Consider the following 127,231-nt stretch of genomic DNA (forward strand, 5'->3'; position numbering starts at 1 on the left):
CCAACCTTACCTATCCCAACCGAGTCAAGAAGGTAGGCTTTACATCACAAGAGGTGATGAACAACATACATGGGAAGGAAAGGACGGGTCCCCATTTGAATGAACTGGGTCTGGAGGCTAGGAGGCTGCACTTCGGCTTGTGGGAGCATCGTGTGCAGCCAGATTTGAGCAGCCAAGAGGGCAGTCCTTCCAGGTGGAGCCATGGCCAGTCTCCAGCACCAGGCCTGAGACATAGGGCGTCTGTCAGGGACCACTACACAGAACGCTCCTTTGTTGGGAACGCCCGCCAGACTTTACTACACCCTTCAGTCAGGAAGTACGTGAAGGCCCCCGTCCTCGCTCAGCCAACACAGTTCAAAGGTCAAGACGGCTGTAAAGTGCCTGTTTGTTTGGAGGACCAGCTTTGGGGCTATTCCAGACAGACTTGTCAGAGAGACTTTCATACATCCAGCTGGGTGGATTCAGCTACAGCCACACAGGGCTTACCAAGACACCAGAGTTTCAGTTCCACCTTGAGATCCAACAAAAAGAATGTCCGAAACAGTCAGAGAGACTTGACTAGACCAGTAAGCGGACCAGAGACCAAACTACACCAGCAAGACTTGACTAGACCTGTGGAGGGTTACAATGGACCCAGCTCTCTGCATGTCATCTTCTCCACAGAGGTTCCTCAGAGAGATATGGGAGGTCCCACTCTCAGACCCCAGCAGAGTCCCAGTAAGCCATGTCCCGTCCCAGAGGACATCCAAACCAGGCCCCCCAGAGGTGACCAGGGCTCCAGGAGTGGGTCAGGCCTGACTGGGTCAAAGAAGCACCAGAAGGTTGTCCGGGATCAGATCCGGAGAGTGGTGGAGAACTTGGAGGAGGTTCTAGGAGGCCTGAAGGACATCCATCAGGAGATGAAGGAGGTAAAGACATTTCTGTTTGCTATGGTCTGTCTTTGATGGAAGGATTTAAATTGTTTCTGAGGGAGAGCGAGATCCTGGTATTGTCATATAGCCTACAAATATTACAGCTAGGATCTTTTGATGTTCCTTTGATATTCGTATAAACAGATTATCACGCTATTTTAGGTCCTGAAGGGACTGCGAAGAGCAGTTGTACCGTGGGCTATTTTTGCACGTCCCAGAAAGAGCATAATCCCAGTCCCTACTTTGTTACTTTTACAGTCATTAAAAAGAGGTGTCTACATTGATATACACTGTAATACTGGCACTCAGAACCACTGCTTGCAAAGTGTCTATCCACCCCAGTGGGACAGTCTTTCTATGAAAGCACAGAAGTTAAGATTTCACTGAATTTTTAAAGGTAGGAAGTGGCGTTCGCTATGCTCCATTTACCTAATGGTTGAAAGTGATGCTCAGCAGCGGTACCGTCTCCTCTCCAGTCCTTCCACCAACAGATGTTGACAGGGGAGCAGCTGGAACCATGCTTTTAATCCACTTATTCAAACGCCTGAACCTTGACCCTCATCCTGTAAAAGTGACACGTAAATCGGCCCCTCACAGTATCTGGCTGCATCTGAAAGCTCAGCATCAGCGCAGCCCGAGAGCGAGGGTATTGCAAACGTTAGAAAGTTGAATAAATGTGTAGAGAAACATCCAGCGATGCTGTTGTAGTGTGGCCAGGGAAAATCTCTTCTCAGACCAGGTCAGGGACCTGAAGGAAGATGCCAGAGAACTTGAATAGTTAAGTGAGGAAAAAACAATTAGTCTAGCAACAACACGAGCACACAGATCAAACGTTTTCTCCAGTCTCATTTTCTCCCCGTCTCTCCAGCCTCATCTTTGACCATGTAGCCTAATCCCTCTCACAGGTGGTGCAGCAGATTGAGCTGCTGACCTCGTCCATTGACCTGAATGAAGAGGAGGCCAGCCCCAGCCTGCCCAGCGACAGTAGCTCCAGTGGAGTGGCGAAGGGCAGCAGCCACCAGAGGCTCAGGGGTGAGGAGGCCAGGCAGGGGGAGGCACCTCTGTCTTCCCCCATCAGGACTAACTCACTCCAGCCTCACAACCCTGCCTCCAGCCTGGTCTGCCTCCCCCACCAACCTGCTCCCAGCCCTCATAGGAGTAGCCCTGTTCGCCCTCCCACCCCTGCTCTTTCCCCCCTCAGTACCAACCCACCTCACCCCAACACCCCTGCTCCATCAGTCAAGAGTCAGCATTACCCACACAACCCTGCTTCTTCCTCCAAAAAGAGCAGTCTACATTACCCCCTCAACCCTACTCTCTTTCACAACCTTGGGCTTTCCTCCAAAAAAAGTAATCCCCCTCCTCACCCATCTGCCCTTGGTCTTTCTGTCACCATAGCGAACCAAGCGGGGCCACCCATTGTGGAGCCTCTCCCTGTCAGACCACCCAGAGACCCTGAGACCCAGACCAGGGTGGAGGGGCTGAGGCCAACATCTGCTAAATCACTGGGGCTAACCCAGGGCCAGATGGCCCCTCACGGCCCAGGGAGAGTTCCAGGGACCAGGGGCCGCAAGCCTCCTCCTTACCCGCACAATGGACACTTTGCTCGGGCGAGTAAAGGAAAGGATCCCAGGAAGGCTCCCCCATACACTGTGAAAAGAAGACTGCTCTCGACCACGGTGTGAGGGAGGCCGTCGGATGGATAGAGCCACAGCCAGAGTTGCAGGAGTAGAGGGTGATTTAAGGCTCGCCATATTGAGCAGAGACCAAATTTCCAAGGCGACGGGAGGCGTCTCGGGGTGAGTATATGTCAGCAAAGCCATGCTGCGTTTGTGCTGACACCGTGTCCCCCTTTCTGCCTTGGCTCTGACCTCATCTTAATAGGAGGACAAGAGACAGAAACAGCTGGCTCCACTGCACTTGTAACGACTAGGGCCCGATGCAGATGCTCACATTGCAGGATATTGACAGGGCCAAATAGGAAGTGAGAACGTCTCTTTGGCGTCACGTCTCTTGGCTGACTTGGTTACCCTGTGCTTGGATGTATGTCAGGGGGGAGACGGGGACAGAGACATGGGGGCAGCTGATCATTAGTCCTACCCTTCAAAGGGCACGTGGTGGTGACGCAATTGCATTTCCACTGCCTCTAGCCTGACCGCCATCTGTTCCCTGTAAATGTCAGTCAGGAGATACAGAGGAAGAAAGAGAGACAGGGAAATGCAGGCCAAACTGTCTGAGATCATTTACACGAGAGACGTCATGACTCACTCATTGGGTCGTATCATCGTGTCTGTAGTTCAGAAGCAATCTAAATGTATCCCAGTTGTAACGTCGTTGTAGATCATGTTTAATTTGATGCCCTCTTGTGGACTTGACATGTACTTCAGCAGATGCTTTTGGACTGGAAACATGGTTCTAATCAGGGATCTTAGGAATACATGCCAATGCAATTTTAAACAATGTTGGCTCTGGCTATGTTTTTTGATACTTAAATAGACACGGGAAAGTTCAACGTAAACAGTTTGAGTAGTAACAGATGGACAATAGTAATGACGTGTTTATAGTTTGGTTTGAGATGGAATGCAACTCAACCAACAGAAAAAGTAAACCATTGGCAAATAAAGGAGCCATTGTAGTAGAGGGAAAACAATGTATTGTCAAGACTGATGTCCACACACATTTGTAATGTCCAAAAACGTTAAGCATTTTGAATTACTTAGCGTAATAGCTCCATTCTTATGTGGAACATTCTAGTTGCACTGGATATAATGCTATGGAACCTGCTGAACTGAAAATGTGTGCACTGGAAAACAAGAGCATGAGATCAGCACACAACTTTTCTGAAAGTAATCCAAGCTGACAACCATCACGCAGCAGGGACTTTCTGATCAAGCACAGCTCTGTCAAAACAAAACAGGAGGACAAACATTTCACATTCCCAGACATGACTTTTATTGGAGCATACGTTGCACATTGTGAATCAGAACACAGAGTAGAAAAGATTATTTAAAAAAATTTAACTTTCTGTTTGTCTCTCGATGCCTGTCAGCGCCTTGTGGCATTTCCTGTTGGGACTCCAGGGACTCTCGCTGGCGAGGAGGGGGACTCCACTATCAACACAAAGGTCCTCCTCTGGACAGAGGGATAAACCTGGATAGATATGGTACGTGCTGCTAGCTAACTGTCTCATAAATCAAGGCAAGACAGTACATCTCCAATCCTGGTGGACCAAATTAGTGTCTGTTCTAAAGCTCAACCTAGCTTCATTAAGACTGTTGGTAGGAGTAAAACGTCATCAACCGCATTGAATGACGATTGGTTGGTTGAATCAGGTGCTCTATGCAGATCAAAAACACAGAAACTGGGCTCCCTGCTCTACTCTGTCTGGGTTAACCATTTACTTCCAGAGAGAAGCAACTGATTGGAAAAAACATAATTGTGTTTACGTGTGCACGATGAAGACAATAGACTACTCACATTTCCCTGGCTTAGCATAAGACTTAGAAATCCTCAGACTACATCTTTCTAAACCCGCCAAATCAGACATCCCCATATACATTCTCATACAGTAAAGCCATATTCCTAAAAAAAAAATCCCCCAAAATATATAGATTTATTGAACAGTAAAGTTGTAGACCACCAAGCTGATAGGCTGTCCTTTGTTTAAACGCCATCCATTTGCCATTGTCGTGGACAGTAGAGCACATTGCCTGCCTTGAGAGCTCGCCTGGATCTCACGATAGGGCGATATGACAATAGTCATTCAGATTTCCAGCCAATTAGAGCTCATCGTGTCGTGTCCGGCCAATAATGGTCAGTTTGGAGAGCTCAGCGCGGAACTTCCCGTCTTTGTGGGTCACTGAAAGGGCGACAGGAGAGGAAATGAGTTACCGCATCATCATAACACAAGTACAACGTTCAATCAAAAACAACATTCAGTAGATTGTTGTAATAAATTGTAGATTAAATCTTCAGTTTGAAAAATCATAGCTATGATGGCAGAATTATAGATCCATCATCAATTCCATCCAGTTTTGTGCTGCTGTGACAGACAGGTGGAGTGTAGTAGATCAGCAGTAAGACTAGTCATCTCACCTGTAGAATCTCCCACAGTGAATTCATCTTCGCTCAAAGTCACATCCCTCTGTCCTCCCGCTGCAGTCTGGGACTGTGGAGAGGATGACGGGGAGAGATGAGAGCAGGGGATTGACGAGAAAATAAATAAACGAGGGAATGGGAGGGTGAATGGGAAAAAGAGTCATCACGGCAGAGGCAAGGAGAGTTAGTGGAGAGACAAGGTTGAGGAGTTAATCTGCTTCTCAGGGGCGCTGGTTATTTTCATCACAACGCTTAGTGAGTCATTTTTTTTCTGTCTCTTCCCAGGGGACAGTGACGGCAGGAGGAGAGGTTGAACAGTGCTGTTCTGATGACAGCGTCTGTCTGGGGCTTTGTCCTTGCAAGGGCAGCTGTTCAACGAGAGCCCTGTGGTAGAGCGGTGTGTGTGTGCTGCGATGTACAAAGCCTCCTCCCCCTGTCAGATTCCTCAGAACAGTGGTTTCAGAACAGTGTTTCCCTGAATGGAGTTTTGGAAACCACTGGTGGGTTGCCATTGATTCGTGTGGAGTTGTGACGAGAAACTGGGTCGTGACTTCATTGGTCTAGTTTACTTAGTAAATCAGAGGGAGATATCAAAAGCTTACGGTGGGTGGGTCGCAGCACAAACAGGTTTGGGAATCACTGCCTTAGAACTCTGTGTGCAACATACATGTGATGCGACTAATCTGAGACCGTTGCCTGTACTCTGAACACTGCATCATTCACTTTGGAGAAGAATACATTGTTAGATCTGAATGCAACATGCTAACAATGTATTCTCTGACTGCAATATATACAGTTCTCTCAAATTCACCCCCATACAGAGCCCTTAACGGGGGACAGCGGCACGTTCCCCCTCAGATTTGTCCTGTTTAAAACCAATAAACTATTTTGTTACATTTGTTGTTTCTCTGTAATACTACTAGCCACCTAGGAATTTTATAAAGTAGGCTTTGCCTAGCCCAGATATTCCCAATCTCCCAACCTCATAACTAGCTACCAAGAAGCCATTTCAGGCAATCAATCAAGTTAAGAGTAGCTAGCTTGTCTATTTGAGCTGGGATGCCTGCTGGCAATATTAGTAGACTTTAGAAAAGCAAGCAATTACTAAACATACTGAATACGACTCACATTTCTTTCAATCTTTTAATTTGACTCTATACTCCAGCACTTTGGATTTGAGAAAATGTTTTTTTTAATGAGGCGACAATACATAATGTCACCTTTCATTTGAAGGTATTTTCAACAAAAAAAATCCATTTAGAAATGAAAGCACTTTATGTAGGCAATCTAGTGTCTAGGTGTCAATTATTTGGACTAATTCACATAGTGTATTACATTTAGTCAAATGTAATACTTTGTCCCATATTCCTAGCACGCAATGACTACATCAGGCTTGTGACTCTACAAACTTGTTGGATGCATTTGCAGTTTGTTTTGGTCGTGTTTCAGATTTTGTTGTGCCCAATAGAAATGAATGGTAAATAATACACTGCTCCAAAAAATAAAGGGAACACAAACAACACAATGTAACTCCAAGTCAATCACACTTCTGTGAAATCAAACTGTCCACTTAGGAAGCAACACTGATTGACAATAGATTTCACATGCTGTTGTGCAAATGGAATAGACAAAAGGTGGAAATTATAGGCAATTAGCAAGACACCCCCAAAAAAAGGAGTGATTCTGCAGGTGGTGACCACAGACCACTTCTCAGTTCCTATGCTTCCTGGCTGATGTTTTGGTCACTTTTGAATGCTGGCGGTGCTTTCACTCTAGTGGTAGCATGAGACGGAGTCTACAACCCACACAAGTGGCTCAGGTAGTGCAGCTCATCCAGGATGGCACATCAATGCGAGCTGTGGCAAAAAGGTTTGCTGTGTCTGTCAGCGTAGTGTCCAGAGCATGGAGGCGCTACCAGGAGACAGGCCAGTACATCAGGAGACGTGGAGGAGGCCGTAGGAGGGCAACAACCTAGCAGCAGGACCGCTACCTCCTCCTTTGTGCAAGGAGGAGCAGGTGGAGCACTGCCAGAGCCCTGCAAAATGACCTCCAGCAGGCCACAAATGTGCATGTGTCTGCTCAAACGGTCAGAAACAGACTCCTTGAGGGTGGTATGAGGGCCCGACGTCCACAGGTGGGGGTTGTGCTTACAGCCCAAGACCGTGCAGGACGTTTGGCATTTGCCAGAGAACACCAAGATTGGCAAATTCGCCACTGGCGCCCTTCACAGATGAAAGCAGGTTCACACTGAGCACATGAGCACTTGTGACAGACGTGACAGAGTCTGGAGACGCCGTGGAGAACGTTCTGCTGCCTGCAACATCCTCCAGCATGACCGGTTTGGCGGTGGGTCAGTCATGGTGTGGGGTGGCATTTCTTTGGGGGGGGCCGCACAGCCCTCCATGTGCTCGCCAGAGGTAGCCTGACTGCCATTAGGTACCGAGATGAGATCCTCAGACCCCTTGTGAGACCATATGCTGGTGCGGTTGGCCCTGGGTTCCTCCTAATGCAAGACAATGCTAGACCTCATGTGGCTGGAGTGTGTCAGCAGTTCCTGCAAGAGGAAGGCATTGATGCTATGGACTGGCCCGCCCGTTCCCCAGACCTGAATCCAATTGAGCACATCTGGGACATCATGTCTCGCTCCATCCACCAACGCCACGTTGCACCACAGACTGTCCAGGAGTTGGCGGATGCTTTAGTCCAGGTCTGGGAGGAGATCCCTCAGGAGACCATCCGCCACCTCATCAGGAGCATGCCCAGGCGTTGTAGGGAGGTCATACAGGCACGTGGAGGCCACACACACTACTGAGCCTCATTTTGACTTGTTTTAAGGACATTACATCAAAGTTGGATCAGCCTGTAGTGTGGTTTTCCACTTTAATTTTGAGTGTGACTCCAAATCCAGACCTCCATGGGTTGATAAATTTGATTTACATTGATCATTTTTGTGTGATTTTGTTGTCAGCACATTCAACTATGTAAAGAAAAAAATAATTAATAAGAATATTTCCTTCATTCAGATCTAGGATGTGTTATTTTAGTGTTCCCTTTATTTTTTTGAGCAGTGTATATCGTGTCATTTGAGATCACTTTTATTGTAAATAAGAATAGAATATGTTTCTGAACACTTCTACATTAATGTGGATGCTACCATGATTAGGGATAACTATGACTGATTTAACAGGCCTACACTAAGGGCTCTTTTTTTAACAAACCTAATGCAATGTAAACCTTAACGATAGGGCTATAAAATGTAGCTATTTTCCCTGGAGGAATTATGAGTTCAATGAAAGGGCTGGGTTTTGATGGCGTAAAGGAATACTTCGGGATTTTGGCAATGAGGCCCTGTAAATACAGTACTTCCCGAGAGTCAGATGAAGTTGTGGATACCAATTTTATGTCACTGTGTCCAGTATGAAGGAAGTTAGTGGTGTTGTGAGCCAATGCCAAATAGCATTAGCGCAATGACTTGAAGGAAGTTTATGGGCATCTGTTATTGAGGTCTTCGTGTTGTCAACCAACTCCAAATCGGCTGGGGGCACGGAAAATTCTCTTTCTAGTCCGTTGTGGATTGATACAGTTTATTAAAGTACTACTTAAGTAGTTTTTCGGGGTATCTGTACTTTACTATTTATATGTTTTACAACTTTTACTTCTACCTTCCTAAAGAAAATGTATGTACTTTTTACTCCATACATTTTCCCTGACACCCAAAAGTACTTATTACCGTTTTTTATGCTTAACAGGACAGGAAAATGGTCCAATTCGCACACTGGTCATCCCTCCTGCCTCTGATCTGGCGGACTGACTAAACTAACATGCTTCGTTTGTAATTAAATATGTCTGTGTGTTGGAGTGTGCCCCTGGCTGTCCATAAATTAAAATAACATGGTGCCATCTGGTTTGCTTAATAAAAGGAATTTTAAATGATTTCTACTTTTACATTTTCATAAAGTATATTTTAGTAATTACATTTACTTTTGATACTTAAGTATATTTAAAACCAAATACTTCTAGACTTTTACTCTAGTATTTTACTGGGTGACTTCCACTTTAGTCTTTTTTTATTAAGGTATTCTTACTTTCAGTCAAGTATGACAATTGGATACTTGTTCCACCACTGCATTATGGGAATATAGCCTACATGGAGGGGGTTTTATGCACATCCAAAATAATAATAAGCTGGCTAAAATAATGTACAATTACCTACATAGCTACAGTAAAAAGGATAAACTCCCAAACTTGATATTTGAATTAAGCTTCGGTGATTTAAGATATATTTCAAAGCGGTCTCATGAGTCAAACCCTTTATGATAGTGTTGTCTACTTGGCGAACGCATTGGGCACAACCCCCCCACCCCCAAAAAAAACAACCTTTGAGAGAAGGGGAGGCTATGGTTTTTAATCAAATTAAAATGGGGGGAAAAACATGAGTTTATTATGTTTCTAAATATGAGGTTAATGTGCACTAAAATCTATCTTGTTCGATGTGCATGTGGGGAATGTGCGTCACGGCTGGATAGGCTGCGCTTCCGCTATCAAAATCCATGCGAAAAATCCATAACCATGCGTGTTACCAGTTTAGGGTTGGTCTTAAAATATCCCCACCAGCGCTGCCTGAAATTGGCATGTTAAGGACACACCTCAGATATTGCCACCCCTCCCATCTCCGTGCAAGCGAGCTCAGGTAAATTACCAATCCTGGCGATAGTGTTTGAAAACAGAAGAGCGCCAACAGGTCGGAATTGCAAACAAGTGTGCGTTTGAAAATTGGGCTGGCAGCCGAAAATAGTTCTAAATTAACGACACCTTTTAAAATGGGGGGAATAGATACATAAAGTGCTTTCATCTCTAAACGGTAAAACATATGTAGGAAAATACCCTCAAATAAAAGGTGATTCTGTACTGTCGCCTCATAAAATATTTGATCTCAAATCCAAAATGCTGGAATGTAGAGCCAAATTAAAAGTTTTAGCCTCACTGTCCAAATAAACACATACAGTGGGGAGAACAAGTATTTGATACACTGCCGATTTTGCAGGTTTTCCTACTTACAAAGCATGTAAAGGTCTGTAATTTTTATCATAGGTACACTTCAACTGTGAGAGACGGAATCTAAAACAAAAAATACAGAAAATCACATTGTATGATTTTTAAGTAATTTGCATTTTATTGCATGACAAGTATTTGATCACCTACCAACCAGTAAGAATTCCGGCTCTCACAGACCTGCTAGTTTTTCTTTAAGAAGCCCTCCTGTTCTCCACTCATTACCTGTTAACTGCACCTGTTTGAACTCGTTACCTGTATAAAAGACACCTGTCCACACACTCAATCAAACAGACTCCAACCTCTCCACAATGGGCAAGACCAGAGAGCTGTGTAAGGACATCAGGGATAAAATTGTAGACCTGCACAAGGCTGGGATGGGCTACAGGACAATAGGCAAGCAGCTTGGTGAGAAGGCAACAACTGTTGGCGCAATTATTAGAAAATGGAAGAAGTTCAAGATGACGGTCAATCACCCTCGGTCTGGGGCTCCATGCAAGATCTCACCTCGTGGGGCATCAATGATCATGAGGAAGGTGAGGGATCAGCCCAGAACTACACGGCAGGACCTGGTCAATGACCTGAAGAGAGCTGGGACCACAGTCTCAAAGAAAACCATTAGTAAAACACTACGCTATCATGGATTAAAATCCTGCAGTGCACGCAAGGTCCCCCTGCTCAAGCCAGCGCATGTCCAGGCCCGTCTGAAGTTTGCCAATGACCATCTGGATGATCCAGAGGAGGAATGGGAGAAGGTCATGTGGTCTGATGAGACAAAAATAGAGCTTTTTGGTCTAAACTCCACTCGCCGTGTTTGGAGGAAGAAGAAGGATGAGTACAACCCCAAGAACACCATCCCAACCGTGAAGCATGGAGGTGGAAACATTCTTTGGGGTTGCTTTTCTGCAAAGGGGACAGGACGACTGCACCGTATTGAGGAGAGGATGGATGGGGCCATGTATCGCGAGATCTTGGCCAACAACCTCCTTCCCTCAGTAAGAGCATTGAAGATGGGTCGTGGCTGGGTCTTCCAGCATGACAACGACCCGAAACACACAGCCAGGGCAACTAAGGAGTGGCTCCGTAAGAAGCATCTCAAGGTCCTGGAGTGGCCTAGCCAGTCTCCAGACCTGAACCCAATAGATCATCTTTGGAGGGAGCTGAAAGTCCGTATTGCCCAGCGACAGCCCCGAAACCTGAAGGATCTGGAGAAGGTCTGTATGGAGGAGTGGGCCAAAATCCCTGCTGCAGTGTGTGCAAACCTGGTCAAGAACTACAGGAAACGTATGATCTCTGTAATTGCAAACAAAGGTTTCTGTACCAAATATTAAGTTCTGCTTTTCTGATGTATCAAATACTTATGTCATGCAATAAAATGCAAATTAATTACTTAAAAATCATACAATGTGATTTTCTGGATTTTTGTTTTAGATTCCGTCTCTCACAGTTGAAGTGTACCTATGATAAAAATTACAGACCTCTACATGCTTTGTAAGTAGGAAAACCTGCAAAAATCGGCAGTGTATCAAATACTTGTTCTCCCCACTGTACCTACAGTATGTGACTTGGCATAAATCTCTCTGATAATCTCTACCCATATAAAACCCTATACTAGCTTTGATTTAGCTTGCCAGTAAATCAGGATAAAAACAGACAGAAGTCAGACAATGTGTAGGTACACACTGGAAACTCAGAAGAAATGTTTCCATGGGGATGTGCAGTTTTACCTCATTATCACAGACAGTAAATGGTGCACTTGAACCAGGAGACCAGAGGGGAAGACAAGTCAATGCTACAGCAACGATATGCTGATATTGGACATATGTTAATCTTCTTTATACAACAAAACATGTTCACAATGTTTCTGCTCCAATGCATTATTATGTAGAGATGCAGATATGATAGCAAATTAGATTACCCATCTGTATGTTGGATACTTACATATGCGCTGGCATATTCAATCTTGGCTCCTTTCAGCTCTGCCTTGAACTGAGTGAAAAACAAGTAGGACTTCCCCTGGGGTCTGTCAACAAAAAGGAAGAAATAAAAATGAAGACTGATTAAATCACTACAGAAGTCTGATTCCGCTATTAGTTATTTATTAGGCAAAGCCAAGATGACAAACTGGAACTGATTGACCTGGGACATCTCGGGTGAATAACCACCATGCGGCACTTGAATGAGTAAGTAATTCAGTGTACATGGATCTCTGCATCCTAACGTCCGTTGTTCAGAGTGTAACCTCTGACTGATTTACAGCTTACCTCCACACTGAGCAGGAGAACAGGCCGTCATCATCGCTTAGGCCCACACTCATCAACCATTGCTGTTAAAACAACAACATGAATACCTGTTATTAGAATATCAAGATTTTGATAATTCTTTAGATATCCGAGTAGTATGACAAAGGTTGAAATGTACTCTCTGTTGATCTACTTTAGAATTGAGTTTTACACTAGAAAGCTATTCATCCGTTTACAGCAGGTAGCCTATGTTTCAACGCTAGACTAGAATGAAATGTCCTATTTATTAGGTTGAAATAACCTCGACTTTGATTAGGATACAACTTACCTCATTGGTTCCCCCTTGTGATGCATAAGTAAATGAACATTCATATTCTCTCTGTGAAAGAAGTAGGAATTGTAGAAATTAATTACATTTTCTTGGTGATTAAATAGAGATAGGAATGAACATAATTAATAGACAAGACAAATGTGTGTTCATTGTTTGGGAGTCAAGTTACAGCTACCGTAGCTGATTAGCTCATTATTATTTCAAAGATCTGCAATTTGTAATGAATAGTGGCACTTGATTTTCAAATGCATAGGCTACTATTGTATATTTAAGCAATAAGGAATGAGGGGTGTGGTATATGGCCAATACACCACGGCTAAGGGCTGTTCTTAGCACAACGCAACACGGGGTGCCTGGATACAGCCCTTAGCCGTGATATATTGGCCATATACCACAAACCCCTGAGGTGCGCTATTGCTATTATAAAGAGGTTACCAGTGTAATTAGAACAATAAACAAGTTGTTTTGCATCATACTCGTGGTATATTGTCTCATGGTGCTTTTAAGACAACTGGGAACTTGAGAAAAAAACTAGGTCATATCATGATGTCAGTCGTCAGAAAGTCGGAGCTCTAGAAAGATGCCAGTTTCCGACTTGGATGACGGTTCAAAACTTTTTCCCAAGTTCCCAGTTGTCTAACGCACTGAAGTCAGAAGTTGGAGATTTCCTAGTTCCCAGTTGTTTTGAACATGGCATCATTTACCACGGCTTTCAACCAATCGGGGTCGACGCTGGGCACAATTGGCCCAGCGTCGTCCGAGTTAGGGGAGGGTTTGGCCGGCAGGGATGTCTTTGTCCCATCACGCACAAGCGACTCCTGTGGCGGGCCGGGCTCAGTGCACACTGACAGTGGCCAGGTGTACGGTGTTTCCTCCGACACATTGGTGAGGCTGGCTTCCGGGTTAAGTGGGCATTGTGTCAAGAAGCAGTGTGGCTTGGTTGGTTGTGTTTCGCAGGACGCACGGCTCTCGACCTTCGCCTCTCCCGAGTCCGTACGGGAGTTGCAGTGATGAGATAAGACTAACTACCAATTGGATACCACGAAATTGGTCAGAAAAAGGTGTAAAAAAAAAAGATATATGTATATAAAAAGATTTAATCTGCTAGTCATCTTGCTAAGACCAGAAGAGCTGAGGAGGAAAAGGTGATCATCTCAGAGGTCCCCAGCCAGCCTCTTGGGGAGGAGAAGATGGAACTGATTGAGTTACAAAATAAACTGGATAATATATATATTATCCAGTTTATTTAATCTATATCTATGAGAGAGAGATTAAATAAACTGACTTGCCTAGTTAAATAAATCTATTTTAAAAAACGTACCTTTTGTACTGATTTGTTGTAAATAAAAAAATATCCATACTATGACCAATAAGCAATTTACGTCACAAATAGTAGGTTAGTATGAGTATTCGAACACAGCTATTGACTCTGGAAAATTAGCATGGGGGAAATATAGCTAAATTCTAGACCAATGAATGGCCTCCTTGTGGCACTCTAGTAGAGACGTGTCAGCATATCAGAGGTCGTTTCCTCATCATCATGCGACGACCAAAGCCTTTTCAAAATCTTGGTTGTTTTTAGATATGAATTCTAATTGAAAACTGTGTGGTGTCATCATATGCCTGGTTGTTATTTTAATTAGCAAGCATAGCTATGTGAATATTCAACAACAAGATAGCTTGCAGGGAATTAACCAGCAAGTTAGCATGCTGGCTAACCCTCTTTGGCTAAGCAGTCAATTCGTATGCATATGTGCCACACACATTATCTAATAAATAGTAAGATAAACAGCTCCTTAACGACAAAATTGTGCTGAGCACACAATGCAGCATACACGACTTCACTAGCTGAATGTTGTGAGCTTTCATGCATCACAGCTCTCTACCAAGCTAGCATAACTAACGTTAATTAGCTAATATCGTTTACCATTTTCTCGGAGAACGTGTGCACCTCTCCGCCGGGTTTTACGTTGAATTCCACCGTTTTCGTTCGGTCATCGGCACTAGCCAATGCAACTGTTAATGTTACAAACAATAATGCAAAAAAAGACAAGTTATTGATGATGGCCATTTTGGTCTACTGATATTGAATGGTTTGCAGGAAGTGATGTATATAAACTCTGGATTACAGAGGCTATGTATTGGCCCTTGAGAGGATTTGAAGACACCGGTCGGCCATATTGGCACTCCCCGGTATTACATTTTTTATTTAACCTTTATTTAACTAGGCAAGTCAGTTAAGAACAAGTTCTTATTTACAATGACGACCTACCCATGACGACGCTGGGCCAATCATGGCCAGTTGTGATACAGCCTGGAATCAAACCAGGGTCTGTAGTGACGCCTCTAGCATTGATATGCAGTGCCTTAGACCACTGCACCACTCGATCCTCCATAGGAATGAATGGAATTGTACAGTATTTCAACTACAAGTATTTAAGTATTTTTTTTTTTACTGGGGATAGTAACATTAGTAATCTCTAAAAATGATGCTTTAAGGAATATGTTTATATCAATTTTTAAATGTTTTATGTTTAGCTCACACAATACAATGTAAAAGTATGCATTAAGGTGTCTGTAATATAATACATGTGGTAAAAAATAATGTAGACATTAATAAATGCATTTCTATCGCTTCTAAAAAAAGATTACAGCGGGGGGGAGTGCTAAGATGGAGGCATGGTGGCTTCAACACAGCGCCCCCTAAGAGTTGTCTAGTGTATAGTGTATATATAAATGGATGGTTGCCAGATAAACTGCGCACAAATAACTGTGAACTCAGATATCTCCGACTTCAGTGCGTTAATGGCATCTGGGTTGGAAAGTCGGAGCTCTAGAATAACAAATTCCTATTTGGATGACCGGTCAAAACGATATTTTCCAGTCTGAGCTAGTTTTTTCCCTAAGTTCCCAAATGTCATTAACGCACTGAAGTCAGAGATCTCCAAGTTCCCAGTTGGAAAGTCGGACCTCGAGTTCCCAGTTGTCTTGAAAGCACCAAGATTTTTTGTGTGAGTGTCATCACATGGAAATAAAATAAAATGTTATTCGTCACATGCTTGGTAAACGAAAGGTGTAGATTAACAGTGAAATGCTTACTTACGGGCCCTTCCCAACAATCCAGAGAGGGAGAAAATTGAGAAATAATAGAAAAGTAATAACATGTAATAATAAATACACAACGAGTGATGACAACTTGGCTATATACACGGGGTACCAGTACCGAGTCGATCTACTCATTCCAGGGTTTTTCTTTATTTTTTACTATTTTCTACATTGTAGAATAATAGTGAAGATTTCAAAACTATGAAATAACAGATATGGAATCATGTCATAACCAAAAAAGTGTTAAACAAATCAAAATATATTTTATAATTGAGATTCTTCAAAATAGCCACCCTTTGCCTTCATGACAACTTTCATGACACTCTTGGCATTCTCTCAACCAGCATCATGAGGTAGTCACGTGGAATGCATTTCAATTCACAGGTGTGCTTTGTTAAAAGTTAATTTGTGAAATTTCTTTCCTTCTCAATGTGTTTGAGCCAAACAGTGGTGTTGTGACAAGGGAGGGGTGGTATACAGAAGATAGCCCTATTTGGTAAAAGACCAAGTCCATATTATGGCAAGAACAGTGTACAGTTAGTTTCCTTGTTTTCCCATCCAGAATGGTTCTTCTTCACACTTCTACCTATTTGTGTCTGTCTTGCTGCTACATCAAACTAAATATGGTGTCTAACAAAATAAAGTTAATGATGAAAATAACAAGCTTTTCAATGTTTGACTGATGATTTGGGGAGATGGTTGTACTCCCTGACCTCCTCACCAGTCGGCAGAAGGTTATCATAAATACTCCAGAGGTATTTCCTCTTGTCAAGGGATGTGTTGAGGGTTTTTCATGTAGTAGGTATTTTCATGGAGCAATTAAAGCAGTAGCATCAGAGTCATTCCATAGACCAATTTGACATTTGCCTTTAATTAATTACCTCTATCCAGCTGATCAAACAGGAGCCTCTTATACCTCCATGGCATGTTTAAGATTACAAGGAAATCAGGCAATGTACTTAACTTGGAGTCATTTCAACTTAACTCCTGATCAGCATTTCCCTGTTATAAAATCAAGAACAGGCACCACCATGTTACAGTACTTCACCCAAATTTCCGTCATTAATATTTCAAGGGTATTCTGGACTAGTTAACGTTTTCCATTTTGGAATGGGAACCATGAGATAGATAGACCATGGAAAGTATCCAATTGTCATACTTGAGTAAAAGTAAAGATACCTTAATCTTACTCAAGTAAAAGTGAAAGTAACCCAATAAAATACTACTTGAATAAAAGTCTAAAAGTATATGGTTTTAAATATACTTATATATCAAAAGTGTAATTGCAAAAATATACTTAAGTATCATAAGTAAAACTACAAGTATAAATAATTAAAAATTCTTTATATTAAGCAAACCAGACGGTACAATTTTCTTGTTTTATTTATTTACGGATAGCTAGGGGCACACTCCAACTCTCAGACATCATTTACAAATGAACCATTTGTGTTTAGTGAGTCTGCCAGATAAGAGACGGTAGGGATGACCAGGGATGTTCTCTTGATAAGTGAGTGAATTGGACCATTTTCCTGTCCTGCTAAGCATTGAAAATGTAACAAGAACTTGTGGGTGTTAGGGAAAATGTATGGAGCAAAAAGCACATTATTTTATTTAGGAATGTAGTGAAGTAAAAGTTGTCAAATATAAATAGTAATGTAAAGTACAAATACTCCCAGTAGTACTTTCAAGTATTTTTACTTAAGTACTTTCCACCACTGAGGCTCTGGTTAACACTTTGGCTGAATGTAAACACAGTTCAAGAATTCCTAGACATCCAACATGGAGTTGACACCAGGGGAGACCGTTTTAATGACATACTGGGAGAGAAACTAGCAAAACACAAGAAACAGCAGCTTCCATGCTCAATCCTTAAATTTCTCTTTCAAAAGAAACACAATGTGCTAAGTTAGATAATTTTATACATTTCTCTGAGGCATGCTGTGTTTTCTTAAATAATTTAAGAAATTAACCAAATGGTTTTGAGCTTAGCTTGAGTTAAACCTGACAAGGTAAAAATCTGTTGTTCTGCCCCTGAACAAGGCAGTTAACCCACTGTTCCCTGGTAGGCCGTCATTGTAAATAAGAATTAGTTCTTAACTGATTTGCCTAGTTAAATAAAGGTTACATTTAAATTTAAAAAATTAAAAAATATATTTAAACATAAAAATTAATAAAATTAACCAGGGTTTGCCAAACTTGGTCCTTGGGACCCCAAGGGGTGCACGTTTTGGTTTTTGCCCTAGCACTACAAAGCTGATTCAAATAATCAACTAATCATCAAGCTTTGATCATTTGAATCAGCTGTGTCTTAGGGCAAAAAACAAAACATGCACCCCTTGGAGTCCCGAGGACCGAATTTGGGAAACGCTGAGTTAAACAGACGGACTGTAAAGTAGAACTGAAAGAGTTAGTGCAAATCATTCTACACAAAATACCCCATTATGACAAAGCAAAAACAGCTTTTTAGAAACTTTTGCAAATCTATTAAAAATAAAAAATAAACAGAAATATCACATTTACTTAAGTATTCAGACCCTTTACTCAGTACTTTGTTGAAGCACCTTTGGCAGCGATTACAGTCTCGGGTCTTATTGGGTATGACGCTACAAGCTTGGCACACCTGTATTTGGGGAGTTTCTCCCATTTTTCTCTGCAGATTCTCTCAAGCTCAGTCAGGTTGTCTGGGGAGCTTCGCTGCACAGCTAATTTCAGGACTCTCCAGAGATGTTTTTTTATTTTTTTATTTAAAAAAAAAAAATGTATCCCCTTTTCTCCCCAATTTTCATGGTATCCAATCGCTAGTAATTACTATCTTGTCTCATCGCTACAACTCCCGTACGGGCTCGGGAGAGACGAAGGTCGAAAGCCATGCGTCCTCCGAAGCACAACCCAACCAAGCCGCACTGCTTCTTAACACAGCGCGCCTCCAACCCGGAAGCCAGCCGCACCAATGTGTCGGAGGAAACACCGTGCACCTGGCCCCCTCGGTTAGCGCGCACTGCGCCCGGCCCGCCACAGGAGTCGCTGGAGCGCGATGAGACAAGGATATCCCTACCGGCCAAACCCTCCCTAACCCGGACGACGCTAAGCCAATTGTGCGTCGCCCCACGGACCTCCCGGTCGCGGCCGGCTGCGACAGAGCCTGGGCGCGAACCCAGAGACTCTGGTGGCGCAGCTAGCGCTGCGATGCAGTGCTCTAGACCACTGCGCCACCCGGGAGGCCCCACTCCAGAGATGTTTGATCGGGTTCAAGTCCGGGCTCTGGCTGGGCCACTCTAGGACATTCAGAGACTTTTCCTGAAGCCACTCCTGCGTTGTCTTGACTGTGTGCTGAGGGTTGTGTTGGAAGGTCAACCTTCGCTCCAGTCGGAGGTCCTGAGCAGGTTTTCATCAAGGATCTCGCTGTACTTTGTTCCGTTCATCTTTCCCTCGAATCTGACTAGTCCCCCTGTCCCTGCCGGAGAAAAACATCCCCACAGCATGATGCTGCCACCACCATGCTTCACCATGGGGATGGTGTCAGGTTTCCTCCAGATGTGACGCTAAGCATTCAGGCCAAAGATTTTAATCTTGGTTTCATCAGACCAGAGAATCGTGTTTCTCATGGTCTGAGAGTCTTGAGTGCCTGTTGGTAAACTCCAAGTGGGATGTCATGTGCCTTTAACTGAAGAGTTTCTTCTGTCTGGCCACTCTACCATAAAGGCCTGATTGGTGGAGTGCTGCAGAGATGGTTCTTTCTGGAAGGTTCTCCCATCTCCACAGAGGAACTCTGGAGCTCTGTCAGAGTGACCATCGGGTTCTTGGTCACGTCTCTGACCCAAGGCCCTTCTCCCCCGATTGCTCAGTTTGGCCCGGCGGCTAACTCTAGGAAGAGTCTTGGTGGTTCCAAACTTCTTCCATTTAAGAATGATGAAGACCAATGTGTTCTTGGGGACCTACAATGTTGCAGACATTTTTTGGTACCCTCCCCCAGTTCTGTGTCTCGACACAATCCTGTCTTGGAGCTCTACGGACAATTCCTTCGACTTCATGACTTGGTTTTTGCTCTGACATGCACTGTCAACTGTGGGACCTTATGTAGACAGGTGTGTGCCTTTCCAAATCATGTTCAATCAATTGAATTTACCACAGGTGGACTCTAATCAAGTTGTAGTAACATCTCAAGGATGATCAATGGAAACAGCATGCAACTGAGCTCCTGAGTGGCGCAGCAGTCTAAGGCACTGCATCTCAGTGCTTGAGGCATTACTACAGACACCCTGGTTCGAATCCAGGCTGTATCACAACTGTTCTTGATTGGGACTCCCTTAGGGCAGCACACATTTGGCCCAGCGTCGTCCGCGTTTGGCCGGTGTAGGCCGTCATTGTAAATAAGAATTTGTTCTTAACTGACTTGCCTATTTAAATAAAGGTTAAATAAAATACAAATAAATTGAGTCTCATAGTAAACGGTCTGTATACTTGTAAGGTTCTGTATTTATTTTCTTAGTAGTCCTTGTGTTCTGTTTCTTTGTGTTCTTGAACGTAGCCCTGTCTTTCATTTTTGATCATTGATTTCACCTGTGTTAGTTACTCACCTGGTCTCATCAGCTCCTTATTTAGTTCAGTTCATTCTGTTTGTGCCTTTGTGAGGTGTTGTTCGTTTTGACTCTACTAAGCCTTTTCCTAGCTCGTTTGTGAGAAGCAGTTATAGCTTTCAGTCCTAGTTTTGATTCACCTGCCTGTTTGCCTACCTGTGTATGACCATTGCCTGCCTGTGATCACGATTCCTGCCATCTGCGACTGCAAAATAAACACCTGCCGCACTCTGCGCGTGAACCTACACCTTTTTCTCCCTGAGTATTCATTACAATACTTATGTAAATAAGGTATTTCTGTTTTATTTTTTATAAATTTGCACACACAAACTTTGCTTTGTCATTATGGGGTATTGTGTGTGTGTGGACTGATAGGAAAAAAATATTTCATCCATTTTAGAATAAGGCTGTAACAAAAAGGGGAAGGGGTCTGAATACTTTCCGAATGCACTGTTAGTCTCAATGGATAAGAGCGTCTGATAAATGACAAATGTAAATACATAAGGATATATGGTACATATAATCTCATAAATACAGTTCAATTGAGTACAGGCTAACTGAATGAACAACAAAGACAGAATGCAATATGACTTTATTGTGTGCTGCTAATAGGCTTCAAGGTAAAAAGGTGAATGACATTCCGCGCATGGCTAACAGGAAAGAGAAGAAACAAGACGCTATGCTGCTGATACTGTAATGACCTGGCTTGATCATAAAGGAACAATTGTCCAGACAGAGGGTTGAGTTTACGAATTTACAGTTTATTAACCCAACTTGACACAGGCTACTGTTTGGCCGTAGCCCACGCCAAATAAATGAAAGATACCCAATAAAACAAGTGACCTTCTCTTGTAAAGGCCAGACATAAGAGAGAGAACAATGGCTAAACCTGGTCTTCACTTCCAATGCTCCATCCCCCTGCCTACATCCCCCTCAGAAAAAATATTGAAGACCTCCACAAGTCTGGTTCATCCTTGGGAACTATTTCCAAACGCCTGAAGGTACCATGTTCATCTGTACAAACAATAGTATGCAAGTATAAACACCATGGGACCACGCAGCTGTCATACCGCTCAGGAAGGAACTGTTTGCCCATAATGACCATTGTTATGTTTGGAGGAAAAAGGGGGATGCTTGCAAGCTAACTGTGAAGCACGGGGGTGGCAGCATCATGTTGTGGGGGTGCTTTGCTGCAGGAGAGACTGGTGCACTTCACAAAATAGATGGCGTCACGGGGAAGGAAATGATGTGGATATATTGAAGCAACATCTCAAGACATCAGTCAGGAAGTTAAAGCTTGGTCGCAAATGGGTCTTCCAAATGTACAAGGACCCCAAGCATACTTCCACAGTTGTGGCAAAATGGCTTAAGGACAACAAAGTCAAGGTATTGGAGTGGCCATCACAAAGCCCTGACCTGAATCCTATAGAAAATTTGTGGGCAGAACTGAAAAAGCGTGTGCGAGCAAGGAGGCCTACAAACCTGACTCAGTTACACCAACTCTGTCAGGAGGAATGGGCCAAAATTCACCCAACTTATTGTGGGAAGCTTGCGGAAGGCTACCCAAAACGTTTGACCCAAGTTAACAATTTAAAGGAAATGCTACCAAATACTAATTGAGTGTATGTAATATTCTGACCCACTGGGAATGTGATGAAAGAAATAAAAGCTGAAATAAATCATTCTCTCTACTGTAATTCTGACATTTCACATTCTTTCAAATAAAGTGGTGATCCTAACTGACCTAAGACAGGGGATTGTTACTAGGATTAAATGTCAGGAATTGTGATAAACTGAGTTTAAACGTATTTTGCTAAGGTGTATGTAAACTTCCGACTTCAACTGTATGTATGGCTCATTTAAATGGTAAACAAGACTCGTCTGTCTTGGTTATCATTTGCAAGTTCATAGTAGCAGAAAATGGCCCCCTCCATCAAAGCAATTTAGGATCAACTCCTGTGGAATCAATGACACAAACACATATTTCACAGTACCAGAAATAAAATGTGTACATAAATGATATACGGAAAGTCTCTATGACTTACAGTTCCTGGCGTGGACATAGGTTCCTTTGATCCTGATGTCACACCTCACTATCAAATCAAATTTCAAATCAAATTTATTTATACAGCCCTTCTTACGTCAGCTGATGTCACAAAGTGCTGTACAGAAAACCAGCCTAAAACCCCAAACAGCAAGCAATGCAGCTGTAGAAGCATGGTGGCTAGGAAAAACTCTCTAGACAGACCAGAACCTAGGAAGAAACCTAGAGAGGAACCAGGCTATGAGGGGTTGCCAGTCCTCTTCTGGCTGTGCCGGGTGGAGATTATAACAGAACATGGCCAAGATGTTCAAATGTTCATAGACTATGTTGTTTGAGAAATCCGACTCCTGCACTTGCATAGTTGGGTTCACCATCACCAGGTATGACATCATGAGGCAAGATAGGACAATGACATGTTGCTAGTTAGGCAATAGATTTTGGAAAAATGAAAAAAATAATATTGTTTCCAGGTGGCACATCTGTGATGTCAATCCACTGGCAGTCAATGTTGTCATTGTAGGTGTCATAGCAACCAGGACCCAATCCATGCACCAAACACATGTAAAAGCTGATGTGATTAAAAACACAAACTGATTGACTGGTTGATTGATTGATCGATTAAACTATCAGAGCTTGTGTGTGTGCAGTGCAAGCCAAGCGTCTGCGGACTCTTGGGTCACAGCTGGTGTCCTCCTGACAGAAGCTGGCCTTGTGTCCCTCTGCCACCTTCCTGCCTGTGATGACATCCAGCAGATCATAGTTACTGAAGGCCTTCATGCTGTGGTAGTACTGGTGGCAGCTGTTCCATTAACACTGGTGTCTGGGTTTGACTGGAAGGAAGTCAGCTGTCCCCTGGTTCTTCACCCTTTGGGGAAACCTCAGTCCTGTAGTCTCTGACACCTGGTCGATATGTTGACCTCAAAATAATGTACTTTACATAATGACTAAGACCAGGAGTTTCTCCTGACAGTGTGACCTGACCGTAACTTTCTTGGTCAGAAAAAAATCCTGGCCCCAATTATGACTGATAAGTGCATGGAAAGTCATTTGAATTATCATTAATGACAACTTAATAACAACGTCATAACAAGTTAGTATTAGTTCACCTATTATGCTTTAGAATACACTGAGAATGAGTGTACTTTTGACTTTCATTTGGAGTTTATTTTACTTGGTAGAGCAGAGAGAGAAAATCTAGGTCGGATGCCAGGTTGTATGGCGCTCTATTATTATACTATTACTCCCGAGCCGGCCAACGCCAAACAAGTCTGGTCCATACAACCAGTCTGATTTCTACCTAATCAATCAAATAACTGTAGATGTCATTTGTGACATAATACATAGATGATGTCAAGGTAAATGTTTTAGCGCAATTGATCTTACACGGATATGCATAATCAACCATAAAACATGAACTCCTACCATGACAGACCGTTTTCCTCTGCAGCACATCTCAGGGCATACATCTGTACAAGTTGGATATAATAAGCAGCTTGGATATAGTAGGGGCCAGGAACATGGTCTGGGAGACCAGAGAAGAGAAATCACAAGCCATCCATGTTAGTTGTATGATTTCCAAGGAAGTGTGAGTGTTTTATAAATTGTTTGTAATATGCTGTACTTTTATCTGGATGTAAAAAAATAATGCAAAACAAATACTCTATAAGGTATATTGTCACATCACCATCTACTTTACCGTTATGAAATAATCTGGTGCCAGAGCCTGTTCTCGGTGGATGACGCACAGGTGCTGTGCTTCTCCCGACTAACGGGTACATGTTATAGAAAACTGCATTTTGGTGTTTTTTTGTTTGGATTGGTGGGATCATCAGCTATCATATTATTACTTTAAATCTTTCTTGGTTGCTGGGGCTGCGAGCGAGTCATTGTTGGGGCCGCGAGCGAGTCCACGCCATTGTCAGAAAGCGCAGTTGGAGATGCATTTGATTCTGGAGCTGGAATGCGTCTGGATGAGGAAATGGAATCGGAAGCTTGGGCAGTGCGCTGGGCGTGTTGTCTAGTGTTTGCATCATCGGCGTTATTCATGTACCCAGATGTGGGTGCCTGGGTTAATGCTTATTGCTTCTGGTCTCTCGTGTCGCGCCTGGTTTGTGCCGCGACCATGCGTAATGTCCTCGCTCTTAACTGGTGACGCAAAGACTTGTCGTCGAACCGGCAGGCTGACATCATCCCGAGCAGGGTTTCGTCCTCCCCTCGGGATCCCACTGCCTGAGAACTCCCGGAGAGCACCGAGACCGGTACCGTTTGAAGTGGATCCGGTGCCTCCTTGGGGAGGCAGACGCGCTCCTGGGTATCCCGCCACCGGCTCCGTGTCCCTCGGGGATGTTTCTGGCTGCGCTCGTGCATTGGCGGCCAATGGCGAAGATGTAGTGACCAACATCGGAGCCCAGAACCAAGACGTCTGACTCACTGTTCAGCATATGTTGGGTTTCGATCGAATGCTCTCCTCCAGATTCAATGTTCTAGTTCTAGAGCAGGGTTCTCCAACCCTGTTCCTGGAGAGATACCCTCCTGTAGGTTTTCTTTTCAACCCCAGTTGTAACTAACCTGATTCAGTTTATCAACCAGCTAATTATTAGAATCAAGTGCGCTAGATTAGGGTTGGAGCGAAAACGTACAGGAAGGTAGCTCTCCAGGAACAGGGTTGGAGAGCCTTGTTCTAGAGGATCTATTTGGTGCAGAAGTTGGGTGATGACTGTTAAAATTCCTCTCGGTGGTCAGGTAGAGCTCAGCAGGTAGTCTTCTCGCCTGGGCCGGTGCGTGACGTTCAGACCCGGTGCTGTGTAATCTATACATCCGACCGTTGTTCTCCCATTGGATTATGTGTCTCGCGTGCGTAAATGGAGCTGTCCCTCCATGGTTAAAATTATCCGAACTATACCAAACTCTGAGACTACATTTTTACAGAAGTTATTAATGTCAAAGTGATGCTGGGATACGGGTGATGTTTTGTACACACTTGATTCCGTCATGCAGTTGCGCACCACATCTCCACAGTGAATGTCAGGTATAACTACTTGGAAGGTGGAAATGTAGGCACTCACTTTCATATAATTAGTTTGTCTACGCATGCACAGACAGGACCAATGGCTTATTTTACAAATACCATGTTTAACTTAACCGTCAGTCTATATAACTATTTACACTTTGGGCATAGGTGGTAGGTAGCCCTTTCTCAGTGCACGTTGAGATTTTGTACTGAAAGGGCAAGATATCTAAAAGTAAAAAAAGTGATTTTAGTTTTTTAAAATTGTGTCCCTGATTGGTCATCCAAATTTGATACATTTTTTGTCAAATATCATGACACACCTTTCGGTATTAATTGGGAACTTCTGTCACAAGTGACTAATCGTCATCATAAGCAATACGTTTTATACGTGGATTAAATTGAAAGCATTCATAATACTTGAGTAGAAAATGAGTCATAGTAGGAGCTATTTGCATCATGAAAATAAGCACACAGGCAGGTATGCGCGCGCTGCGGCTGCATGGCTCTGTGAGTTCCATTCACACGGTTTATTTTAACGGTAAATGCCACACGGTAAAATCACACAGTGGGCTTTGTGTTACCTCACACTACTTCTCTGAAATACTGTAGTGCAGTACCATACAGTTGAGGGATAACAATAGGGGTTATCCAGTTCTGTTTCTCCATGATTCTCTTTAATTTAGGAACTCGATTACCACCACAAAAACTTTGCCACATGATGGCAGTGGAACTCTAGGGAAGGTAGTCTGTTAATTTACTGAGTGGAAAAATCGTAGTGCACTTACCTGTAGTCAAGTTTACCCCTGTGCTGTTCTGTACAAGGTAGCAGTCATAGAGTTAGACAGAGGACTCTAGATGGATAAAACCTGTTTGGGCATGGACATTGATTGTCACCGAAGGCTTCAACTGGGTGGGACTTCCTAATGGTTGAGGAAGAATCACATGATTCCATCCAGTCATCAGGAGGGATCTGCCAATGAATTATATTCATGAGCAAACACTAGGTGGCAGTATGCATCCTTTCAGTTTGTTTGCCAACTCGTACATGTAGTAGAAAAAAATGTACTACTTCAAAATGGAAATTGCCTCAATGGCACCATCCATGTGATCACAGAGCCATAATGGGACACATAAATATGATATCTGTATACACTTAATTTACTTCAAGAGCACCATGATAGATGACAAGGTTGACATCTAAATGAGGGTTTATTTTATAACCATAACATCTGCAGTGAAGAACAAACATGCAATACTTTTTGCCAGTATTACCCAGACATTAATTATATAGACCGTGAAACTGATCTGCATCTCACTTAATGGTTTATGATGATTGGACATAATCATTATGGAAGTCTTGGCTGCTGTCAAACAGCGTGAACTTTTCCTTCCTCAGAGATGTGATACCTAACAGGTCAGATTTGTTACGGTCCTGGTCAGATATGTTACATGAAGCCTTCACGTCAGATCTGTTACAGTGCAGGGGTCTTAGAATAGTCTGTAACTGAAGAGATCTAATTATCCCTGTCCAATGGCAGTATACAGTAGAGTACAAATGCCTGTATGTTATGAATAGTATGATCAAAAGAGTATGTAAGCTATTGCATATACTGTGCATAAAATGTCTCCATGACCACTTCTGTGGTATACCATTATAACATATACATTGGATTTAATAGAGTAAATATACAGCTCAGTTCTGTGCCAATGCAACTTGGATGCAACAGTTGTCCAGCCATTATATGTTGCAAGGTGACAGAGGATAGGGACAGTAGGTTTCTGTGGGAAGGCACGAGGTTTATTGTGCGTCATTCTGTTTCCACTCATTATATACGTGATTGAGAGGGTGTAGAGTGGCTTCATAAGAGCCCATGATTGAGAGAGCAGGTCTCACCGTTCCCCTAGTTTGTCCCCCTCTGATGCATTGTGTACTTCCGCTGGAAGAGAAGCAAGGTTGGCTGCAACCTGGTCTCAGAGCATTTCATATATTTCTGTACGTAAATCTGGGACACTCCATTTAGTACGATATGTTACGTTTCGCATGGTATGTACTGTAATAATTTGTGATTGTCCAACACCCTTTTCGTATATGTTAAATATTACAATTTGTATTATTTGCAAAACATTTATGAATTCTGGCTAGGTGGCTAACGTTAGCTAGGCTCAGGGTTAAATTTAGGATTTAGGTTAAAGGGTTAAGGTTAGCTAAAAGGGCTAGCTAACATGCTCAGTAGTTGCAAAGTAGCTATAAAGTAGTAAGTAGTTAAAAAGTTGCCCGTGATGAGATTTGGACTCGCAACCTTTGGGTTGCTAGACATTCGTGTTACACACCCACCTATCCACCCTGACCATTTAATTTTTGCCATAAGTAACCATTTGTCTTATGTAACTATACCAAACGTAACATATCATACCAATTTGAGTTTCCCGGATTTACGTTTGCTATGTTATGTTTAGTCTATGAAACAAGGCTGAGGGTAGGGAGCTGCCTGTCAGTCAGAAGGTTAGCTATGGGCAACAGGCCAGTCATGCTGTGGATTAGAGGGTGGGGGTGTCCATCTTTATACAAGTACAATATGTCCTCCCCTTACAATGCAGGAATCCCAGCTAAATATAAACACTCCGCCTGTCTATGTCCACAAGCACTCAAAGCCTTGTAGCAATGTGTATTTGAGGGCCTGTCTTCCAGAGGGCAACCATTACAAGGTTAGCTGGCTGCGTTAACTGGATGTATGTCAACGGCTGGTTACTATATCAGTCTCCTACAGGCTCCTCACAGCCCTTCCCCCCTGTCACCAGGTTTTGTTTATTTAAAGTCAATGGGGCACAGGTCACAGCTAGCATTGCAGGTAGAACTCTGGAAAGTCACTATGTTAGCTGCCAGTAGTTGCTATGAGAAACCATACTATTGCCATGTTATTACCACTGTGTTGTAAAGTGTTAAGCTACCATAAATTATTGTATATTTCAAACAATTTCTTCACATTTTTGATTAGTTTAATTATTTCCATGTTTTATGTTCATTGCACCAGCTAATATTCTGTGTAAACAACCCCCCTCATCATCTGTAAACCAGATTTGTAAATTTATTTCAAACAAGGTGGAGTTGTAGCATTTTGTTCAGAAACATTTTGGTACTTCACTGTGGTATAGCAATGACTGTTATAATCGTTAACAAGTTCAGTAGCTATAAATTAGGATCAGTCCTTAAACAAATACAATTCTTTGTTCCAAAAGGGCCTCAACAGATACGAGAAAGACTGTAGACGAAAGGCACAACACTCAGAGAGAAGCACCATCGGTCAGGCAGTGACATAATTATTAAAATCAAACAACAATGTCTGTGTTGTTGCTTCAATAGCCTAACCATGCCAAACATTACACAACTAGTATATTACCAAAAGAAAACAGATTAACACTCCTTTGTTTCAACCCTAGGACAGCGAGGGGATCCTTGTGAGTGTACAGACTAGTTTTGGCAAGTCGGTTAGGACATCTACTTTGTGCATGACACAAGTAATTTTTTGAACAATTGTTAACAGAGATGAATTTCATTGTATCACAATTACAGTGGGTCAGAAGTTTACATACACTAAGTTGACTGTGCCTTTAAACAGCTTGGAAAATTCCAGAAAATGTCATGACTTTAGAAGCGTCTGATAGGCTAACTGACATAATTTGAGTAAATTGGAGGTGTACTTGTGGATGTATTTCAAGGCCTACCATCAAACTGTGCCTCTTTGCTTGACAAGCACTGGGAAAATCAGAAGAAATCAGCCAAATCCTCAGAAAAAAAATTGTAGACCTCCACAAGTCTGGTTCATCCCTGGGAGCATTTTCCAAACACCTGAAGGTACCACGGTCATCTATTCAAACAATAGGACGCAAGTATAAACACCATGGGACCACGCAGCCATCATACTGCTCAGGAAGGAGACGCGTTCTTTCTCCTAGAGATAAACGTACTTCTGTGCGAAAGGTGCAAAATCCCAGAACAGCAAAGGACCTTTTGAAGATGCTGGAGGAAACAGGTACAAAAGTATCTATATCCACAGTAAAACCAGACATAACCCGAAATGGAGGGAAATTATGTGGATATATTGAAGCAACATCAGTCAGGAAGGTAAAGCTTGATCACAAATTGGTCTTCCAAATGGACAATGACCCCAAGCATACTTCCAAAGGTGTGGCAAAATGGCTTAAGGACAACAAAGTCAAGGTATTGGAGTGCCCATCACAAAGCCCTGACCTCAATCCTATAGATAATTTGTGGGCAGAACTGAAAAAGCGTGTGCGAGCAAGGAGGCCTACAAACCTTACTCAGTTACACCAGCTGTCAGGAGGAATGGACCAACATTTACACAACTTAGTGGGAAGCTTGAAATATTTGACCCAAGTTGAAAAATTTAAAGGCAATGCTACCAAATACTAATTGAGTGCATGTAAACTTCTGACCCACTGGGAATGTGATGAAAGAAATAAAAGCTAAAATATATATAATTCTCTACTATCATCCTGACATTTCACATTCTTAAAATAAAGTGGTGATCCTGACATAAGACAGGGAACTCCTACTTGGATTAACTGTCAGGAATTGTGACAAACTGAGTTTAAATGTATTTGGCTAAGGTGTACGTAAACTTTAACTGTATTTACTCATACCCCATGTACCACAATTAAGTTGAGAATTGTAAATAAAGACAGGACACAGGAGTAACATTGAAAAATCTGAACCCATTTTAAAATTGGAGACGGACAATTTACTTGCCAAAACAAAGCCAAGTACATACTAACAAAGATGACTATATTATGAATATAATACAAGTGACCGCTCTATTCTAACAAAGGAAATACATGTCCTCAAAGATGGAAGGCAAGCGGCCAGTTCAGGTGGGACCCTTCTAGACCATGAGAGGGCAGAGGCACAACTCCAATAAAGAATATTTTTTATAAAATCTCAAAGTTATCAAAATGCCATGTGCATCCACTTATATCAGTGCCTTTGTAACAATGTAAACATCTATGATCAAATAAGCCTCATGTAGAAATTTGGCAATTCACATTGATCTCCATACAAAAATATTTTAATTGACAGATGGTCAGAGTTTGTCCCTCTCCCTCAGATACTAGGCAGTGGTTTGGTTAACACAAGTAAATGACTAACAGATTGGATAAGAAAACAAACAGAAATGATTATTCTGTAAAACATAAGTTAACATTCCTTCAATATAATTTACACAAGAAAAAAATGCGCTAATTAAAAAAAAAATCTCTTCAGTCTTGATGCTATTTACAGGTCTATACATGTTTGGAGATGGAGTTCCTGCTGTACAAACAGAAAGGTAAAGTTCACTCAATTTAGCGTCAACACTTAAAAGACAGAAGTCAGACACACCAGTGTCACCTCTTACCTATAAACGATTCAACAGTGTATTCTGGATGTCCTCATACACCTGGCTGTAGATCCCTTCTTCTGATTTCAAGCCATCCAGATACGCTATAGCAAAGTGTAAACCTTGATCAGGACATTTGTCAAAGGGAAGTCATAGCTACTAGCACCAAAATGCCTACAAAAACCAATAACGTTCACCGACAAATGGAAAAGGAGACAAAAATGTGTAATATACCAATGTCTAAACAGCTCTCGACCATCTCATTCCTGTGCTTCAAGTACATGGGCCACACATGGCCTTCAAACAGGCCAGGGGGGTCAGGGACGGTGTATTGTCTTGTACTTAAAAAAAAGGAAACAAACTTATGAATTTAGCACAACTTTCAATTAAATAAATATTTGTGATTTATTAATCTGGCCAGAACGACAACCATACTATAGCTACATATGAATATTAGTGATCTGAAATCACCCCATTCCCACCTTCTCCTCCGTTTGCACTCTTCGTATGGAATGGAGATGTAGTAGCACTTGTTGTACACGTCCATCAGGGGTCTGGGAAGGAACATGACAGAACTTTTAGTTCTACTCAACTCCACCAATGTACAATTGAGGCTCAATTGAGGCACCATAATACAGATATAGCACACTCCTGGAGACCACATCCATTCAGTTGACATCCTCTTAATCTAGCTAGCTGACAACACAGCCCACACGTGTCACTTGGACACCGGTCCAAATATTTGTCGTCATAACTCTAAAAATCCAGTTTTGAGCGAGCTTGCAAGCATTAGATGTCATAGTAATAGGGGACAAGCTATTTGAATACATGTCGCACAAACCAGCTGATTACACTCCTTCCCCATTAGCTAGTACATTTCCAGTAAGCAGTGGTGCAGATGAACTCACCTGTAGTTGTACAGAAGGAAGCCCTCTACGATCAGAATGTGGATCTGCTGCTCTGGGTCGGCAACCTCTGTGGAAGGGGACACGTTGACACCGTGGGAGTGTGCAAACTTCACTGGGTTCTCACTCCAGCCTCGAATCGTGTTCACCATGGCATCCATGTCCAATGCTGTGATCACTGCATAGAACAGAGAACGGCAGAGGGGAAAGAAGTTTAGCAAAAAGGGACACACCTGGATGAAGTGTATTCAGTCTTGTTTAATGGGAATTGTGCTCTAGGGTAGTATTAATATTCATGCATGTACTATCAAATGACATTTATGGGGATGCTGTGTTACACTAAGGGGCAAGTAAAACGATCAGTTATGAGTCTCCTACAGTGAATTCCAGGCTTACCATCCCACTGTCTAAAGCCGTCCTCCCCGACTTCTATCTGGTCAGGTTTCTGAAATAATACCAATAAAACATTGCTGCAAGCGCAGGCTGATCTGAATACGGGCAGATCCCATACATGCTGAACACTGCAAGACATGCACACCTAGCTGGAGCATGCAGGTATAACATGCACAAGAGCATTGAGAATCCATATATAACCAGAGACCAATAAAACAGGAAACAAAGCACAAGAGCAGTGAGCTACTCAGCACAAGTTCTGATTCTGTACAGGTTAATGCAGTTAAATTTTTTAAACGCGGCAATAAGCAAGGCGTGTGTGTGAAAAGACAACTGGCGGAGTCTTAGGCATGTCAGTCCTAGGTTAATTTACAGCATACTACGCAGATCTAATAAAAGGGAAGGACAGGTGACCGTAGATGGCATGCATCATGGCTATTGGTTAGTGTGTGAGGGATATTTTCCCTTAACAAGGTCATGCAAATACAACACTGTAGAGACGTTTTAGGAGACCAAGTTTACCTTGAAAAAGTCATCTTGATGCACCACACAACAGTTAGGTAGTGACTTGATCAGCCTATTCGTCAAAGTGGTTTTCCCACCATTAGTCACACTGAAAATAGATAAACATGACATGCGATTTAGCAAGGCGTCCGTGTATTCAAAGTCTGAGCGGTCTATACATCACTCATCCGCATACCTTGCAGGTATTATTGCAGTAAGTTACTTAGATATCAGTCAACATTGTATGCAGTAGCTAGCTAGTAACCTAACCATTGTGGCGGGACAGAGCACATAGCTGGCTACCTAAAATAGCAAGGTCATCAAATGTCAACTACTCTAAATAAGTTTGCAATCAAACGTTTTATAACTAGCTAGGTAAGTTCGCTAAGTGGATCTCTGAATTTAGTCAGAAGCTTTGAAAACAACTTGGAACGTTGCCAGTCCTACATTTAGCGTTAGCTAGCCTGATATTCAGCCAAGTCAAATTTTTACATTATAGTAAAACATAGCTGGCAAAAAGCATTATTCATGCTTAATAAACATGTATAATACAAGTTGCCAGCAAGGAGTATGACGCTCACGTTTGCAAATTTCGAAACTGAGACTCCCTCCAATGTGTTCAACGTGAAAGTCCGCGCTGGAATTTTAAATCTCCCGCCCGACTACGACAACATACAAACGTGCAGGCGATTTGCTAAGACCAAGTCCCCAGTTAACTACCTACAGTACATGGCGTTAATAAATTGCCCTGGTAAAAGATAAAACTCCCTGAATCCTTAACGTTTCTTATTTTTTATAATTAACTTAATGTTAGACGAAAAATTCAACAATGAAAGGTAACTAACGTAACGCGTTAGCTACCTAAGTAAGATGGCATGTGTTGTTTAGATTTGATACCTGTGTTACGTTTAATAAACTAATGAATTTATAAAATGTTCTACTCAAAATATACATGTGTATTATATAATAAAACAGATTTTCGAACGACAGATAAAAACTTAACTTACCCGCCAATTCCTATAACGTATTTCATTTTGAGTAGGTTTTTGAAACTTCTGCTCCTAGTCCCAGCTAAAGTTACACTCACAATGAATAACAAAAACAATCCAAATAATACGAGGAAGGGAGTAGCTCAAGTTTCGGTGTTTTTTCTCCAGTGTTGTGGCAGAGCCCAGCTGTCTTTACTATTTCATTGATAAAGAGGCGCGAGCCCTCAATTTGTAGACAACTGTGACTTGCGTCAAACAGACGTACACCCGCGTGAGCTCAGATTTGTGTCGTTTTTACAGTGACCAATCACTGTCCAAGAACACCCAACGACTCCAATCAACCTCCGCGTTCCGCAAAGATTTGCATATTCATTTTTATTTAATCTTTATCTAAACAGGGAGTCACATTGAGATAAGAAATCTATTTTACAAGAGAGCTCTGTATACATTACAATAAAAACAGAATAATGAAACATACACATATATGTGTATAAAACAATATAATTCAGCACACAATACAAAATAAACATACTTTAAAAAAGCAATCACATTCAACTACATAGAGGTCCTCAGTCAATAATTTAAACTGCCTGAGAGGCACCAGCACATGTAACTGCAGTGAAATTATACTGTCTTTGTATACAGTGAGGGGAAAAAGTATTTGATCCCCTGCTGATTTTGTACGTTTACCCACTGACAAAGAAATGATCAGTCTATAATTTTAATGGTAGGTTTATTTGAACAGTGAGAGACAGAATAACGACAAAGAAATCCAGAAAAACGCATGTCAAAAATGTTATAAATTGATTTGCATTTTAATGAGTGAAATAAGTATTTGACCCCCTCTCAATCAGAAAGATTTCTGGCTCCCAGGTGTCTTTTATACAGGTAACGAGCTGAGATTAGGAGCACACTCTTAAAGGGAGTGCTCCTAATGTCAGTTTGTTACCTGTATAAAAGACACCTGTCCACAGAAGCAATCAATCAATCAGATTCCAAACTCTCCACCATGGCCAAGACCAAAGAGCGCTCCAAGGATGTCAGGGACAAGATTGTAGACCTACACAAGGCTGGAATGGGCTACAAGACCATCGCCAAGCAGCTTGATGAGAAGGTGACAACAGTTGGTGTGGTTATGGAAGAATGGAAGAAACACAAAAGAACTGTCAATCTCCCTTGACCTGGGGCTCCATGCAAGATCTCACTTCGTGGAGTTGCAATGATCATGAGAACAGTGAGGAATCAGCCCAGAACTACACGGGAGGATTTTGTCAATGATCTCAAGGCAGCTGGGACCATAGTCACCAAGAAAACAATTGGTAACACACTACGCCGTGAAGGACTGAAATCCTGCAGCGCCCGCAAGGTCCCCCTGCTCAAGAAAGCACATATACATACCCGTCTGAAGTTTGCCAATGAACAACTGAATGATTCAGAGGACAACTGGGTGAGAGTGTTGTGGTCAGATGAGACCAAAATGGAGCTCTTTGGCATCAACTCAACTCGCCGTGTTTGGAGGAGGAGGAATGCTGCCTATGACGCCAAGAACATCATCCCCACCGTCAAACATGGAGGTGGAAACATTATGCTTTGGGGGTGTTTTTCTGTTAAGGGGACAGGACAACTTCACTGCATCAAAGGGACGATGGACGGGGCCATGTACCGTCAAATCTTGGGTGAGAACCTCCTTCCCTCAGCCAGGGCATTGAAAATGGGTCGTGGATGGGTATTCCAGCATGACAATGACCCAAAACACACGGCCAAGGCAACAAAGGAGTGGCTCAAGAAGAAGCACATTAAGGTCCTGGAGTGGCCTAGCCAGTCTCCAGACATTAATCCCATAGAAAGTCTTTGGAGGGAGCTGAAGGTTCGAGTTGCCAAACGTCAGCCTCAACCTTAATGACTTGGAGAAAATCTGCAAAGAGGAGTGGGACAAAATCCCTCCTGAGATGTGTGCAAACCTGGTGGCCAACTACAAGAAACGTCTGACCTCTGTGATTGCCAACAAGGGTTTTGCCACCAAGTACTAAGTCATGTTTTGCAGAAGGGTCAAATACTTATTTCCCTCATTAAAATGCAAATCAATTTATAACATTTTTGACGTGTTTTTCTGGATTATTTTGTTGTTATTCTGTCTCTCACTGTTCAAATAAACCTACCATTAAAATTATAGACTGATCATTTCTTTATCAGTGGGAAAATGTACAAAATCAGCAGGGGATCGACTACTTTTTTCCCTCACTGTACATGGGGACACATGGTGAATGATGTGTAATGTTATGACATGGTTCACCTACCTTCTTCGCCTGCTTTGAGGAAAGCACAGTTCCACTGACGAGGCCTGCTACCAAGAACTGTGGGCTCTTCTTCTCCGTGGCCGACGCGAAAAATACATTTAATCGTGTTAACCCACGCAAGGCTGCAGGCCCAGACGGCATCCCTAGCCGCGTCCTCAGAGCATGCGCAGACCAGCTGGCTGGTGTGTTTACAGACATATTCAATCTGTCCCTATCCCAGTCTGCTGTCCCCACATGCTTCAAGATGGGCACCATTGTTCCTGTACCCAAGAAACTAAAGATAACTGAACTAACTTGAGAGACTAGTCAAGGATCATATCACCCCTATCTTACCTGTTACCCTAGATCCACAGACGATGCAATCGCCATCACACTGCATACTGCCCTATCCAATCTGGACAAGAGGAATACCTACGTAAGAATGCTGTTCATTGACTATAGCTCAGCATTCAACACCATAGTACCATAGTAAGCTCGAGGCCCTGGGTCTGAACCCCGCCCTGTGCAACTGGGTCCTGGACTTCCTGACACCTCCACTTCGCTGATCCTCAACACTGGGGCCCCACAAGGGTGCGTGCTCAGCCCTCTCCTGTACTCCCTGTTCACCCATGACTGCATAGCCAAGCATGCCTCCAACTCAATCATCAAGTTTGCAGACGTCACAACAGTAGTAGTGCCAAGAAAATAACCTCTCACTCAACGTCAACAAAACAAAGGAGATGATCGTGGACTTCAGGAAACAGGAAAATTCCAGAAAATGATGTCATGGCTTTAGAAGCTTCTGACAGACTAATTGACATAATTTGAGTCAATTGGAGGTGTACCTGTGGATGTATTTCAAGGCCTACCTTCAAACTCAGTGCCTCTTTGCTTGACATCATGGGAAAATCAAAAGAAATCAGCCAAGACCTCAGAAAAAATTGTAGACCTCCAGGTCTGGTTCATCCTTGCTGAGCAAACGCCTGAAGGTACCACGTTCATCTGTACAAACAATAGTAGGCAAGTATAAACACCACTGGACCACGCAGCCGTCATACCGCTCAGGAAGGAGACGCGTTCTGTCTCTTAGAGATGAACGCACTTCGGTGCGAAAAGTGCAAATCAATCCCAGAACAACAGCAAAAGACCTTGTAAATAATGCTGGAGGAAACAGGTACAAAAGTATCTATATCCACAGTAAAACGAGTGCTATATCGATATAACCCGAAAGGCCGCTCAGCAAGGAAGAACCCACTGCTCCAAAACCGCCATAAAAAAGCCAGACTACGATTTGGAACTGCACATGGGGACAAAGATCGTACTTTTTTGAGAAATGTCCACTAGTCTGATGAAACAAATATAGAACTGTTTGGCCACAATGACCATCGTTATGTTTGGAGGAAAAAAGGGGCGGCTTGCAAGTCGAAGAACACCATCCCAACTGTGGGGGTGCTTTGCTGCAGGAGGGACAGGTGCACTTCACAAAATAGATGACATCATGAGAGAGGAAAATTATGTAGATATATTGAAGCAACATCTCAAGACATCAGTCAGAAAGTTAAAGCTTGGTCACAAATGGGTCTTCCAAATGGACAATGACCCCAAACATACTTCCAAAGTTGTGGCAAAATGGCTTAAGGACAACAAAGTCAAGGTATTGGAGTGGCCATCACAACGTCTTGACCTCAATCCTATAGAAAATTTGTGGGCAGAACTGAAAAAGCGTGTGCGAGTAAGGAGGCCCACAAACCTGACTCAGTTACACCAGCTCTGTCAGGAGGAATGGGCCAAAATTCACCCAACTTATTGTGGGAATCTTGTGGAAGTCTACCTGAAATGTTTGACCCAAGTTAAACAATTTAAAGGCAATGCTACTAAATACTAATTGAGCGTATGTAAACTTCTGACCCACTGGGAATGTGATGAAAGAAATAAAAGCTGAAATATATCATTCTCTCTGCTATTATTCTGACATTTCACATTCTTTAAAATAAAGTGGTGATCCTAACTGACCTAAAACAGGACATTTTTACTAGGATTAAATGTCAGGAATTGTCCAAAACTGAGTTTAAATGTATTTGGCTAATGTGTATGTAAACTTCTGACTTCAACTGTATATCCTTGAACAGATTATTTTAATTGCTTTAATTGATAATTTAGTTGCTATTGGTTGCCTGCAGTACCCCGGCCAGCTTTCAACCTGAGTTACTCAATGAGAATTAGCAGCACCGAGCTAGCCTGCAACATCACTTCCTGGAGTAGCTCAAACTGCGCATGTTATGTCTCCATGAGACGCCAACTTAACCGACTTCATTTGGCTTCAATGTGCTATTGAGTCTTCACATAGGAATGAATGGTGTCACGTGATTGATGACTTTGTCCATTTTAATATACAGTCATTGGGTTGTGGTCAATAGTTGTGGGGTTGTGGTCAGTAGTCTAGCTCCACCCTCAATTTACAGACTTGTCTCTGTGCTTAAAAAAAAATATATTTAACCTTTATTTAACTAGGAAAGTCAGTTAAGAATAAATTCTTATTTACAATGACGGCCTACCAAAAGGCCTCCTGCGGGGACAAAAAAAAAATATAGGACAAATCACACATCACAACAAGTTCTGCTGTGCTGTTTGTTGCTACATGGCTATCTGCCAAACTTTTAGCTTTTTACTTTTAATACATTTACCAAAGTCTTAGTTTTTTCCTCGCTCAACTTTTTTTATTCAACTTTTTCACCAGGACGCTTTATCTGGACATGGTTCTACAGGATCTCCATCAGCCGAAAAAGCTAAGTAGTAACAGTAACACTATGCCATCCCTTTGCAGTCGCTGTACTCATAATATACAGGAGAATCGCCTTATAGTGAGGATAGCCGTGTTGCAGCACAGCTTCAGATGCAATCGTTAGGCACGGGTAAATTAAGTCTAGGAAAGGATGAAACAGCGTCTCTGCCACCAGTAAGTACAGATAGCAGTCTAAATCCCCTCCACACAGTCCCCGCAGCCAGAGACTTTTCTCAAGGCTTCTGGAAAAAAATGCTGTCGCTCATTCAGTCGACAGAATCGTTCAACCGGTTCTCCCCACTAAGCAACGAGTCAGTCAGAGGCCAAGCCTTCTCAGATCTCTCCCCCACCCGTTACGGGGTCTGAGCCGCTGAAGCCTCCCACCATTAGCTCTGACAAATTGAAAACCATAGTCATTGGCGACTCCATTACCCGCAATATTAGACTTAAAAAGAATCACCCCGCGATCATACACTGTTTACCAGGGGGCAGGGCTACCGAAGTAAAGGCTAATCTGAAGATGGTACTGGCTAGGCTAAAATTGGCGAGTATAGGGAGATTGTTATCCACTCGGCACCAACGATGTTAGGGTGCAACAGTCAGAGGTTACCAAGCGTGTTAATCAGCTAGAATGATGTGTCAGCATCGAGTAACTGTCTCTGGGCCCTCCCAGTTAGGGGGAGTGATGAGCTCTACAGCAGAGTCTCACAACTCAATCGCTGGTTGAAAACTGTTTTCTCCCCCTTCCAAAATATAGAATTTGTAGATAATTGACCCTCTTTCTGGGACTCACCCACAAACAGGATCAAGCCTGGCCTCCTGAGGAGTGACGGACTCCATCCTAGCTGGAGGGGTGCTCTCATCTTATCTATCAACATAGACCAGGCTCTAACTCCTCTAGCTCCAAAATGAGATAGGGTGCAGGCCAGGCAGCAGGATGTTTGCCAGCCTGGCAGTTAGTGGAAACTGCCACTAGCACACTCAGTGTACTGTAGTCACCTCAGCTATCCCCATTGAGACCGTGTCTATACCTCGAACTAGGTTGAGCAAAGCTAAACATGGTGGTGTTCGCCTTAGCAATCTCACTGGAATAAAGACCTCCTCCATTCCAGTCATTATTGAAAGAGATTGTGATACCTCACATCTCAACATAGGGCTACTTAATGTTAGATCCCTCACTTTCAAGGCAGTCATAGTCAATGAACTAATCACTGATCATAATCTTGATGTGATTGACCTGACTGAAACATTATCTATTTCCCATTTAGGTCTATGGAGCATTCAAACCCATGTTAATCTATGCAGATTTTAAATCGTTATAGTTGAAAAACTATTCATATGATAAGAAATATGAATACAAGCAATCTAAGTTGGGTCAGTCTGAACCTCTCAAAGTTGGTTAGGTTTTGAAAGCTTAAACCAGGGGTAGGCAACTAGATTCAACTGCAGGATGATTTTAGGAATGGTTTTCCGGGGGGCTGAAACAGAATTATAATAATTTATACACTGCAAATTGACCACAACTAAGCCCAAAAAGAGATTGTATTTGTCAGATGGCTTTTCATAGCCGAGCAAGACAGCAGGTGTGGTAGAGAGAGAGAGAGGGTCGAAAACAGAAGGTTCGGTGACAAGGTAGCACAACTTGTGAAAAGGTCAGGGTTCCATACCCATAGGCATAACAGCAGAAACTGGATCAGCAACACGACCAGGTAGACTGGGGACAGGGACAGCCAGGAGTCATCAGGCCAGGTAGTTCTGAGGCATGGTCCTAGAGCTCAGGTCCTCCAGGAGGAGAGATAGAGAGAGAGATGGGAGAATTAGAGGGAGTATACTTAAGTTCACACAGGACACCAGATAAGACAGGAAAATTACACCAGATAGGACAGACTGACCATAGCCCCCCGGCACAAAGACTATTGCAGCATAGATACTGGGGGCTGAGACGGGGGGTCGGGGGACACTGTGGCCCGATACCCCCGGACAGGGCCAACCAGGCAGGATATAACGCCATTGCACGAGCCCAAGGGGGCGCAAAACCAGGCAGGCAGATCACGTCAGTGACTCAACCCACTCAAGTCTGGTAAAGCAAAAAAAGCCTTGCACGACGTGACGCAGCTCTCCTTGGGATGACATGGAGAGCGACGTGGATAACAATCTCCCTATACTCTCTACACTCGACAGATTTAGCCTAGCCAGTACCATCTTCAGATTAGCCTTTACGTCGGTAGCCCTACCCCCTGGTAAACAGTGTATGATCGCTGGATGATTATTTTTATGTCTAATATTGTGGGTAATGAGTTGCCAATGCCTGGCCGTGCAGCCATGAGTGAACAGGAGTACAGGAGGGGACTGAGCACGCACCCCTGAGGGCCCCCTGTGTTGAGGATCAGTGTGGCGGATGTGTTGTTATCTACCCTTACCACCTGGGGGGCGGCCCGCCAGGAGTCCAGGATTCAGTTGCAGAGGGAGGTGTTTAGTCCCAGGGTCCTTAGCGTAGTGATGAGCTTTGAGGGCACTATGGTGTTGAACGCTGAGCTGTAGTCAATGAACAACATTCTCACATAGGTGTTCCTTTTGTCCAGGTGGGAAAGGACAGTGGAGTGCAATATAGATTGTGTCATCTGTGGATCTGTTGGGGTGGTACGCGAATTGGAGTGGGTCTAGTGTTTCTAATGGTGTTGATGTGAGCCATGACCAGCCTTTCAAAGCACTTAATGGCTACAGATGTGAGCACTACGGCTTGGTTGTCATTTAGGAAGGTTACCTTAGTGTTCTTGGGCACAGGGTCTATGGTGGTCTGCTTGAAACATGTTGGTATTACAGACTCAGTCAGGGTTGAAAATGTCAGTGAAGACACTTACCAGTTGGTCAGCGCATGCTCGGAGTACACGTCCTGGTAATCCGTCTGGCCCTGCAGCCTTGTGAATGTTGACCTGTTTAAAGGTCTTACTCACATCGGCTACAGAGAGCGTGATCACACAGTTGTCCGGAACAGCTGATGCTCTCATGCATGTCTCAGTGTTGCTTGCCTCAAAGCGAGCATAGAGCATAATTAGTTTGTCTGGTAGGCTCATGTCACTGGGCAGCTCGCGTCTGTGCTTCCCTTTGTAGTCTGTAATAGTTTGCAAGCCCTGCCACATCCGACGAGCGTCGGAGCCAGTGTAGTACGATTCAATCTTAGTCCTGTATTGACGCTTTGATGGTTCGTCTGAGGTTAGAGTCCCGCTCCTTGAAAGCGGCAGCTCTACCCTTTAGCTCAGTGAGGATGTTTCCTGTAATCCATGGCTTCTGTTTGGGGTATGTACGTAATTGCTCCTGTAAGACACTCTGGATAAGAGCGTCTGCTAAATAACTAATTTAAATGTAAAATAGGCTTGGGCCGTATACAGGAGTATTTGAAAATAGCCACGGGATGGTTTTTCAGTACCATTGAAACTTTTGAAGTTTTTTTTATACATTTTAATATTAGTAGCTACTTTTTACGTAAATATCTGCCGTCAACTTGTACAATACATTAGGAGATAAAGTAGATCCCCATTCTTAATTTCACATGTCACATTATTTTACATTATTAAGCTTACCGGTAGTCCCCAGTCACATGCTGTTTGTTTACAAGCATACAACAATGAAAGACAGGAGAGATTGCTATCCCTTCCTGTAGAGAAAACAAAGAACAACCTGGGATGGAAATCCAGGGGCTTTCTGAGGGCATCCAGGGGCATTCACTATCAACATGGTGCCCGGGAGATGCCGGAAAAGGAATAAAGGAAGTAAGTGGAACATATTATGAATAAATATAGAGTGGGGGATTGTAGAAGCCTTCTGGAAGATCTGGTGAAGGAGAATATGGCGGATAAGGAAAAAAGCAGAAAAGTGTTTTGATGGAATATGGAATGGAGGATTGCACAGAACTTTTGCAAGAGCTAGAGAAGGAAAGGGAATGTGACGAGAGTGAGTGTAAATACATTGAGGTGGCAGGTGCAGTGATGACCGCCGAGAAAGAGTGTCGAGGGAAGCAGTGTGGTGAGGAGGGTTGGCGTCCAGTGCAAAAAGAGTAATACGTGCTCTAGTAGCTCAGAGATGGAACCTGACTAGAGTATGGATGTAGTACCTGCGTGAGGACCGCTGAGTTCGGGCCTCGTCCCGAGGATGAAAAGGATGATTCTAGCCCAGTGAGAGTGAGGTTTGTGGAGAGAATGAATCCTTGCATTTTGGCTGATCCATATGTGGTGTCGGGTTGGGTGGAGAAGGGGTTGGGGAATGTTGAGTTGGTGAGAGTAATTCAGAGTGCATTAGTGATGATTTATTGTGTTTCTTCAGTCCAAAGGCAGTGGGTGCTCAGGCTCACGCTATTAGGGACAAGAAATGTGACGTGCTTTTCTCTCCTGAGCAGGGCGCCGTTGAAAGGAGTGATAACGGGGGTGGCATTAAGTGCCCAACAAGGTCAAGTTAGGAAGTGTAAGTTATCCCGTGAGAGCTTTTGTTTTCCGAAAAGAAGAAGAGAAAGTTGTGTGTGTTAGCTATGGGGGTGATCACAGGGTGGGAGATCGGAGGTGTGCGGTGAGAGAAAGGCATGTAGAGTTAGAGTAGTACACAGAGTGTTGTATGCCTAAGCGTGACGAGAGTGGTTGAGGAAGATGGGTACAGGGTGAGGGATACTGAGAGGATTCCTGTGGATAGGCAGAGACCAAGAGAGAGTGATGGAAAGAATATCTGCTTCAGTAAGGTGGGATTTTTAGCATTTGTAGCCATGGTCGTCACAGAAAATAGAGGTTGTGGTGGCAGCGGCAGAGAATACTTGGGATTGCAAGGATGTACTGCAGAACAGTTTGGTCGTTGTTCTGGAGTAGGATTACATAGGGTTAAATAGTGGAAAGGGGTGGTGTTTTTTAGAGAGGGTTAATAGTTGGCAGGGTAATTTTCCTTTTTCCCAGTTTTGTATTACCGTATCAATAATTTAATGTAGGTAGGCAGTGAATGGCCTCACACACCAGTACAGTAGGCGGCGGTGTGTGCCCCTAAAAATTGGATGCAATCCGCCAAACCAAATCCTAAAGAAGAAGAAGAGGAAGAGAGACTGGAGCCTTGTGAGTCGTTCTGTTGTGATCAGGTGATACCAGGTGATCTAATTACAGCATGGGATTCCAACTAAATGTTTGCCAGCTAGATATCTTATAACTATGAACTGTTTAAAATATGCTATATGCTCTGCAGTTTTGCATTTGCTTTGCTAAATTAGTAGCTAGTTATCTAGATAAGTGGTTAGTTTCTTGCAGTCAAGCTCCTATTGGTAACATAATCCCCTGCTGGATCTAGTATGGTTTTGTTTTGTGCGTGCAGAAAACTGTGAGTAGCATTATTTTTGTTACTTCTATAACTTTATGAGCTGGGATGTCTGTCCTGCAAATAGTTTATCTCAAAGACTGTATAACATGTTAGCGTGCGTTCATTATCATTTAGGTAGCATTCACTATGGGATTTGACATGTACTTGTTAGCATTGCTAACCTTCGGATTGAAAACATCGCCTCTTGTGTTCAGTGCCGGTATTACTGAATATCCCAGAATGGCACAAGTTTATTGTCACGTGCACAAGACAGTGAAATGCCTTTCTTGCTCTTTCCCAAGAATGCAGTAATCTGTATGAACAAGGTCGGTATGAAGGTATGACAATCTGGATACCGCCCAAGCCTACTTCAAAATGTCTTTGAAAGTAATTGAAAAACCCTCAATAGTATTTGAAACCAGGTCTGTTGTCTTGTCTCATTTCCTGAAGGCCATTCTCAATTTAGATCCTATGTGTGACTGACCAGTGACCAGAGCTGCCTATGTCACTAATACAGCTGAGCTGATGTAACTGTCAGAGTTGTTCTAACAGAGCCGGGGGGCTCGTGATACGCGTCAGAGTGTTCATGGACGTGTGTATCATGACTGTGTATTAATAGCTTCCTTTGAACCACAACAAGCACCTTTTAGGGACGTCCGGCATTGCTTTAAGTCAACTCACTGAACACCTGGACACCCTTACTTCTATGGTAAGGCAAATGTAACTGTTCCTTTTCTCAACAAATCAGGTTTGATTCAAGTGAAAGCATGAATCTATCCGTACATTCTGAATGACTGAATGATATATCTTGGATTAATTTACAGCAATGGGTAAATTTAGAAATGGAAGAATACAGGCCGCAGAGAGAGATTGTTGGGTGGAACAGTTTATTTCTTTGTATTTACATGGAAGAATGTACATCACAATCTAAAGAACATCCAAACTACATAGCTACATATCCCAACCCCATTTTAAGCTTGGCAGTTTTGAAAAATAAGCTACATAAAGTATTCCAGCCGACAAATTGCCCACTGATCTCTTCCAAATCTTCCAGTGTAATAACATATTGTGCTTTTAAAGACTGAAAATATGATTGAAAGACATTTTTGGACGCTCAGTGGTTGCTTTCCATGTTGCTTTTACCAAAACAAAATACACTAGTGTCAACAAAATCAGTTTACTAGCAATTTGGGAAGAAATCCCAATAGTCAATTTAGAATTGTACATTCCATATCATAGTTTTCTGTGTAGAATTTGGTGAAAAGAAGGAGAGGCACTCAGAAGAGCTGACATCCTTTAGAAAACGGCACTCTCTCTCCAGCAGCTTTGGGAGACTGCAGAAGAACTCCTGCAATTCTGTGCCACGTTTAAGCCTACCTTTTGACGGGATAGGTATTTCTCTACCAGAAATCAAAGGCAAATTAATCTGTCCAATGTTCTAACGTAACACTACAATTATGTGTATACAAATGTTTGGAAGCCATTTTCTTACTTTGTCCATTGAATATCAATCACCTCTAGTCTAGCCCATCGCCATCCACAAACCTGTCCACAGAAAATTACTTCTGTTATGTTTTATATTTATCAAGGTATCATTTGAAGTTGGATGGCACTTCAGAAAGAGACATTTTTGATTATCATACTTGTCTAGACGGGTTGACAGGTTACCAACAAATACAATGCATGATATTGATTGATTGTATACTTGTACAAAAATTAGAAGAGCACACAAAAATCCATCTTGAGTTACATATTAGGAAGGCAACCTGTCCCCAAATATACACATATAGATGTTATGCTCACAATTTAATGGAAATCAAATTCTATAGTGCAAAACAACACTTACAATACATGTATGTATGTAATTCTTACAAAAATAAAAACTCTTAACACTTCCTCCCCTCTACCACCCGGTAGGTAAGTATCCAATAGAAGATTGACCATTAGGCGACTGGTCCATAATCCAATAGGACATCTGAAGGTACATTACATGCTGACAACATGTTGGCATGCTTTGACTGCACCCACAACACAGCATGATACAGAAATTATACCATTAAGTCACAACATCAATGACTGAAAAAATGAAATGAAATGCAGTCCTCTTGACATTACAGTCAAACCAGCACATTTCTTGTTCTTACTTTCAGTGGGCCCCCATATTCATATACAGACAAGAATCCTGAGGCACATCAGAATGTAAGGTACATGGGTTGGTTAGTTGGGCACTGAATGATCCCCGGACCAATCTGGGTATATGAAACACGATGACATCCAAATTATTAATGCAACACAGTTGATCAAAAATAAAGCCTGTACTCGGACAAATTGAGGCCAAAATGAAGCAAAGGTGAAGGCATCCGATGTCTCGCAAAGCATTCCAGTCTTCATCTAAATGTTCAAGGGCTAGCATAGCGCTAATGGGTGAAATGATGCCACAGCACACCAATGCTGAGCACTAAGGGGCATTGACTGACTCTCTGTTCCTCCTCCCCTCTTCTTCTCTAAGGCATATCTTCCTCTCAGAAACTAGGCCTGGCAGAGCCCTCAGTGCAGCTCCTAGGACACACCATCCAACACTGTCTGTATACAGTAGTTAATACATACTCAAGTCTAGTCTACCATTGACCCTGCAAGAGCCTCCAACACAAAACTGTAAAAGGTCTGGTTACCTGCCTGCCACTGACACACCATTTATGTCCGGTGGAACATTTTCTACAATATTCATGTTAGTTTTTCTTACATCTTGACTTAGGCAAAAGTATCGCAGTGTCATCTATATTTGAAATGGATACAAAACTCATGGTGGTGACTGCGTTTAAAAGTACGGTAACTACTTTCAGCGGTCGTAAAATTATGTAACATGGAGTTGTACAGTCCCCAGAACAGACAATTCCTTGGAATGTCCTGACGGAATCAGTAGGCAACCTAAGAACCGCTGAGGAGTGTGTGCGCGTGTTGGGGAGTTTAATATCTTGATGGAAAAATCTTGAGCTTGATATTTATAGATTAGGAAGTATTCTTAGACTTGTTGGACTTCATGTTTCTTCTTATTAACACAGTTTTCATGCTCCAAACTTCTTTCAACAACTGCACAGATGATAGAAGACACCGTCATTAAGAAGTAGGGTAATGATATAAAAACTTGCACAAGAATACACTTTTCAAAACAGCAGACCAGGTTCACAGAGCAGTTCATTTAATACAGCTGACCTTATTGTAAAATGAGTGAGGCTGTGACATCCCTGACCTCTTGACCCCTGAAAGTCCCTTGATGACACAGTAACACACACACACACATTCCTGACACGCTCACCCATTAGGCCTGGCTGGCTGCACTTGACCGGGCATTCCTCTACAATAGCACTGAGGACTGGCTGGGTCTGATTCTTAAATGGCTGAGCAGGTGGACATTACGTAACAGTAGACGTTCAAATGGTGCTGGTGGTTTAAACATCTGTTTAAGTCGTTAAATGGCCTGACCACAGAATGATATCTTAGAACTCATTTAATAGGATCTCTATGGGCCTGACTCCTGCCACAGGCTGCCAGTGGATACCGTATGCACAATGTACATTGTATTTATGAGTGCAGTGTCACCTTGTAGTCAGTGTGAGAAGAGCAGTAGTGTTGTGTCCTTCCTTACCATGGTATGAGATGAATAAAGAGGAGCAGGTCCCTTTCAGATTCCTTGCCCTGTGATCATTGACTTGGGCCTGCAAATGACATGAGTATGAATAAATACATGTCTCTGTGACTTTGTTTCCTGCTATACTGCTGTTGAGAGGTGATAGTGCTTGACCATGGCCATGTTGACAGCTGCTTGGTCTATACCAGGTACACTACATTTCCAAAAGTGTGTGGACACCTGCTCGTCAAAAGTCTCATTCCAAAATCATGGGCATTCATATGGTGTTGGTCCTCCCTTTTCTGCTATAACAGCCTCCACTCTTCTGGGAAAGCTTTCCACTAGATGTTGGAACATTGCAGCGGGGACTTCCATTCAGACACAAGCGCATTAGTGAGGTCAGGCACTGACGTTGGGCGATTAGGCCGGGCTCGCAGTCGGTGTTCCAATTCATCCCAAAGGTGTTCAATGGGGTTGAGGTTAGGGCTCTGGGCAGGCCAGTCAAGTTCTTCCACACAATCTCGACAAACAATTTCTGTATGGATCTCGCTTTGTGCACGGGGGCATTGTCATACTTAAACAGGAAAGGGCCTTCCCCAAACTGTTGCCACAAAGTTGGAAGCACAGAATCGTCTAGAATGTCATTGTATGCTGTAGCGTTAAGAATACCCTTCACTGGAACTAAGGGCCCTAGTACGAACCATGAAAAACAACCCCAGACCATTATTCTTCCCCCTCCAAACTTTACAGTTGGCACTATGCCTCCGTGCAGGTAGCTTTCGTCTGTCGGACTGCCAGATGGTGAAGCGTGATTCATCACTCCAGAGAACGCGTTTCCACTGCTCCAGAGTCCAATGGCGGCGAGCTATACACCACTCCAGCAGACGCTTGGCATTGCACATGGTGATCTTAGGCTAGTGTGCGCCTGCTCGGTCATGGAAACCCATTTCATGAAGCTCCCGACAAACAGTTACTGTGCTGACGTTGCTTCCAGAGGCAGTTCGGAACTCGGTAGTGAGTGTTGCATCCGAGGACAGATGTTTTTTACACGCTTCAGCACTCGCCGTTCCCATTCTGTGAGCCTGTGTGGCCTACTACTTCGCGGCTCAGCCGTTGTTGCTCCTAGACGTTTCCCCTTCACAATAACAGCACGTAGTTGAACGGGGCAGCTCTAGCAGGGCAGAAATTTGATGAACTGACTTGTTGGAAAGGTGTCGTCCCATGACAGTGCCACGTTGAAAGTCACTGAGCTCTTCGGTAAGGTCATTCTACTGCCAATGTTTGTCTATGGGGATTGCATGGCTGTGTGCTTGATTTTATACACCTGTCAGCAACACCTGTAGCCAAATCAACTAATTTGAAGGGGTGTCCACATACTTATGTATATATAGTGTATCTCCAACCCTGGTCCTGGAGAGCTTTAAGATATTCGGCTATCACACACAGGCTGTTATAGTGTAACTGTCTACTCCCTACCTCTCTGCCTTGGCTGAAGAAGACGCGTGTGGGTTTGGCTGCTCCTGCTGTTCCTGCTCCATCCTGTACAGGCAGAGGGAGACAACACTTGTATAAAAGCTTGATGAATGAATTGACTGAGGATACAGCATGGATCACCCCCGATCGAGTATGAGCATGGCATGGTATGCCTGGTTAATTCGATCTAAAAATAAAGATGTAAATGTGTTTTACCTTTCTTTCCGAGCTTTGATCCTCTCCTCATCGAATCTGTAAAAAGAAAAGATGAAGATCCCTTTTTTGATCCAAGTCCTTTTCCAAGAGTAAAATTCAGATACTATCTTACATGTATTTTTTTGGCTGACAAACAAAATTAACATCAATTTCCATTTGAAGAATTTTTGAAATTCATATGTGTTCTATGATTTATTTACTGCCTCAAAGTCTCTGCCAGGCATCCATGTCTATTCACGGCGGGGAAAATGATTTGCTTGCAAGTTTACATAATTTATTAGTCTGCAAATCACTGCAAGTCAGTGAATGATGGTGGGAGTCTTAAGCTTAGTTACTCCCCATAGTGGTTGATGATACTTACTGCACCACACACTCCGGGACCTGCACATGTTCCATGGGGACTATCTCTGCCAGCTCATCCAGACTATGCACATACTGGATCTTATTCATAAACTTCACACTGCAAATAAGAACAGGATAAAAACAACAACCAGTTATATTGGTGTTATGTGGACAACTATTAGTTATCCGTCACAGTGGCGATATGTAGCATAACTGTATTATAAAAAACTTTTGTATCATTTCAGCCAGAAGTTTTGAAAGTGCTGCTAATGAGCCAAAAGTGGTCCCAGTTTTGTGTGTACTACGTCATCAAATTGTGTACTACATCATCCATTTCGTATGATATGTTACGTCATGCAAAATATAAAAATAAAATATATTTAAAAAAAATAGCGATTCATATATGTTACAAATCCAATTCATACTATATGTTACAAATTTGTTATGTTTTAGATCCTGGAGTACCACTTTAACATGATGTTGTTGTTCTGTGGTCACCTGATAAAAGGCCTAGATATGGCCAGCACAGTGCGGATGAACCAGGTGGGGTGGGCGATGACCAGAGACTTCAGGTTCTTCCTCAGCCTTCAGGGACAACAGAAATAAATAGTTGAAATAAGGCAATACAACATACATTCATCTCATAGTGCTAGAAGACTATCAAGCAGCCTACTGTAGTATGAGTCAATCCTCACTTCCCATTGACTGCCAGTAGCAGTGACAAGCTCAATTACTCCCCATTAGTTTCTCCTGAGAGTAAGTCAACATTTGTGTTATGCACATCCATCCTATGCTGACAGTATGAATGATTGCATTCTCCATGCTGTCATGCAGTGGTGTATACGATATAAATAGTCTTACCTCCTATCAATCATCTGATAGCATTTCTTCAGCCATCCTATGCCCGGCATCTTGCCCCGCGGTGTGGCTCCATTCATGTAGATGATCAAATAGTCCTCAGCAACCAGCATTTCTAGACTGCTGACCACATACCTGAGATGGCAATGAGGAAGGGAAAAATATTGAGGTTTATTTTCTTCCTGTCGTGGCAAGCACTAAAGAAATCTTGAGTTCCCATTTTCTGGCCGCATAAATCTTCACTACAAAATGATTGCATGATGTATGCCATGATCTCTCTGATTTCAATGATAGTATACCAGGCGTGATGACCTAGTTTTAAATATCACTCTGTGGTAGTTGGGCATTTGTGCCTCTTGCCATAAATCAGTATCTCTGCAATTTGTAAATCCAGTTACTCACAGGAAGAGGTTCTCCATGATGTAGTGGTAATCTGCACAGCTGCTGTCGGGCAGGTAGCAGGCTGAGAACACTATGATGGCATTCAGACCCTCACCATAGTAACCTGCAGAGGGAGAGAAGAGCGACAGTTGACATGGCCTGTAAGTTCATCCCGTTGGTGTCAATTACCTGGATGCAGAACAATCAATATACAGACATATACCGACGTAAACTCAATTTGAGATTGAATGGGCACCATGTTGGCACCAAAAGTTCCATGACAATTCAATTCTAATTAGTTTAACTATGTATACAGTGTATCTATGGCTCTGGCTGGATGCTGTTGGTTGGATACTGACCCCCATGGGTGATGACGCGGAGGTATGGCCTGATGACCTGCATGTCGATGCGGTGCTCCTGCTCCCCAATGATCACCGTCCTCCACAGGCGCCCGTTACCCCCCGTCCCATCAGCACCATCCTCCTCTTCTCCGTCACCAGGCCCCGCTTTGGCGTTGGCCACTGGCGTGTCATCTGGATGTACATAGTGAAAAGTTTGAAGGTGTTTATGCTATAATGTGAAGTGGGTCTTAAACAAATGTATTTATATTAGTGAGACATAATGGATTTGTTTTATGTCATCCACCTTTGTCTCTTCAGTATCTTAGCTGCTGTTCTGTTTAGCTGTAGTCTGATAGCATAGACTTTACTACGCAGCTATTTACACTGAACAAAAATATAAACGCATAAACAATTTCAAAGATTTTACTGAGTCACAGTTCATATCAGAAAATCAGTCAATTGAAATAAATTCATTAGGCCCTAATCTATGGATTTCACATGACTGGAAATATAGATATCCCTCTGTTGGTCACAGAGACTGTACCTTAAAGTAGGGACGTGTATCTGGTGTGTCAGTATCAGATGTGACTACCATTTGCCTCATGCAGTGCGACATCTTTTTCGCATAGAGTTGATCAGACTGTGGATTGTTGTCCCACTCCTGTTCAATGGCTGTGCAAAGTTGCTGGATATTGGCGGGAACTGGAACACGCTGTTGTACACGTCCATCCAGAGCATCCCAAACATGCTCAATGGGTGGCAATTCTAGTGAATATGCAGGCCAAGGAAGAACTGGGACATTTTCAGCTTCCAGGAATTGTATACAGGTCCTTGCGACATGGGGGCGTACATTATCATGCTGAAACATGAGGTGATGGCGGACGGACGAATGGCACGACAATGGGCCTCAGGATCTTGTCACGGTATCTCTGTGCATTCAAATTGCCATAGATAAAATGCAATTGTGTTTGTTGTCCGTAGCTTATGCCTGCCCATACCATAACCCCACCGCCACCATGGGGCACTCTGTTCACAATGTTGACATCAGCAAACTGCTCGCCCACACAACGCCATACACACTGTCTGCCATCTGCCTGGTACAGTTGAAACCGGGATTCATCTGTGAAGAGCACACTTCTCCAATGTGCCAGTGGCCATCGAAAGTGAGCATTTGGCCACTGAAGTCGGTTACGACGCCAAACTGCAGTCAGGTCAAGACCCTGGTGAGGATGACGAGCACACAGGTGAGCTTACCTGAGACGGTTTCTAACAGTTTGTGCAAACCCACAGTTTCATCAGCTGTCCGGGTGGCAGGTCTCAGATGATCCCGCAGGTAAAGAAGCCGGGTGTGGAGGTCCTGGGCTGGCGTGGTTACACGTGGTCTGCGGTTGGGAGGCCGGTAGGACGTACTGCCAAATTCTCTAAAACAACGTTGGAGGTGGCTTATAGTAGAGAAATTAACATTAAATTATCTGGCAACAGCTCTGGTGAACATTCCTGCAGTTACACACCCTCAAAACTTGAGACATCTGTGGAATTGTGTTGTGTGACAAAACTGCACATTTTAGAGTGGCCCTTTATTGTCCCCAGCACAAGGTGCACCTGTGTAATGATCATGCTGTTTAATCCGCTTCTTGATATGCCACACCTGTCAGGTGGATGGATTATCTTGTCAAAGGAGAAATGCTCACTAACAGCGATGTAAACAAATTTGTGCACAACATTTTTGAAAAAATAAGCTTTTTGTGTGAATAGAACATTCCTGGGATCTTTTATTTCAGCTCATGAAACATGTGACCAACACTTTACATGTTGCGTTTATATTTTTGTTCAATATATCGAGCCTGAGTGGGTGCCAGACCGTGTCTGCGCTAGCTACATCTTGCCAAACAACAAGTTGTCTAAAGCACACAGACTGGCACCAAGGCTTCCAGGCTGGCACCAGGGCTTCCATTATTCCACGCCGCATGAGCTCTACCTACCTTCCCACTCCAGCTCGTTGCCGTTGGTGATGAACTCCAGGGAGTCGTTGTCATCGGGGGTCTCGATGTCGTCCACATTGATGTCCAGGTCGTCGGGCGTATCCAAGAAGTCGTCAGACAGCAGGGAACCCTCGCTGTGGTCCAGGGACAGGTTCATGTCCGGGGCCACTAATGTACGCCGCTTACGATGGGTGGACCCTCCTCCACTTCCGCCTCCTCCAACTGCATTAACATTCAGAGAGTTGGGGGGAGCTATGACAGAGCAGGTGAGACTTATTAGCTACTAATAGTATACACACATGACATCCAGTTGAATTCACAGGTGCAGGGTCCAGGAAGTAGCATGTGAGATGAGGCTCATTGTTAGTTAGAAAGTAATATATGAAGCTAAAGTGGCTTATAGTATATCAACTGAGTTAACTTTACCAACACCAAAAACATCTATCAAATGCCAGACAGGTGAGGTGTTATTTCAATTATACTTACAGGCTCGGTCATCGGTGAGACCACAGGAAGACTCCATGTCACCGTCCTCAGGAAGGGGTCTGAAAATCAACACAGAGAGCCCATCATTCTGTCAGGGCCACAGCCACACACAATAGCATGACATGAGCAAACACTAAAGCCAGCCAGCCTGACTCAAATAAACCAAACCCCAAATAGTCCTGGAAGCACACTAGTACATCACCACATCATTGCAGCTGGTGCAAAATTAACACATGCCAGCGATCATGTCAGTGGGGTTGTCAGTGATCTGGCTCAGCACCACAATGGGAGCACAGAGAGAGGATGCTGGGTGGTAATTAGCATCTCCCCAGGGAGCTCTTTAGATTATAGACCTGCCACGGTGTGCGATGTGGGGAGGGAGGTAGAGGCGGTGGTATGTCAACAAACCTTATTCACTGTACAGGGGAGGCAGACACACCGTTAGGTTACCCCTTAACACGTGGTGTAATTTCCCTTGTCACTTCCTGTAACGTGAAACAAGGAGGAGGACATGGAGGAGGTGGAGAATGAAGGGTATAATACAGGGGGGAAATGTCAACAACCAAATACCAAGAGCCACTGGGGAAATATAAAGTACACAGCTCCACTGTGCACTGCTGCGTAATACTAAACCATCCTTTCAACCTAACAATCCCAGGGAGGACAGACAGTCTATAACAGTGTTGCCAAATCAACATGACTGGCAATAACAAATGACAAGGGCATCCGTTACACTGCATGGTGTCCGATCTAGCATCCCTGAGGCGTCCCACTGCTATAACCACTGGCAAGCTTCCATTGTTCAAATAACCAGTTTCCTACAATAATGACACCATGAAGAAGAAATTAAATAAGAATTATGTCTAACAAAGGGTATGATAATCCAAAATGTCAAGCAGTCAGGCCATATTATTCTCCTATATGATGATGAGGGCTAAGATATCAAATCATAAGAGCTCCTGCTTACCTTATCAAAAATTAGGATGGATTCAAAGACGGTCCAGGCAACTATTTGATTTTACAGCACAGGATCCTAGAATATTATGCATGCCCTTTTCTCAGTCGATCATAGGGAGCCTCAGGCACATCATTATTCAGAGCCTAATGATACATATACTTATTTTCTCTTCCTCCTTTTCCTTAAAGCTGATCTGCCACCATTTTCCTGGTGATGCTGTGTTGTTGACTGGTTGCTGCGTCACATGACGTTACCCACTACCATTTAAGGAGAGAGCTGCACCTGCTCCCTGCCTCCTCTCCCTCAGATGGAGAAAGACAGGAGGATGCTCCTTGCTGTCAGAATGCTCTCTCTTTGTCTTTCTTTTTCACTCATTTAATTTCCTACTGAGCAATTGTCTGATCTCCCTACGTCTCGCAATGACAATAAAGGAGAAAGTCATGCTTAAATCCAGTCCTCTTTATAATTCTTCAGTGCTTGGAGAACAATTATAATTTTCGTTTAAATTCTGTATAGATCCAGTGTTTGTGAATGTTTACGGCACATATTATTGTCATGTGGCTATTGCAATCAATGTCAGAGGTTGATTTCAGTAGATGGGGTATCTGCTAGGTATTCCAGGCTATAATTACACCAGCTGCACGAGGTTAGCTCACTGGGAAATCCTCAAGCAAATTATACTGGAGCAGATTATAGTCCAACAACGAACATGACTGAGGTATTGTCATCTACCGGTTGTGATGAAAAAAACAAAAACAACAGTAACATTCTAAAGTGTATTACTGTGTGATTATTCTTGCAAGTACAATGTAACAAATAGTGTAACCTTTGTTGTTACACTGTAGGCTGTATAGTGTACTTACTGATGGATTACTGCTGTCAGTATAATGTTATGGTGAGTTATTACAATACTTTTTACACAGTATTGGACTCTGCAGGACTAAAGGACCCTGTAAAGTAAAGCATCATCAAAGTCGTCTGACACCCACCTGGGGAAGTCTTCATCCTGCCACTCATCTTTACATTCCATGTTATCCATTCGTAGTGTCGCCTCTGTGGTGCCCATCCCATGGAAGGGAGGGGAGGAGCCTGGGACACACAGACATAGACAGACCATACATAATTAACCAACCAACAATAATCAATCACAGATGGAGTGAGTTCCTTCCTGTTACAATGGAGCTCTTTGAGCATTGGAAATGATATGTAGATCCAATTTATCCCTATCACCAATATCATTGGCATAATCAAATCATAGCCTTCGGCTATAAGCGGGCTCAAACCAAATCGATCCCATCCTCAGGTATGAAGCTCAAAGAGAATTCAGAGAATTCCTCCGTTATAACACAGAGAATGCATTTATACAAGAGGAACAATGGTACGGTTATTAGTATTTTATTTAATTCATTAGTATTTATCATTTCATTTGAGAAACTGAATCCAGGTCACGAGGCGTTTATCCCCCTGTGTAGCATGTGAGGAGCATGTGACTGAGGTCCCCTTGCTGCTTCCCTCAAAGTCAGTCACAATTAAGGAATTTCGTAAGTGGAATCCAAGAGGCCGGGAGAAATCAACTCTTAATCCCTCCTCATCAGCTACTAATCCTCAGCGCAGTTGCCACCTTTTTGATGTGTTCAGGTTTATCCTGTCTGACACAAGTTTAAAGAGACAGTTCTACAGCCTATTAATACTGGCTCCAGATATCTCAAGCTGGGTTGACATCATGTTAGTCAGTGCACCGTACTGTAATCACTCACATTCTGTTTTTGAGGGAAATGTGTAAGTGTGACTTGGGTTTCAGTTTTCGTTACCATCATCGGCTATGTTGAATAAGAAAGAGACACTAATATTATTCAAAGTCAGATACACTGTATATTTTATACTGAGGTTGTATGGTTCACTGCATGGGACTGACTGTGTTTAATTGACCTAAATTACTCCTCCCTTTGTACCTCTTCACTCATGTGGAAAATCAACAGAGCCTGACTGGGGTGTACTGAGTGGCTTAGGTTCCCCAGGTCAGCTATGGAAATAATTATAAAAACAGATACACTCAGGGATGGCTCCGAAAGTGCATTACCTGTCTCTGGGTGTGGGTAAGTGGCAATACTAACTCTGAGAATTCACCTACCATAAACACAGCAAAATAAATAAGGAGATCAGAACATGATTTGCAAGGCAATGTCCTACACACATCAAAATGTTCACATGATTGTTTCCATCAGGTTGTTGTCCGGCAATACTGTCAGATGCATTGTAAGATGTGTTTTGTAAGGTCAACCTCTATACAGAATGTATACTGTACAGCTACATCATATCCACTCCGAGGGTGTAGATCAGTGTACTGTATCCCAAAGGGCAAAGCAGCATACTATAAGACCCCAGCCATAACCCACAAGAGAAGCTGCTTGTATTCCATGTCACTTCGATTGAGCATGCAACTGTGAGCCTTATTGTGTGACCAGAATCATTTGCATACCATACACCCAATAAACGCATAAACCCAACTGCCTGTGCCTAGTGAAGTGATACAGTATCCAAACTATAATTTGTCAAATGAAGAGAGGGCTGGCATGTTATGAATATGGAGGGAAGAAGAAAAACCCACCAGCATGAGAGGTAATGAAAGTAATCAATTGCCTGCATCTTTCATTTTCCAAACACTATGGATTGTTTTGCATCCTATGTGGATCCTAACACATTAAGTTAATACAGTGACAATCCAATTACAGTACTACATTTCTGGAGGGCATACCAATGGAGGCTATATCTGTAGGCAGGAAGGTATTCAGTATGCTGCCAGGCATTGGAGTAAATGACAAGGAATAATAGTAGTGTGGGAGAACTCGACCGTAAGACTTGAATCACATCTGCAGTCTGCATATGCAAGGAAAATGCAAGAGCTGAATACAATGGAAATCGACAGTCTTTCTTTATCATCTAATCCTATAGATTCGTATCTTATATAAGAGTTAACATATTCATGAGCTACTATACATTTACTACATACACACACACACACACACACACACACACACACACACATACTGTATGAGGAGTGTAATAAAGAGTAGAGGAAGAATGCAAAGGCGTACTCACATGGGCAGTAAAAGATCCCTTGAATCACTGCTGTCTGTCCCTCCTTTTGCGTCCTCCCTCCTTATTCACTGATGTAGAGATTGGACAGCTAGGAATTTAAATCCTTCAGACCAGGGTCAATGCATGGGTCTAGTGAGTCGCCCCCCTCGTCGTCCCGTGTCAGGCAGCAGCAGCAGGTGTCTGAAGACAGGGGGCAGCTTTGTTCCCTAAATCCCCCCCCCCCCGGCTCTTTCCACTTCTGTTGGGGAAGGAGAGTGTGAAAGAGACTGGCCCTGAAGACTGTGACAGGCTCCTTTAGAGCTCCACCCTATCCTTTTAATTTGAAGGAATCAATGCTGTTATCATGATGACTGTTTCTGGTTGTCTATTCTGCCCATGTATTTCTGTCTGGACTCTAAATATGTTTATGAGAATCTCTCATCTCTCCATCCCATAATAGCTTGTCCATCAGCGCCAATTCCTCTTCAGTAGTTATACTGTACTTTCCTCTAAGCTCATATTGGTTTAATCCAGTCCATGCTGGGATAACCATCCTGTTCATATCTGCCTGTTTATACTAAAAACACCACCTACATATCAAGTCTCCCTTTGTGTTTTTACTCCACGAACTGCTGTGAATGGTCCTCTATGCCCACTGTTTCCTGGCAACAGCATCTCTCTCTCTCTCTCTCCACACTCAACACCCCACCCCCTACCCATACACAGACACTAACTTATTCAGCCTCCCTTGCTCACTTCAGTTCTCCACCAATCATATCCCCCTTTCATCCACACATTTCTCACCCGGGTGCTTATGCTCCACCCATTCCTGTCCTACTTTCTCCATTCTCCCCTTTTCCTGCCCAGCTGCAGGAGTGGACTTCTCCTCAATCGAGCAATCTGCCCTAGACAGCAGTGGCGGTGGCAGGTGGCCATGCAATGCCAGTGGGACACACCAGAAGGGCTTATATGTGGCACTTGTCTGACCCATAATACACGCTTCATTTGCCATTAGCTTCAATTTCCACTAGTACGGATGCGTCGGGATGGACTCTGCACAGCTTGAAAAGATTTTAAACAAAATATAAATGTTCAGTAGGCTACACCTAGGCTTATATGTGGCTCAGTTGGTAGAGCATGGCGCTTGCAACGCCAGGGTTGTGGGTTCGATTCCCACGGGGGGCCAGTACAAAACAAAAAAAAATATGAATGTATGTACTTGTAAGTCGCTCTGGATAAGAGCGTCTGCTAAATGACTTAAATGTAAATGTTATATGGATTTGAACTTAAATTGATACTTTGTAGCTATCGTTTCAAACGATGAAATATAAATTGTGTCAGCACCTCTAGAGTTAAATCAATAGATGTCTATAACTAACCCAAGATAGTTCATCTCTCTCGTTTACAGTGTGAGCAAATGAAGCATAGTGGGCAGAACAAGCAAGGTGGGCAAAGCCAAGCACGAGCTAGCGAGATCGTATTGGCGCGTTGTAGCATATATTTTCATATTTCCGGTAGGGAACGCCTACTCTTTAGTGCGCGTGTGCACAAACTCACTCAACCTTGCATTCATTCTTAACAACGCGACTTTGGCAAAGCGTGAAGTCTATTAAACTTTGTTTACTGTCTTCGTAACATATTCTAGTTTTTGGAACATATATTTTTTGATCCGATGTTTCATCAATGATAACATTTGCAGAATGTTGGCCCAGTTTCACCTAGTTCCATCCTCTCCCACTACTAGACTTGCTCTCACTACCACATTTGGTGGTGAGAAACATTGGACGGATGTTTCAGTTTTATAGCCCCTGTGACGTGTATGTGGTTAAATATCCAAGCGTGCGCGCGAATGGTACCTGACGGACACGTGACAGATAGCGGATCCCGTCTGGTGGTCCGGTTACAGTAGATGCCAAGATGGCTGCAAGCAATTATTATGGGTTCACTCACGGTGCCGGTCCGCAGTACAGGTAATTACATAGCTTCTGGCTATGGGTAGCATGCACTCATCCCGAGTCGTCTTGTTGCGACGAGTATGCCTCCAAACGCCTCATTGCTGGTGCGATATTGCTAGCTCGAGGCCTTGGGAGTGCAATGGATATGCTAGCCAGATTAGTTAGCTAGCTAACGTTACTGTTAGGCATCAAAGCAGGTTCCATTCTTGCCCGGCTAGGGAGAGCTTCGCACTTGGAATGTGATGAAACCTAAAACTCTCAATCGTTTTGCAAAGATTATTAACTAGCTACTGTAGCTAGCTTGATATTTGTGTAGTAAAATGGCTCGCTAGTTAGCTTTTTTCCTAGCGGTAGGGGCACACGAATTAGTTAAATTGAGGTCCAGAGGTGTAGTCATTAGTCCAAACATTTGCGTTTTGCAACGAAAACTAAAGTTTCTATTATTGGACAAATTCAGATAGATAGTTCCCTCTAAGAAACGTTTAGCAACAAAATCGCCATAATGAATATGCCCCTGGTCAGCTTCAAACTAGCAGTCACAATTTGGGCGAATATGCAAAATCTTTAGGCCGTTCAGTTGTAGATAGAAATGCTATGAATAGAGCCGACATGATTCCTTGTTCTAAATGTAAAGGGTTGTTTTGTTCTAACATATTTACATAACTAGAGGACTCCTGATATCTCCAGGAGTGATAAGTATAATTGTTTGTCTTAATTTGTTGTCTAATACTGTCTTTTTGCTAACTAGGGCCATCTACTTTAAGTGCTGCCCTTCTTCCCAGTAGCCACTTGGTGTGTGAACTGCTGACTGCTCATAACTCGCAGATGATTGTTGACACATCAACCATGATTAAGGGGCAGGGCAATTTGTGACTGTTGTGGTCTGAAACAAAAATGGCTCTGCCGAGTTATTTGAGGAAGGAAAGAGCGGAAGGCTCCACACCTCTCTCACTTGAGTATCTTACCTAGTTATTTTCAGATGTCATTTTAGCAACTGTGTGTGTGTTCTATCCCAGTTTGCTCCTCTACCTGTAGGCTTTACAGACGCTCCCCACCCATTGGCTGCAACCCTTCTAATTTAGTGTACCCTGCTCAGCCTATGCTGCCCTTCAGTCCCTAGACTTTTTGGCCCTGACGGAGATATGAGTTACCACAGAGAACACTGCTGCTCTACATCTGACTACATTTTCTCTCGTACTGCGAGAGTATCTGGTTGCCGCGGTGGTGGCACAGGACTGCTCATTTTTCCTAAGTAGCGATTTTCTATTTTTTCCTGCCTCACTCACCTGTCCATCTCATCATTTGAATTCCATACTGTCCACTCAAGCTTAACATTGTCATCTATTGCCCAACAGGTGCCCTTAGAGTTCCTTAATGAGCTTGACAACTTGATAAGCTAATTTCTAGATGGCTAACCACTCTTCGTACTGGGCGACTTCAATCTCCCGACGTCTGCCTTCGATGCATTTCTTTCCAACTTTCTCTTTCCCCTCCTTGGCGCTTTTGACCTCACCCTTTCCCAGTCCCCTCCCACTCACAGGGCAGGCAATACGCTTGACCTCATCTTTTCTAGGAGGCTGCTCACCTACTAATCTCACTATAAACCCCATCCAGGTCTCTGGTCACTTTGTTTCCTTTTCTGTCTCCCTCTCTTCCAACCATAGCCACTCAGCCCCTACCGAGATGGTCATACGCCATCGCAATCTTCGCTTTCTCTCTGCTAAATCCTTCTCCCTCCTGTCTCCTGATTCTGCCTCTTCGACCCTACTATCCTTCCTTTCTACATCCTATGACTCGCACTGTCCCCTTTCCGGCTTGGCCCTCCCCTCTTGCTCTGTAGCTGAGTGACTCATTGCGAGCTCACAGAACAGGGCTGCGGGCAGCAGAGTGAAAACTAAACTTCCAGAGGGCATATCATCCTTTCACTCCCTCCTCTCCTTTCACTCCCTAGGGAACTCTTTTCCACCTGTCTCTGACCAACTCTGTCGCTATATCTCTCAGAATGATCTTCTTGGCCTTAACCAGTGAGGCTTCAAGACGGGTCACTCAACCAAGACTTCTCTGTGTCAAGGAGGCTTTTCCGCACTGCCAAAGCTGACTCTCTCTCCTCTGTTCTCATCCTCCTAGATCCCCCATACTCAACTGGCGGACCAGATCCGGACCCAGAATGGGGTCAATACGGACCGCAGGTCCCAAGAGGGGAAAAAAATAAAAATACAATCAAAAATAATTTTATTTTTACTCGGTTGGGCTTCGGCCCATATAAACAAACAAGACATGGAAGAATGTGTTGAATTGCATGAAATTAGCTTTAAAACGGCCCTTAAAATCTCTGCCTCAATCTGTAGAATTGCAGGAAATTTGCTTTAAAACTACAAAACTACAAACTATAACGAGGGGTGTGAACAGTTTGTGGTCGCATGGGTTGTGAGGTGGGGGTTTGTTACTACGCCGATAAATTACATTATCCATCCGGACCTGTGCCACCTAGGAAATTTGTGACTGGACCTTCTCAAATAGTACTTCAGTACCCCTGTCGTAGAATCCACTGCCGTTGACGCCGTGAACCATCAGATCCTCCTCTCCACCCTCTCAAGGCTGGGCGTCTCGGGCTCTGCACACTCTTGGATTGCATCCTATCTGGCAGGCCGCTCCTTCCTGGTGACGTGGAGAGGATCTGTGTCTGCACCATGTACACTCAGTACTGGTGTCCCCCATGGCTCGGTTCTAGGCCCTCCTCTTCTCTCTATACACCAAGTTACTCAGCTCTGTCATATCATCACATGGTCTCTCCTATCATTGCTATGCGGATGACACAATTTACTTTTGTCCTTCCCCTCTTCTAACACCCAGGTGGCGAGACGCATGTCTGCGTGCCTGGCTGATATCTCCGCTTGGATGTCGGCCCACAAGCTCAACCTCGACAAGAGGGAGCTGCTTTTCCTCCCGCGAAGGCCTGCCTGCTCCAAGACCTCACCATCATGGTTGACTACTCCATGGTGTGCCCCTCCCAGAGTGCAAAGAACCTTGGCGTGACCCTGGACGACACCCTGTCGTTCTCTGCATACATGAAAGCGGCGACTTGCTCCTGCAGGTTCATCCTCTACAACATCAGTAGAGTACGATCCTACCTCACACAGGAAGCAGCGCAGGTCCTAATCCAGGCACTTGTCCTCTACCGTCTGGACTACTGTAACTCGCTGTTGGCTGGGCTCCCTGCTTGTGCCACCAACTTATCCAGAACGCTGCAGCCTCTCTTGAACTAGCACCCGCACTTGACTAATTTCCCTCGTAGCCATGACTTTTCTGAATAATGTACTTACTATAACTGATATGTGGTTGTCCCACCTAGCTACAGTATCTTAAGATGAATGCACTAACTGTAAGTCGCTCTGGATAAGAGCGTCTGCTAAATGCTTAAATGTGAACATTACAAAATTCGTCCTTCTTCACTAGCCTCCGGTTAAGGTTTTTTGGGGGAGGAGCTGCCCCATGAAAAAATGACACGTTTGTTAGCTAGCTTCTTGCTAACTTTACTTGCTAAATAAATAATTGTTGCCTAATGTCTGTGTACTGTCATTATAATATCCATAGAGAGTCATGTCAAGTGAACCTGGCAGCCGTAACAATGAATAATATTCGTTTTGCCTATGTTTCATGTGGCTCAGTTGGTAGAGCATGTCGCTTGCAACGTCATGGCTGTGGGTTCGATTCCCACAAGGACCAGTAATTAGAAAAACATTTTATGAAATGAATGCACTCACAACTGTAAGGCACTCTGGATAAGAACGTCTGCTAAATGACTAAGATGTCAAATTTGTTATCAGCCAACCAGATCAATAACCCTTGCATTCCAGAGGGTGGATCCTTTGCCGCTTCAAACTCAAACTGCACCCTAGAAATATGTTGCCAACCTATTTCACAGTCGGAATACTTTATTTTTAACCGTCACCACCATACATTTTTAACACTATTCCCTGATGTTTACATGGCAGCCTAGAGCTACTAGTTGCCAGCTCATTCTGCATCTGCTGTAAGCCTATTATTGATTTGAGTGACAGCTCTCAGTCTCAGTTGATGCCTCTGAACTGGTGGTGCATCAACAGCAGCAGCTGTGGCCGATGTTGATTACAATATTTTTGTGCATAAATCGGGATCATTACATAGGCCCACCTGACTGTGGATGTCATTGCACTCTACTTTTATAGAAACATTGCTTTCTTTGCATTGTTTGCCTTGTGTGTAGTTGTGTACCAGTACACTACAGTGTGAGGAACAGCCTAAACATTTTCTCAGCTTTAATTTGGGTGCTTATTCTCCCTATAATTCATACATTTTTTGTCCTTTTACCACATGAAACAAAGCTGGGTTATTCCAGACAATGCTGACACAGATGATTTTAGAACACCTGTGTTGGGAAGGCTGTTATCATCATTAGCATGGATTGTGATGCTAAGGCTGTTGCTTTATGTTTGCAAGGTCATCCTTTTGGCATTGCATATTCTGCAGGAAATTGATTTCATGTAGAGTATCGTAGTCTGCACAGTATTTTCTGTATTGTAGGTGATGAGTTATTTCAGGACTCATCCTAAATAGGAGGCTCAACAATGTCTAAAAACAGGTGGCACGCTGTAGGTATATGCATCAAGCATGATCATGTTTAATAGACAGCCACAGTTGATGCTGTTTGTAAATGTTATCTTTTGATTGAAGATGCTAGCTTCTAACTCTTCTACAAGTTTTTAAATCTACATTATGAAATGTTCATGTTCGGTAGGCAACAGTGTTTAAAAAAAAATATATATATATTTTTTAACCCCCTTTTTCTCAAATTGGATACCCAATTTCGTGGTATCCAATTGTTAGTAGTTACTGTCTTGTCTCATCGCTACAACTCCCGCATGGGCTCGGGAGAGGCGAAGGTCGAGAGCCATGCGACAGTGTCGGAGGAAACACCGTACACCTAGCGACCTGGTTAGCGTGCACTGCGCCCGGCCCGCCACAGGAGTTGCTAGTTCGCGATGAGACAAGGATATCCCTGCCGGCCAAACCCTCCCTAACCCGGACGACGCTGGGCTAATTGTGCACCGCCCCATGGGCCTCCCGGTCGCGGCCGGCTGCGACAGAGCCTGGGCTTGAACCCAGAGTCTCTGGTGGCACAGCTAACACTGCGATGCAGTGCCTTAGACCACTGCGCCACTCGGGAGGCCCCGGTAGGCAACAGTGTTTGACGGGAAAAATATATATGTTGAATACAGGAAATAGCAGTTACAGTACTGTAAATGTACAGTACTCAGACTACACACTTACCATTTAGAGATGGGCTTCATAAATGTCAGTGAGTCACTTAGTATTGACAGAGCGTTTTCCGTTTCCAATGTGCCTCATTCTTCACTTCAACTTCTCCATCTTGTCTCTGTCACCACAGCGTTCAGCCTCCACCGGCCTTTGCCCACCCCACCACAGCCAGCTACAGTGTTCAGCCGGCCCCTGCCGTGGCCCATGCAGTGACCGCCTCTTATGCCCCTGCCCCTGCACAAGCAGCCAGGCCCGTCGCCTCTGCACCCTACCTGGCGGCCTACCAGACCCACCCTGCCCCCCCAGACTATGGCTATCGGCAGCCGGACCCTACGCCCCAACCTACCACCACCCCACAGGCGTACCAGCTACCGGTATACACCGAAACGGTCAGTCCCATTTCCGTTCTTTAGCATCCCGTTGCGTGCTGTCATCGTGTTTTATCTATTAGCTATTGTATATAAATGCAAGTACCTGAGGAGAGTTTTAGATTGTGACTTGAACAATACACTTTTTGCTATTCATGTTTACTCTGTAAAACAACCTTTCAGGATAACTACAGTTACGGACGACCACCTGCAGTCACTAGTTATGAGACTAAGCAGTACTACCAGACAAGTATAGCTCCAGCCCAGCGGACCCCAACAGAAGCTTACTACCAGACAGGTGAGTCATTGCCAACCTTATTCCCATGCATATTGACACATGGACAATCATAACGCTGCAATGCAAAAGCCACCGATTCATTTGAAAGGTTCTCTCTGAATGTGACAATACATTGTTTTATACACTATTCATGAGAACATACTATTGTGCAAAAGAACTTGGCTGCTGGTATACTGCAAAAGCCTGTGTATTGAATGTCATGTAACTGGAGCCAAGCCTGTTAAACAACACAGTGATGATCTCTTTTTCTTCCCTGTAGGTGTGAAGAGTGGCTACAGTCCAGTCAGCACGGTGTACAGCCAGCCCCCTCCACCACAGAGGCAGGTCACAGCTTTAAAGCCTCTGGCCCCCGCTAGCTCAGTGTCCACCAGCTATAACATCTACCCAGTGTCCACCAGTGTTCAGCAGCCTCCAACTCCCATCTCGTCTTACACCCCTTGCTCCTCCTTCAACTCCACAGCTGCGACCTCCTACTCGGGTAAGAGAGAGAGCTTCTTCCCACACTCCCAGAGCTCCACATTTAGCGCCAGGATCAACCCTTGTGAAATTCAAGCAAGCACAGCTTGCATATTTGTCACAGCATATGTGTTTTTACTGTGTGACCCCCTTCTGCCCTGTCTCAACTCTCCATCTCTCACCTTAGGCATCAGCTACTCTACTTATGACTCGAGTGGCTACACTTCCACCCCCTCCTACTACCAGCCTGCACAGCTGCCCGCTCCCCAGCCGCCACCCCAGCAGCCCCAGCCGTCCATGCAGCTGCCTCACAAACAGCTCACCAGCTCCTCCTGGAGCAACGCGGGTAGCAACATGGTGACCGCTCCCACAGTCAACGCCTACAAGAAGCCCATGTTCCACCAGAACAGGCTGCAGAAGCCCAAAGGGCCACCCAAGCAGCCCCAGCTGCACTACTGTGACATCTGCAAGATCAGTTGTGCTGGCCCGCAGGTAGTGGTGAACTGTGTGGGTGATGCATTATGAGAGGGACAGGTCATTTGTTGGCAACGGACATAACGACTACAGAGTTAACTGAATGTACAGTATTTTAACATCAATCAAATGTATTTATAAAGCCCTTTTTACATCAGCCGATGTCACAAAGTGCTATACAGAAACCCAGCCTAAAACCCCAAACAGCAAGCAATGCAGATGTAGAAGCACAGTGGCTAGGAAAAACTCCCTAGAAAGGCAGGAACCTAGGAAAAAACCTAGAGAGGAACCAGGGTCTGAGGGGTGGCCAGTCCTCTTCTGGCTGTGCCGGGTGGAGATTACAACAGAACATGGGCAAGATGTTCAAACGTTCATAGATGACCAGCAGGGTCAAATAATATTAATCACAGTGGTTGTAGAGGGTGCAACAGGTCAGCACCTCAGGAGTACTTGTCAGTTCAGAGTTAGAGACAGCAGGTGCGGTAGATCGAGAGAGTCGAAAACAGCAGGTCCGGGACAAGGTAGCACGTCCGGTGAACAGGTCAGGGTTCCATAGCCGCAGGCAGAACAGTTAAACATGTAATGTGCCTAAGATGAGACATACTGTAGAAACACAGGGTTGACATTCAATGTTTTTTGCAGGTTTGTTTTTATAGGTATGTTGAATTAACTGTTGTTGAATGGTTTTCTCTGCAGACGTACCGGGAACACCTCGAGGGCCAGAAGCACAAGAAGAAGGAGGCTGCTCTGAAATCTGGAAGCGTGGTGGGGAGCAACGGGCCCCGGGGGATTCAGACCCAACTGCGCTGTGAACTATGTGACGTTGCCTGCACTGGCGTAGACGCGTACGCTGCCCATATCCGAGGGGCCAAGCACCAGAAGGTAGCACAGCTGCACTGACAGGAAGAGAAACATCAGGCAGCTAGCTAGCTAATTGAAGCACTGTTTAGCTAGTTAATTTGTCTAGATCAGCTCTGTGATAGTTGTAGATGTTGGTGTATTGTTAGTGTACCACTTTTAATCAGGTATTTATGTGATATCCCAGCTCAGTGGTTTGTGTTATTTCTCTCCTTAACCCTGTATAGGTGGTGAAGCTCCACACCAAACTAGGCAAACCTATACCGTCAACTGAACCCATTTTAGTGAACAATGCTCCGATTATCTCAACATCGACCGCTGGGAAGACGACCCCTATTGTCGTCACGTCAGCTGCCCCTTTAGCGCCACCCAAACCGGTGGTGGTAAACGCCGTCAAGGCCCCAGCACCTGTGAAGAAGCCAATCACACCCAAAATAACCCTTCTTGGTAAATCTTCCCAAAAAATCTGTGTTTAGTAGTTGGGATTATGATATTATCTGTGCTGACAGATTAATCCAATGATGGATAATTGAAGCAGTAATTTTGGACTCAAACTACACTTCTAAGTTGCACCTTACTAATATTTGGCCTTCCTCTTGACAGCCAACAAGCCGGCCACCCCTCCATCAGCCAAGGTGGATGAGGACAAGCAGTTGGCAACCGCTTCTAAGAGCGAGACCACGAGTGACGATGAGGATGGGGAAGGAGTGGGGGGGCAGGGAGACGTCCAGCCTGTGGGACATGACTATGTGGAGGAGGTAGGAGTTGTTTTTCTTGATTCACTAATCATTTGTAAAATATGCGAAGGTTATGGTATGTTCTAATGCAAGTTTCCATTTTGATGATGGGAAGGTGCGTAATGATGATGGGAAGGTGATTCGCTTCCACTGTAAACTCTGTGAATGCAGTTTCAATGACCCCAACGCTAAAGACATGCACCTAAAGGGACGCAGGCACCGGCTGCAGTACAAGGTAAGGAAGTGCATCATATAGCGAAACATTTGTGCAAGGTGTTTTTAGAGCTAACCGCTACGTACTACAATGCACTTATTGTACTGGCAAAATTAATTGACTGTAACGTAAGCATTGAACACTTTGACCTGTTGTACAAGCATATGTCAAGTCACAGCAAAACTATCGCCACTAGGTAGCAGACTTTGTTTAGGCAGGATGGAGAAATTGCTTGCAATGTCCTGTAGCCCCCTTGTCATTTGGCCATCAGTTGAATGTCATTTACATCAAATTATAATTTATATGCATACTTCTCAGTTTGAGAGCCTGCTACTCGCTAGGTGTGTGACAATGTGTGACTATACAGTACCAGTCAAAAGTTTGGGCACCTACTTATTCAAGGGTTTTTCTTTATTTTTTACATTGTAGAATAATACTGAAGACATCAAAAGTATGAAATAACACATATGGAATCATGTAGTAACCAAAAAAGGGTTAAACAAATATGTTTTATATTTGAGATTCTTCAAATAGCCACCCTTTGGCTTGATAACAGCTTTGCACACTCTTGGCATTCTCTCAACCAGCTTCACCTGGAATGCTTTTCCAACAGTCTTGAAGGAGTTCCCACATATGCTGAGCACTTGTTGGCTGCTTTTCCTTTACTCTGCGGTCCGACTCATCCCAAACCATCTCAATTTGGTTCAGGTCGGGGATTGTGGAGGCCAGTTCATCTGATGCAGCACTCCATCACTCTCCTTCTTGGTCAAATAGCCCTAACACAGTCTGGAGGCCTGTTAATAAACAAATTATAGTCCCACTAAGCGCAAACCAGATGGGATGGCGTATCGCTGCAGAATGCTGTGGTAGCGATGCTGGTTAAGTGTGCCTTGAATTCTAAGAAAATCACAGACAGTGTCACCAGCAAAGTACCATAACACCACCACCTTTCCCACCTCCACGGTGGGAAACACACATGCGGAGATCATCCGTTCACCCACACCACGTCTCACAAAGACACGGCGGAACCAAAAATCTCCAATTTGGACTAAAGACCAAAGGACAGATTTCCATTGGTCTAATGTCCATTACTCGTGTTTTTTGGCCCAAGTAAGTCTCTTCTTCTTATTAAGGTCCTTTAGTAGTGGTTTCTTTGCAGCAATTCGACCATGAAGGCCTGATTTACGTAGTCTCCTTTGAGCAATTGATGTTGAGATATCTGTTACTTGAACTCTGTGGAGCGTTTGTTTGGGCTGCAATTTCTGTGGCTGGTAACGCTAATGAACTTATCCGCTGCAGCAGAGGTAACTGTGGGTCTTCCTTTCCTGTGGCGGTCCTCATGAGAGCCAGTTTCATCATAGCGCTTGGTTTTGGCGATTGCACTTGAAGAATTTTCAAAATTCTTTACATTTTCCGTATTGACTGACCTTCATGTCTTAAAGTAATGATGGACTATCTATGGCTATGACTATGGCTATCTTCTGTATACCCCCCTACCTTGTCACAACACAACTTATTGGCTCAAGCGCATTAAGAAGTTAAGAAATTCCACAAATTAACTTTTAAGAAGGCTCACCTATTAATTGAAATGCATTCCAGGTGACTACTTCATGAAGCTGGTTGAGAGAATTCCAAGAGTGTGCAAAGCTGTCATCAAGGCAAAGGGTGGCTACTTTGAAGAATCTCAAATATAAAAATATATATTTGATTTGTTTCACTTTTTAGATTTTTTGAACACTACATGATTCAATATGTGTTCATAGTTTTGATGTCTTCACTATTATTCTATAATTTAGAAAATAGTAAAAATAAAGAAAAACCCCGTAATGAGTAGGTGTGTCCAAACTTTTGACTGCTACTGTATGAATGACAGCTCTTGACATTGTTACTATCCCTTCATTCCCCCTCCTGTAGAAGAAGGTGAACCCAGAGCTGCCGGTGGAGATCAAGCCCAGTAACCGGGCCAGGAAACTGCAGGAGGGCAAACTTAGGAAACAGAAACAGAAGGCTGTGCTGAAGAGACAGAGGGATGATGAGCAGCGCTGGCACTTGGAGATGAGGTTGGAGCCAGACAGCAGCTGGCACACAGAGATGAGGTGAGAGCCAGACAGCAGCTGGCACACAGGGATGATGTCAGAGACAGACAGCAGCTGGCACACAGAGATGAGGTCAGAGCCCTTGCTTCGGCATAGATCTAGGATCAAGCTTACTCACCCCAAAATCCTAGTGTCATCCATTTGGGGTTAAACGGATAGTGCGAGATTTTGGCAATTAAGCCCTTTTCTACTTACCCAAAGTCAGATGGATACCATTTGTATCTCTCTGCGTGCAGTTTGAAGGGAGTTGCTAACTAGTGTTATTGAAATTGCTAACTAGCATGCACAGCTGTACCTGTGGACTTCCAGTCATTGCACATCGTAGCTATACTTATAGACTTAGTCATTGCGCTAAGGCTCGTTAGCAATGGCTTGCGAAACTACCTTTAACTTCCTTTTAAACTGCACGAGAGAAGCTCATCTGAAAAGGGGCTTAAATTGCCAAAATCTCTTAAGGTCTGAGCAGTGCTTAGGGGCAACTTCTCCCTATAGTTATTTTTTCTTGGAGATGATTTCAGATGAAGGCAGAGCAGGGGAACCCTGCTGCTGGGTCCACTACCCATATAGTTCTGAAACCCATGCTCTCACAGTATGGTTAAACCACAAGAGGATTCCCCTAACTTTGTCATTAATAGAGAAATGTTCCTCTTATTACGCCTGTTCCCCTTTTCATTACAATTCCTCCTAATATCTTAATATAGAATGCCTGCAACATCTTAAGTGATGAGAACTCTTGAATCCCCCTGCATAATCTGGCCAAATACCTTTCAACAGTCTCAAAGAAGTCTTCTAACTCCTGATCAGCATTTTCACCTAACAGACGGGTAACTCAGCAGAAAAATCTACCCAGTCTGAATATTTAATAATCCTGTGCTGTATTTGTCTCCTCTGCCAGGCGCTATGAGGAGGACATGTACTGGAGGAGGATGGAGGAGGAGCAGCTATACTGGGGGGAGCAGAGACGCAGGATGCCCCCCCCTCCACTCATGAGCCGGCCTGGCATGCCAGTGCCACCCCTACTGGTGAGAATCAATGATTCAATCAATGTTCGGTCTACGTGAACTTGATCCCTTGAGGAAAATCTGGTGCAACCAGGATTGATGTATTTAGCTTTTCAGTTTGTTTCCAGAAGTGTTTTGTTGTAGAGAGAACCTGGTTCTATTCAGCTCTTCTCTTCTCCCCTTAGCAGCCTGTGCGTCGGCCGGACTCCCCAGACGACCGCCACATCATGGCCAAACACTCCACCGTCTACCCTGTGGAGGAGGAGCTGCAGGCGGTGCAGAGGATTGTGTCCCACTCTGAGCGAGCCCTCAAACTGGTGTCTGACTCCCTGCTGGAGAAAGAGCCCCCCGCTGCTGCTCCTAAGACTGATACAGAGGCTGATGCTGGCGAGAAAGGGTAAGCTGTATGGGTCTGTACTAGTGCACACCTTTCTATTGTAATGTTCTATAATGCTGTTCCCTCCTGGTGTGGGCCATCGGCGTGTAGTAGGGTTGCGGGGAGCTTTCAGGATTGCATTGTCTATCGACGATGTTTGACAGCCATCGTGATGTCACAAAAATATATTTTTTTATATTTGAGTTTGTCTGCTCCTCCGGGGTCTGTGAGAGCACACTGCAGGACAACATGCCAAATGGCCTATTTCCTATTTGCCATCGCCCAATACATTTCAATACATATGTGGTAGTTGGACTATTCACAAAATGCAAGAGAACAATGTAGATTGTAGAAAGAGCGGAGAGCACCAAAGCTGCGCAAAAATGTCAGGTAAGGTCTGTTTTTTCCCCCCTCTCTGTCGGATGATCATGGGCCTTTTGCAGTGGGCACTCTGTTATCTGGCTTATTTAAAAAAAATCTTGATTTCTCTCTTTCTCCCCATTTTCCCATTCAATTAAAATGTGAGTTGTTGGCATAAGCATACTAGCCTACTCTTTCAATATCAACCATCAAATGAATCTATAGGTCTAACGGAGTTCCATCTCAAAGTTGTTTGCCAATATCCTAAATAGAAACATAATATAGTAATAATGAGAGGGAGAACAAAACATTGCAAGTTGAACCAATCGAATAGGAAGTTTAAACAAACCTGGTACTTTTCTGCTTTACTTGACTAAAGTATAGACAAAATAAACTTTGCCGTCGGAAAATCCCTCCTTGCAAACCAAAAAGCCAATAATATAGGCCTACACACAGGCTATTGTCAGTAAAAGTAGCAGTGAAAGGTACTTTGAGAAGTTTAAACGTATTAACGAATATGTATAATATTGTTGAAGTCTTTGTTACTGTCCTTGAATTGTGTAACGGGCAATTGGGCATAAGCTCCCGCAGCAGCACTTTCAATAAGCTGGAACAAAAGTGTGTTTCAAATAGCTTACAGATTGTGCATTTATTATAAAATAAAAGTCAACAATCAGATCAAATAAATGATTTACCTATAACATTCATTATAACACTTAAATAAACATTGGCTTATGCTAAAAATGAATAGGCCTATTAGTATATGCCTTTTGCCTACTGAACTGTACAAATCCTAAATATAAGCCTACAAGTTTCAAAATAAAGTAGACAAAAATACAAATTAAAAAAATAACCTAAATTAGTGCAAACAAACAAGTCTTTCAAGGTTTGACAGAATATTTTAGCTTATCCTATAATTCTTTCAGCTTTGAATATAGGCATTGAAAATTGAATGAAGTGCAATGAGGAACCATTAGGTCTAGTTGTTTTAACCATGTCTACGGCCTACCTAAAGGTTTCTGGCAAGGAACATGTTCACTTTCTCTGTCCAAGAGTAGCAAACTCAGTAGGAGGATGGACTTGTAAATGTTGACAGAGGTTTGTAGTCGCGCCATACTTTGCCCTGATAATCTTTTTGCATATTCTTCAAGTGACTTCGGTCAGGTCTGCTGGCTCACCTTTTATCATTCGGCCTAAAACCAAAGAACCGCCAAACAGGCGAAGACGTGCTTTTCATTCCCTCCAAGTAAGCAAAAAGTTTTCTGATTTAGCGTAAGGCAGGCTAAACTATAGTGAAATGCCATCACATACTTTTTTTTTTAACAGTCAAACCGTTGGAAAGTAGCCTAATGGAAGAAAGAATGTTGCAAATGCACTTATCAAGATGAAATAACCAATTAGCCTACACTTGATACGGCTATAATATTAGTTTTTAAAAGGTAGGCTAATATGAATCATAGCCCTACCAATTTGAAAATCATGCAGCCTAGACTAAAAAATAACTAGATCTAACACTGTTTAGGCCTAGCAATGTCTTTTTTATATTGCGTTCTTCCCGCCAATTGACTCCTCTTTGAGCAATGCGATGCAATAGACGATACAATCGTATATCAACGATGTTTGGACAGGACAATGTGTCATTCCAGACATCGCCCAACCTTAGCATGTAGCCTGATGTGTATTTTTGTTTACCCATCCCTGCCCTATCCCTGGTGTGTAGACCTGACACACAGGGGACCCGTATGCTGAAGGGGGTGATGAGGGTTGGCATTCTGGCCAAGGGCCTGCTGCTCCACGGGGACAGGAACGTGGAGCTCATCCTGCTGGCTGCCAAGAAGCCCACCCTCTCTGTACTGAAAGACATCGCTGAGCAGTTGCCCAAAGAACTGACGGTAAGACAATTCTCAGCTTCCCTTAAGTGGAATCATATCTTTTGAGATCCACTGTGTATGAGATGGTGTGGTTTTCTACATGCAGTTGGATTATACACCAGAAAATAACACGTCAACCGTTATAAGGAACAGTTAGGGACTTTTCCCGATCGTCTTTGATGCTATTTGGTCAAAAGAGGAAGTCTGATTTTCATAATCAAATGACAAACCACAACTCTTGACTTCATGTCATGAAGTTGTCATCAGGGCTGCACCAACACTAGAAAAGGAACTTACTGTAAGATAACTCTGTATGATTAATGATTCAAGGAGAGCGGTTTCCCCTCTGTCTGTATTGCAGAGCTCAGTTCCTAAACCTGCAATCCTCTGAACAGTGAAACGTGTATTTGCATCTGTGGTGCCTGAGACGCCAAGATTAGTGCTGATGGGACACAATACCAGTCTGTGCCTTACCAGTGGTCACAACATTTAGCCTACAGATGGGCATCAAGACTATTCAAGAAGAAACAGTCAAGGAAAGAACCTATAACAAAAGGACTTGGGTTCAAATAGTATTTGTTTTCTTTCAAATGCTTTAGCCTGATTTTACGTTATGAGCTTGTCTGGCACAATGGAATAGTCAACAAAAAGGATTGCTGGATTTTCACATCTGACACTCCAGCAGGTTCAGTTAAATGTTCAAAGCATTTGAAAGAAACCAAATACTATTTGAACCCAGGTCTTATACCAAATTAAATTTGTATATTAGACTGTGGTGTGTGTGTCGCATTTCCTTCCTCTGAAGTTCTGGTATAATAGTGTTTTTCATCAGAAGTGCTTTTGACTGATCTTTAGTACCACTGCCTGGTTATGAGTCATGACACCTGTACCCTACAGAGACTGGGGCTATAGTTAAACATGTACTTCCCTAAGGTTACATGAAGCCCCCCCCCCCAAAAAAAACTGTTAATCGAATTACTGTCTCTTAAGCATTTGTCCACTCCCACAAGATGATATAAATGGGCATTTTTTAAGTTAAATGCAGCTATTGAGAAATTATTTGAATATCTAGGGCCAAATACATAGTTAAGATTTAATCCAGTGCCCCATCAAACGAACCCCCCCCCCAGGCCAAAAAGATACCCCCCCCTGTAGTGAGTAATCCAAAGTGTCCTTTTAACCGGCAGACATTTTCTGAAGATCAGTATGAGGTACAGGCTCACCCTGAGGAAGCCAACATCGTGATTTTTTCGAGCAAGGAGCCAAAAATGCAGGTCACCATCTCTCTAACTTCGCCGCTGATGAGGGAGGACCCTGCCCCTGAGAAGGAGGAAAAGGCAGGAGACAAAGCGGCTGAGAAAGGTTAGAGAAGCCAAGCTTTCAGTCCAATAAATGCACTGTGTCTTCCAAAGCTCAAACTCAAAAAAGAAGAAAAAGAAATGGGACTTTTAACCAAGCCCATAGACTTTCATCCAAATGTGGTAGATATCGTAGAATAACACTTTTGTTTCTCCCCTCCCGGCCCTCGAAGGTATGAAGTGAATTGACTCGCCCATTAATTTCTGTCTCTTGTTTTAATTTATCCATTATTTCCAGTACCAGTAGTCCCTCTGTTTTCCACTTTACTTTGTCCGATATGGAAATCTAAAGCAGGGCTCTCCGACCTTTCTATGCCATTTGTGTGTGTGTGCGTGTGTCTATGGACACATGCCCAGGTGAAACCAAGAAAAACAATGGAAGTGATGAACTATACAAAGATAATGCCCAGGGATGAGTGTGCTTCTATTAACATGACATGCAGGAATAATTGTATCACTTTTGATATCAATGTAATTTTGTTAATATTCATCTCCATCTAGGCTAATGTCAATTTATCACCTTATCAATAGTTGCTAATGGGGTTTTAAGAGGTGCCATGAAACCTCTCATCCCTGTTAACTGAAACGGCATCATCAAAGTATTGATTGACAAGGTGTTGGAGTGTCATTCTATCCCCACACAATGGTCTCTATTGAAGTTGGGACTGGATTGTTGAATTGATTAGTCTGCTATACAGTTAAACCCCTGTCGCATTGCGGCATACTCGTAGAACCATTGTGAGATGCAAAACACTCCCTCACCTATGTGAGCTGATCTCCCCTTTTTCTATCACTGTAAATACCGTACTTGGAAAAGGTTTCAACATTTATATTTCCCATTGCTGAAGTTGTTGTTTGGGTTTGTTGATCAGTTTGTCCGCCTGTATCAGCAGACCTTGGCAAAACATACAGTATGTACATGCATTCCCCCCTGTAACAGAGGCGCTAACATCTACGACTCTTGCCACAACAGTCTCTAGGAACATGGAAAGCCCCATTGTGCTACTGTAGCTTATCTTGTGAAATTACAGCTCTAAATGACTAAGGAGTTACCATTTGGCATTCCATATGTCTATTCACTTCAATATGTCTATTGATTAATAGCATGATATGGCAATGGATGCATTAACAAGTCCCACATCAAAATTCCTTGAGTTCCCAAATCGAATGCATTATTGGCACATTTTCTTACCATGGAAGGGATTAGTGGTAAAGTAGTTGAATTACCCTGTTTGTCATATTTTGTTACTCAACATATCCAATGCAATCACTTTATATTTCCTCCTGACTTTCATTATCTCTCTGTTATTACCCATAACTCATGAGAAACTGGGTGAAACAGTACTGTAGGTGGCTCTGATGGACATAGTCATACGAGTGAGAGCAGTAATCAATGAGCCAGTGTGTTCCTCCTCTCCTACTGTAGGGGTGCCTGAGAAAGACCCTCCTGATGTTCTGAACCGAAGGAAGTGCCTGGAGTACCTAGCTGCTCTGAGACATGCCAAGTGGTTCCAGGTAAAGAGAATATGTACAATGGCAAACATGTTCACTCCTAAGTATCCCGAGTCCCAGATCGTGACTAAGACAGCAATGGAGTTGTCAAGACCGCACAAACCGATCTGGGACTAACGCCTAAGTACTGAGTCCCAGAATCTTCATAAACATGGTCCATAAACAGGGCCTAGGTAAAACTCCAGGCCGTAGTTATAGCTTGTCTGTGTATAACAGTGCACTGTAACAGCTGTGTGTGTGTGGTATCTACAGGCTCGTGCCAACGGTCTTCAGTCCTGTGTGATCATCATTCGACTGTTACGTGATCTGTGCCAGCGAGTGCCAACCTGGGGCAAGATGCCAGCCTGGGTGAGGATGTTCTGTCTCTGTGTTCAGCTTTTATTTAACGAAGCTAATTGACGTTAGTTCTTAATTGTGTCTTACGTGGTATGTCTGAACTCCCTGTGTTCAGGCTATGGAGCTGCTGGTAGAGAAGGCCATCAGCAGTGCCACAGGGCCCCTCAGCCCAGGGGAAGCTATGCGTAGGGTCCTGGAGTGTATCGCCACGGGCATCCTACTGCCAGGTGAGGGAGCTTACCAGTATTATTTGTTAGTATTAGTTAGCCAGGGTGGGATCACTCCACATTTACTGCAGTTGTTTTGACCCACCTGGACCCTCTTTGTTGTCTAGTGCGTCCTACTGGTTATTCAGGGGAAACTTGCATTTTGAACTGTACAGCGTGCTTTGTCAGCGGTATACATAGCTAGCAGTGTTACTTTACATTCTTGAAGCAGAAGTTGTTCAGAGTGGTGGTATGTAAGCAGTGAGTGGAACAATATAAATAATGTAGCAGGAGTCTATATATAGCAGTTTGAGTGATTTGTGTTCCTTGTCTCAGACGGTCCTGGGCTGCTGGACCCCTGTGAGAAAGCCCAAACCGATGCTCTGGGGAGCATGACCAAGCAAGCCCGGGAAGACATTACTGCCAGCGCGCAGGTACTGTCACTACCACACTCTCGCCATGTGATTGGGCATAATCAACAGTCATTTTTGGAAGTCTACCACCTTAGACTGGGAAACAGGGCGGCATACAGAAGACGTTGAATACAAATTTCTGTAAAGAAATCATGGATAAACTATATGGGTACAGATCCACCTAACTTAACCCCTTAGTTATAATGTTAGCTCTGGTTACACTCCATTCGTGTTTGATTTTCACCCATTGATATGTGTGAGAAGGGAATGTGTTTGAAGTCCACTGATCCACTTCTCCTCTCGTCTCTCTGGTTCCAGCATGCTCTGCGACTGCTGGCGTTCCGTCAGATCCACAAGGTTCTGGGGATGGACTCCCTGCCGGCGTCCAAGGCCAGCGCTCGGAACCGCAAGCGCAGACGGGATGGAAGCGAGACGGGAGAAGGAGAGGGGGAGGGAAAGAAAGACAAGAAGGAGGATGCAGAAGAGGTGGATGCAGAAGAGGTGGATGCTTGATCTCTCCCAGAGAAGTGTTAGCCTGGGCGCCCGCCTGGTTCTGCTTCTAATGTTGGCATGAGAATGATAGGGGAGTAATGCAGAAACGGACTGGCACCCAGGCTAGAGCAGGTTAGTAGTCTATACTGGCAGAATGTCACATCCTTTACGTTTATTTTTATTCTCAAAATCTATATGAATATAACTGACTTAGTCGTAACATTTCTGCCTCCCCTAAAGGGAGGAGAGAACGGGAGGGGAAAGGTAAAGATTATTTACTGTAATTCTCTCCCATGCATTCTGTATTGTAACATACTGTAGATGTACTTCAAATCGTGCTGAAAATTGACTTTAACGTCACTGACTGACTGAGATTAAGGAGCTAATGACTGATAGCCTGATCCCAGATCTGTATGTGCTTCAGGCCAAGTCCTCTTCATGTATTTATGGCATGAAAACGATTGTCAGAGGAGTCAACGATCGTCAGGAGTTTGCTAAAGCACAAACTGATCTGGAACCAGGCTAAATGATTGCATCATTCCATTTCCAGAATATTTGCCCACTCAGCTACTGAAGCCCTCCCATTTTCAGTACCTGTACAAACCACTGTTACTTACCATTGTCTTCTATGTACTGTAAGTACTCTTACATGGATACCTACATTGTAATGAAGCTCTTTTTGCTTTTTTCCCTGCTTTTCTTATTGAAGACTAGCTTTAATCCTATACTGCACAGGCTAGTTCAAGTGTTTTATTATATACCGAAGACTGCAGGAGTTCCTCATCTAGGTGCATGAATTGAGATGAGTTCTGTAGATGAGGATGGGTTTTGCTGATGGGTCTGGGGTGAAGACCTGTTATTCAGGAGGTTTTAAATACAAAGACATGGGTAAATTAAAGTATGTTTTAAGAATGTACAGTTCATTGTGCCTAAATTGCAGGCAATGACAAATTAAAATGATAAAGCTGTAATGTAAAGAAAAACACTTTGAAAACATTGCTCTTTGAAAAGCACTCCGTATAGTCTGTAAAGATGCCTATAAATTTGTCAGGACACCTGAAAGAAAAAAAAATCTGCTTTGTACAAGTTGTGTTTGCACCACAAAACACTTAAGGGAATCACTGGGTAATAGAAAATGTTTTGTCTAAGAGGAGTTGACTGATAGCTCATACAGTATGTTGCACACTCTAAGTCTAGCATGCTGAGGGAATGAAGCACTTATAAAATGACCATGATATTATATGCAGCCATATATTTATCGTGTAAACTTGCCTATTAACAATCTGTCTTTTGTGTTATTGGGGGAAAATGTCTTGAGCGAGAACTAAAGTATGGATATCTACTGAAATAATCCAGGGATAATAGTCTTTAGACTTTCTTCCTTGTGCCTGCATTGTTTTGTGTCTAGGAAATGTCATATCTATGGACTGAAGGTTCTAAAAAGGGGAACATTTTAACTGAAACTGGATCATGCAACATTTTGAAGACCTTATTCACATCCTGTATCTTTGTGCATTAAGGTTTTGTAAGAAGCGGATTGTGCTTTTCATTGATTTTATTTACAAAGAGCATCTGCGCAGCACCGTTTTAACTTTTGTTGTTATCTTTGGAGGATGTTGCAATTGAATTTGTATTGTTGAAAGGAGAGTCAACGTTGCTGTAATATTTTAATTTCTTTGTAGTGGCGCCTTATACCAAGGATGAATATTAAAGACTTAACCCATGGTCTACTTTTCTGATTATGTGAATAATTGATTATTTTTGGCAGAACTTGCATTCCACACCTTGTAAAATGTTTTTCCATTCATATGCCACTGAAAAAATGGTCAGGGCTTACACAAAGTAGCAATTGTATCCTGTCACACCCCTCTGGTATATTGACTATAAAGGGTGCAGCAATCAGATGAGATGGGCTAAAATGGGTGATGATTTGCCTGGAAAACTGAAGTTGAATTCCGTCTGGCAGAAATGAGTGTTTGAATCAGGAAAGTTCTCTCAACCTCTACAAGCCAGAATGTTGAATACATTTATATTTTAACATACTTTACCAGTTGTTCATGCGGATGGACCTTTTGGCGGTAGGAATGTGAGACCAATATATCCACACATATATAATTACATCAACTTTTCAAAGCGCTGGTAGTGTGTTCAGATTTCATAAGCATGTGCATAAAGATACATGCATACTTGCCGAACTCGTGCACGTTTCAGGTGATGGGAATCTAAATGCACTACCAGCGCTTTGAAAAGTTGATGTAATACTTTCCTGTGGATATATTGTCTCACATTTCTACCGCCAAAAGGACCAACCGCACTAACAACTGTTAAAATGTCATTTGATTCAACATTCTGGCTTGTAGAGCCAGGGGAAACTTTCCTGATTCAAACGTTACAATTCAATGCAATTCAACGTTGGGTTTCCAGGCAAGGTGGTGAATAATCATTGAAGCGCTGCCTAATGTTCGAAGATGCGTATTTGCTTAACGTACACACAACCTTATTGTTTTAATGTGAAAAACTCACGTCGTTGAGTTTGGTAAAATTCAAGCATAATCCTTTACTCAGGTATAAAATCCTAATCAGACACTCATAATGCACCTGTTTATATATCCTAGATAGGTGCCCCATTAGTGCCATCTCTGGGTTGGCATTATAACCATTATCTTAACATCTTCCTTTTAATTTTGAGTTAGCTTGAACACTTCATACCATTTTAATACCACAGTGAAAATACATATTTACATTATCAACACTTAATTTTTTTAAAGATTTAAAAAAATAAAAAATTGTCCAACGTGCCCATACCGCAGGGGCAGTCTTACATTAGCCCTTGTCGCACTGGTAGCATATTGGGCACCTCTGGGATCCTCAGGTCCTCTCCCACAGCCTCCTGAAATTGTGTAGGCACGGTCTTCCCCGTCTCCTCATGTGTCCTGCCCACACCATCCAGAGGATTTTCTCATTTGGCCCTCCTGTATCCTATGCTCTCCTGAACTGGGCGTATGTCCTCCTGGTTCCTTCCATACTTTCGGCCCTTTACTACCACGTCATATGACCTTGCGCTGATGTGCCCTATGCATATGCCAAGACTCCCAAGTGGCTCGTGAACTGGGACCCATTATCTGTAACTACACCACTGTCAGGTATGCCATACCTGCTGAACTGCTGCTTACAACAGTTGATGATGCAACCGACTGTTGTGTCAATCACTTTCTCCACTGCCCAAAAATCAGAAAAGTAGTTAACTATAAATCAGAAAAGGAATGTTCTTTACTGTGAACAGAATCATTCCCACTTTAGACCAAGGACGTGTTGGTATGTCATGTGGCTGCAGCATTTCCTTTTGCTGCTTAGGTAGATTAGCATTACATATGCTGCACACAGCCACAAAATGTTTCATTTCTTGGGTCATGTTGGGCCAGAATACTGAGTCTCTGGCTTTCCTGAGACTGGCTTTGACCTCTGAGTGCCCTGCATGGATACGAGAGAGAATCATTGGGCGTAGAGTTTCTGGCACTATCACCCTGTCGCTTTTGTAGACAACCTCTTCCTGCATTGTGAGTTCATCTCTGTATGTCCAGTAGTCCCTCCCCAGGATGGGTGTACTCTTTCTTGTGTCTGGCCAGCCTCTTAGGATAAAAGACTGAAGCATTTGAGAAGTCTTGTCCTCTGCTGAATGAGCTTTGCTAGCATCCCGTGTCTGCGGGGAGATGTTTTGATCAGTAGCATGGTTCACATCTTCAACCTCAGCCTGTAGAGGATATACAGTCTCATTTGTCTGATATTGGGGGTGACTAGTTGTTGATAGTGTGCTGCTCTAGACAAGAACTCTGCAATGTGAAGCTCTCTTCCTTTCTTGTATACTACCTGTAGTTGATAACGCTGAAGCTTTAGCGTCATCCTTTTGAAGTCGCTTCGGAGCAGACAGAAGAGGTTTTTTGAAGATAACCTCAAGCGGCTTGTGATCAGTGTGCACCGTGATAAAGTTCCTACCATGAAGGTATTGATCAAAACGGTCACAGGCGAACACCATGGCTAGGCACTCCTTTCAAGTTGGCCATATCCTTGCTCCATGGGTGTCAATGTCCTTGAAGCAAATGCAATGGGCTGCCCCTTCTGCAAGAGTGCTGCCCCTAGGCCTTTGTCACTTGCATCACATTGTAGGGTCACTTCAGAGAGGTCATAGTACTTCAGTATTGGTTGGTTGCTTACCAATTTCTTGATTTGCTCCAATGCATCATCATGTTGAGGAAGCCATGCCCACAGCACATCTTTATTGGTCACCCGACGCAATGGCTCGCATACGTCAGACGAGGTAGGAATTTGGCTAAGTAATTTACAAAACCAGCGCAGGGGCGCTGCTTTTGCACCTGTAGGTGGCGGCATTTGCTGTACTGCCTCCACCTTCTTGGGGTCTGGCTTCAGGTCTTCAGCTGTCAAAAGATGTCCCGTGTATGTAATACTGGTGAGCGTGAGCTTAACTTTGTCTTTATTCAGCTTTAGATTCATCTCCCTTGCTCTTTGTAAGGGCTGAGTCAGGTTGTGGTCATGGGCCTGCACTGCTTTTTCCATTGTAGCACCACAGCCGTCATGTCATCAGCTTATGATGCTTATTCCTGGCAGTCCCTGAAGTGCATCATGTTGCCTTCGCTGGTTTCACTCCAAATGGTAACTTTGTCCACCGGTATCTACCATTGGGGTCCAAAATGTGGTGGGTTAACTACTCTTCATCCAAACGTACCTGCCAGTACCCATTTTTTGCATCCAGCACCGAAAAGATTTTCACTTTTGCCAGGCTTGGCAGTATCTCTTCAATGGTAGGCATTTGGTAATGTGTCCTACATAAGGCTTTGTTCAGGGAACTTGGATCAAGGCAGACTTATTTTGCCAGGCTTTTCCACTACAACCATGTTGCTTATCCACTTAGTAGGTTTGGTGACCTTCGTAATGACACCCTGTTCCTCCAATGACTCAACAGCCTTTAGTATATTTTCCTTCCGTGGAATGGGGATTCAGCGGGGAAGCTGTTGAACTGGTCTAACAGACTCATCCACCACCAGGTGAAGCCTTCAAAAACGTCCTCAAACTGTTTCAATATTGCCTCTTAGGTGTTCGAGTCTGATGGGACCTTTTGTTTTTAGTGTTGACATGATGAATGACATGCTGGTGGTTGAACTGTAGCAACTTAAGTTTTTCACATGTTTCTGCTGAAAGGAGAGGCTTTTGCAAGGTTTTCACCACTTGGAACTTTAGTACACGTTTCCCCATCATGATTGGCTTGCAGTTCACTCCCCTACTGGTACAGCCTTGCCTTGCTTGGTTGTGACTTTGCATCTCCATCCTACATTACTTGCATAAAGTCTCTGTCGCTGAGTATATTGACAGCTGAGCCACTGTCTAGCTGGCATTTGATAGTGCTGCTTGGATCATAATCACAGTTATCACATATCAATGGGGTAAGCATTAAGTTTGTAAACCATTTATCTTTGCCACTTTGAACAGAATTAACATCTCATGTATAGCATGTCTGCTTCTTCAGCATAATTTTGATCACTGCGTGTATCCTGTTCTAGCAGATTGACAGGCTTACTTTGTCTGCACACTTTTGCAAATTTTTTGTTTTTTTCCCCAAAGAATTTGCATATAACCCCATATGGTGGGCATTTGGCTCTTGCGTGTGTTGATCCACAGTACCTGCACCCTTCTTTAGTATTTTTCTGCCTTAGATCACTGTCCGATGAATTCTGTTTCCATTTTCTATCGACATGGTCTCTGTATTTGTTCTGAGTGGCATAATTTACTGATTCTGCCTGTTCAGGGACAGTGTTCATCTTTTTTTAATTGGATCTGCGTCTGTTCGTTTGCTCTGCATATATCTATGCCTTTATTCCGCGTTGTGGTTCGCGCAGCATACTTGCTCTTACTCCGTTATCTTTACAGCCAATCACAAGTCTGTCTCTGATCATTTCGTCTATCATTGACCCGAAATCACAAGAATCCGACAATTGACGCAACCTCACAATATATTGACCAGACGTCTGCTTGAGTTTGTTCACGTGTTAAAAATGAATCTTTCACTGCGGTGTCCAATCAGCACTCTCTTCCAATAACACTGAGCAGTGTTGCCCCTCTCACATGCGGGTCATTTTTTATCTAAACCTGTAGCGATTTAATAATTCTCCCACTGATCACGGAAAAACAACCAGTTTTGATACAAATCGCCGTTCATGTCCATGGCGCTAGCCACCGGAATTTGACTGAGACATTTTGTCGTTATAGCCTGTAATGCGACGCGCCGGTGCAATTGGTCACTGGCGTCCGCACTCATTCCACAAATCGAAACAGCAATGAGAAATATGACAGATCGAATCCTAATGCTGATCTACATTATGAACACATTTAGCGTTATAGGTAAGTAACAGTTTCAGCTCAATGTTATAGCTTCACTTGAGTTCTCATTATCAGGAAATAAATAGTCTTAGTTCACACGTCCATTGCTATAGCTCACTAAATGCCTGTATCTAATGACCACTCATCACATCTGTCTTTGGACCATATTACAGTTTGCTTCATTGCTGAGCCACAGGTATCTCTGACTGCCATATGATGTCCCACCTTGAGTGGTCTGTTTTAATGCTGTTGCCTTATTTATTTTCTTATACTGACCTGCTCCTTCAAATAGGGTTTCTTTTTTTAGGAATGTATATATTTTAATGACCGTGAAGGGAGCAGTGGTAGGCTACTGTTACTCTAACATATTGTTTATTTAGCCTACTATTATTGCTAGAATTGTGTTAAAAGTTTTCCAGATGGTGTTTCTCATAAGAAATTTGCTCTCCTTGAACAGGTTATTACTGATGAATTTACATCTATCCAAACGTATTCTTGAGGATGGCAACGGTATGTATCAATTGTATGTCCGGGGTCAGTTACTGGGAGATAAAATCATTAGTTCTGTCATGACACTGCATGGCTTGTTTATCAGTTTGTAGGAAATAGTGACTCATTCCCTCCTGAGAAATAACTGGTTAATGTACCACCATGTCTGAACTTGAATGTTATTTTGAGTTTCTGAGCAACTGATGCTGTAAATGTCAAAGTCGCCTTCTCTATCTCTCCCTTATAGAAGAGTTGGGCGTCCGGCACACGTGTTGCCAAGAGTGACCACAGCAAACCTAAAGCTGGTGAACTGGCCTACCGCAAAGGAGACATCCTTACTATTGTGGAAACAGGAACGGTACATAACAATTTATGTTGTTGTTCTGGGGTCGGAAAAATGGCTCAGGGGCCCTCGTTGCACACAATGTACTTTTCAAATGTAATAATCTAAACTTTCCCCTGCTCTTTGTGCACTGTACTCTGGCGGGGGCTCTATAAATACAGTTGAGATGAAATTAATCTATTTGCATGATTCTACTGAATGCTATTCTGATGCTGTTTTCTAGGGGAAAGGACATTACAAGGCCAGACACAACACCACAGGAGAGGAAGGACTCGTCTCTGCCACCAACGTGCGAGAACGAGAGGCCATTTGCGTCGACCCTAGTCTGAGTCTCATGCCGTAGGTCAATTTAAGCCTATGCGTCTGGACTTCTATATATAGACCTATATTACAATACACCTACTTTATAGCATACAACTATAGTACAATTGAGATGGGAGATTTGGTCCAGTTTGGTTAGCTGTGAGCTAGGGCCAAGTGGTTTCCTGACCATGTGACAACTCCTGGCCCTTTATGGAATATCTATCTAATCCCGACCAATAACTCTGTTGGTCCATGCTAGCTGGTTCCATGGGAAGATCTCAGGTCCTGAGGCGGTGTCCAAGCTGCTGCCTGTGGAGGATGGCCTGTTCCTGGTGCGGGAGTCCATCCGCCACCATGGTGATTACGTGCTCTGTGTCAGCTACTCCAGCCAGGTCATCCACTACCGAGTCATCTACCAGGACAGCAAACTGACCATCGACAACACCCAGTACTTCTACAACCTCTTAGACATGATAGAGGTGAGGAGGAGATAGATCTGTTTCATTTATTTACACTTTTATTTATCAAGTTTTGTCTCATTGAGATAAAATCTATTTTGTAAGACAGACCTTATTGGCAGGGTCAGGAGTTTTTATATAGAAAATTAGCTGAACATGTTGGGATATGTGAACGCAGTGCAGAACTTTTAATAAACAGCTTAACATTCCTAAGGCCACGGGGCCAGACGGAATTCCTGGATCGTACTCGGCGCATGCACTGACAGATGGCAAGTGTCTTCACTGACATTTTCAACCTGTCCCTGATCCGGTCTGTAATACCTATATGTTTCAAGCAGACCACCATAGTCCCCGTGCTCAAGAACGCCAAGGTAACCTGCCTAAATGACCATCGCCCCGTAGCACTCACATCTATAGCTATGAAATGCTTTGAAATTCTGTTCATGGCTCACATGAACACCATCATCCCAGACACCCTGGACCCACTCCAAATTTCAAACCACCCCAAAAGATCCACAGATGACGCACACTGACCTCACACACTTGGACAAAAGGAATGCCTATGTAAGAATGTTGTTAATTGACTACAGCTCAGCATTCAACACCATACCTCCCTCTAAGCTCATCACAAAGCTCAGGACCCTGGGACTCCCTTTGCAACTGGATCCTTGACTTCTTGACGGGCCATCCCCAGGCGGTGAGGGTAGGCAACACTGGGGCCCCTCAGGGGTATTTGCTTAGTCCCCTCCTGTACTCTCTGTTCATCCACGGCTGTGTGGCCGCGCACGACTCCAACACCATCATAAAGTTTGCTGACGACACGACATTGGTAGTACTGATCACAGGCAAAGATGAGGCAGCCTATAGGGAGGAGGTGAGAGACCTGGCAGTCTGGTGCCAGGACAACAACGTCTCCCTCAATGTCAGCAAGACAAAGGAGCTTATCGTGGACTACAGGAAACGGAGGGGCGAGCACACCCTTATCCACATCGATGGGGCTGTAGTGGAGCGGGTCGAGAGCGTCAAGTTCTTCGGTGTCCACATCACTAAGGACTTAACATGGTCCATACACACCCACACAGTTGTGAAGAGGGCACGACAGTGCCTCTTCCCCCACAGGAGGCTGAAAAGATTTGGCATGGGCTCTCACATCCTCAAAAGTTCTACAGCTGCACCATTGAGAGCATCTTGACTTGCTGCATCATTGCTTGGTACTGCAAGGCACCCGACCGCAAGGTGCTACAGAGGGTGTTGAGTACGGACCAGTGCATCACTAGGGCCGAGCTCCCTGCCATCCAGGACCTCTATACCAGGCGGTGTCAGAGGAAGGCCCAAAAACGTGTCAGACTTCAGACACCCAAGCCATAGACTATTCTTTCTGCTACCGCATGGCATGCGGTACCAGTGCACCAAGTCTGGAACCAACAGGACCCTGAAAAGCTTTTACTCAAATCAAATCAAATTGTATTAGTCACATCCGCCGAATACAACAGGTCTGACCTTACAGTGAAATGCTTACTTACGAGCCCCTAACCAACAATGCAGTTTAAAAAAAAATATGAATAAGAAATAAAAGTAACAAGTAATTAAAGAGCAGCAGTAAAATAACAATAGCGAGACTATATACAGGGGGTTACCGGTACAGAGTCAATGTGCGGGGGCACCGGTTAGTCGAGGTAATTGAGGTAATATGTACATGTAGGTAGAGTTATTAAAGTGACTATGCATAAATAATAACAGAGAGTAGCAACGGTATAGGGGAGGGGGGGCAATGCAAATAGTCTGGGTAGCCATTTGATTAGATGTTCAGGATTCTTATTGCTTGGGGGTAGAAGTTGTTTAGAAGTCTTTTGGATCTAGACTTGGCACTCCGGTACCGCTTGCCGTGCGGTAGCAGAGAGAACAGTCTATGACTAGGGTGTCTGGAGTCTTTGACAATTTTGAGTGCCTTCCTCTGACACCGCCTTGTATAGAGGTCCTGGATGGCAGGAAGCTTGGCCCCAGTGATGTACTGGGCCGTACACACTACCCTCTGTAGTGCCTTGCAGTCGGAGGCCAAGCAGTTGCCATACCAGGCAGTGATGCAACCAGTCAGGATGCGCTCGATGGTGCAGCTGTAGAATCTTTTGAGGATCTGAGGACCCATGCCAAATCTTTTAAGTCTCCTGAAGGGGAATAGGTTTTGTCGTGCCCTCTTCACGACTATCTTGGTGTGCTTGGACCATGTTAGTTTGTTGGTGATGTGGACACCAAGGAACACTACAGCCCCGTCGATGAGAATGGGTGCGTGTTCGGTCCTCTTTTTCCTGTAGTCCACAATCATCTCATTTGTCTTGATCACGTTGAGGGAGAGGTTGTTGTCCTGGCACCACACGGCCAGGTCTCTGACCTCCTCCCTATAAGCTGTCTCGTCATTGTCGGTGATCAGGCCTACAACTGTTGTGTCATCGGCAAACTTAGTGATGGTGTTGGAGTCGTACCTGCCCATGCAGTCATGAGAGAATAGGGAGTACAGGATGGGACTGAGGACGCACCCCTGAGGGGCCCCTGTGTTGAGGATCAACGTGGCGGATGTGTTGTGATCTACCCTTACCACCTGGGGGCGGCCCGTCATGAAGTCCAGGATCCAGTTGCAGAGGGAGGTGTTTAGTCCCAGGGTCCTTAACTTATTGATGAGCTTTGAGGGCACTATGGTGTTGAATGCTGAGCTGTAGTCATTGAAAAGCATTCTCACATAGGTGCTCCTTTTGTCCAGGTGGGAAAGGGCAGTGTGGAGTGCAATAGAGATTGCATCATCTGTGGATCTGTTAGGGCGGTGTGCAAATTGGAGTGGGTCTAGGGTTTCTGGGATAACGGTGTTGTGAGCCATTACCAGCCTTTCAAAGCACTTCATAGTTTCAGACGTGAGCACTACGGGTCAGTAGTCATTTTAGCAGGTTACCTTAGTGTTCTTGGGCACAGGGACTATGATGGTCTGCTTAAAACATGTTGTTATTACAGGCTCAGACAGGGAGAGATTGAAAATGTCAGTGAAGACACTTGCCAGTTGGTCAGCTCATGCTCGCAGTACACAGCCGAGAGCGTGATCGCACAGTCTTCCGGAACAGCTGGTGCACTCATGCATGTTTCAGTGTTATTTACCTTGAAGCGAGCATAGAAGTGGTTTAGCTTGACTGGTAGGCTTGTGTCACTGGGCAGCTCTCGGCTGTACTTCCCTTTGCAATCTTTAATGGTTTGCAAGCCCTGTCACATCCGACGAGCGTCAGAGCCGGTGTAGTACGATTCGATCTCTAAGCCATACAAATGCTAAACAAGACTGCTAAATAGCTAATCAAATGGCTACCAGGACTACCTGCATATGCACACACACTGGACTCAACCCACACACTCACACATATTACACTTACATCACATCGTATACACACAAACACACACACACACACACACTACATACGCCCACACATGCATGCTGGTGGTATTTGCTACTACCTGCATGCTGACGCCATGCACACACTTTCATACCACATACGCTGCTGCTCCGCATAAGCTGCTGCTACAGCTCATTCTATTTTATCCTGTTGTCTACTCACTTTACCCTTATAGCTACCTCAATTACCTCGTACCCCTGCACATCGACTCGGCATGTGACAAATAAAATGTGATTTGATTTGGTACTGGTACTCGATTTTTATACTTGTTCTATTTTGAAATGTTTTTGTTTTTCATTGTGTATTTATTCCTCGTGTCACTTTACTCACTGTTAGTCTACTGTTAGTCTCACTGTTAGTCTACACCTGTAGTTTACGAAGCATGTGACAAATAACATTTGATTTGAGGGTTTCCTAACAAATATCTTGCCTACGGTTCTATACTGATGAGCTAATGTTCATTGTCACAACAGGGAGCCTCTCTATGGAAAATTGATCACACTGAATTTGACTTGAACCACACCAAGGCTAACTGTGACCCATTTGAAAGGAAGTGTCGTTTACTGTTTACGGTTTACAAGAAAGGCTTAAGTCTCAGCAGACCTTTTTAATGTTTATATTGAGCCTGTGAGTTTCCGAGCTATTGGAATGCACAGCCACAATGGTGTTTGGAGATGTGAGTGACTGTAAAGACTAAATATGCCTCACCACTCCCTTATCTGTGGAGCACAGATGTCTTTAGTCCAGACTCATATCGCTGACTAACTCTTGTGAGGAAATAAAGGGAGAATCCAGCTGCTCCCTGACACACACACAGCTGTGGGCAGGACTATTGGATTTAAAAATACAATATGTTTGTGTACAGTTCACCATACCATTATTCTGTTTTCTTTTCGATAGTACTAAATTGGTTTAGTTTTAGAATGAATAACTAACATTAAATACTGTACATACATTCAGTATACTGTATGTGGCCCATACACACACCTGTGTTGTGAGTTTTAGCAACAAACTTAGTAAAAAAATTAACAACCCTCATAAGTTTGCGACAGATATATTTGGTAAATCTAGCTCAAACGGCACGTCATAACAGTAGTCAGGACACAAGTCTTCTTTAGTTTCACTGCAAAGCCACAGTGCACTAACCACAGTGCACTAACCACAGCTGATACGGGGCAGGTGCTGAAGCTTAGCTCTCTAACACAGCATTATTCTCTCCAAAAGTGTCAATGACAGTATAGTTCAGTCTCTGTTTTTAATATAAGCTGTCACTAATGGCTATCTTTGCAGTTCTACTCCAAGAGCAAGGGAGCTATTGTTACCAAACTTCTAAAGCCCAAAGAGAAGGAGGGCACCAAGTCAGCTGAGTTGGAGCTGTCTAAAAGTAAGTGCTTGGGCTTTACAGTCTCATGATGTGTCAGAGTTGGCCTCCTCAAGGCTCAGAGATCTATGCCTTTCTGGGTGGGGGCCACAGGGTATTTTGTGGGTGGGAGGGTGTGTCTCACGTCTTTTCTTTTGAAGTGAGAGCTATAAAGAATGAAAAGCTACTTGTTTTAGACTGGTGTCTGTCTGTGTCACAGCAGGATGGCTGCTGGATATCAGGGAGCTGACCTTGGGAGGGAGTATCGGGGAGGGGGAGTTTGGAGGTGAGATTGCAATGTCTTATTGTGATTTTTTTTAATGAGCCGGTAAACCATTCTAACGTTGAATTGAACCCTGATTCTAGATGTTACAGGTTTAATTGACAGTCTTATTCTTTTGTCCCCTAGCGGTGTATGAAGGAGACTACATGGGCCAGAAGGTGGCAGTAAAGAACATTAAATGTGATGTAACAGCACAGGCATTCTTAGAAGAGACCACTGTTATGACGTGAGTCGAGAGTAACGAGACATGTTTTCTTGATTAACTTAATTAAATTTAGGAACTTCTGTCTTTTGTTCCTTCGTCCCCTTTTTACTTCCTTTCTTTCTTACTTCCTTACCCTTCATTCCTTCCTTAATTGATTGTTTTTGGTCTGACTCGCCACTAGGAAACTGCAGCATAAGAATCTGGTGCGGTTGTTGGGGGTGATCCTACACAATGGACTGCACATCGTCACAGAGCTCATGGCCAAGGTACTGCTGCCGTGACTTCAGTACAGTCAATCTGTCATCACCGTCAATCAAGATTAACAAATATACTAGGAGTAGACTTAATCTCAGTCCAGGAGACAGGCCTTAAAAGCTTGTTGATGCAAAACAATTGTAGCAAACACACACTTAGGGACTAATTTAGATTACACAACTCTTATCCAACCGTCTCTTTATTTGTGCGTTGCAGGGTAATCTGGAGAACTTCCTCCGGACAAGGGGCCGTTATGTCATCAGCACTGACCAGCTACTACGCTTTGCACTGTGAGGCCATATCATAGAGTTAAATAGAACTCTATACACTGTACATTACTACAGTCACACTGCCCTTTAACAGTCATTCATAGCAGTCATTCATAGCTGATCCCATCCCATATACAGTTAAACGGCTCTTCTTGGGACTCTCCCTGCCGCATTACCAACCTTACATTTGTGTCTATTTCAGTATATAAGACTGTGTGTGTTGTTGTGTGTTCAGAGATGTATGTGAGGGTATGGAGTACCTGGAGTCTAAGAGGTTGGTCCACAGAGACCTAGCAGCCCGTAACATCCTGGTCTCCAACGAGGGCGTGGCCAAGGTCAGTGACTTTGGATTGACCAAGTTGGACTGCAAGGCCTCAGACAACGCTAAACTACCAGTCAAATGGACAGCCCCTGAAGCCCTGAAGAAAGAGGTATGAGGATGTTTGCCCCTCGAACGTTTATCACGCTTACGGTACAGACGTATGTGTATTCACAGACTTAAAGAATGTATAATTCATGTGAATCGTGTATGATTGTTGGCTGGTGTCAGGGTTTTAGCCTATGTCGTTATTAGACAATACCTCTCATGTCAGTCAGCCATCGTTGTTGTGATTTTGGCTACATATCATTGATTTGCCTTTGTGGTTATGTGTGGTTGTCTTGCAGAAATTCTCCACGCGGTCAGACGTATGGAGCTACGGTGTTCTCCTCTGGGAGACGTTCTCTTATGGTCGACAACCCTACCCCGAGATGGTGAGTCCTGACTTTACATCACCGTTCATAAAGATCAGTGGAGTTATGAGTCACTGTGGAAGCACAATGCGACAAACATTTGTATGAGACAAATGTGAGCTGTTTTGTTTTTTTCTTCGAAAAATCAATCAAGGCAGTCCACCCCAGTTGCTTACTTTCTTAAGGTGGTGTAATGCGCGGAACGATGGCATGCCATAGCTCTCTGTCATTCATGGAAGCTGCAAGGTCCTCTGTTCTGACACCAGTGTTGCAGCAGGTGTCCCAGTGGTCTTAGCCTGTGGGAGGAGAGCCTCGGTGTCCTCTGGATACCTGCGACAGTGTTCAGTGTCCTTATCTTTGCGCTGATCAGTGACAAAGTGCCAACCCAGTAGTTTTTACTACCTGGTGCACCATAGACATCCTGACACCAGCGCGTTTCACCTATTATGGTTGGTCCTAATGGAAAACGTATATATATATATATTTTTACATGTATGCCTTTATGACCCATTATCCACGTACGTCAGCAGTGCTTTATCCACTGATAAACTTACGGTATTGAAACGAAGGAAACTCTGCCTGAGGTTAAAGGCCGTGTAAGTGCGTCACAAGGATTTGCACCGGACTCATTTTATCTCTCCTGAATGGGTGTCGGAAGGAAATGAGGGGATTCAGAAGCTTGGCTCTGGTCCTACTGTGTGTAGTTATGATGTTTTACCAGTAGGGGACCCCTGTGAATAGGTTTAAACCATATTTCTGTCCCATGGTTTCTGATACGGTTATATACTGTAGTCTGTCCCAGACCTCTGTTTCTTTAGCACTACATCTTCATTGACACTCATTGTCACCATATGTGTTAATTTGAAGAAAAACACCCTAGTCTTGGTGAAGCAGCACCGATAACTGCCCTGTCATCACGGCAGAGTATGTTAACTCTAGAGAAATGGAAGGGTGCATTATTTATTTACTTCATACTTAAAATCCTCTTTATTCATGCTTTATCTGTTTGTAGGGAGTCTCAGTTACTCCCCACACAGGTATGTAAAGCAGAGAATCAAAGCAATGCTACTAAGCAGGTAATAATGGCAGGGATAAACCAGGATTAGTGCTTGTAGGCCGCGTTTCTACGGCAACAGCTCCTGTTGGCAGCCAGCCAAAAAGAAGAACGAAGGGGCGGGGTGAGGAGTGTGAGAGAGGTTGTGTGTTCATGAGTGCGTATGTGTGTTTGTACATGTAGGGGGGGAAGAGATTATGGAACTTGCACTCTCCTGTGACACACAGTCTCAATCCGTTGTACCTGTCCAGCCCTATCCCTGTTTACCTGGCAGGACAGGGGGAATATGAGGACATGGCATGGGCAGCCAGCGGGGAATCAACTAGACTGACTTAAAGCATGCTTAGTGGTGGTTTAACCATATAATTAGAATGAGTGGCTCATACTGTACTTGTTTAATGCAGGCGATGTAACATACAGATACAGTATGTAGACAAAATGTTGTGTGATTGATATTCATTTTGTGTCCACTAAAAAGTTAACAGGCCCTTTAAGAGGGGATGACATTATCACATGTCCCATCTTTTTCCTTATGTCTCCCTCAGTGTCTGAAGGAGGTGAAGGAGCTTGTGGAGCAGGGTTACCGTATGGAGGCTCCAGAGGAGTGTCCCCCCGGTGTCTACGCCCTGATGAGGTGCTGCTGGGAGGCTGAGCCCAGGAAGAGGCCCTCCTTCCAGAAACTACAGGAGAAGCTGGAGAGAGAGCTGACCAAACACAGCCCTGGCCCTGGCTGCTGAAATCAATTTAATAATCCTATTCAAATAATTACTGTTCTTTTGTTGTGAGCTGCCTGGAGCAGGGACAGTAACCCGGGACAGGTGGCCCCAAGTGGTTACAGCTCGCTTCACAGCTTTCCCTGGAAACTCAATGTATTCTAGCATCACACGGACAAAAGAGTAGCGGATGAAGGAGTTTGCTTCTGCTGCGTGCGCGTGCGCACACACATCCTGTATTTGGCTACAGTGTAAAATCATGCATCTTGATTTGCTTAAAGAAAAAGCATATCGTTTTTATGGCAAAATTGTTTAAACGTATGTTGAGTTTGTGCGATGAAGGATGCAGGATATTATAATAAGACATAACCTGTAACAACATGTTATGGATTTACTGTAATGAAGAGTCCTTACACTTATTTCTGTCTGTGGTATTAGAGGGAGCAACTCAACTCGTCATATCTCCACACCCCAATTCTGTTTCCTGAGCAACATACTGTATTATTTGTGTTACCAAAATGTGGCCATTATTTTAGCTTTCATAAGAGACAGAGAGCGAAAAGGATAGAGGGAGAGCGAGATGCAAAGAGGGAAAATGCTGATCCGGGATTAAATCCCAGATCATCCGTATCTGCTTGTTTCAGACTGTAATTGTCCAGCAATATGCCCTGCGACTCGGAGCTTAATATGTGAAATCTTGAATGTTATTGCTGATATTAGTGAGGAATTACAAAGCCGACAGCAGTTTGTCTGTGTACAAGCTCTGAGGAGCTACAGGGGATTGGGACGGAATATCCTATTTTATTTTCAGTTCATTTGCCATAAATGTAGTAGGCCTATACTCCCATAAAACCAGTGACTCAGCAGGTCTTAGTCGATCTATCTGTGTAAAGGGAATTTCTTTATTCAATCCTGTTCCTAAAAGCAAAGGGGTGCTCAGTTTGAACAGTAATTGTTGGATTTTGGACAATGGACATTTACAAAGAAGAGAAACATGCTGCATCTGGGGTTTACAAAAAACTTTTTTTTTTAAATAATGTAGAGCACATAAGGGACTTATCTCTAAAACAACCAAGGTTCCTCTGTCTTCAAGCAGCTATGATTTAACTCAACCCAGATTAGAGAGGGGAGAGATTTTTATTTTATTATTGTTGTCACGTTACAACCCAAATTAAAGATGTCATTAGTTTTAAGTCTTTGTAAGCCTGGTATTTGTCTTTCACCCATGGGATGGACCCCAGATTGAGTCCTGATCCGCTCCCATCACATCATTTGCTTTGTTTCACTAAAACTTCTAATGGATGATTTGAAATATTCCAAGAAATGATGAAAAAATAAATAGGAACATTTTTAATTTATTAAAAGATTTAGGTGGCATTTGACTTATTTCTGGTTAAAGACAACGGGTATTGAAGAAGGAATTGTTATAATGAAGAAGGAATTGAAGAAGGAATTGTCTGTGATTTAAGGAGAAGCCCTACAGTGTATTGGTCACTACCGGTACCGTGCAGTAGATTTAAAATTACTGGAAACCACTTAAATTCAACTGGATCCCATTCTCATGCACTCAAGTTCTTGCGAACTCACTACTGTAGAACAACATTAAGTGGGAGTTTGTTTACGATAAAAATTCCTTTGTTCTGTTAGCCATCTCATTAGAAATATTTTAGAATGTTGACGTTTAACTATGGTAGTCTTCCTATACACAGACGACACGCTGTGCGCAGGGCCCCACGGCCGTTAGGGGGCCCCCCACCAAAAACAAAGAAAACATTTGAGTCTCAATTTACTGTAGAATACACAAGGTGCAATTTCAAAATTTGGTAGTGCATCAGCAGTTTTTCTCTGATGTCAGTGTCAGTCACTGACAGTCACTAAATTAGTCCATGTCCGCTAACAGTTTATAAGATTTCTTAGGTAATTAAGTCTAGCCAGATATCTAAACCTTATCTACTGGGCACGTCCCCAGGGGCCCTAACCTCCAGGGAGACTCCGACCCCCAGGGGGCCTCCATTGATTTTGTTAGTCACCCAAGTATCATATGAACATGGCCCCAGGGGCACATTACACATGTCACTATAATAACATATTACAGTATATAGTTATGGCTCTTACAATAAGACGTCAATAAGACGCAATAAGGAGAAGTCTGGTGCTAGAGTGGAGGTCAGAGTGGATACGGGGGCATTTAAAAAAAAAAGTGTGTTTAAATGCCACTATTTAGACATTCTAATGAGACCATGTTGGTGTTTGACTTGTCGTCAACTGGGTCATTATTAGTTACGTTGGCCAAGCCTTTCTTGGATTGCTCCATTGATAATTGTGGCCAAGGCTGAGCTTAACCTGAAGTTGACTGGGAAATAAAGATCATGTTGACCAAGCCTGTGCTGGAACTGTTAGACTGGGCCATAAGTAGTGTTGGGCCAACATGGAGAAAAACCCCTGGATGCCTACTATGCCTGTCCTGGGCTGCCAGCAGAGCCTTATAGAAGCAGCAGGCCACAACCAGGGTGGCATTGGTATAATTATTGGCTACTAATTAAGCAGACACAGTTATCAGACTCCTATAATCCAGGCTTACAGTTCAAATGGAAACTGCTCTTTTGACACTCTAAGCTGCTCTGAAATATTTTTGATCCCCTCCTCATGCTCTGTTGAATCAAATTGAGTGAGATACTGGGGCGAGTTCTCCTTCAGTGCATGGCTTTAGAAAGGTAATGTGATATTTGAATTTGAATAAGTTGCTTTTAGGCTCTCATTACTTACTTAGCCAATTATCCTGTGTGTTTTGTTTTGTCTGTGATGCAGTTAACTCAAAATGGAAGGAGGAAGTTGATCTGAGGGCTAACTGTGAGGTGATGCTCCGGAGTAGTGATAGGTCAGAAAGATATACCCTTCCAACTTCAGTAGGATTTTAAAACTGAATTGTTAACACAGAGTGAACTGAGAGTCCGTTACTGGATTTCCAGGTGTTTTTCTTTTACAAAAGTACCAGGGGAACCCAATCAAAGCTCAACTGGCCTTTGGTTACTGGCATGTGTGATTGTTAATGAGGATGAGAGCCAGTTGATAGTGAAGGCTTCCTGCCCCAGTGCCTTGGTTTACATCAGTTAGCTACACTCTGAGGACACATGCTACAGGCTGGACACAGTTACACAATAATACTGCTTACCCAGCCAGGGCTGGCTATGGCCTTTTGGGGGCTTTGTGGCTACCCTTTTGATGGGGAGAGAAAAATGTACATTTTAAAAGTTAATTTAAAGGGGTTACCGGTACCGAGTCAATGTGAGGGGGTACAGGTTAGTCGAGGTAAATTGAGGTAATGTGTACATGTAGGTAGGGGTAAAGGGACTATGCATAGATTTTGCCATGGGGCGGAGAGAAAATGTTGCAATTTTCTAATCAATGGGGGCCCCCTGGAGGTCAGGGGCCCTGGGCTCCTTGTGTATTCTACTACTCTAACTCGGGGCCCTAGTGACTGGGGGCCATAAGCGACCGTTTATGCCTGGAGCCGGCCTTGTACACGGCAAGTGGTGGAGAGGAACAGTAATTAAATTATGAAACAAGGGATCAAGGCCAGCCTTTAACTTACTTATTTTTGATTGACGTTAGTCATGTTTGTCAGGTACGGGACCCTCTATGTAGGGTTCTTTATAGAACCCCAACCTAGAACCCTCTATGAAGGGTTCTTCCTAGAACCCTCTACAGTTCCACCAGCCTTATTAGCCTTTAAAATATAACTCTAAATATGACAATACGTTACATATATCATAAGTCCTTTGTTTGAGAGCCTAGTTAAACTCCTGGTTTACAGGCCATATCAGGCCTGCATGTCACATTATGCTGGCCTACAAAGTGATGTGTAATTCCTATTGGAATATAGCCAGATTTCTAACAATTGGAATTTTGAATCACCTTCAACCTGCATTCAGAATGATTGCCATGGCATAGAAAATTGACAACCTAAACCATCTAAACTGGAACAAGATTCAATTAGTTTAGAAACATGTATGTCATTTATCTTTGTGTAACATAGGATCAATCAATCAATGTACATGCAAAAACAAAGAGATTGAAACAAACAATTCTAAAAATCCACCTGCTATAGAGTATGCTGAGAAATATGTTCATGGTGGGCGTGGTTTTTAAAGTTTTACTCTTCATAGAGTAACAATTATACAATTACACTCACTTCTGGTTCTTAACACAAACACCTTGGTTTTACACCACAGAGTGTTAATTTACCTCTTTACAGACTTAATTTAACTCCTGAATCAACTCTAGAAATTTTACACTGAGAAATCAACATTAGGTAACACTGGCCAATTTACTGTGTACAGATATTGCCAAATATACAGTGCCTTCGGAAAGTATTCAGACCCCTTGACTTTTTTCACATTTTGTTATATTACAGCTTTATTCTAAAATTGATTAAACTGTTTCCCTCCCTCATTAATCTACACACAATACCCCATAATGACAAAGCAAAAACTGGTTTTTAGAAATGTTTGCTAATCTATCATTTCAAAAAATATCACATTTACATAAGTATTCAGACCCTTTACTCAGTACTTTTTTGAAGTACCTTTAGCAACTATTACAGCATCGAGTATTCTTGGGTATGACGCTACAAGCTTGGCACACCTGTATGTGGGGGAGTTTCTCATATTCTTCTCTGTAGATCCTCTTAAGCTCTGTCAGGTTGGCTGGGGAGCGTCACTGCACAGCTATTTTCTGGTCTCTCCAGAGATGTTCGATCGGGTTCAAGTCCGGGCTCTGGCTGGGCCACTCAAGGACATTCAGAGACTTGTCCCGAAGCCACTCCTGCGTTGTCTTGGTTTTGTGCTTAGGGTCGTTGTCCTGTTGGAAGCTGAACCTTCGCACCAGTCTGAGGTCCTGAGCGCTCTGGAGCAGGTTTTCATCAAGGATCTCTATACTTTGCTCTGTTCATCTTTCCCTCAATCCTGACTAGTCCCCGTCACTGCCGCTGAAAAACATCCCCACAGCATGATGCTGCCACCTCCATGCTTCACCATAGGGATAGTGCCAGGTTTCCTCCAGATGTGACGCTTGGCATTCAGGCCAAAGAATTCAATCTTGGTTTCATCAGACCAGAGAGTCTTGTTTCTCATGGTCTGAGAGTCTTTAGGTTGGCAAACTTTTGGCAAACTCCAAACGGGCTGTCGTGCCTATTACTGAGGAGTGGCTTCCGTCTGGCCACTCTACCATAAAGGCCTGATTGGTGGAGCGCTGCAGAGATGGTTGTCCTTCTGGAAGGTTCTCCCATCTCCACAGAGGAATTCTAGAGCTCTGTCAGAGTGACCATCGGGTCTTGGTCACCTCCCTGACCAAGGCCCTTCTTCCCCGATTGCTCAGATTGGCCGGGCGGCCAGCTCTAGGAAGAGTCTTGGTGGTTCCAAACTGCTTCCTTTTAAGAATGATGGAGGCTACTGTGGTTCTGGGGACCTTCAATTCTGAAGACATTTTTTGGTACCCTTCCCCAGATCTGTGACTCGACACAATCCTGTCTCGGAGCTCTACGGACAATTCCTTTGACCTCATTGCTTGGTTTTTGCTCTGACAGGCACTGTCAACTGTGGGGCCTTAAATAGACAGGTGTGTGCCTTTCCAAATCATGTCCAATCAATTGAATTTACCACAGGTGGACTCCAAGTTGTAGAAATATGTCAAGGATGATCAATGGAAACGGGATACACCTGAGCTCAATTTTTTTTTTTTATGTACAAAAAATTCTAAAGACCTGTTTTCGCTTTGTCATCATGGGGTGTTGTGTGTAGATTGCAAAAAAATATATTTAATCAATTTTAGAATAATGCTGTAACGTAACAAAATGTGGAAAAAGTCTAGGGGTAAGTACTTTCCGAAGGCACTGTACATGTATGTACAGTTTAAAATGTTCTCATATCTTTTAAAACTCTGAAGGGTTAATGCTTATACTCTGAGGTAAACACTATACTCAGGCACTATTTAAAATAAAACAGATTTAGATTTAGAAGAGTTCTATGTAGAACCCATCTTGCCTTCCAAAGAATCAACCTTTTCCTCCAGAAATGGTTCTTAGGTTGAACCCTTTTCCTTACAGAGAACCCTTGTCTTCCAAAAAGGGTTCTTCAGATGAAAATGGTTATTGGTAGAACCCTATCCCTCTGCGAATAATCTTTTCGGAAGTACATTATTTTTTTTTATAACTTAGTTGAAAGTCATCAGCAAGTGTATTCTTTCTACTAATGTTGAATATGCTCAGTTGAGGTACATACTGTATACTGTAATTCTATGGTACTCCAACAGGTACATTTAAAAATATATATCTTACATTAGGGTAAATTTAAGCAGGGAGTCCCATTGAGACCAACGTCGATTTTGCAAGGGAGCCCTTCCTCAGTTGCCTATTTCAAGGAAGAGTGACACCTCTTATCTTCATTTACATTTGAAAGCTGTCCTGTAATTACATATGTCAGTCAAAAGCAGTGAAATAATGTAGATATTTGAAGGACCTTGCTCAACCTTTTTGTTCGCAAATCTTTACAGATACCAGACACAGACCTGAGAGTGTTAGGTAACTTGAAATCCAGCGTCATAACACATTATGACACAGCCATAACCATGTCATAATAGCTGACATAACCTGTCATAATATGGTCATAACACTGTCATGACTCATAAATTTACATCTGTTGTGACATATTGCGTTATTTTATGGCTTGCTATGAGATCTACATAAAACTGTCAAAACCGACATTTATTCAAATGTGTTTTTTTCCTGCCAAGAAGTTTCCTTTCGTTTGAAAGTTTGTTTCTTAAGTCTTTCGCTATTGTCGTTGTTTACAGACATGTTTTTTTTGTCATCATGTTTTAAATACACTTTGTGACAGTATCAAGAAGCATTATGACCATCATAATCATATAAGCCAGATACCTATCAGGTACATCAAATCAAATCAAGTTTATTTTATATAGCCCTTCGTACATCAGCTAATATCTCGAAGTGCTGTACAGAAACCCAGCCTAAAACCCCAAACAGCAAGCAATGCAGGTGTAGAAGCACGGCGGCTAGGAAAAACTCCCTAGAAAGGCCAAAACCTAGGAAGAAACCTAGAGAGGAACCAGGCTATGAGGGGTGGCCAGTCCTCTTCTGGCTGTGCCGGGTGGAGATTATAACAGAACATGGCCAAGATGTTCAAATGTTCATAAATGACCAGCATGGTCAAATAATAATCAGGAGTAAATGTCAGTTGGCTTTTCATAGCCGATCATTAAGAGTATCTCTACCGCTCCTGCGGTACATGCCCTTATGTCAGTCATGACTCACAAAGAGGGTGTCTTGTCCTGCCGCTGAAATCTGTTCCTACATTCATTCCAGATTAAAAAACATGAGCTCTGGCACTCCCAGAAAAATTTGTTTGTGTGGAGGTGCTGACGGCAAATAAACTATCAAAATAAAGAAAGTCGCACACTCCATAAATGAACTCCCAGTAATTTATTGGGTATTTACCAACGTTTCGGCAGCACTGTGCCTTCTTCAGGGTAATCCCAGTCATCCGAAAGAGAGCATTGGGGTAAGAGCATGTCTGACATCGATGTGTGCTCAATTACAATGATAATATAATATGGTCAATTTCAGAAAATATGATCTAACATTAACATACTGTTGACAAGTAGGCTTATGTAAGTGTTATAACCAGCATTAAAATAATGCAATATATGTTACAACAGGTCTAAATGTGTCATGACAGTGTTATGACCATATTATGACATGTTATGTCAGCAGTTATGACATTATGACATGGTTATGACCGTATCATAACGTGTTATGACGCTGGATGTCAAGTAAAGTGTTATTGTTCAACTCATGAGAGCTGCTGGGGATGATATTACAGTCTTTTAGACGCTTCAGTATATACACGTTTGCCCATAGAGGACTCAAATACACAACCCTTGAGTTGCAGAACAGATTTATGAGGCCATTACTGGGCCTCTGCAGTCCAATAAAATCTGATCTAGGATCACTCATAGGACAAATCTGCATGTCTTAGAACTCTAGTTCACCAAGGCTCAATCTCAATGTCATGACAACAAATCATGACCAAGAAGTGCACTAGAGAATAGAGGGTCTGTTATGATGGTGCTGGTCTGATCAGTTCCTTCTGGACCGGCTTTATGGCCCGAGATTACAGGACCCACTGGGGGGATTAGGCATGCAGGCCCAGATCAGTAAACACACACAACGATCAAAATCACGCCAAGAGCACTCCATCTTTCTTAATCTCTCAAGGCATAATATAGGTCATAGGACGTGGGTTTTGGTCTTTAATAACATTCTTTGTACAGTCGGTTTTTAATTCATCATTTCTTTCTATCTGTGGGATTTTGCATATCGTTCCAAGAGTTTTAGAAAATGTGTAATGTGACAGACAATTTAAATAAAGGTTAAATTAAAATAAAATAAAATGGAATATGACATGGCCTGCTCCTGGCGCACCCTATAACTGGTTTAATTCTGTTAACGCTTCAGGCATAATTAGAGCTGGTGTTTTTGGCCTCATAAGTGACTCCCTTTAGAGGCTTTAAGGTAATAGTTACATAAGTGGTGTGTAGACTTTCATCAAGGCCCAGAGTTCTCTCTGTTCAGGTCATGTGGTCAGCAGTGACTTATAGCTTATGATGATAATCATGATTCTACAATAGTACTAGTGTGTCAAATGCCTCAACACAGCACTCTACACTTGGAGACTAGTATCAATGAGTAAATAGATAATGACTTGAATAGCTAGCTACTTACTGTACTTGTTGATTTGGGTGATTTGTGAGTAGAGGGTAAATGCCAGTGTTAGATAGATAGGGTCAAAGCCTGGAAACAAAGAGTCAGGAGAGATTAAGGGAGTGTGGGTCAAGAGGGGTAAGAAGCTATTAAGGAGGGTCAGACAATCTGGGAGTCGGAGGAGGAAGAGGCACCTGAGTGACAAAGTGAAGCACCTAAGCAGCAGATTAAATGCCAAAGTACGTCAGTCTTTTCCAGGGCAGCCCATGCTTACTGAAGTTAAAGAGTATTAGATTAAGTGCTGAAGACGGATTGTTATCCCCATACATTTAGGCTGCAGTCGCGGTGGAAACAGCCATAGGCTCTTACCTCTGCATGGCGCTAGAGAGCATCCTGACTCCTGCAGCGTGAAGGGAAAGGGTCGCCGGCCATATCCACAAAGGGCCGGCGTGGGTGCATGCTTTTTGTTCTGGCCAAGAAGTAACACATCTAATTCAATAAACTAATCAAAGTCTTTACTGAATATTGATTAATTTAATCAGACGTGACACTGCTTGGAGGCGGAGAAAAGCTTGCACTCACCCGACCCTTTTGCGGATAAGACCGGCATCAGTGGGAGTTAATAGCTGCTAAGGAAACATTACACCATGTTGCAGGTATTAAAGAATATGGAATGCTCCATTTTGTGATGGTTCGATGAAGGGACAAGCCGGGTTTAGATAGGTGGGGCTGGACTTATACACTTTAAGTGGATATGTGACTTAATGCCCAACAGTGACGTAGCATTTAGCCTCTGGATGTTTCACAGCACTGTTTACCTCTCTGTCCTAGGCCCAACACTCAGTCTATATTGTTGTGATTAAGACATTATTATAAACAATAGTAATGGTCCGGTGTGGCCCAGTTGGTAGAGCATGGTGGTTGCAATGCCAGGATTGTGGGTATGATCCCTGCGGGGGCCACCCTTATGAAAATGTTTGCACGCATGACTAATTTGGTTAAAAGTGTCAGCTAAATGGCATATATTATATTTGGCATATTTTCAATGAGCCTCCCACAAGAAATTCCTTACTGCCCATGACATCGATAAGCAGGCGGAATTGTACACCAGACAACAAAGATTTGTGATTTCATTAGATACAGTACTGTACACTGACAAACAACCATCTGTGGAGTAACATGGGGATGTTTCTAAGCCTAGATGTTTACTGCTTGCTCATTAGACCAGTTTAATTTAATTTACATTTAGGCAGACTGGTCTGGGCGGATGAGGTATCCTATGTCAGCGAAGGTTAAATGGGTCAGACAACAAGCAACAGTTATGTGTTTATCTTGTATTTATCTACTCCAGCTATGCAACCATACTACATACTGAACATAAATAGAAATGCAACATGTAAAGTGTTGGTCCCATGTTTCATGAGCTGAAATAAAAGATCCCAGAAATGTCCCATACACATAAAAAGCTTATTTCTCTAAAATCTCTCTGTTAGTGAGCATTTCTCATTTGCCAAGATAATCCACGTGACAGGTGTGGCATATCAAGAAGTTGATTAAGCAGCATGATCATTACACAGGTGCGCCTTGTGCTGGGGGACAATAAAAGGCCACTCTAAAATGTGCAGTTTTGTCACACAACACAATGCCACAGATGTCTGAAGTTTTGAGGGAGTGTGCAATTGGCATGCTGACTGCAGGAATGTCCACCAGAGCTGTTGTCAGAGAATTTAATGTTCATTTCTCTACCACAGACCATGTGTAACCACACCAGTCCATGACCTCAACATCCAGCTTTTTCACCTGCGGGATTGTCCGAGACCAGCCACCAGGACAGCTGATGAAACGGAGGAGTATTTCGGTCTGTGGGGAAAAACTCATTCTGATTGGCTGGGCCTGGCTCCCCAGTGGGTGGGCCTTGCTCCCAAGTGGGTGGCCCTATGCCCATCCTAGGCCCACCCATGGCTGCGCCCCTGCCCAGTCATGTGAAATCTATAGATCCAATTGACTGATGTCCTTGTATAAACTGTAACTCTGTAAAGTGGTTGAAATTGTTGCATGTTGCATTTATATTTTTGTTCAGTATATGTACAGTAAATACAAATATTATTATTGTAAAGGATACTGTTCTGGTTTTAAGCATTGAGTAGTTAAACTAATCAGTTGCTTAAATTAGATCATTAACATTGGCAATCCATTTCCCTTACACACTATTGACCAATAGGAAGAAGTGAAATGGATTTGTAAGTATTTAAAAAAGGTCAGTGTTAAAGTGAATTAACTTTTTTGAAGTTTTAGCTAGTTTTCAACTTCTCTAGGCTGTTGTAATTTCCTACAAACAATTGTTTTATTTGTTTGCTGGTTATTTAGCAACCTCCAAAATCTCCTCGCTAGCATTTTCAGAAAATGCAGCAATGCTAATAGAAACGGATTCTATCAGTTAGCGTTGCAACATGGTGAAAGAGCTCTGCATTCCGCACCGCTGATTTGGAACCACTATTAGTATCTAGGCTAGGACCCTAGATGTTCTTATGTTCTTACCCACCCGTATGATGTACAGGAAAATGGTTGAGGGAATTTGACCAATGATCAAGGGACTGTAGATAAACTTGCAGTTCAGCAGTCCCTGTTCAAATTCATTTGAAGAATTTCATTCCAAAACGCTATATATCCATTTTAAGAAATGTTGGTAAATTAGCTTTTATTGTTTAAAGAAATTATGAAAGAGATTGGTGTGTTTTTTCACTGTAATCGTGGCATGGGGTTGTTCAATGACAGACATGTATTTGTTTAAAATCATTTGATAGTTTAAATTCAGAGAGACAAATAATCATGTTTTTTTGCTAAATGCTATATATCCACCTCACTCAGTAGTACTGCTAGGCTTTACACAGTCAAATGTAACAAATAACAGTATTTTTTATAAAGAAATGTACAAATGATACTGAAATGGGAATTTTAATGTTTGTGCTTTTCTGATAACTAATTTCTGTGTTCTATTCATGTGCTGTCCTATTAACCAATTTCTGTGTTCATGCAAGTGGCTGACTGTACAAATCACACCTATCAGTAGCAGTACGCCTAGACCATGTTCTGAGAACGAACGACCGTGTTTTGAGAACAAACGACCGTGTTTTGAGAACAAACTAAAAATATCTCAGTTTCAAGGTTTCGGCTTAGAGAGGAGAAGCCTCATGAGGTGTTGGTCTGTCACATGTTATGAAACAGTATTGGTCGGTCACATGAAGGAAACAAAACGGTAATGATTAATTAATTATGCTAAATCATGCAAATATAACTTGTCTGTGTATAGCCGTATATAAGACAACTGCTGCGTCTGCCCAGGCTGAGCTTCTGATTGACATGTGTACTATGGTGCATTGAGTTGGTTGGAACCTCTCCAGCGCGCTGACAATAAACAATGATTAATTTAAGATTGACTTCGAGTGTCCCTGTGTAAGAATTTCCACGACAGTACATTTGTGACTGCAATATATTTTTTAAACAAATTAGATATATAACTCAATATGAGATCTGTTTGTAAACATTTACATTTGACATTTTAGTCATTTAGCAGATGCACTTATCCAGAGCAACTTACAGTAAGTGCATTCATCTTAAGATAGCAAGGGGTGACAACCACATATCACAGTCAAATATACAAAAATATTGCAAAAAATCAAATTTTCATACACATCGTAAATCTATTAATGAAAAATCTGAGAACAGTAAACACACTATATATACAAAAGAATGGTCCGTACTGAAAAGCTCAGTGACTTTCAACATGGCACCGTCATAGGATGCCACCTTTCCAACAAGTCAGTTTGTCAAATTTCTGCCCTGCTAGAGCTGCCCCGGTCAACTGTAAGTGCTGTTATTGTGAAGGGGAGTCGTCTAGGAGCAACAATGGGTCAGCCGGGAAGTGGTAGCCCACACAAGCTCACAGAATGGGAACACTGAGTGCTGAAGCGTGTAGCGTGTAAAAGTAATCTGTCCTCAGTTGCAACACTCACTACCGAGTTCCAAAATGTCTCTGGAAGCAACGTCAGTATAACAGTATAACTTTATTCCGTCCCCTCGCACGAACCAGGGACCCTTTGCACACAACAACAACTGACACCCACGAAGCATCGTTACCCATCGCTCCACAAAGGCCGCGGCCCTTGCAGAGCAAGGGGAACCACTACTTCAAGGTCTCAAAGCGAGTGACGTAACCAATTGAAACGCTATTAGCGCAGACCACCGCTAACTAGCTAGCCATTTCACATCCGTTACACTCACCCCCCTTTCGACCTCCTCCTTTTCCGCAGCAACCAGTGATCCGGGTCAACAGCATCAACGTAACAGTATAACTTTAGACCGTCCCCTCGCCCGCGAACCAGGGACCCTCTGCACACATCAACAACAGTCACCCACGAAGCGTCGTTACCCATCGCTCCACAAAATCCGCGGCCCTTGCAGAGCAATGGGAACCACTACTTCAAGGTCTCAAAGCGAGTGACGTAACCGATTGAAACGCTATTAGCGCGGACCACCGCTAACAAGCTAGCCATTTCACATCCGTTACATCAGCACAATAAATGTTTGTCGGGAGCTTCATAAAATAAATGTTTGTGGCCGAGCAGCTGCACACAAGCTTAAGATCACCATGCGCAATGAAAAAAATTATAACAAATAAATAAATAATGCAAGACGGCGCCGACAGATAGGGCAGCTCTGCTTCTAGCTCCCAAGCAATTTTTCTTCACAAGAATTTCGCTACACCCGCAATAACATCTGCTAAATGTGTGTGTGACATAAAATTTGATTTGAATTTGTAATGCTTGCCGCCATTGGAGCAGTGGAAACCCGTTCTGTGGAGTGATGAATCACAGTTCACCATCTGGCAGTCCGACAGATGAATCTGGGTTTGGCAGATGTCAGGAGAACACTACCTGCCCCAATGCATAGCAACAAATGTAAAGTTTGGTGGAGGAGAAATAATGGTTTGGACTAGGCCCCTTAGTTCCAGTGAAGGGAAATCTTAGCGCTACAGCATACAATGACATTCTAGACGATTCTGTGATTCCAACTTTGTTGCAACAGTTTGGGGAAGGCCCTTTGCTGTTTCAGCATGACAATGCCCACGTGCACAAAGCGAGGTCCATACAGAAATGGTTTGTCTAGATCGGTGTGGAAGAACTTGACTGGCTTGCACATAGCCCTGACCTCAACCTTGAACATCTTTGGGATGAATTGGAACACCGACTGCGAGCTAGGCCTAATCGCCCAATATCAGTTCCAGCATCTAGTGGAAAGCCTCCCCAGAAGAGTGGAGGCTGTTATAGTAGCAAAGGGAGGACCAACTCAATATTAATGCCCATGATTTTGGAATGAGATGTTCGACAAGCAGGTGTCCATATACTTTTGGTCATGTACAGTAGTGTACCTTGTGAGCTTAGCTCAATTGTCATACCCCATCAAAACCCCAAATATAAGCTTGTTTTACTCCAATGTTTGTAAACAATGAAATTGTAAACAAACACTGCATAGCCTGAAAACATCGTTAAAACTATAATTGTTATCTCATGGATGGTCAGTCTTTGCTTCCATTCCTTTGCCTATGAATTTCAAAGTGATTACATTTTTCCAGCCCCATCCCTCAGCTATTTACCAAAACACTGGCGGGGTGTCCGCTTTGTTGTTGTTTGAACTGCAGATTGCCCTTTAATTGCTCTGGATCCCAAGCATCCCCAATCCCATTGCCTTTACAGTAAGGACTTGACTGTATTGTTCATAGGCTGACCTTTCAATTGGGGAGTTTTCCTGGTTCTTGGTAGTTCTGTCAGTTGGATGGGAATGGGGCTCAGGGAAAAGCCAAACAGTCTTAGAAACAGAGGGGTTTTCAGGGAAATGCTAAAATGGTTCAATCCTGAGGAGAGAGACTTGGAGGGGGTATCACGTGCGCTTCCCCTGGCCTCACACCCCCTTTCACCCCCTCTACTGCCAACCCAGCTCTCCATCCCCCATCCATCTCCTCAGTAAGCTGACACAGCGCGTTTAAGCGTTAGCTGCTTTGTCTCTAATAGGATGAAGCAGACTTACATTGTCATCTGATAAAACTAAGCAGCTTGATAACTGCGCTGCTACTTCTTAACCAATTTGTACTCAATTAGGATAATGAAGAAACAAGCGAGGAAGGGACAAAAATGTATTAACATGATAAGATAACTGAGCCCCCAAACCCCAAAGAAGTCAAATCTGTAACTGTGATCTATCAATCATATCATGATATGGATATGATCATGAACAATATAAATATGTTCAGCAATATCTTTAACATGATTAAGATGGCACATAATAGCGTTGTCACCATGTTTGTTTACTGGTAATGGGTAAAGTGCTTATCAGGTGATCCAGGGATTTCCATATCATCCTCTTGGCCTCAACCCTCTGGACGTTGCCAGGAAAGGGTGCCTGCAGTCTGCAGCATGTTCATACCTGTCCACACGCGAGGTGCCTTGCCCTGTGGCGTTCAGCAGTCCTAATGAGCATCCTCTGCAAGGAGTTTCCTGAAAAGCTTCTCACCAACAGAATGATTCCTTCCTGGAATGAAGGTATCATTTCACTAAGTCCATTAGCGCCACGTTTCACAGGGCAAGGCCACTCTCACCTGTAACCACAGATGCAAAGAAGTGACACATATGGCTGGTGGGCCATTCCAGATGCTAGCTGGTTATATCAAACACCTGAAAAATAAAAGGAGAGCCTCATACTCTAGGAGCTCAGATGCAATAATTGTATAACCAACATTTCGACGGACAAGCTGTCTTCAACAAGGTATGCTGCATATCAAACACCAACATACTCAAGTTATGATCAGACCTGCAACCTTCAGGTTTTTGTAGACCCTCAGAAATCTGCATCATGATCATGTTCTGCAGAATGCAGGTCTTGTTGAAGAGAACAGGCCAACACATTCTCATGACTATACCTGCAGACTGCAAACACACCCCACTACAATTATCATCCAACAAAATGGTTATTGTGCATTATGAAGCAGATGGTCAGATTTGTACTGTAACAAAGCCCATGTTGTAGGTGAAATTTTGACCTCCAACGTGATTCTCAGTTTTCCAACATCTAGTCTTTTCACCATCTGTAGTTCTGCAGAAGTCTCGGGAGAATACTAAGCCTGTTCCTAGAAGAACCATGCTTTACTGTGGCTATTTGGATAGGCAACATAGGACACCTGTCTATTCAATCTGCTTTGTTTAATAGGTAATTTCTTGACGTCATTAAGACATTAAGAGTGAGCTCCCAGTCTCTGATTACCACATCTCCTCAGATTAGCAGGACGATGGTGAAGCTTGTTGGTTTCTCTAGTCATCTCATCCTCAGATTAGCTTGTCCTTCAAGGTCAAAGATACATTAGATTTGTGTGTTTATATTGTAAGTGCCCTGGGTTGGCTAATATTCAACGAGGCACTGAACATTGTTGTTGTTTTTGCACCGGTTTTGCATAATAATGCTGTAACTGTTTTCTTATCTCTTCTAAGTAGAGATTGTCGGTGTTGTTTTAAAAAGGTCCCCTGGTTACGTCTCCGTCTAACACACCGTTGCACTGTTGAATATTTAAAGTATCTCTGTTGCCATGTCAGCATTCAACAAATGGAAATGAATGGCAAACCAAAAGGAACTGCAAATGCATCCAAGAAGTTTGTAGAGTCACAAGCTGGATGTAGTCATTGCATGCTAGGAATATGGGACCAAATACTAATCTTTTGACTAGTTTATTTCTAAGAATCTTTAAGGGTGTCAATAATTTTGACGCCTACGTTTTTGAGAAAAAAATAGTATTACTTGTTAAACAAATCTCTTTCTCTGAGCAATTGTATTAATATAAAATACTATAATTATATGGTTGTTTATCTACCTTAGTTGAATGCACTGCCTGTAAATCGCTCTGGATAAGGCAGTCTACTAAAATACCAAAATGTAAATGTAAAAATGAACACTTTCAAAGCACACTGGGTATTTTTCGTTTGAGCAAAACAAGACCAATCTCTGAACCAATCATAGACGTCTATGTTTCACATGTTAGACAGCATAGTACAGTACAGCACAGTACAGTAAAGCACACTAGAGTGCAGTGCAATACATGACAGAGTTTAGTTTAGTATACTTCGGTACTCTATTGTGCTGTACTGTACTGAATGACACTCTACTATGCGCCATTGTACTGTACTCTATTTTTCTTTACTGTACTGTACACTGCTGTGCTGTATTGTGCTGTGCAATGCTGTGCTCTCCAAACATGGGAAACATAGACATCTATGATTGGTTCAGATTTGGTCCGATCCGGGAACAGATCAAATCTGAACTGATCATAGACGTCTATGTTTGGGCCAAATCAAGGCTGGTCCAGGCCAAATCTGAACCAATTGTAGAGGTCTATGTTTGGGCTACATCAAGTCCGGTCTGGATAGCTGTGGACATTGAAATCAAGGCCGGTTTGAAACAGACCAAATCTAAACCAATTACAGACGTCTATGTTTGGGCTAAATCAAGTCCGGTCTGGATTAAAAAACGGCATCTGTGGACATTGAAATCAAGGCCAAGGCGGACGGACCACATTTCAACTACTTTTCAACTTCCATGGACGTCAGACATTGCTCAGTGGGATAGTTTTTTTTCATACTCTGAATGTATTCATATATGGCAATTTAGCAAACACGACTCACAGATCATCTTAAAATTCACTTTTTGGCCTAAGCTTTGTATTAGGTGCAAAAGGTGCAACGCAATAGAATCCTACTCCGATGTGTTCTGCCTACAACAAAATCTCCTACGTAGATAGTTTTGCATACTAAGACTTGCTTAGTTCGTTTTGTTACGGTATGTTGCAATGAAAGTGGCAAGTATTACATTGATTCGATAGTGTTAACTAAGGGGGAAAACTCTAGAAAGTTGAGTGACATTCAATCTCGTGCTTCTCTGCACGCGCAGTTGAGAGGGAACATTGCTCACAGATCATGTTAAAATTCACTTTTTGGTCTAAGCTTTAAAGCATTAGTTGTATTCTGGCATTTTCACATGAAAATAGCACTTGGTGTAGCCTGGGTCAGTCTAGCAGTCTCGGCCGCTGCCCCTAGAAAACTTGCTGCTGCAAGTTCAAATCCCGGCCATTACTCTTTTAACAAAAACTCTCCTACCTTTCCTCTCTACCTTTCTCTGTCCAATCCAATAAAAAAGAAAAGATGTAAGCAGTAAGACTGCCCAAAGAAACGAAAATAGCACTTGGTGGTACTCATTTGAAGCAAATATGACAACATAAACACAAACAATGAAGTTAAGGTCCTTAGTTGTCGATTATGACAAGGTAAGACAATTGTACTAATTTCATTATGGTATGTCGTGATTATGGTATGTCTGACTCAACCAATTAATTAATTGAACTAACTGTGTACTGGGGTTTGGCACACTTTGGTATTGTAATTACTCACCTAAGTAGGTCAAATATTAAATAGCTACAGGTTAAAAACATCCAAACCAAATGACCTTTCAACTTCATGTTGGACTGTGACGCTGCATTAAATTGAGAATTTGAAATCAGAAACAGCCGATACAGCTTCCCTGATACAGCTCCATGTAGTCCCCACTCAACGAGCTGTATAAGGCCATAAGCAAACAAGAAAATGCTCATCCAGAAGCAGCACTCCTAGTGGCCAGGGACTTTAATACAGGCAAACTTAAATCCGTTTTATCTCATTTCTACCAGCATGTCACATGTGCAACCAGAGGCAAAAGAACTCTAGACCACCTTCATCCACGCACAGACACGCATACAAAGCTCTCCCTTGCCCTCCATTTGTCAAATCTGACCATAATTCTATCCTCCTGATTCCTGTTTACAAGCAAAAACGAAAGCAGGAAGTACCAGTGACTTGCTCAATACAGAAGTGGTCAGATGATGCGGATGCTACGCTACAGGACTGTTTTGCTAGCACAGACTGGAATATGTTCCGTAATTCATCCAATGGCATTGAGGAGTATACCTCAGTCACCAGCTTCGTCAATAAATGTATTGATGACGTCGTCCCCACAGTGACCGTACATACATTTCCCAACCAGAAGCCATGGATTACAGGCAACATCCGCACCGAGCTAAAGGCTAGAGCTCAGCTTTCAAGGAGCGGGACACTAATCTGGAAGCTTATAGGAAATCCCGCTATGCCCTCAGACGAACAATCAACCAGGCAAAGGCAAAGATAGAATCCTACTACACCGGCTCTGATGCTCGTCGGATATGGCAGGGCTTGAAAACTATTACGGACTACAAAGGGAAACCCAGCCACGAGCTGCCCAGTGATGCGAGCCTACCAGACGACCTAGATGCCTTTTATGCTCGCTTTGAGGCAAGAAACACTGAGGCACGCATGAGAGCACCAGCTGTTCCGGACGACTGTGTGATCACGCTCTCCATAGCCGATGTGAGCAAGACCTTTAAACAGGTCAACATTCACAAAGCCCCGGGGCAGACGGATTACCAGGACGTGTACTCAAAGCATGCGCGGACCACCTGGCAAGTGTCTTCAATGACATTTTCAACCTTTCTCTGGCCGAGTCTCTAATACCTACATGTTTCAAACAGACCACCATAGTCCCTGTGCCCAAGATAGCGAAGGTAACCTGCCTAAATGATTACCTCCCCGTAGCATTCACGTCGGTAGCCATGAAGTGCTTGAAAGGCTGGTCATGGCTCACAGTAACACCATCATGCCAGAAACCCTAGACCTACTCCAATACGCATACCGCCCCAACAGATCCACAATGACTCAATCTCCATCGCACTCCACACTGGACAAAAGGAACACCTATGTGAGAATGCTGTTCATTGACTACAGCTCAGCGTTCAACACCATAGTGCCCACAAAGCTCATCACTAAGCTAAGGACCCTGGGACTAAACACCTCCCTCTGTAACTGGATCCTGGACTTCCTGACAGGCCACCCCCAGGTGGTAAGGGTAGGCAACAACACATCTGCCACGCTGATCCTCAACACTGGGGCCCCTCAGTGATGCGTCCTCAGTCCCCTCCTGTACTTCCTGTTCACCCACGACTGCGTGGCCAAGCACAACTCCAACACCATCATTAAGGTTGCTGATGACACAACAGTGGTAGGCCTGATCACTGACAACGATGAGACAGCCTATATGGAGGAGGTCAGAGACCTGGCAGTGTGGTGCCAGGACCACAAACTCTCTCTCAATGTGAACAAGACAAAGGAGCTGTTTGTGGACTATGGGAAAAGGAGGGCCAAACAGGCCCACATTAACATCGACGGGACTGAAGTGGAGCGGGTCGAGAGTTTCAAGTTCCTTGGTGTCCACATCACCAGCAAACTATCATGGTCCAAACACATGAAGACAGTTGTGAAGAGGGCACGACAACACCTTTTCCCCCTCAGGAGAATAAAAAGATTTGGCATGGGTCCCCAGATCCTCAAAAAGTTCTACAGCTGCAACATCGAGGGCATCCTGACCGGTTGCATTACCGCCTGGTATGTCAACTGCTCAGCATCTGAGGGTAGTGCGTATGGCCCAGTACATCACTGGAGCCAAGCTTCCTGACAACCAGGACCTATATACTAGGCGGTGTCAGAGGAAGGCCCAAAGAATTGTCAAAGACTCTCCAGTCACCCAAGTCATAGACTGTTCTCTCTCCTATCGCATGGCAAGTGGTACCAGAGCGCCAAAAGGCTCCTTAACAGCTTCTACCCCCAAACCATAAGACTGCTGAACTAATCAAATGGCCACCTGGACTATTAGCATTGAACCCCCCTCCCTTTTGTTTTTAAACTGCTGCTACTCGCTGTTTATTATCTACGCAGAGTCACTTTACAAATTACCTCGATTAACCTGTACCCCCGCACAATGACTCAGTACCGGAACCCCCTGTATATAGCCTCGTTATTGTTATGTAAATGTTTTGTGTTACCTTGTGATTAATTACATTTTTTTTACTTTAGTTTATTAGTAAACATTTTCTTAACTCTATTTCTTGAACTGCGTTGTTGGTTAAGGGCTTGTAAGTAAGCATTTCACAGTAAGGTCTACACCTGTTGTATTCGGCAGATGTGACGAATAAAATTTGATTTGATTTAGTCACATTATGGCAGACAGAGAACAACTGATTTGGCCAGGAGCATTGTTCCTGAACAGCTTTTTGTTCCTTTAAGGCAGGCAACCTAAAACAAATCAACATAGCATCTTAAACTTATCTTTAGACTTCATTGAGCTTTACAGAAGTCTAGAGAGGACATATAAATACAAAAATGATTCCCTCATTATGTCGAGATTACGATAAAAGTTATTTTGTCGAGATCACTAGATAAACTTTATAAATAGGAGTGGACATATTGATGATAGATTGACAGCAGTGCCATAGTGCACCAGAGGCAGTAAGACTCTACAAAGATCTAAGACCTTTGATTAGAGCACATATGTTGTAAGTAGCCATGTGCTAGTGTACAGGCCGGGGACTTCGTATCAAAGCTCCAGCAATTAAAGGCAAACAATGGCAAACTGAGGAATGGATGAATGACGGAGCTGTCCTTCTGCCCCACGACATTTTGCCCACCATTTGTGGCTGAAATGAAATATAAACTGTAGCCTACATGAAATGCTGGAGGATTTAGAAATCTCAAAATGTGATTCACTTCACCTGTTTTACTAGTTTTATTTTATTTTTCTACTTTTTAATTGTTGTTTGTGACTGTGTTTTTGCTGCTCTTGACAGGCCAACCTTCCTGTTAAAACTATTAAAGAGATTAAATTAAACTATTATTGGTAGTCTGGTAAACTTTCATTGGTAGTCTACAACCAGAAACCTCAATAAAATGCAAATGAATTACTTAAAAATCATACAATGTGATTTTCTGGATTTTTGTTTTAGATTCCGTCTCTCACAGCTGAAGTGTACCTATGATGAAAATTACAGACCTCTACATGCTTTGTAAGTAGGAAAACCTGCAAAATCGGCAGTGTATCAAATACTTGTTCTCCCCACTGTACATAAAACAATTTCTGCCTGGGTTAATCCACAATCAAAATAAAAACGGATGTGCTGATCCACCATGGGCTCTGCCATACTGTCAATGTATCATCAATACATCCACTCCTATTTATAGAGTTTATATTGTGCTCTCTACAAAAAAATCTTTGTTATGTTGTGATCATGAGAAAATTATATTGTGATCTCGACAAAACAACTTTTGTTAAGTTGTGACCACAAAAAATATATTTTGTGATATCGATAAAACAATATAATTATTTTTTTAAATTCACATGTCCTCTCTGGACTTCCATACAGGTCAGCGGAAATCTCTGGAAAAGTCCTTAATCTCATTAAAGGCAGGGTTGATCTCTGTGCCACTCACCTCTCCAAGCCCAGGCAAGGTTTCAGAGTGGCCAACTGGTGCAAATACTCTCTTAAAACAACAGCATCCTCCCATACCTCCATAGACACAGGAACATGTTTATGTGACAAAAAGTTATAGATGGGCCAATATTAATTATGTTACTAAATAATGTAATTGTTTTTGTTTCATGTATTTTGTAACCTTTTTAGTCATATGCTAATCTTAATTTTGATTCCTTATGCATTATCACCGTGGTTTATTAAAAATAAACCACAGAAAATTGATTTAAATAGCGTTATGTGACAAAATTCCATTAATTGTTTCTATGTGTCATAGGGATTTAGTATATGTGGATTGACCATGGTATGATCATGTAATGAACACTTGCAACAATTAGTCCAAGCCAATTGACACAATTCGGGTTAAATCCTTAATGAGCTGTTAAACAGGTCTGAGATCACTCCTCTTGAATTGATCTGGTCACTAATTGTTTATTTTCTTTATTGGACATATTATGTCCGCTAGCCATCATACATTTTGTAGCTACAGGTTGTAAACATGTTACTTTATGTTAATTATGCCTCATTACATAGGTGTGTTATAGATGTGTATAATTGGACGTTTTACAAGTTCAGTATGACCACATTCAGTGTATTAATGTAATACATCCAGTGTATTAATGTAATATATCCAGTGTATTTATGTAATACATCCAGTGTATTATTTGAAAACATTATTTGTTACATGACTATTTGTTAATTGAGGTACATTTTCATTTCATTGTTTTTAACCTCTCTCCAAGTTAGGCATATTTATTAGCACTGTGTCCCCTGGCTGTGAATTTTGATTCTAAGTGTTAATTGCATTTAATTGCATTAGTTTTCCCCCATGTTTAACTCCCCTCATTAGTGATGGGTCATTGCTTGATTTTCTACTTGCAATACTAATTGCCTCAAGAAGTAAAAGCTCCATGCTGATGACTGTCATTTGCTTTTCTGTTTTTCTATTGCAAACAAACAAACTGATTTGAAATACATATTGCTAATTATATTACCTGCCACTTTTCATGTTGCATAAATACATTTGAAATAAGTTGTAGCTGGATATTTACTTTGACTTCTGATTTAAGTTTAATATTAAAACATTTTTTTTATCTATAATACGTTAAATTAATATTTACTTAATGTTATTTAAATTATAAGCTTTTCAAAATGTTTAAAAAAATGTGTCAACATAAGTTCAGGTCTTCACGCTGTTCTCCATTCTCATGCACCATGTAGAACTTGTCCCTACCAGAGTTTTTATGTAGTCTTTCTCTGGAATAATGAGGGGATTAGTGAAAACTTTCAGTCAGACCTTTGTCTTTAAAACAATAGATTTCTGAAAGAAAGTCTTGTCATGGCTTCATTAGCCCCAGCCTCCTCCTGTGGGGTGAATGTAAGCTACATTTAGTGCAATTACTTGACTAGAAAACAACTGTCAATCATTCTTAAAGGGGAAGGATTCCAATTAATAACCTCTTTAATCCGCTCATTTTATTTCCATTCACCAGCACCAGCACTAGGCTACTCTCTCTCTCTCTGCACTTTGAAAAGACAAACAAAACCACATTAGTTGTCAAGCTTGTTTTGTGCACACACGTTTTGTTGTGTTTTTCAGCGTATTATTGTTTTTGAAGAAAGGCTAGAGAGGATGCAAGGTAAAATAGACGGGGATTGAGATTTGCGCGGTTTTGGTGTGCAGCAGCCGGACAAGGGGCGTGAACTACCTCAGTAGTTGAAGTGAAGTGTTGGAGGAAACAGGTGGAATATTGACAGTTCAACTTCATGCGCTCAGCACGTCATTTCTTCAAAGGTAGGTTCAAACCGCTATTACTATTTTTTGTGACATTTAGGCAACTATAAAACAAAGGTTAACGTTTTATTAGTCTAACATAATGTGTCTATATGACATTTAAATCTGAGGAGATGGACACTGAAAGTGACAATGTTGTTAGTATTGGAAACCATTGTTGTTTTCCACAAAGTATAGAATTACAGTATCAGTTAAATATAAAATACAAAGACTCTGCATTTTAAGGACTATGCATGGTACGTTGTATATTTTAATACAATAATGATATGCCTAGTGCTTAAACATGTGCTCTTGAATATCATTCAACTAAATTATATTGAAAATAATAGAATGCAATGCAACAGAGTACAATACAATACAACTATGCAAATGTATAATATGTAGGGGATAATTAAAATTTGTTAATTTCACATTTGGTCCTTTTAAGTTTATGTATATTTATTCAGTAAATAGTTTCTTAACTCTACTGTATAAAGCTATGTATTACAATTTCATGGTTAATATTTTATAAATTCATGTTAACCAAGATTATTCTCCAAAGCAAAGTCTTTTTCTGTCAAATTTAACTTTTGCCCTAAACTTCAAGCTGTGGGCCTGTCTATGTCATTATAAACGTGTTAAATATAGCTATGTAAATAAGTTATTTCAGAAAGCAATTTATCAACTTGTCTTTGATTAACAACCCTATCAACAAGGCAGGTCCTACAGGCCCTAGTTTTGTCGCACATGGACTACTGTTCAGTCATGTGGTCAGGTGCCACAAAGAGGGACTTGGGAAAATTACAACTGGCCCAGAACAGGGCAGCACGGCTGGCCCTTAAATGTACACAGAGAGCTAACATTAATAATATGCATGTCAATCTCTCATGGCTCAAAGTAGAGTAAAGATTGACCTCATCACTACTTGTTTTTGTAAGAAGTATTGACATGTTGAATGCACAAAGATGTCTGTTTAAACTACTATCACACAGCTCGGACACCCATGCATACCCCAAAAGACATGCCACCAGAGGTCTCTTCACAGTCCCCAAGTCCAGAACAGACTTTGGGAGGCACACAGTACTACATAGAGCCATAACTATATGGAACTCTATTCCACATCAAGTAACTCACGCAAGCAGTAAAATCAGATAAAACAAAACTGATAAAAATACACCTTATGGAACAGCAAACACACACATACAAACTCACATACCATACACACTCTACACACACGCACACCTGTATTGTGTATTGTAGTAGAGTAGTGGCTTGAGGGCACACTTAATGGATTGTGAAATCTGTTTTAAAATGTATTTTATTGTTTAACATTTTTATTATAATGTATTATGCATTAATTTTTGCTGGCCCCAGGAAGTAGCTGCTGCCTTGGCGATCCATAATAAATACAAATACAGATTGATTTTATGTTAATGCTGTATAATATACTAAAGTCTATCACATAAATCACGTCTATCAATTTCATTGCACTCAATGTGCTTGGTAATGAGTTTATGCAATAGAATAAAGAGGCTGTCTTTTATCATCCGCTTTCGATTAATTAAATAATTATATCATGGCTCATTAAAAGTTAAACCTCAGTGACAGATCCATGTTCTGATAGACAACACATATACCATAAAACCCTTTAACTATTGCTGTATAGCACTTTGTGACATCGGCTGGCGTAAAAAGGGCTTCAGAAATAAATTTGACTGATTGATTTAGCCCCCCAAAATGTTTGCTGATATTTTGCTGATATTGAATAGATTATGTTAATACAATTATTGATTGTATGTTATAGTAGTGGTAGGTAGTACTAGTAGTATATGAGAGTGTTTGAGAATTTTGATGTGGCACTACTAAATGGCAAAGACTCAAAACTGGCTTCTGATCATGTGATGACTGTGACTTTGTTTTGCAGGTCTCTTTAAAACTCATCCTTGGACCTGTTCCTTCACAAAGCCGAGCCAAGTCTACTTTTCCCTGCTAAAGGATAGAGAGAGCGTCCAAACGTTCAAATGCATTTATCACTGGATACCATGAGCATGGTGGACGACAGCTGCCTCTCGCCCAGTAACTTCCATGAGATGGTGAAAGGAGGGGGGGCGGCGATGGGGGGCCGCGTCCACAGCATTGATGTCATCCTGGGCTTCAGCAAAGACCAGGACCCCCTGCTCAGCCCATCTGGGGGCCCAGGGCCCCACAAAGTGGGCATGGATGGCCTGGGGGACCCTGGGAAGCAGGACCCAGCACACCCCTACGGGCACCTCTCAGAGCAGCAGTCCTACCATGGTGAGTCTCTTAGGTGTGAGATAAACACTCCACTGGGCATACTGTAAATCACTGTTCTGATTCTGGGGCATTTATGGCCAGCCCACTCTCTACATGTACAGTATATGTTTAAGGCCAAAACACATTAAGACACATCGACTAGCACTTCGCTGGTGTTCATAAGTTATCAATCAAGCCCTCTCACTTCAAACTTTGCTGCATTTGATAGGAACATGCTGCATGTAGGAAGCAGCTAGAGCAGGATGAGGTCAAGGAGACAGACGATTGACTGTATTAAATGTATTGTATTGATTACCAAGGGGGACATTTTATTGTCACAGTCATACAATAAGACACATTACAGACTTAAAGTGCGGCATTAAAACACACACAATCACATGCAATCTAGATGGCAAGGGAAGACACCAAACAAATACATGATAATGTGTATTTTTCATATAATTCTCATTTTCATACCAACATTTAATTAAGTGGACCACAAAGTGTGTCTGAGGATCCTGTCTATGATGCCTGAACTTGCACACTTCCCTTTGTCTTTTAGTGATGTAATGATTAGCGGCTTTACTTAAGTCATTAAGACTTGATTATTTCCATTGCATCAATGCGTTGAGGCGACGATGACCTCAATGGCTGCATTGGTTGTAGCTTTGCAGAGAGTCCGGGTCGTTTCTCAACAGCTCACAGAATGAAATAGAACATTATATTGTATCTCTATGGGGGGCAGTAGATGACATGTGTCTGTACCTTGTAAATACTGTGAAATCATGCTGAGATTGAGAGATAAATCACAAAACAAGACGGTGAGGGGGTTTCATCCCAAATCCCACCCCCTTGTGGAATTCCCCTAATCTTCTCTTGGACACAGATGAGATTTTACAGTGGTGCAGTTTCATTTCATTAACATTTCATCTCTGCATAAAATGTGATGTTTTTTAATCTATGGTAGTTTTTACATTCTGGGTACTATCTATGGGGTCATAAAAACAAAAGGTTTAGTGAAACACGTAGCACAAACCAGCATTTGATGACTCGTGAAATTACCAGGTAATTGGAAGTGTCTTATGACAGTGTTGGTTATTATAAAATATGATCATAAGCACTGTTCAACCAGTGCAACAGCAATGGCTAAATTATTGTTTGTTTCCACTTAATATTCAGCACTAATTTACATGTCCTTAACACATAACTGACTTGTTAGTCATCCCTGTTCCGTCTGAATGGGCATTTTGTACTACATCGCATCACTTTGTCCCCTCCACATTGAGGTTTTCTGCTGGACTGTAAACATGACGAAGTCTTTAGACGGGCGGTTCCGACAGGCCGACAGGCAGGGAGCTGGTCACTGAACCCAGCCTGACCCCTCCATTGTGCCACTATGGGCATTGTCGTAGGCTGTTAATGAGAGATAGATCAATGGACCCCAAAATCCTCCTAGCTGCCCCTGTCTGGGAATTGAAGGTTTTGCTTGGCTTTCTGTCCTGATTCTATCAAGCACTGGTTTGATATGAAGATCCATTTAGCAAGGTTTGGGTTTGTTAGTTCCTACTCGTCATGGGTTTGAACTGGGTTGGGCTAGCCATATTTAGTTTGGTGATTGTGCAAGAAAGTTTCTTTCATCAAGTTTTTGCTAAGCACTGTAAAGTAATGGTATTCATAGTTGGGGTCGCGACCTGGTCGCCAAAATTTAAATAATATAAAATATATATATAATTTAACAAAGAGTACAGATTATTGTATGGGACGATATACAAACGTTTTTCAGAAAAATAATTAGAAGAAAAAACATGAAAAAATATGAAAATGTAATGAATTGAAGGTTATTTGTTGATGTAAAAATCGAAATGTACAGATTTTTAAGATTGTGTTTGGTTGGGGTGAGGTGTCGAGAAATTATTGGGAAAAAAATTAAATTCTGAAATTCGAAAAAGTTTGAATACCACTGCTGTAAAGTGAAACACCCAAAGAGTCCCTATCCCTCCATGTGCTATACAGTTATGTGGTCAATAGGAACTGGTCATGAATATCACCCACAATACCAACCCAAACTGACAATCTATTACTTTTATGTGAGGGACAAATTACAGAATTGACACGAGAGTAATGTTACCATTATGGGGGCGGCAGGGTAGCATAGTGGTTAGAGCGTTGGACTAGTAACCGAAAGGTTGCAAGTTCGAATCCCCAAGCTGACAAGATACAATCTGTCGTTCTGCCCTTGAACAAGGCAGTTAACCCACTGTTCCTAGGCTATCAATGAAAAATAAGAATTTGTTCTTAACTGACTTGCCTAGTTAAATAAAAAGTATAAATTTGTAAGTTGCTCTGGATAAGAGCGTCTGCTAAATTACTTAAATGTAAAATTATGAAGTAATATTTAAAATGTGTCAGTAAAGGCTGTCCCAATAAAGTGTCCCAATTGATAATGTGTTTACCAACAATTAATTATACCGTACAGGACTAGTGCACAGATCACTGCTATGATGGCAGATGCGTAGACAACTGATCTGATGGTCATCTTTGTGCCCAATATAATTTGATTACCCTTTGGATAATTCTAATTCAACAGCCACGTTGACAGCGTTTTATGGCTTTACCTTATAATGTTTACAGTATTTTCCTGCTTATGGAACTGATACAAATGAAGGTCCTACGTAGATTAGAGGTAAGAATACATGGAAGCTATCAGAGGAATTAACAGGCTGCATCTGTTTCCCTCTGAGGATTAGTGGAAACCTGCAGTGAAAGCCTTAGCAAATCAGCGCCGTGTATGCTGTTCATGTATGCTGTTCATGTATGCTGCTCATGTATGCTGCTCATGTATGCTTCGTTACAAGGCAGAAGGACAAGCTACATGTCTTTAGTTTGCATGCGTAGAGTAAGACACAACTTCAGCTTTATTTGGCCTACAGTAGCCTATTGTTGCAGGTGTCAAATGTGTGCGTCCCGGGACGTTTTCAGAACAAACAAGTTATTAAGGGGTTGCGGAGCTCATTTGAATATTCCATGTTTTCAGCTTTGTCAACCCCTAACTCTTCAACAGCTAGACCTTTCTTCACTGTCTTTTCCCTCTTTTCCCTCTTTTCCCATTTCAATGATTTTTCATTCACATTGGCCTTTTAATTGTGAAGAATCCCTGTCTAGCTAAGACAGACATGTTGATTAGACATAACATATGGCACATAACATAGGAGAGCCTAAAACCAACATTTGTCTAACAAGCTAATGATATTTAACTACGTAAAGCTTTAGAAAGAACGACTTACCTTTGCAAAGAAAGCCAAAGAAGCTTGTTTGGTTAAATCAAAAGGAGTCAGTCACTTTGTTGATGGATTCATCTAATGTGAATCTCTTCTCTCTCTCGCTATGGGCTCTACAGATTCAGGACTGTACTCGGACAAGTGTGATGGGGAAATTAGTGATCTGAGGAAGAGTGTGGATAGCAATGGAGGGAAAAGTCCGGAGCCCTGCGAGGAAGAGCAGCCCAAGAAGAAGCACCGACGCAACCGCACCACCTTCACCACGTACCAGCTGCACGAGCTGGAGCGTGCCTTCGAGAAGTCTCACTACCCTGACGTGTACAGCCGTGAGGAGCTGGCTATGAAGGTTAACCTGCCTGAAGTCAGAGTTCAGGTAGGTTTGTCCACCACCACTTTTACTGGTACTGTGCTGTGCTCTGGTCAACTCCTCAGACTTTCTTGCCAATCATTGTGACTAGGAGTGGACTCAAATTCTAACATCTCTGATCAGGTGCGACCTTGATCCAATGTGAATTCAGCCCCCAGGTAAATTGATTGAAGCTGAATATCAATTATCAATCAAATATATTTATAAAGCCCTTTTTACATCAGCAGGTGAATTAAATGGTTAAAGGGCTTGTGTTTTCTAATGAAAAACCTCAGTGGGTCAGAAATACCTTCTCCAAATCTTTAGATGATAATGGTGAGTGACGATAGGACATCTTTACTGTTGGGCAGATTTCTAGATCCTCAGGAGCTTCAAGGTCACTCACAGCAGGCGTTACACTATAAATACAGACAAGTAACAAAGCAAGCTGTGTCCTGCCTACACGAGCTCAGGTCTCTGGTTGTCTGAGGGCAGACATAAGAAGGCTATCTTAGCAGGGCATAGTGCAGAAAAAAGGGCAAGGTCTTATAGCAGAATCTAAGGGCAAAGTCTTAAAGCACGGCAAAATGACACAGTAGCTATGGATGAAGGTCGAAATGATTAAGATTGGTCAGTACAGTTAAAATACTCTGTACTGTAAATACAACTATAGCTGTTGTTCACGAAGCCCCCAGGGCAATTGATTGGAGTGCATTACAATTGGCAAATTGCTTATTTTTCCAATCCAACAAAATGTAGAAATCCAAAATACTAACCATTCAAGAATACCATCGCTCAATTTGTTGATGATTATTTATTTAGATGGTTTACTTGAATAGAGACGGATGCAGTTAAAACATTGATATTATGGACTTTACCTGCTGAGGGATGACGTTTTACTGTAGGGCTTGAACATGCTCCACATCAGCAGATTATGCCCAGAGGTGCTCTGAGACTCCAGTAGGTACCAAACTTTAAATTAAGACAAGTGTCACTGTCCAAACCTTGCTGACAATGGCTCAGGTCCCAGGTTCTCTAGGGACATCCCAAAAAGTGTGCAAGCCAGCAGTGCAAAGGGGGCTAAGTCTTAGAGCAGGTCAAAACACGGACAACACTGAAGGTCTCGGAACAATTCAATTCAATGATTCTTCATTTATGAGGATACTAAGAAACCAAAATAGGTAGCTTGATAAAGCACTATTCTAAACCCATTTGGTACCAATTGGAATGATCTGTGCTGTAAATACTCTGGACTATAAATCCAAACCCTCTGCCTTCCTCTAGGTGTGGTTCCAGAACCGCAGAGCCAAATGGAGGCGCCAGGAGAAGATGGATGCCAGCACCATGAAGCTGCATGACTCGCCCATGCTCTCCTTCAACCGGCCACCCATGCACAGCAACATGGGGCCCATGAGCAACGCCCTCCCCCTGGACCCCTGGCTGACCTCCCCTCTGTCCAACGCCACCCCAGTCCACAGCATCCCGGGTTTCATGGGCCCAGGACAGGGCCTGCAGGGTGGCTACCCCAGCCACAGCTTCCTTAACAGCCCTCCACCCATGGGCCAGGGGATGCAGTCCATGGCACCACCCCCATACCAGTGTTCCGGTCCCTTCACCGACAAATACCCAATGGAGGATGTGGACCAGAGGAGCTCCAGCATCGCCGCACTGAGGATGAAAGCCAAGGAACACATCCAGTCCATGGACAAAACCTGGCAGCCCATGTGATGGTCTGAGGAGGGCTATTGAAACTGATGATTGGGGTTTTGGGCCATGATAATGGCTTTTTTCACACAACAGGATTGGAGTGATGGCACCAACAAATGCTCAGTTACGACTGATGATATTTCTAAGATTTCCAACACCAGTGACATTTCTACCCTTTGTCAGCACTAGAATGGTTCTTGGTCTCTTTTTTGATTTCCGTACTAGTGATGTGAAGGATTGGAAGTTGATGCATATTTTGTGTGCCACTATTCAGAAAGGTTTTTAATCTGGATCCTATGACACAGAATGTCAAGAAAGGCCTCGCAAAGGTAACTACACAAACATCAATTTTCCAAAAGGACTGCAAAGACTGCTCCAATTAACAAGGTTATGATAGAATACTTTTTTTAATGAACTTTTATGAAGCAACTGGAACAAGGATTCCACTGGACACTAATTGCCCTTGATGGCAACTTTTAGATTTTTATCCTTATCTAATAGTTTGGATTTCATAAAAAAGGCAACAAATACTTCCTTCTCAGTAATTCTGTAAAAATGCAAACACTGTACACTCTAGTCAGGTTTTAGGCCAGGCCTAACTGTGGCGTTAGCTAAAGAGCTATAACCATTCTTGCTTGTAACAAAGCACAATGCAATGTCTCTATAGCTCAGACCACAACTTGTCCAGCCACTGAGCCACTTGACACAGAAAATCCCAAAGAGTATTGGGTATTTTAAGTTTGTAATGCAGATCACTCAGCCTGTCCATGTGTTCATTTTGTTACTCAATAGTCTTTTATTTTTTGCAAGAGTAGTTTTAATGTTTTTGTTATTTGCTGTTAACCATGAATCTAATAATAAGTATACACCAACTCATGTCCCCTCCAAATCCTTTCATAAAAGACATTCTGCAGAGTGCTCACACACGGTCACATTTAACTCTGCAAATTAAGGTTTGTGTATTTTCCT

General features: G+C 42.9%; 6 protein-coding genes and 1 pseudogene across 8 annotated transcripts; 3 read left to right on the forward strand and 4 right to left on the reverse strand.

Annotated features, from left to right (window-relative positions):
* Positions 1 to 3,839: 3,839 nt before the first annotated feature.
* Positions 3,840 to 14,770, reverse strand: LOC120054715 (myeloid-derived growth factor-like). The gene is made up of 6 exons (XM_039002265.1): positions 14,563 to 14,770; positions 12,633 to 12,683; positions 12,326 to 12,387; positions 12,003 to 12,084; positions 5,007 to 5,079; positions 3,840 to 4,770 (listed from the first exon to the last, which is right to left on the reverse strand). Exons 1-6 carry the CDS (start codon positions 14,704 to 14,706, stop codon positions 4,691 to 4,693), a joined length of 492 nt encoding a protein of 163 aa, XP_038858193.1. The 5' UTR covers positions 14,707 to 14,770; the 3' UTR covers positions 3,840 to 4,690.
* A 7,452-nt stretch (positions 14,771 to 22,222) lies between these two features.
* LOC120055176 lies at positions 22,223 to 24,190 on the reverse strand (annotated as a pseudogene).
* Positions 24,191 to 30,085: 5,895 nt separating this feature from the next.
* LOC120054435 (nicotinamide riboside kinase 2-like) lies at positions 30,086 to 33,798 on the reverse strand. 3 transcript variants are annotated; one of them, XM_039001853.1, is made up of 8 exons: positions 33,574 to 33,798; positions 32,585 to 32,675; positions 32,066 to 32,114; positions 31,673 to 31,847; positions 31,247 to 31,318; positions 30,999 to 31,105; positions 30,783 to 30,868; positions 30,086 to 30,694 (listed from the first exon to the last, which is right to left on the reverse strand). In XM_039001853.1, exons 1-7 carry the CDS (start codon positions 33,597 to 33,599, stop codon positions 30,783 to 30,785), a joined length of 606 nt encoding a protein of 201 aa, XP_038857781.1. In that variant the 5' UTR covers positions 33,600 to 33,798; the 3' UTR covers positions 30,086 to 30,694. The 3 variants fall into 3 exon arrangements, with proteins under 3 accessions (XP_038857781.1, XP_038857780.1, XP_038857782.1); XM_039001852.1 differs by having other exon boundaries at positions 30,086 to 30,697; positions 33,574 to 33,797; XM_039001854.1 differs by lacking the exons at positions 32,066 to 32,114; positions 33,574 to 33,798 and having other exon boundaries at positions 30,086 to 30,697.
* A 15,240-nt stretch (positions 33,799 to 49,038) lies between these two features.
* LOC120055177 (caytaxin-like) lies at positions 49,039 to 55,669 on the reverse strand. The gene is made up of 10 exons (XM_039003097.1): positions 55,593 to 55,669; positions 53,646 to 53,704; positions 53,160 to 53,411; positions 51,196 to 51,369; positions 50,858 to 50,960; positions 50,459 to 50,590; positions 50,096 to 50,182; positions 49,617 to 49,715; positions 49,256 to 49,291; positions 49,039 to 49,105 (listed from the first exon to the last, which is right to left on the reverse strand). Exons 1-10 carry the CDS (start codon positions 55,667 to 55,669, stop codon positions 49,039 to 49,041), a joined length of 1,086 nt encoding a protein of 361 aa, XP_038859025.1.
* A 3,844-nt stretch (positions 55,670 to 59,513) lies between these two features.
* LOC120054716 (zinc finger RNA-binding protein-like) lies at positions 59,514 to 80,090 on the forward strand. Its single transcript, XM_039002266.1, has 19 exons — positions 59,514 to 59,651; positions 65,065 to 65,323; positions 65,486 to 65,600; positions 65,860 to 66,078; positions 66,244 to 66,548; positions 67,227 to 67,412; positions 67,616 to 67,835; positions 67,992 to 68,146; positions 68,241 to 68,360; positions 70,254 to 70,435; positions 71,331 to 71,457; positions 71,622 to 71,833; positions 73,893 to 74,064; positions 75,231 to 75,405; positions 76,828 to 76,916; positions 77,166 to 77,261; positions 77,365 to 77,476; positions 77,792 to 77,889; positions 78,187 to 80,090. The coding sequence occupies exons 1-19, from the start codon at positions 59,599 to 59,601 to the stop codon at positions 78,379 to 78,381; spliced, it is 3,090 nt and encodes a 1,029-aa protein (XP_038858194.1). The 5' UTR covers positions 59,514 to 59,598; the 3' UTR covers positions 78,382 to 80,090.
* A 4,607-nt stretch (positions 80,091 to 84,697) lies between these two features.
* LOC120054437 (megakaryocyte-associated tyrosine-protein kinase-like) lies at positions 84,698 to 95,832 on the forward strand. Its single transcript, XM_039001855.1, has 13 exons — positions 84,698 to 84,771; positions 85,208 to 85,260; positions 85,487 to 85,597; positions 85,806 to 85,921; positions 86,145 to 86,364; positions 91,062 to 91,155; positions 91,352 to 91,417; positions 91,541 to 91,640; positions 91,801 to 91,885; positions 92,091 to 92,164; positions 92,379 to 92,574; positions 92,810 to 92,896; positions 94,475 to 95,832. The coding sequence occupies exons 2-13, from the start codon at positions 85,252 to 85,254 to the stop codon at positions 94,664 to 94,666; spliced, it is 1,350 nt and encodes a 449-aa protein (XP_038857783.1). The 5' UTR covers positions 84,698 to 84,771; positions 85,208 to 85,251; the 3' UTR covers positions 94,667 to 95,832.
* Positions 95,833 to 120,678: 24,846 nt separating this feature from the next.
* Positions 120,679 to 126,283, forward strand: LOC120054438 (retinal homeobox protein Rx1-like). The gene is made up of 3 exons (XM_039001856.1): positions 120,679 to 120,952; positions 124,329 to 124,582; positions 125,840 to 126,283. Exons 1-3 carry the CDS (start codon positions 120,679 to 120,681, stop codon positions 126,281 to 126,283), a joined length of 972 nt encoding a protein of 323 aa, XP_038857784.1.
* The last annotated feature ends 948 nt before the right edge of the window (positions 126,284 to 127,231 follow it).

Source organism: Salvelinus namaycush, chromosome 10 (assembly GCF_016432855.1).
Source record: "Salvelinus namaycush isolate Seneca chromosome 10, SaNama_1.0, whole genome shotgun sequence".
In the NCBI taxonomy this organism is placed as follows: domain Eukaryota; kingdom Metazoa; phylum Chordata; class Actinopteri; order Salmoniformes; family Salmonidae; genus Salvelinus; species Salvelinus namaycush.

Bases quoted from the DNA above. Each gene is read 5' to 3' on its own strand.
- LOC120054715 (XM_039002265.1), bottom strand. From the start codon at position 14,706: ATGGCCATCATCAATAACTTGTCTTTTTTTGCATTATTGTTTGTAACA. The intron at 12,388-12,632 runs GTAAGTTGTATC...TTGTTTTAACAG, and splicing joins CACAAGGGGGAACCAATGAG to CAATGGTTGATGAGTGTGGG. The intron at 5,080-12,002 runs GTAAGTATCCAA...TCCTCTCCACAG, and splicing joins TTGAATATGCCAGCGCATAT to TCCCAGACTGCAGCGGGAGG.
- LOC120054435 (XM_039001853.1), bottom strand. From the start codon at position 33,599: ATGAAATACGTTATAGGAATTGGCGG. The intron at 32,676-33,573 runs GTAAGTTAAGTT...ATCTATTTTCAG, and splicing joins TACGTTATAGGAATTGGCGG to TGTGACTAATGGTGGGAAAA. The intron at 31,848-32,065 runs GTAAGCCTGGAA...TGTTCTATGCAG, and splicing joins CGGCTTTAGACAGTGGGATG to TGATCACAGCATTGGACATG.
- LOC120055177 (XM_039003097.1), bottom strand. From the start codon at position 55,669: ATGGGCACCACAGAGGCGACACTACGAATGGATAACATGGAATGTAAA. The intron at 53,705-55,592 runs GTGGGTGTCAGA...GTTGATTTTCAG, and splicing joins CAGGATGAAGACTTCCCCAG to ACCCCTTCCTGAGGACGGTG. The intron at 50,961-51,195 runs GTCAGTATCCAA...CTCCCTCTGCAG, and splicing joins CCGCGTCATCACCCATGGGG to GTTACTATGGTGAGGGTCTG.
- LOC120054716 (XM_039002266.1), top strand. From the start codon at position 59,599: ATGGCTGCAAGCAATTATTATGGGTTCACTCACGGTGCCGGTCCGCAG. The intron at 59,652-65,064 runs GTAATTACATAG...CTGTCACCACAG, and splicing joins GGTGCCGGTCCGCAGTACAG to CGTTCAGCCTCCACCGGCCT. The intron at 66,549-67,226 runs GTAGTGGTGAAC...TTTTCTCTGCAG, and splicing joins TCAGTTGTGCTGGCCCGCAG to ACGTACCGGGAACACCTCGA.
- LOC120054437 (XM_039001855.1), top strand. The intron at 85,598-85,805 runs GTACATAACAAT...GCTGTTTTCTAG, and splicing joins CTATTGTGGAAACAGGAACG to GGGAAAGGACATTACAAGGC. The intron at 91,641-91,800 runs GTGAGTCGAGAG...ACTCGCCACTAG, and splicing joins GAAGAGACCACTGTTATGAC to GAAACTGCAGCATAAGAATC.
- LOC120054438 (XM_039001856.1), top strand. From the start codon at position 120,679: ATGCATTTATCACTGGATACCATGAGCATGGTGGACGACAGCTGCCTC. The intron at 120,953-124,328 runs GTGAGTCTCTTA...TGGGCTCTACAG, and splicing joins AGAGCAGCAGTCCTACCATG to ATTCAGGACTGTACTCGGAC. The intron at 124,583-125,839 runs GTAGGTTTGTCC...GCCTTCCTCTAG, and splicing joins TGCCTGAAGTCAGAGTTCAG to GTGTGGTTCCAGAACCGCAG.